The sequence below is a fragment of the Marmota flaviventris genome, chromosome 2, assembly GCF_047511675.1.
Source record: "Marmota flaviventris isolate mMarFla1 chromosome 2, mMarFla1.hap1, whole genome shotgun sequence".
Classification (NCBI taxonomy): Eukaryota; Metazoa; Chordata; class Mammalia; order Rodentia; family Sciuridae; genus Marmota; species Marmota flaviventris.
Genome location: NC_092499.1, coordinates 191,074,323 through 191,215,339, shown reverse-complemented (window position 1 = coordinate 191,215,339; position 141,017 = coordinate 191,074,323). Strand labels below are relative to the sequence as shown.

Below are 141,017 nucleotides of genomic sequence, written 5' to 3'. Positions count from 1 at the left end.
GATGGCCTCCTGACCGCACAGCAGAAGAACGAGCCGCACGGGAACTCTGTGCCCCAAGTCCAGGCGTGACTCTGTGTCACCTCTTGCAAGCATAACAGTGTCTCTGGGCTTTAGTTCCACCAACCATGAAATGAAGCAGACACTTTGGCCTAAAGCGGTCCAAGAGCTGTAGCCGCGCCGCATGGTTCTGTTTGGTCAGAACTCTCTCGGATGCAAGTGACAAAGCCTCCTCGCTGGCTGTGGGGAAGGCTGGCTTTGGGAAGGTGGGGCTCCTGGCTCAGAGGAGTGGGGTCGGGCTGACTCAGGCAGGTCTTGATCCAGCAGTGTCAGCTGCAGCCAGTCCCCCCTGGGGTCTTTCCACCTCGGGCTCTCCGTGGATTCCCTCCTCAGTGCTGCCTTCCTGTGCACCCCTGCACGGTCACACAGCTTGCCTGGGGACGGCAGTGTCACCCAGCAGCTTTGAAATAAGTGACTTAAAACAACACAAAGTTCTTGAGGTCCAGAATCCAAAACAGGTGGGCAGGTGGGCCAGTCAGCTGACATCACGGCCACAGGCCACCTTTCGGCAGCCTGGGGGACCGCCTCCTGCCCTTCCCAGCTCCCAGAGGCCCTCGTGCCTGGCTGCTGGCGCGGCCTCCGCCCTCCTGCAGGGGCCTCTTGCAGCCTTTCTGACTCTAACACTCCTTCCCCCCTCACAATGGGGGGGACACTCCTGGCTACCTCGGGCCACTGGATGGTCCAGGACACTATCATCATGTCAAGACCCCTGGGCCTAACCTCATCTGCAAAGCCCCTTGGCCTCGTGAGGTTGGGGACAGGGATGGGGACACCTTTGGAGGCCATTATTCTGCCACCACCAGGTCCTCCACTTGCTCCCCTGCTGCCCCTTCCTGACCAGAGCAGCTTGCAGACGGGCCTCGCCATGCGTGAGAACAAAGGGGATCCCCACCCTGGCACGCACGGGCTCCTCGCCAGCCTGCGCCCACGACGTCATCATCCAGTGAATGTTCCTGAAGCGCCTCCCTGTGTACTGGGCCTGGCACCCGCGTGCAGGACAGAGAGGGGCGGATGGCGCCTCCCCCGGGTCATCCCAGCCTCCAGGAGGGTGAAGGACCTGCCTGTCCATGGGAGGAGCTGCTCGTCACACCACAGGAACAGGCTGGGGCAGCAGTGGGGACTTGACTCTGATGAGGGCAGAACCCACCAGGCGCCCCCTCCCTGCACCTCAGGTCCGCAGGGGGCCTCGGGCGTCTCTCAGACCCAGGTCCGACACCTCCCAGCCTCCTGCCTCCTGTTCTCTCACTCGGCCTGGGCAGCTGCCCAAACCTGCTCCTGGGGAACCCAGGACAGGCCCCAAGGCCCCTGCCAGGCTGCACATGCCCAGCAAGCTGCCACCCTCCACGGAGGCACAGGGTCCCTCTGCTGGGCGCCTTGTCTTCCAGTCCCCAGTCATGCAGCCTCCGTGGACATGGCCAGCAGAGGCCAGGGCCCTCCTGGGGAGCTGGTTTGGGTTGCCTGGCAGCGGGGATCTTCCTAGAGCTGCAGGAAAACCCGACCTTGGGTTCAACTCGGCTTCAGCAGGCAGAGGCTGGTGCCGACCCGGCCGCTCGGGCGAGGCCTCCAGATGCGGGCCAGCTCTGCCCCGTGATCTCAGTGCCCCTCCCAGTCCCCGTAGAGCAGCGGTGGCAGCTCTGAGGCCACAGATGGGGAAGCAGACCGCTCCTTCTGCGAGGGGTGGTGGAGGGCCCGGAATGGGGCGACTGGAAGGCCCCAGGGGTCCGAGAGACTTGGCAGGGTCACAGGCCATCCCTGCACATTCTAATGTGAATGCCAACAGGGCTCCTATCTGGCCCCCGCACTGTGGCTCAGGCAGGTGGCTGAGCCTCTCTGAGGACATGTGGTCATCTGCAAGGTGGGGCTGAGACCACCCACAGCCAGCGTCAGCTGTGTCACCGCTGACCCGGCACACTGCGTGCTCTGTCCCTGTTCCGGTGCTGGAGACTCAGGGTACACGCCCTGGAAAACAGGACTCATCCCCTCTGTCAATAAGCAGAGTGGCCCAGAGAGGCCGAGGGCTGTGTCAGGGCCACCCAGCCAGAGGGCAGCGCCCTGCCTCACGACGCCAACCACCCACAGATTGGGACCCAGGGCCCGGCCCTGGGCCGGGCGCTTCACCTGCGTCACAACACATTGGGAAACGCCCGCAGAGAGCCACCTCCCCACCCTGAGGCCCAGCTCTCAAAGTCTGCAGCCTGGGCGCCTCCAGGGAGTGGACTCAGGGCTGGGGCAGCAGCTTCTCCTGCACAGGCCCCGCGTCCAGTCTAGAAGGAACCTCCAGTAAAGCCGCAGCCTGTTGATGGGGCAAAAAGCCCCCGGAGGAGCAGGCCACCAAACCAAGGAGACGCCACCCCAGGCTGCTGCTCGCGGGCAGTGACACAGGCCCAGGTGACAGCGGCCTCCACGAGCCAAGACTCAGCAGCCACAGCAGCTGGGTCCCTGTTCCCACCGTGTGGCCTCATCCCTGCCACCGATGGCGAGAACAGGCTGTGCCGTGGGCCAGTTAGCAGAGTCCACCCTGAGGGTCAGCGGCCACCACGTTCAAGTACAGAGACGAGTCCCTGAACTGCCCCGCAGCCGTCCCCTCAACACTGCCAGGGCAGTGTCCACCTTGCAGAGCTAAACCCCTGTCCCCATGGGCACTACCTCTGCATTCCCCCTCTGCCAACCCCCACCCCTCCTCGTCCCCACGGTGGCCGTGACGGCAGCTACCCCTGAGAAGTGGGTTCATACAGTAGTTGTCCCTTTTTCTGACAGTGTCCTCACGGTTCGCCCATGTGTGGCTGGCGTCACAATTTCCTTCCTTTCCGGGATCCTGGACTGGCTCCAAGGCCAGGCCATGACGGGAGCCCAGGTCGAGTACCTGGGGACCACACAGCCGCACCCCAGACAGGAAGCCGGTCCTCAGTTTCCTCAAACACACAACTTACCTCGTGCCCTTGCAGAGGTAAGGGGATGACCAGTGTCCAGACGCGCCAGCCGAGCGTGGCCCAGGGCAAATGCCAGTGCAGGGCGAGGCCTGGTCCGGGCTGTGCTGCTCGAGGAGGGACCGTGGGCAGTGATTCTGGGCCAGCAGGGCCTCTTCAGTGGGAGCAGCTGTGAGGGTCCCTGAGCCGCAGCAGGGAGGGTGCATGGACTCCGGACCGTCTGCACGGCTGGGGAGAGGCCCACAGAGCGAGCCGTCCTGCCATGACAGAGGTGAGGAGCCAGGCTGCTCTGCGCTCCTGGACCCTGGATGAGGAGGTCATTGGCCACTTCTGGGCCCCTTCACGCACTGGTGCGGAGCCGGGTGGCCCAGCGCTCCAGGTGCCCTGAGCCCAGGCACAACAGCACCCTGCCCCTTGCCCTTCACGATGAAGGCCGCCCCTGAGCCCAGGCACAGTGCAGCAGGGACGAGCCACTTCTCTGCCACCCGTCTCCTCCTCCGAGGAGGACTCAGCTGGGCCTCAGAAGGAGAGGTGGGCTTAGCAGAGAGCCCTTAGTCTCCACTGCCCACTCTTGGCTATGCTGTCCTCTGTCTCTGTGATTGTCGGGCGGTGTCCATACGGGTCATGTTCAGCTGGGTGATGGCGTTAGGTTGTTCTTTTGGGTGGTAGGGAAGGTGTAGACGGTGTTGGTGCGTGTCAGTGGTTGGGGAGGTGAGGTTGAGGTATTGGTGGTGTCAGTGGTGGTGGAGGTGAGGTTGAGGGTGTTGGTGGTGTCAGTGGTGGTGGAGATGACGTCGAGGGTGTTGGTGGATGTCATTGCTGGAGGAGGTGAGGTCAAGGGTGTTGTTGGTGTCAGTGGTGGTGGAGGTGAGGTCGAGGTGTTGGTGGGTGTCAGTGGTGGTGGAGGTGAGGTCGAGGGTGTTGGTGGGTGTCAGTGGTATTAGATGTGAGGTCGTGAGTATTGGTTGGTGGTATCGATGGTATTGGAGGTAAGGTCGAAGTGTTGGTGGGTGTCATTGTGGTGGAGGTGAGTCGAGGGTGTTGGTGGTGTCAGTGGTGGTGGAGATGATGTCGAGGTATTGGTGGTTGTCAGTGATGTTGGAGGTGAGGTCGAGGGTGTGCGTGGGTGTCAGTGGTGGTAGAGGTGGGGTCGAGGGTGTTGGTGGGTGTAAGTGGTGGTAGAGGTGGGGTCGAGGGTGTTGGTGGGTGTCAGTGGTGGTGGAGCTGAGGTTGAGGTGTTGGTGGGTGTCATTTGTGGTGGAGGTGAGGTCAAGGGTGTTGGTGGGTGTCAGTGGTGGTAGAGGTGAGGTCGTGAGTACTGGTTGGTGGTATCAATGCTAGTGGAGGTGAGGTTGAGGTGTTGATATGTGTCATTGTGGTGGAGCTGAGGTTGAGGTGTTGGTGGATGTCATTGTGGTGGAGGTGAGGTTGAGGGTGTTGGTGGTGGTGTTAGTGGTGGTGGAGGTGAGGTCGAGGTATTGGTGGGTGTCTGTGGTGGTGGAGATGAGGTCAAGGGTGTTGATGGTGTCAGTGGTGTGGGAGGTGAGGTCAAGGGTGTTGGTGGTGTCAGTGGTGGTGGAGGTGAGGTAAAGGGTGTTGGTGGGTGTCAGTGGTGGTGGAGGTGAGGTCAAGGGTGTTGATAGTGTCAGTGGTGGTGGAGGTGAGGTCGAGGGTGTTGGTGGTATCAGTGGTGGTAGAGGTGAGGTCGTGAGTATTGGTTAGTGTATCAATGGTAGTGGAGGTGAGGTCGAGGGTGTCATTGTGGTGGAGGTGAGGTCGAGGGTGTTGGTGGGTGTCATTGTGGTAGAGGTGAGGTCGAGGGTGTTGGTGGTATCAATGGTAGTGGAGGTGAGGTCAAGGTGTTGGTGGGTGTCAGTGGTGGTGGAGGTGAGGTCGAGGGTGTTGGTGGTGTCAGTGGTGGTGGAGGTGAGGTCAAGGTGTTGGTGGGTGTCAGTGGTGGTGGAGGTGAGGTCGAGGGTGTTGGTGGGTGTCATTGTGGTGGAGGTGAGGTCGAGGGTGTTGGTGGTGTCAGTGGTGGTGGAGGTGAGGTCGAGGGTGGTTGCTTGGTGGGATGTCATTGGTGGAGGAGGAGAGGTCAGGGGTGGTTGGTGGGATGCTCTTATTGCTGGTGGAGGGTGGCGCTGTCTCTGGGCGGGGTTGCAAAGTGCTTCTTGGTTCATCGGGGTGGTGCTGGTTGGTTCCTGTGGTTGAGGTTGGCCTTGGTGCAGGTCCACTGAGTGACCCCACATTGACTGAGCTAATTATTCTGAGGAATTGTCTGGTCCTGCGTTGGACACCAGGATGTGCTGCGGGATCCCCCTTGGTCTGAGGTCAGTCCCCAACTGCTGGGGACATCAGTGACAGGCAGTTCCTAGCTTCACCTGTCTAGGAGAGCCTTGCCTCTGGCAGTGCTCCCATCGAGGTCTGCCCTGCCGGGTGTGGCTCACATCAGTGAGTGGTCATTATAGAAGCAGGAAGCCCAGACCTGTCACCCTGATCCTGTTCACTCTGAGGGGCCATCCGGCCTCCAGAGTTCCCATGGGTGGCTGCAGACTTGGTGGGGACTAGTCTCAGCTCAAGGTCTCCTCCCTACACATCCCCAGGACACTACCCAGGGACCTTCCCACCAGCTTCTCCAAGTCCACTTTCCAGGACGGTCAGGAACCCAGCTGGTCACACTCCCCGGGCCAGAGAGAGAGGCCCGGGCCAAGGACCGTCAGGCTTAGCAATAAAACCACAGGGTGTGCAGTAAAATGTGAATTGCAGATCAATGGCAAATAAATTCTTGGTGTAAATATTCCCCATGCAATGTTTGGGTTTCTGTATATACACGTGATCTACTGTGGAAGGGAAGTTCAGGTCTAACTGGGTGTCGTGGGTTTTATTGACAACCTTAACAGGGTCATGGCACAGAGAATATAGGACCCAGGTCCCAGGGGGCCTGTGGCCACAGCAGGCCTTGGAGCATCACAGCTCCCACCCTACACACAGGTCACCTCGAGTCTCTTGTGGGAAATGCAACAACTCAAATGTGACACTTTTGCTTAAAAGAATGATGAAGGTCATAACTGCTCCACGGAGAGAGCTAGTTTCAGAACACATGCTAAGCATGTTAAGCTGCGAACCGTCCATTAACCCATTTGATCTTCTCAGGTAAGCAGAGCAGTGAGGCAGTACGTGCTGCAGAAAACCCAGTGTCAGTGTTTAAAGAAAAGTTTAAACTTCAGAGGGAATAACACAAGACTCGACCCTAATGGTCACCCTCCAGGGTCCAAGATGTCTGCTGGAGATCCAGCCATTACAAAGCAATTCCAGTCAGCAAAAAAAGAGGCAGCAACAAAGAAGTATACCTCCCCTTTCTGCTTTGAGGGCACTTTCTAGAAATCGCAAACGCACCATCAATTCAGGCACCTTTAATTAGAACTCAGGTGACCGAGGTGCAGGAAAAGCTACCAGGCACAGATTTTATTCCAGTTGGTTGCATGCTCAAAAAAGATTCAGAAATTTTCTTGCTCATGAAGGAAGAAAAAGACACAGTGAGAGGCATTGAGGAGATTTTGCCACAAAAGGTAGCATGGACCTCATTTTTAGATGAATTTGAGGCTCGGGAAGATTAGATACCTCACCAAGGTCACTGGGTGGTCAGCCTGCCCCGGGGCCTGTGCCTATAATGGCCACATCAGATAATTCCTCCTAATTAGATTTCATAAATGCCAGTTATGTAAGTGACTGACGTTGGCAAATCCTATTTTTTAAAAAATCTAACATTCAAGCAAATTGGATATTCTACCATGAGCAGTTTGTAAAACACGATTGAGTGCAGCCCATGAGGAGATCCACGTGCAAAAGTGTTTGAACCACCCGCCCCCCAAAACCAAAGGGGAGAGAGCCCTGCTTCACACAGATCAGGGGTCTCACTGGAGAAGAGGAAGCCCACGGCATGTTCCAGAAGCCAGCGTAACCGGGATGATCCCACGGGAGCAGCGAGGGGAGAGGGGCAGGGAGGTCGCGGCTGAGGTCACCAGAGTGCAAAGGGAGCCCCAGAGCTCTCCACCCTCGACAGCACCCTGCTGTATCTTTGAACTCTCAGATCTCGGCTAAATGGCCTTGGGAACGAGAAAAGTCTCCAAGAGAAAGGTTATTTGTGTTCCGTGGTTGTAAAAGTTAATAGCCCTCTCCCATTCCAAACCGTGGCATCCCAAACCAGGGGGACGGGAATTTGAAACGTGTAATTTAGAAGCTGGGCTTGGAGTGGGAGGGTCTGGCTCCCAGGAGAAGCGGCCCAGGGCAGTCTTTGGGCAGGGCTGGGGGCTGCGTGCCCCCAACTGTCAGAGAAATGCCGAAACTCCACGGCCCGCTCAGCCTCCCCCCTGCAGGGACGGGCTGCTCGCCAAACTGCGGTTTCATCAAATGCAGAAAGTTCCGCAGAGCTGAGAGGTCAGCCAGGCCTCCGGCACAGCTGGGAGGGCGGCCGGATCTGGGGAGAACCGCACCAGAGCTGGGGGGACTCCTGGTCACTGCCCGGTGCCAGTGAGCGAGGCCAGGACTGGACTGCGAGGATGGAATGTCACGTGATGGATCGGTCATGTCTGCTGCGGGCCCAGCGCAGAATGGGGCGAGTCTCAGGCAGAACGCGGGCCCTATGTTCTGACCTTGAACTTGGCGAAGCCCTTCGTTTTGAGAGGAAGTAGGGGAGGCTCTCTGAGGGACGCCGACTGCCCTCGGCCGTCCAGCAGCTGCGTAGGACTCGGCCATCGGTTCTCCCGGGTCTAGTTCTGACTTCCCCTGCCCACCAGCAGCTGAGGTTGGCAGCTGGGGTTTTCTCCAGAGAGATTCCTCGGGTCACTCACACGCCCCCAAAGGGGAAGCCCTCCCTCTCTCTCTAGGAAACCCATTTCCATTTTCCTTGAATCCATCCGGCCTGACCGTGGCACAACCACCGGCTGGAGATGTTTGGACTTGGTGGTCAACATGTGCCGCAGACAACAGTGGGGGTGGGGGGAACCGTGTGCCCCTGAGACAAGTGACCCACCCAGCGCAGTGGCTAGTACGGTGGCAGGAAGGAGAAGAGCCCCCAGAGGTGACCACGGCCTCACTTCCACAGCCTGGGAGTGCCACACTGTACACGGCAGAGGGACCTTCACATGGAGAGATCACCTAGGGTCACCTGCACCTCCCGTGAGGGTCCTGATAACAGGGGCACAGGGCGGAGGACAGGGGTTGAAGGTGACCTGCTGCTGCTCTGCAGACTGCGGGGAGAAGCCGTGGCCTGTGGAGGCTCCAGAGGCTGGAGGAGGCGAGGCCATGGCTCTCCTGCCCCTCTAGAGGGAGAAGGGCCCTGGCCGCCCTTGACTCCAGACTCTGACCTCCAGATCCCGAGGGGACGAGGCTGCAGGGTGCTGGGGCCCAGCAACGTTGACTTCCGGCTCAGCTCACCATCTTAGGAAGGGAGCCCGTTGTCCATGTTGTGACCCTGGGGCTCTGTGCCCAGGGCAGCCAATGTGCAGAGGGGAAGGGGAGGACACAGAGCTACAGGAGAACCCCGGGTCCAGGCTCACTAAATGCTGCTGTTCCCCCATGTCTATGGGGATTGGCTGCAGAGATCCGCATCCTGCAAGCCAGGCACACCACATCACCTAACTGCAAGCGTCTCCTGGGAGTCCCAGAGGAGGGTCTACCTTGTCCTGCGGTCACTCCTCCTTGCCCTGCGCTGTCATTGCCCCTCCCCTGATTCTTTAGATCAAGAAGGATCTGGCTCTAGTTCCAGATTCCACTCATTAACTGTGAGCAATTCACTGGCCTTCTCTGACCCACTGTATCTTCATCTATAAATTGGGAAGGGGGTAAACAATTACTGTGAATACATTACACAATTATTGCAGGCTCACTCTCATATAGGTCTAAATGCTAAATGGGTGATGGGGTACAGGCATTGTCCCAGGGGCTCCGGGCCTGGGCTCACCCTCAGGGCTACAGGTGGATTCCTGTGAACCTCAAGCTCAGGGGCTTGGGGAGGCACCCCAGGTGATGATTCTGAAGCTGGATTTTTACTGCTCCTTTCAAAGGCCACATGCTGTGAGTCCAATACCCAAGGAAAAGACTTCACATCCGTCCCTAAAGACACTTAGGTTGTGGCTACCAGGGGCTGGGGCGAGGGAAGGGGATTGGAGGCTGCCCCGTGGGCACAGGCTTCCTTTTGGGGTGACAAGATCTTGGATCTTGAGGTGGTGGTGGTGCAGCCCTGAGAATGCGCCAAACACCCTGCAGTGCCCGTTTCTGGGTGGTGGGTCTTCCCACGGAGTCTCGTGGCTGAAGAGCAAATACACCACGTCCCTCGGCAGGAACTCCAGGTGCCCCAGCACTTCGATCCAATGGGCTCTTCCTAAAGGCTCTGCCTGTGTCCCCGTGCAACCCAAGGCCCCTGGTTGTCACTGAGGCACAGGACAGGCCTCCCCCATCTGCCCAGTGCCAGATTCCCAGCCATGTCCAGCCCAGGACAGTGGCTGTGTGTCCAAAGCCAGGCTTATGGGGAAGAGAGTCCTGGATTTTGCCCAAGGTGGGACATCTCTGCAGGAGCCCCCAGGGACTTGGAGACCCTGGCTCTCAGGCCTTACATGGGGTCCAGCACACAGTACCTGCTCACTAAATGCTGCTGTTCCCCCATGTCTAGGGGGATTGGCTGCAGAGCCCACAAGGGCCCCCAAACCAACAGATGCTCACGTCCGGCGTAGCGTTTGCACAGCCTCCCGGGTGCTCATTAAATCTTGGCTACATGACTGACCCCTGGTAAAAGGTAAATGCTATCCACATTGTCATCATACTATATTGTTTAGGGAAAATGACCCAAAAATCCGCATGTTCAGTTTAGATGCATTTGTCCCCAGGTATTTGCAACGCGTGGTGGTTCCGATCCAGGGATCAGACACTCTGGGATTTGGAAGTGTGCGCACAGAGGCCGCTGCGCTGCAGAAAGGACATGGGCAGCTGCACTTCAAGGCCAGTGCCGCACAGCCCTCTCCATCCAGGCGACGGCTGCCGTTTCCAAGGTCAGGCCTGCTCCCCTGCCCCGGCCGCCGCACACCTGGCTTCGCTTCCTGCTCTCGCTCACAGTCCCGCGGTTGCGCTGGTCTTCTGGGGTCCCAGATGGACCAGGCTCAGGAGGCCCCTCTAGGGCATCACATATGTGGCCCTGCCCTACACTGCTGCTGGGCAGGCTCCTTGCCTGGTCACCTTCTGAAACAAGAGCTGCCCCTCCTGGCTAGTGGTGACCACCTCGCTTCCTTTCCTGCAGACCCTTCCCCCTGGCACAGGGGCCTGTGCCTCCTGTCTCACCTCCCAGGAGGTGAGTTCTCTGCTCCATGTGTGCCACAGGGCCGGCCAGGTAATGAGTTCCCCGTGGGCAGGATGACTAAATGTCCGACAACATCTCCCCTGGACTTGGACGCCCAGTGCCCAGTGAACTTGAAGTCCAGGACCAAGGGTAGGAAGGGGTGGTGGGCTGCTGTGAGGTGACCCCGAAGCCCGTGGGTCTCCCAGAAATGAGGATGTGTGCAGACTCCCGGGACTCAGCGCCCCTTCCTCAGAGCTGTGAGGGAGCAGATCCCCCCAGGCGGGCAGGGAAGGGGAGGCCGGTGTGCACCGGGCAGGTGGCAGCGGGAGGAGCCAGACCAGGTTGTTTCCCAGGATGCTGTCCACCCACTCCCGAGTCCCAGGACTTCCCACCACATGGACAAGAGCAGGCCCTGGGCTGACCTGTGAGTCCACAGGGGTTCACATTCCCCTCCCTCTCCTTTGATCACCCCTCAAGTCAAGCGTATCCACGTCCTGAAGATAAACTGTTAGTTTTACGGGGTCCCTTTCACTCCCACCAGAGCATAAAGCTGAAGCAAGGCCTTGCGTGGGGGGAATCTGCTCCAGTGTCGGGTTCCGAGCCTCTCCCTCTGACCTCCCAGCCCCTTCCCCAGGCAGAGGACCCCTCTGGCCACCTGCACCAAGCCGCCCCACCCCTTGCCGCCCTGTGTCACTCAAGCAGGAGCAAAGCACAGAGGGACCCTGTGCACACTCTCCTGCACCCACGGGTGCCCACCAGCCATGCCCCTTGGTCCACCAACCTGGAGCGACACTCCAGGCAAAGAGGCCTCTGCCCCCGACACAGGCACTTGGAGTAGAAATCAATTTGTCCGCCGCGGACCGTGGGCCGACGCCGGTGCTCACTGTGGATGCAGGGAACTGACTTAGTCCCTGGGCAAAGCAGTCAGCTTTGTGTGTGTCTCGGTTCCCACTGGACTAAATTAGGGTCAGCAAACTGGAATCCAAGGGTCAAATCCAGTCCACTGCCTGCTTATCAAATAAAGTTTTATTGGCACAGCCGTGCCCCTGGTCTGCATCGTGTCCACGGCTGTCAGGACGAGGGAGAGGCAACAGGCAGGCTGGCCACTACAGCTCAGGCTTCTGGGCAGCTCGTCCGTGGCTGCACCCTGTGCTGAGTTCCCATCAGCCCCACGCCACGCTGGCCATATGGCTCTCCGCCACTCCCCCCAGCGCAGGTAGGGACGCAGACCCTGGTGCACCAGGAAGCCTTCACACCTCCATTAGGCAACCGGTGTGGGGGGTGGCCTGGACCACGCGACCCTCACGCTCCTCCCTGTCCAAGTTCAAGGCCTCGTCTCTCACTGCCTGCACGACCTCCTCCCCCACCCAAGTACTTCTTGCCACCCTCCCCACCCCCTGCTCTTCGCGAGAGGCCACAGGAAAAGAGAAGTCTCTGGCTTCGTGTTCCCCTTGGAAATCTGCTCCGGCCGGACTCTGCCTGGCTGCAATGCCAGCAGAAATCCCACGTTGGTCTCTATTAATCACAGGCCGAATCTGCAACTTGAGCTCCATGCACTGGAAATGAATGGAAAAAGTGCAACCTGACCACAGAAGTATTATTTTATAAATAAGGCCCTTCAGCAGTGGTTAATTGGACGCACATTTTGCAAGATTGGGGGAATATTAGAACTATCATACTCGAGTTGACTGGCGGGGTCCTGGAACAGCACTGGCCACCTTCTGGGCAGCACCAGGTCCCGGGGTGGAAACACCAGCTCAGAGATTTTATTTGTCCCAAGACATCCCGCTTCTCCACTCCCACCTAAAAAAAAAAAAAGGAAAATTGTTTTAGTGTTTGATTCACGGCTCCATAAACCACCTGTCAGACCCCCAGTCTCCTCGAAGCTCTGCCAGAAATGGATCCGCTGAAGCAGCTGCAGGAAGCCAGTTCACATGCTTCCATTTCCGTCACCTGCAATGCGCTCCTACTGTGTGTCGGCACATACCCAGCGTCATCTATGGTCCTGCATCCCAGAGGAAGCAAACCCTGCAAGACCTGGAAGTAGGGAAAGATGCTCAAGAACACAGTCTCCCCTCGGTCTCCGTGGGGGGCCCCAGGCTCTGAGGTCGCCCAGGTCTCTTGTTACCGTGGCCTAGCATGTGTATGGAACCGACGCACGTCCTCTCCCGCATACTTCAGATCTCCTCGAGGTGACTTGTGACCCCTGATGCAATGTTAATGCTGTGTGTGTGGCTGGGAGACACTGATGACAAGAGAAGTCTGTGCAAACTCAACTTTTTCAAATGTTTCCAGTCTGCGGTTGTTGGAATCTGTGGCCACGGCCCCGCAGGCTCGGGGCGGCTGCAGAGCAAGTCCGCCAAGGAAACCGTGGCTGCAGATCCCGCTGTCTCTTCGAGGTGGTTTTAAACGCACCAACTTCTCACGGAGGCAGGATGTGAAGTCCAAGGTCAGCTTGCAATGCCTCCTTCTCCAGCCTCTGCTCTGTGTAGTAAGGGGACAGCCAGGGGACCCAACTACGTCTGTTCCAGGTGGTGATTGGACGAGGGTGGAGGCTGGGGAGGCCCGACGGCAGGTGGGAGGAGAGCTGGCTCTGTGGAAGGAGGGAGCCAGAGGGTCCCCAGACAGCCCCAGGCCAGGGGCCCTGCACAGGGACTGGCATAAGTCACCCTCCCACCTAGGACAGTGAGTGAGCATTGGAGCTGGGGGTGGAGGGTGACAAGATGAGAAGATCCTTGAGCCTTTGGCATTAGGATGCCCCGCTGAGCCCCCCTTCCTGGATTCTGAGCAATGACAACAACCATTACTGAAGTGCACTGAGAATTCCTGGCTGGGACTCCACAGGCGTCAGGACCCGCCCAGGATGCAAGGAGGAGGACAGCCAGTCTCCCTGCCTTCCCGACTGTCCCACCAACAGGCTTCAGGGAAAGCAAGAACAGGAGAGAGCCGGCCAGGCCTGGGGCTTCCCGAGCCCACCTCGACCGACCTTCCGAGAGCTTCCGTGTTCTCCGTGGGTTTGTTCTTCTCTCTGCAGTCTGTGCTACATCTCAATTCATTTTACTACCAAAGAGACGCGTTTAATTGTCCATCATTGAAATTCCACAAACTCCCCCCAGAAAACCTAATAAAACGACTCTCTCCAGAGGATGAACCTCATTTCTTCCAGGGCTTTCCAGCTGTCACCCACTGACGTGAGCCCTGCAGCCAAACACACTACAGTTTTAGAAGTGCGGCCAGAGAGCAGGCCTCGTGACCTGGTGGCCTTGGGCTCTGCTTTTGTTTGGCCTGTAGAGGGTTTTTAAGTTTTTCCCCCAAAAAAAAAGGAAAAAAAAATCTAAATTTTCAGGTTCTCTTGATTCATGCCCACAGTCTGAGTGGTGGCAGTCCCTTCTGACTGGACCTGGGTCTGCCACTGTCCCCACCCCTCCCCAGGGTCTTATCCGTAGCCAACGTGACTGGTTGCTACATTCACCTGGACCCTGTGCTTTTGAAACTGTTGGTATTTGGGTACAAAGTGCTGAAAAGCCACGGGGTCTTCCCTGGGAAGACGGAGAAGGCCCACTAGAAAGAAAGTCCACAAACAGAATGCCCACCTGGCAGTGCCTGCGCAGAGGGTGAAGGACGCTTCGCTGCCTGCAGCAGTCTTTTCTCTCCCGTCCACCTCTGATGCTGCTCAAAGTAACGAATTTGAGACGCTCACTTCCACTGGTTTAAATAAAAAAATAAAATAAAAGCCAGAGAGCCAAAGAAAAAGGCCGTGTTCAATAAAATATGGAGGAATGACGCAGTGGCGCTGGGAGGCCTCAGAGCGGAGCTGTTAATTGCTTCCTTCCCCGGGACGCTGGTGGCCCCTCTCTCACGGACTCGGATGCATTTGTCAAAGAGAGTATGGGCCCCCATAACTCTGCGGAATGATACAATACATCACTGGAGGGGAAGCCAGGATCAACACGTTGTTAACTGTTTGATCTCGCAAGTCAGAATTAATGATAGGTATTTTGCACAAAGGGGAAAAAATAAATGTTAAGAGCCTATTCACGCTAACTCAAGACATCCCCACACCATCGGGCGGAGGCGGAGGCGAGTCCCTGCACACAGCTGGTCCACGTTTGCTGGTCTGGGTGGGTGGCAGAAGCCGGTAATCGGAGCCAGACTGAGTGCGTGGGGAGCTGGAGAGATGGGGGGTCAGAAAGCCCCCAGCAGAATGCCCCAGGGATTGACAAGAAAAGGGGTCCCGGGCTGGAGCGCTGAGCGAAGGCCTTTGGAGCTTTGGGCAGAGTTGGGGACCCTGTCCTCATCTGAAAACGACTTCATTTACTTGTTGGTTCATTCTAAAATCACTCACAGCCCTGGCTGGGCTCAGGGATCCACAGGGGACCATACGGACTGGGTTCCTACATTTGGGGACCATACGTTCTGAACAAAAACCTTGAACCAATAAGAAACAGAATAAAAAATGAGAAACGCCAGGTCATGATGCCACCATGTGGGGTGACAGGGTGGGAAGTACCCAAGGGCCCAGGGGTGCAGGGATCCAGCATGGAGAGGGCAGGGCAGACACGGGAGCTGAGCCTGGGGGGCGTGGGAGGCCGAGCCAGGTGGACACTAGGGGCGGAATGTTCCAGCAGGGACTGCAGCTGTGCTGAGGCCCAGGGCAGGGGTGGCTGGGGAGTCCCCCACCGCAAGGCCCTCCGTGTGCTGGAACTGGGGGAGGGGAGGGTGGAGGACCAGGAGCAGCTGTGAGGCTTGGGGGCAGAGCCCAGCTGGTCCTCGTGCGCCGGCCTCCACTGGAAGGTCCTGGGCAAGAGAGGAGCAGGCTCTGGTGTGCGTCCACAGTCCTGCGGGCTGCTCTAGGAGAGCAGGCTGGGCACCGGGCCCTGGAGCCAGGAGAGGAGGACAGGCTGCGGGAGCAGGAGGCCGGCCGAGTGCAGGAGGGGCCAGCGAGGGCCGGCGCACTGAGCCAGGGCTGGGCAGCGAGGCCACCAAGGTGTTTGCCTGGAGCCTCAGATTTAAGAAGGGAGGACTGCAGAGATGCGGGAGTCAGATTAGACCTGATGTGTGCACTGAAGTCTGGGGTTCAGGCTCCCAAAGGACATGGAGCTGCCCTACGGCCTGTGCCCTGAGCTCTGCCCTGAGCTGTGACTTCAGCTGTGACCTCAGCTATGACATCAGTTGTGCCCTGGACTGTGACCTCACCTGTGCCCTTAGCTGTGCCCTGAGCTATGACTTCATCTGTGACCTCAACTGTGCCCTGGGCTGGGCCCTGAGCTGTGACTTCAGCTGTGACCTAGCTGTGCCCTGAGCTGTGACCTCAGCTGTGACATCAGTTGTGTCCTGAGCTATGACCTCATCTGTGACCTCAACTGTGTCCTGGGCTGTGCCCTGAGCTGTGACCTCAGCTCTGCCCTGAACTGTGACCTCAGCTGTGACCTCAGCTCTGCCCTGAACTGTGACCTCAGCTGTGACTCAGCTGTGCCCTGAACTATGACCTCAGCTATGACCTAACTTTCCTCTGAGCTGTGACATCAGCTGTGACCACAACTGTGCCCTGAGCTGTGCCCTGAGGTGTGACCTCAACTGTGACCTCAGCTGTGACCCCAGCTGTGCTCTGAGCTGTGCCCTGAGCTATGACCTCAGCTGTGCCCTGAGTTTTGACCTCAGCTGTGACTTCACTTGTGCCCTGAGCTATGACCTCAGCTGTGACAGCAGCTGTGCCCTGAGTTTTGCCCTGAGCTGTGACCAAAGCTATGCCCTGACTTGTGCCCTGAGCTGGCTGTGCCCTGTGCTGGCTGTGACCTGAGCTGGCTGTGCCCTGAGTGACCTGTGACCTCAGCTGGCTGTGACCTCAGCTGGCTGTGCCCTGTGCTGGCTGTGACCTGAGCTGGCTGTGCCCTGAGTGACCTGTGCCCTGAGCTGGCTGTCCCCTGAGCTGGTTGTCCCCTGAGCTGGCTGTCCCCTGAGCTGGCAGTGAGCAGCATGGTGATCTGGGCTGCAAATGGCTCTATTTCTTAAAATCTTGGTGTTTTGCTCATGGTTGAATTTCTTTGCATCGGTTTTGATTTTTTAAAACAACCTGTGATGGCACCTCTACCTGAGGCTCTGGTTCCTCCAGGTTGGAATCCCAGCGGAGCCCCTGACGGGCCCAGGACAGGTCACCTGTCCTGCCCATGCCAGTCAGCTGAGGGTCCACCCTCCTGGGGCCTGGCCTCCCAGAAGAGCTGGGGGCTGGGGGCTCTGCTGACGATGGCACTGCCTGCTCACGGGACTTGGAGGGGCCAGGACACTGGGGCGTGCCCCATGGCGGCTGGGGCTCTGAGCAGCATCTCCCTGAGGGCCTCCTCGGTCCTTGCTGGGCACAGGCTTTCATTGCTGGGCCGTGAACCTGCCCTGCCACCCCAACACAGGACAGGCTTCTGCAGGGGGTGCCGGGGGCCTCAGGGCCGGCCCAACTTCCCACACGATGGGCCTGGGGCTGTCCCACACAGCGTCCATCAAGGGCAGGAGCCCTTCCGTCACGTCCACGAGGCACGGCAGGGGGTGAAGGAGGGCGGGGCGGGACAGACGCCTCAGCCCGAGGCTTGGTTCAGAAGCCCGGGGGGGCCTGTGGCTGAGCCTGGCTCCGACACACCCCAGTCACAACTTGACCATGAAACCCCGTGTCACAGGGATTCCCACCTGTGAGTTCCCCTCAGTCCACGGAGGCCGTTCTGAACTCTCCCAGTGGCCCGTGAGGTGGCTTCAGGGAGGACGACAACGTCCTCCTTATCTTATGTATTTAGGTTTTAATGTGTTAGAAAAAATATAACAATCCTGCGACAGAGGGGATTGCTTACGTCACAGAGAAGGTGGATCTCAACTGGATGCCAAGTGACACACGGCCAGGGTGTGGGTGAGGACAGAGAGGGCGCAGCTGACTGGCTGGAGACCGGGGACACTGGCCGGATGACCAATGGAGGGAGCAGCCGCAGATGCCACGGCCTGACGTCACCGCAGACTGCTGCTGAGCCAAGGCAAAGACGCCGGGTCCCCTGTGACCCCCAAACCGGGAAGCATGTGCCTCTCTGCAGTGAGATGTCCTCAGACACACCCCAGTGCAGCTCCCTGGAGACTCCCCAGCCGCGGAGAGAGCCTGACACGATGCAGCAACGGCCCTCTGTTCTCTCCTCTGCAGAGCTGCCGCTCAGCTAAGGTCCTACCGGCTCCAGGGACAGTTGGCCATGCCTGGAGACACTTTTGTGACCATGGCGGGTGGGAGGACACATGGCAGGTGGAGGCCAGAGATGGCCCCAGGAGGGAAAGTTTGGCTCCCCACGTGCCCATAGAGACCTGGCCTGTCATCACCTGACCCGCCTCCCTCCAGAAGTCCAGCCACCTGCAGGACTGGGGACCTGCCTCCCTGCTGCGCTCCTGAAGTCTGCCCACAAGTCCAGATTTGGTAGCTGGAAAATAGGGCTTGTTTTCTCATGAAGAGCTGTCACTCAACAGTGTCTGGAGGAAGACCTGACACCCATCCTGTGGTGCCAGACACGGGCCCGAGGACCGTGTATCAGATTGTCACTACTCCCCAGCTGGGTAGGTAGAGATGAGGAACAGGGTACAGAGAGGTTACGCCTCTGCCCGGGGCTCCACAGCCTCTGCTGGCCCCGGAACCCCGACTGCTATCGGACAGTGAGCAGGCTGCGGTAAGGCCATCTGTTGCTGGAGGTCGCACTTTAACGAGGGCTCGTTATTAAACGGGAAAAGGACCGTCACATGTAGCAGCTTTACTTTTCCTGGGCTGGTCTTGGTGAAGAAAGGGGCTCCGTGGCTCTGCAGCCCCTCAGCTCGCTTTCTCGCCATTTCCCTGCGTGGCCTTCATTTCCTTTTGGGCCTCCGCGTAAACCAGGGCTGGAGGGGGTCAGAGCTGGGGCTGCTGTTGGCTTCCCAGGTCCATGGGCAGAGAGGGTCTGAGCCAGCCTCCCGCGCACTGGGCAGAGCAGGACGATCTGGGGACCTCCTGTCTGCTCCTAGCGGGGCTCCCAGGCCAGCTTCGCCAGGGACAGGCACAGAGGGGCTCCGTGACAGCGACTCCCTAGGACAGTGGTGCTGGTCTTGTTTTTATTAAGGTAAACCTCCTCCGCGTCAACTACCTTTAGGAGGAGAGTTCAGTGGCCGAGGGGCCATCACCACCATCATTCCAGAACACTCTCATCCCCCGAAAACAACCCTCGTCTCCATGCAGCAGCCCCTCCCCACGCCCCTCCTGGCTCCTGGCCACCAGGTCAGCTTCTGACTCCTGGATCTGCCTGTTCTGGGCACTGCCTCTCACTGGGAGCCGGCACCACGTGGTCCTCTGCGCTGGCTTCCTTGGGCAGCTGTTTTCAAGGCTCAGCCACGCTGCAGGGTGCAGCTCCCGCCGCCGTGTGGGCAGCGTGACAGCCGTTGACTGGACGGACGCCTTTTGTCCTTTCTTCTACCAGTGGACAGGTCGGGCTGGTTCCTCCTCTGGGCTATTGCCGCTGTGGACATCCAGATTCAGATTTTGGTTCAACCTCATTTTTTTTCTGGCACTGAACCCGGGGGTGCTCTAGCACTGAGCAGCACCCCAGACCTTTTTCTTTTATATTCTGAGACAGAGTCTCGCTAAGTTGCTCAGACCAGCCTCACACGTGGGATCCTCCTGCCTCAGCCTCCCGAGCCGCTCTCCTCCAGGAGAACCCCTGCTTGTAATCCTCCTGGGTGTGCGTCTGGGAACGGGGCTCCTGGGTCATGTTGGCTCCTCGTGAGAGACTTCTGCCCACTTTGCAGATGAGGGGTCCTAGTCACAGTGCAAATTCACCAAGATGAAGCAGCAGTGAACAGGGTTTGGGCCCCGCCCAGTGCCGTCCCCCTGGCCTGCCACATGCCAACGAGAGAGGCCTGGAGGATCGCAGCTGGAGCTCATGGTACAACCTCGCTACCTGTTTAACTCAGGTGCTTTCTTTTTTTGTTATAAAACTAATGTCTGCTCTTTGCAACACACTAAATGATTCTTTTTTTTAAAAAAATTTATATATATATATAGTATACTTTTTAGTTGTAGTTGGACACAACACCTTTATTTATTTATTTATTTTTATGTGGTGCTGAGGATCGAACCCAGCACCTTGCACGTACTAGGTGAGCGCTCCACCGCGGAGCCACAACCCCAGCCCCTAAATGATACTTAAAAGCAAGTCTATAAAAGTGCACATAGCCAAATGGCCACAGGCTCCAGCAGCCCTGGCCTCTGAGGCTTTGGTCCATGGTGCTGAGATCTGTGATGGTCCTTTTGCGCTGACCCCAACCCCCAAAGTGATTTTTAACACCAGCAGAGGAGGAGGTTGGTACCACCTGCCCCACGCAGCCAGATACAAGGATTGGTCACTTTAAGTGTCCACTGCTGTGCCATAGCCAGGGCCTGTGCTGCACTTGGGTGATATGGGGACTCCAGGGACTGGAGCTGAGCCACACAGGAGACTTTGGACCCTCCTGGGCCGCACCTGACTGCTGGCCAACTGTAGGGGTGATGCAAGCCGCTTCCCCACCCCGGTGTCCAGGCTGGGACCACGTTCTGGATTCTCAGGAAAACCGCTCTATTTTCCTCCCACTTTTCAGGCGAGGAAGCCGAGGGTTGGTGGTGGTTGGCTTCTGAACCTCAGGGCAGTGTTGGATCTGGTTCGCGTTCAGCCCTCTGACCTTAAGAGCAGAGTGGTCCGTGGGCTCGGCTCCCACTCACCGCCATGTCTGGCTCACAGCCATCCTGAGGGGCTCCCTCACGACCCCGCTCAGGAGCCTGGGCTGGGACCATTGGCCAAGGGGAAGACGCAGGTGTTAAGTCTGGGGTGGCCTCGGGCACTTTCGGGGTTTGTGAAAACCCTTCCTTCTCAACTTCCACCCCAGAGTTGAGAGCTCCCGGGATCCCACTGAGGTTCATGAGAAGTCGGACTAACGAAATTAGGGCGTCCTGACGGCGAGAATGACCGGGAAAGACATGATCCACTCATCTCGACAGCCGGCTCCTAGCCAGCGCGGGACCTAGCGCTCCAGGACTGGCTGATCTCACTCTCCCCACAGCACTCTGCTTAGCTGCTGACTTCATTCCCATTTCATAAAAGGGAAAAGTGAGGCTCAGAGAGGTTGAGTGACGTCTTGAGGCCACTCGACTCCCGACTGCCAGCCCGACTACCGTCTGCGTCGGCTCCGCTGCTCGCGGGCTCTTGGCGGAGCAGCTCTCCTCCCGTGGCCAGCTCCTCGAGTTGAGTTTAAAAGGCGGATCACAAATCGGCACGGATGACCGCTTATTTCTAAACTTTTGTGCCATGCTGCCTTTTGGGTGCTCCTGGGTGCTGGGTGCTGCGGTGGGCACTCTGAGATTGCCCAGCAGTCCTGCAGGTGGGGACGCAGAAGGCCGGGTCTCAGCTCCACTCACTGCCACCCGAGGAGAAGCTGGGGCAAGGCCAGACCTGGGCTTCCTGGACGCAGGTGCTGACGGCAGGTGCACAGCCCGAGGGGACCTCACCGCAGGCTCCATGGGCCCAGGAGAGGGTGTGGCCGAGAGCTGGCCTGTGCCTGGCCCTCGCTCTGCCGGGTGCTGGTCTGAGTTCGGGGTCTGGAGCACTCGGCAGGGTGCTGGGCGGCCCGCTGCACGGCTGGGCTCCTGGGGGCACTGAGCCCAGGGCCTGGTGTGGGGCCAGCCCCACCAACTGGCAGCCTTTCCCGGCAGCGAGTGAGAGCCAGCGCTGTCCTGCTGCCATGAGAACAGGCTGGGAGCCAGGTGCCTGTGTCCCCAGGAGCGGCCACCGAGCCCCGCCCCAGCCCCCACACGCAGAGCTCCGATGGGAAGAGGGACTCTGGGGGATGACAGGACCTCGAACAGCTGTGGAGAAGCACAGGAGGGACACGGTGGGGACAGCTGAGAGCCGCCCCATGTGCAGGCCAGATGCAGGACCAGGAGCCCAAACCACATCAAAGTGGCCGCAGCCCCGGCCGGAGCGGAAGGGCCCGAGGAAGCACACAGAGCAGTGACAAAGCCCCAGCCCTGTCCCTCAGGGCCAGCGGGGGACGCAGGGATGGTGGGGACAGGCCCAGGTCCGGGATGGTGCTGAGAACCTGGGGGCCCCGAGCTCCCTGCACCTCTGAGCCCAGGGGGCTGGCCGGGCTCAGGGTCAGTGGGGCACAGCAGGGTCACAGCTGCTCCACCACAAGCCAAGTGGCACAAGGTGCCACGGCCCACAGAGCAGGAGCCCAGCCCCGGACCAGAGGACCCAGGCTCAGATCGCAGGGCAGCCGCCCCGGCTAGTCAGCCTCCTGGCCTCAGTTTGCCCACCTATAAAATAGGAAGGACCATATCTACCTTCCGAGGTTGCTGGAGCAGGGAGGTGGTCAGCACCACGTGTGGCCAGCCGGGCCCACCCCAGAAAGGCAGTTCCGGGCCGAGAGTGGCCTCAGCAAGAAAGGAGTGTGCAAGAATCAGTGTCTCACCTCCCCCCACTCAGAAGTGCCTGTCCCCTGAGTCCCCACAGCCGTGTCCTCCTCTGAGCAGGCCCTTGGCTACTCCCCTGTCCCTGGCTGGCCTCCTCACTCCCTGGCCTCACCCCCACCCACAGGCCTCCCAGATGACTCCAGCCCCTGCTGACAGCATGAGCTCCAGCCCTGCTCTGACATGGGGACCTGTGGCCAGGGCCAGGGCCACACCTGCCTGAGCACAGGCCTCCCTGAGCCAGGCGGTGGCGGGCTCCGTGCTGAGTGGCGAGGGCTGGTGCAGCTCGGCCTCACCCTGGGGCACCCCGGAGGGTGCTGCTGGCATTGCAGCAGGCCTGGCGCCCGGGCAGCTCCTGGCACCCGGCTGTGCAGTCACACGGGCACCACGCTCCCCGTAACGCTGTCCTGTTCTGCCTTGAAAGTCCTAGTGACCTGTGAACAGGGGCTTTGCGTTCCCACTTTGCCCTGGGGCTGGGAAAGCGTGTGGCTGCTCCCAGTGAAACGCTCTGGGCCTCAGCTCTTCCTCTGCACGTGAGAGGAGGGCGCGGTGCCAGGCCCCAGCATCGTGGGACGCCTCAGCGTGGCCTGCACCAGGGCTTTGCCAACAGATGACAACCCCACCAAAACCCGGGCCAAGGGTCTGCACAGACGGCTCTCTGACAAGGACGTGCGGAGGTCTGTAAGCAGGGAAGGTGCCCGGCGTCACGTCACTAGTCAAAGCCACGGGGACGTGGCAGGTCGCACCCACAGGGCTCCAGCGATAAGACGGGAAGCAGAGAGCGTGGGCCAGGAGACTCTGACCTGCCCGCAAGAAGAATAAGCAGTAGCCACCCGGGAAGCAGCCTCGGGAGACCTCTGGGGCCAGCACGGTCACCACGCCGGCCACCCACCCGAGGCGCAAACCCAGGGGAGAAGAAACGCAGGCCACACGAGCGCTGTCCACACACACGGCAGCACGGGTCAGCCACAGGGAGGACAGCCCGTGCCGTCGACTGAGGAAGGTGAGGGACCCGCAGCCCGTCTGTCCTGGGGGCATCTCTGAGCCTCGACGGCAAAGCACTGATGGGCGACAAGACGGGTGGGACATGGAGGAGGGAGTGGACCCAGGCCACGCCCGAGGATTCCCCCCACCCTGCCACTGGGGAAAACGTCAGAATCGGAAAATCCAGAGGCACAGAAAGCAGAGGCGTGGCCAGGGCTGGGAGGAATCCGCTGCGCTGGACGCCGGGTCCGGCTGCTTCTGAGCTGCAGCCCATGCTTCCAGAGGCAGGTCCCAGCTCTGGTGCAGCGAGTGGCTCTGGTGGCTCTGGTGGCTGACTCCTCCCTGTCCTCACAGAGACAGCCCAGGGCTCCCACAGGACACCAATTCCATGCAGGACACCACCCTGGACTAGTGGCCTCCCAGAAGGCCCAGTGCTAACCCACCACAGGGCGTTGGGATCCCAACAGGTGACTTAGAGGACCCGAGCACCCCTTCCCAACAAGGGCCACCGTGGGACTCAGGGTTTCCAAGTGGCTGCTGGCTCCGAGAGGGTCCTAAAACCCCGGAACGGTGCTCTGGGGGCAGCAGTGCCCCAGTGAAGACGCACACTCTGCCAGGCCACGAGCTAGGACCGTGAGCTCAGCACGGAGCCCGCCACCCACAGGCAGGCGCACGCCCTGGGCTGGGTCACAAGGCTGCGCCGGGCCCCACTCGGTGCTCACCCCTCATCCCTGGGAAACCACGCTCCTGCCGAGTCCGCTGGGGACGGGCCCCAGTGGCAGCCCCATGAGGAGGAACCAAGCACCAGGTCCAGGAGCCCCTCTGCTGCCCGCTCCCCCTGCATGCCAAGGCAGAAACAGGCCAGAGAGTCCCCAGTGGGACACATGGGACGTGGGCCTTCCTCAGGGCAGGCCACGCTTCCTGCCTGAGCCAGGAGGTGAAGAGACTTCTTGCCTGGTTCAGGATGCAGGTGACAGAGGGCTCCGGACAGGGGGCTTCCCAGAGCACTGGACATGCCAATAAAGCTGTGGTGACTTGGGTGACTGGTGTCCCCTCCCTTTCTCCTCCTTTCTCTCTCTGTACAATCCCCATATTTATTTGTGTCTTTCTTTGACTGTTTGGTTCTTACCTCACAGCTGTAACAAGGTGGCTGTGCCTCCAGACATCACATCCATATCCCAGGGAGGAAGTAAAGGTAGAAGAAACATTCATCAACATCTCAAAATATTTCTTCCAGATACTTGTGACAGAGACAAAAAGGAAATGGACTCATGTTTGAATGCCCTTCTTTTGCCTGTGCACCCTCGACCACGGCCCCTGCAGGGAGCGCTCACTTCACCTGCTCCCCTCTGCCCCTCTTCTGCGGCTCAAGCCAGCCCAGCCCAGACTGGACTTTCAGGAAGCACAGGTGGGAGAATTGCCAGGGACGGGGGTGGGAGGCCAGGGCACGGGGGGAGCGAGGGACTGCCTCATCTCGGGGAGGCCGGGGTCCATCAGCTCTGTCCTCGGGTCCCACTGAGGTGGCACCTGTCACTACTGCAGCAGGTGCTCCATTGTTCATCTGTCCCTAGCTCATGGCTGGCCTCCTCCTGGCCATTCCTGTGATTGGTGATTGTCAGTCTCCCCGGGGGACGGGGGCTGCTGAGTCCTCGAGACTGAGACCCTGCATGCTGCGTGCTGGTCAGAAAGAACAAGGGTACGGGGCCCAGAGACTACACCGGGTGCCTCCCGCCCAGGGCAAGCACCCCCATTTAGAATGCTCTGGGTCAGAGAAGATGGGGACCCTGGATGATCCTGGCCACCTTTCTCCATGTCCCCTGATGTGGACATCTTGCTGATCCCTGGGCCTGCCTCTCCACAATCGAGACCCCACACTGGGCTAGACCCCCATCAGCACCTCCAGCTGGAAGGTGGGTGGACAGGCTTCTGGCTGGCCGTGCCCAGCCCTCGCCCAGGACTGCAGGAAACACCTCAGCCCAGTGTGGACAGCTAGGCTGGCAGGAGCAGGGTCTGGTGGATGGGCAGGATGATGAGTCGAATTTCATTTGATGGTGGTCTCTGCTAAACCTCGACAAGAGACCTGTCCCTTCCTGGGCCTGCTGGGTCCCCACGGCCACCTGCAGCAGAGTGGGGAGCTTTGCACGGCCACCAGTCAGCTGGGCCCTTGGAGAATAGCCAGATAAAAGTGACAGTCACACCAAGAGCAGTGGTAACCAGGCAGTGGCGCCTGTGGCCATAGCGCGCCCAGCACCGGGGGCCCTTTTCTCTTACAGCTTCACTGCAGCCCTGTGCGGTGGGCACTAGAGTTACATCCACTTTTCCCATAAGGAAACTGAGGCTGGGTGGCCAGTGGCCCAGCCGGGAAGCGTCCAGGGCGTGAGAATCAAGCCACATGGGGTGGCGGGCTCCCCTGACCCCCTGCCACCTCCGGCTCAGCCTCCAGCAACAGCGGGGCGGCGCCCACCCTCTTTGCAGACAGGAATTTCCTCTTCCAAGAGTGGAGCTCAGCTCATCCCTGACGCTCGCTGGTCTCCATCCAGGGCTACTTCATCTGGATGCCTGTTAATGGTGGGACGTGGGCAGCGCCAGTCCCCTGGAGGGCCTCTCCCACACGCCCATCCCCACGGGGACTGGGGGTGCCCAGAAAGGCCCATCTAGCCCCCTCCCAGCTTCACGTCCCAACACAGGGACAGCACCCTCCGCCAGCCCTTGGCCCAGCACCCTCTGCCGGTCCTTGGCCCAGCGTACCCAGGCTCTTCCATGGCTGCCGCCGTCCCCGGCCTTGATGACCAGCCCGCGCTCTGCCCCCACAGGTCCTGTTGGGACTGGAACAATTTGAAACCTGTCTTATAATGACAGGGGCTGCGGGGGCGGGGGCTGCCCAGCCAGGAGCCCCGGGACCTGCGCGCCCGCTGCAGCCGGCAATTTCAGTAATGACAGCCGTGGACGCCACCTATGCTCAGGGTTTCCAGGAATACAAGGACTTTTCCAGACACCGGCCTGCGTCTGACAGGAGTGACCCCGAGGGCAGCCTGGACCGGACGGCTGCTCTCGGTGGCTTTGCCAGAGCATGGAGTGAGCAGGGCAGGTTCAGACCCACGGAGCGCAGGACAGGAGGGCGGGACAGCTGGCAAGAGTCGACACTGGTGAGTACTTGGGGGGACGCTGGACTTGCGATTTTAAACCAGAAAGAACCAGGATTCTGGGTCACCCGATTTCTGTGGCCTGAAGGAACAGAACACGTGCATTTTCTTTCCCCAGACTTGTGTTCAAAGGGAGCGTGTGAGTCGTCCATTAAAGGCACAGGCCAAAGGGTCAACAGGGTAGATGAAGAGATGTGGCCCACGGAGGGACCCCCAGGGTCCTGTGAAGCAGATGCCGGAGCACAGGTTGCAGAGCCACAGCAGGAGGCCCCTCAGGACGGGCGTCTAGCACCACGGCAGGAGGCCGCGAGCCCTGGGGTCCCCTGAGCCAAGGGCAGCTCGGGGAGGGGGGAGGAGCCCTGCCAGACAGGACCCAAGCGCAGGTCACATGGACAGCCCTAGGCCTCTGCCTCGTCCTGGGAACCCGAAACCAGCATGCAGAGGGGGAGAGAAGCCGAGAGGGCGCCGGGAAAGGAGGTGCTCTCTAGAAAACCGCAGAGGCCATCGTTAATGTCCTCACCGACACCAAAGACCACATTCATGGAACAAGAAGGAGAAGTTGTCACAAAGAAAAGGAGATCTTCCAAGGAGCAAGGGCGCACTGCGAGAGGCGACGGAGGAGGGGAGAGGTGAAGGTGAAGAAGGCTCCCGAGAAGGCCAAAGAGCACACAGAGGACACGAGAGGGAACAGGAGGACCACGGTGCCCACGGTGCCCACGGCGCTCACGGCGGCTCGCTCTCAGCAGGCAGAAGCTGGAAACCACCCCACACTGCGAGAAGTGGCAGGGGGACCCTGGCTGCCCCCACTCATGGAGCACGTGCAGGAATGAGCATGGTGAACTGCAACTGACCTTCCAAACGAGCTGAGGAAAAGAGGCATGGACTACGTGCTCGTTAATAGAACTTTCTGGAACAGCAAAGCCAATTCCCAGCCTGAGAAGCCAGGCAGCTGCTACCTGCAGGGGAGCGGCGAGGACTGGAGGGCTGGAAGGGACGAAGATGGTCTCTTGACCTGTTCTGCTGACAGGCTCACCTCCAGGCCCTTTCTGCGTGGCTTTCAGACTTGAGCAGAAAGCTGGAGATGGAGACCCTGAATAAACGGGATCCTGCTTCCTTTTGAACAAAGCTATGCATGCAGGGTGAGAGTGAGTCCCCTTGTCACTCACTGTCTCTGCTGAAGGCCACCTGTCAGAGGTGGAGCACTGTGGCCCTGCCTGCCAGCTCCCTGGGAAGTGCCGTGCTCCCCAGGGCTGACGAGCTGTCGCTTGCTGTGGACTGCGTCTTGTCCATCTCCTCCTCGCACTACGAGCATCTGAAAGCAAGGCCTGTCTGTCTTGCTTCCTGCTGTGTGCCTTGTTTCTAGAACATTCCCTGGTGCAGCATAAGAGCAGAATGAGCACTCGTGGGGGCCAGGGGTGGAAGGGACCAGGCGGAGTTCTATCAGCAGAGCAGCAGAAATGTCCGTGGCCAAGCAGGCCCGCAGGGAGGAGCTGTGGCGGCCGGGGGACGAGGCTGAACACTGGAGGGGCAGGTGGCAGCTGAGGACAGGACAGGGAGAGGGTCCTGGGGCCTCAGGGGCACTGACCCCTCCCCGTGAAGTCAACAGGAGGCCACCAAAGTGTCTTCCTCCTTAAAATGCATCCATCTATATATTTTTATCTTACATACTTATACTTCAGGTGTATCTAAATGTTTCTTTAAATATATATAAATATTTACTCATTGGAGAAAGTCCTAAAACTACAGAAAATCAAAAAGAAGAAAATAAATACCCCTGATCAGCTATGAGGACAATATCAACAATTTATGTATTTTCTTCCAGGATTTTCTCCTACAAAATACAGGTGTGAGGGACGTAGGGAGTCACAAGGTCTAAGCAGGAGGCGGGCAGTGCAGGTGCCCCAGGCAGAGGCCAGCTCAGGGCAGGACCAAGGCCACCCGGAAGAGGCTGGTGGGAGCCCAAGCAGTGGGGGGAGGCAGCAAGCCTGGGGAGGGGGTGTACTTGGGGCTTCCTGCAGTGGGGACATGACTGGACCGGGCTGGGGTTGGGATGGGGCAGCTTCCTGCCTGTGGACCTGGAGGGGCCAGCAGGACCCTGCATGAGGAGCAGAGCGGTAGCCAGCAGGGAGCGCTCACAACCCAACCTAAAGGCGAGGCTTGTCCCTGAGCACCTGCAGGGGGTGCAAGCTGGGAGGTGTCAGGGCCCATCTGCTGACAGCCCTTCTGCAGGGGCCCGAGCAGGTGGAGGGGACCAGCTCTAGGTCTCCTGGGGGACTTGAAGTGGGCCAGAGACGGGGCTGAACCACAATCGCCCCAGACCTCGAGAAGGTCCAGAAGCTCAGTGGATGCACAGTGTGCTGGCGCAGGGTGAGAAGACCAGGAAGGGAGACTCCATCCCCGGGACCCGTGGACTGTCACGGGGACTCAAGAAGGAAGGATCATCAGAGGGTCTGAGCTGTGGGCACAAGGAGAAACGCATGCTTAGGTTCTGTGCAGGTAGAAAATCTGAAACACAGAGATGTGGACATAGCAAACACCGAGTACCACTGCCCGGAACAGCCAGAGCATCTTCGTGTCTGGTCCAGATTATTAAAGTGCTAATTGATAATAAAACACGGCACCAACCTCATGAGATCGGCCCCACACTTTACAGGAGAGAACACAGGCTCAGAGGACAGCGAGGCCCGAGGACTGTAAAGGAGAGCCCAGCTGTGACCAAGAGGCCTCCTCCTCGCTGCTAGACCCAGGGCATCTCCTAGGCCTCTCCTGGCCTCTGGTCCCCAGCTGTGGAGTGGCCATGTGTAAGTGGGTGTCTGGCAGTGTGGGCTTGGTGCTGGGCTGGATCCCTGGCACACGCACAGCTCCCTGGGACGTCTGAGTTTCCAGGCCACTCTGCAGCAGCCAGCACAGTGTGGGCTGTGGGCAGCCACCCCCTGCTCAAGTGTGGCCACACCGGCTGGCTGCTGCTTGGCCCCTTGACTGCATCCACTCAGTGTGCACTCACTTCCCTGCCCAAAGCCATTTAATAGTGTCACATATGTGGAGAACAGTAGGTAAAGGGAAGGCAATGGTGATGGTGGTGATCATGATGTTGGTGGTGATGGTGAGGGTGATGGTGGTGGTGATCATGATGTTGGTGGTGATGGTGGTGGTGATGGTGGTGAGGGTGATGATGGTGGTGATCATGATGTTGGTGGTGATGGTGAGGGTGATGGTGGTGGGGGTGATGGTGGTGGTGATAGCAGTAATGCTTGTGGTGATGGTGGTGGAGGTAGTGATGGTGATGGTGGTGATGATGATGGTGATGGTGGTGGTAGTGGTGATGGTAGTGGTGATGATGGTGATGGTGGTGATGGTGGTGGTGATGGTGGTGGTAATGGTGGTTGTAGTGGTAGTGGTGATGATGATGGTGATGGTGGTGGTGATGATGATGGTGGTGGTGGTGGTAGTAGTGGTGGTGATGATGATGATGGTGGTGGTGGTGGTGGTGGTGGTGGTGGTGATGATGATGGTGGTGATGGTGGTAATAGTGATGGTGATGGTGGTGGTGGTGGTAGTAGTGGTGGTGATGATGATGATGGTGGTAGTGGTGGTGGTGATGATGATGGTGGTAGTGGTGGTGGTGATGATGATGGTGATGGTAGTGGTGATGGTGGTGGTGGTGGTGGTGGTGAATGGCAGTGATGGTGGAGGTGGTGACTGAGGACAATGATGACTCAGCAACTTCAAAGCACCTTATGTATTAACTCATTTAGTCCCCCACAACACTCTTACAAGGTTAGAAATGGTTGCAAACCCCATTTTACATGTGAGAGAACCAATACAGAGTCTAAGTAGCTTGCACAAAGTCACACAGCTGTAAGTGGCAGAGCTGGGTGTGAACCCCAGATGGCTCGGCCCCAAGGTGCCTGCTCAATCAGACCAGAGGCCACCCTCAAGGAGGGTGTTGAAACTGGACTATGGTCCTGGAACCACATCTGTGATCTAGTGAGAAGAGGAGAATACAAAATAGAATATAATCCCCTTTGAATTAAAACAAAAGTTAACAGAAGAGTATAACCAAGGTTAGGAAAAAATATGGAAATAAGTGCAACCAAGATGCATGCACCAGGGAGAGGAGCAGCGGGACTTCAGGCACTTTTCCACCTTCCCTGCGTGCCTCTCCTCGCCTCCAGAGCCAGCATCTGGAATGACAGATGTGCACAACAGGAGCACCCTGATGATGAGCTCTCAGCAGCCAGGAGGTGCCACAGCATGACACTGAAGGTGGCATCACCTGGCTGACATAGGGACCAGGAGGTCATGGTGGGCAGAGGCTGGGAGGCTGAGTCCCCCCATGTCCCCAGAACCCAGTCCCAGCTCTGGCTCTGGGTGGGGTGGAACAGGTCCCTGTGCTTGTGGCTCTGGGTGGATTTCACGCCAGGTGCCAGCCTGCGGGCCAATGTTGTGCTGCGTAATCAGCTACATAGTCACTGCAGCCAGACTCCTGATGCCCCTGGAATGCCATCAGACCCACTGGGAGCAAAGGCCTCTGCAGTCGCCTGACGCCCAGGCCTCCGCCCACCTCGCCCCGTCTGCTCAGTGTTATCGGCAGGCCGTCCACAGATAAGGAGCTCTGCCCTGGCCCCACTAATGGTATTATTTTAGGGACCACTCAGAGGACAGGCTGGGATGGAGGCCCTGCTCATCTGTCATCCTTTCCTCCATCAACACCCCACACAAGAATCCACAAAGAATAGCACTTGACTGGAGGCTGGGGAGGCTCCCATGGGCGGGAACACCATCACGAGGCTGGGAACGGAAATGGTTCAAAGTCACTATTTCCATCCCGTGCGCAGCACCTCTCGGTGACCCACCCTGCACATACTCACAGGCCAAGGTGACCTTCAGGGTGGAAGGGCAAAGCATTGCTGCCTAACTCAGGCCAGAGGGAATCTCTAAGGTGACAGGCCACAACCTCCCCAATAGAGGTCCAGGTGGATCCAGTTAGAAAGGGTCAGCACTCAGCTCTGTGACTTCTGTGCTGCTGAAAGCAGTTAAAACCATTTTTATTCAGCATTTCTTTGACTTCATTGAGGGGGACCTGTGCCCTTGGGGCCAAGCTCGAGGACGAGGACCCCTGAGCTTACTGGGCGAAGCCTCCACCTGCACCCACCCGCCTTCGCCCACGCCTCCCTCACGCGCACGTAAACTTCTCCAGGGATTATTTAGTCTGTTACTCCGCGGCTTGCTTGTGGCATTAAACAATGACGTGAGTTTGGGCAAACACGGCTCTAAGGTCAGATGCGTCACTCGACGCCCACAGCCACTTCCTTTCCAGAACAGCAACAGAAGAAGCGGAGGCAGCAGGCAGCGGCCCGGGGTTTGGAATGAAGGCCAGCGGGCAAGGCCACGGCTCCACTGGAGCCCCTCTGAGGCGCGTCCCCCACACTGCCTGGCACAGCCAAGGGGACTATGCGATGAATTCCCCCAAGTAAGGCCAGCACCTTACTGGGCTGAGGACCAGGGCCCGTGTCTCTCAATTTCCAGTCTGTTAATAATGATAGTGACACATAGTCCCCAAGACTCGTCCAGTAAGCTGTGCTGTGAGAAAAAGGGATTTTATTTATTTATTTTTTTTTTTTGGTACCAGGGATGGAACCCAGGGGCACTTAACCTCTGAGCAACATCCCTAGATCGTTTTAATTTTTATTTTGAGATGGGTCTTTCTAAGTTATCTAGGGCCTTGCTAAGTTGCTGAGGCTGGCTTTGAACTTGTGATCCTCCTGCCTCCATCTCCCAAATCACTGGGATTATAGGCGTATGCCACCTTGCCCAGCCTCCAAGGGGCTTTTCATTACACAAGTGTGGCTGACAGTCATTGAGGATTGGCGGTGCTTCCAGCCCTCCCCACCCTGGAGTGGGGCAGGGCGACAGCTACAACCCCCGGTCCCAGGGGCAGACGATCATTGGCCATTCCAGAGTCATCTAATTAGCATAAGCTCAGGTGTGGCCATAAGGTGGGTTATGAATGATGAAGGATGTTCCTGTCCCCTCTATCAGGAAACTCCCAGGGTTGTAGGAGCTCCGTGCCCTGGACAAAGAACAAATATACGTTTTTATTATATGAGACCTTTCAAAAAAAGACATTGCAGGTGTAATGAAGTCAGGATCTTGAGCCAGGAAATTATCCTGAACTATGTGGCTGAGTCCAGCACAATCAGAGTGTCCCTATGAGAGACCTGGAGACTGACCGAGCAGGGTCAGAGAGGAGGGAGGGGGCCCTGTGTTGGCTTCAAAGGCCCAAGAGCCAGTGGTCAAGGGGACCAGCTCCTTAGACTTCCAGCTCAAAGAGAACAATGTGTGCCCTTTTCAGGTGCTCGCTTGCCGTCCCTCGTGGCCGAGGAGGGCGGGAGGGCAGATCCTGAGATTTCACTCTGACAGGTGAGAGCCTTGGAGAGCTGTGAGCCAGGGATACGTCCTGTAGGTCCCTAAGAGGTCGTGGCTGTGGTTAGAGTCACAGAGGGGAACCTGCAGCCTCAGGGCCATGCATGCCCGGGGCCTCAGCTCCCAGAGGTCCAGGCTCTTCCTTTAGTGGACATCAAGGTCTTGTGTCTCATGACCCCTACTTGCTGCAAGAGTTTCTCTCCTAAAATAATGGACAGCTGCCCTCCTCCCTCTGTCCTCCAGGGGAACCTGGGGCCAGACGCCGACAGGTGTCACCAGCGTGGCAGGCTGGCCGTCTTCAGGGCCTCCAGGGGACAGCCGAGGGTTCCTGGCCCAGCTCCCTGGCTACAGGCCTGAGAGTCCCTCAGGAAGTGGACCTCTCCCCTCACTCTCCAGGCTCACCCCTTCACCCCCGTGGCCGCAGCCTCCTGGCCACACTCTCAGTTCTTCATGCAGGGCTGTCAGCTGGGAGCCATTGTGCCTACCAGGGGACAGATAGCCCTGTCTGGGGACATTACGCCTGTCACAACTGGGAATAGGACTGGCACCTAATAGGTAGGGACCGGAGGTGCTGCTGCACGGCCTGCCATGCCCAGGCCGGCCAGCCACCGGAAACGGTCCAACCCCGAGTTGTGCCTGGCTGGGAGGCCCGTCTGACCCAGCGGCTCCTCCCCGCGGTCTCCCTGTGCGGCTCTCTGCTCAGGCCTGCCTGGGCCCTGCAGATGCAGCCCTGGTCCTCACAGCCCTGGGCGCACGGCCCTGCCCTCTCCTGGCTCCTCGCCCCAGGGTCCCAACGTGAGTGTTTTCCTCCCGGGCCCCTGACCACTCTCCTGCCCGGCCTGGCCGTTGCCCAGCCTTCTCCTTCACTACTTAAGGTCTCACTTGTCCTTTCTCTGCCACTGATAGTGCCATCCAAGAGCAGGGGCCTCATCACCTGCTGGCCACAGGGTGTCCTCTGTCCTAGGACACCGCCTGAGTCCGCAGATGCCCAATGTGCTTGTTGAATGACGTCCGTGGCAGAAGCCAATTGGCCCTTGAGAACTGGCTCTATGCACTGTGCACAGGGCCTGGGCAGAGGCTGCGGGGCTCAGGTCAGAATGAAAAGGTGGCGCCTTGTCCCAGGGTGACTAATAGATTCAAGACGGCAACAATGGGACGTGAAAACACATTGGGCCCTTCCGAGCATGGAGCCGGTGCCCTGGCTGGCCAACCACTGGCCACTGGGGTTGGGCGGGCCCCCTGTGCGCGGCCCTGGTCCTCACACCCACCTACGGCCTGCTTAGTGGGTGGGCTTCATCACAGAGTCGGGCTTGACCCTGCCCGGCCCGTCCACCACCTCAGAGCCAGCAAGGGCAGGGAGGCGCGGGCAGCGCGGCTGGCCAGGTCCGGTACAGTCCGCCTCAGGCCAAGCAGCTGTCGAGACTCCAAGGCTTTGGAGGGCTGTGTGTTTTTCCTCTTCTATTTTTATTTCCTCAAATCTAGGACCAAGAAAGGCCAGCGCCAGAGCCCTGAGGGGTCTGAGCCAAGGGGGATGGAACCGCAGGCTGAGGGAAACGTCTGGAGAGGTCACTGCGAGTGTCCTTGGGGGACAGACAGATTCCAACCTGATTGTGGGGGCCCTGAATTGTCAGGGAAGCCTGAATTGCCCACCCAGAGGCCCCTCTCTTACTGAGGGTCGCCAAGCCCAGACCCAGGAGACCACTCTCAGCTAGCCACACACGGTGACGTCACCACCCATGGCCGCGGTCTGAAGTGGCAGGCCAGGCACACTCGGAGCTCTCAGGGGAGAAGCAGGCAAGCCGTGGGCAGGTGCCTGCCCCCAGGGAGCAGCTGGCTGGCCCTGTGCTCTGTGTATGCAGATAGGACATTCCACTGCCCTTCCCAGGACCCTTCTCCGGTGCGTAAGACTTACCACTCAAATTGCTCAGACGGTTGGTGAGGTGGGGGATTCTTGGTGGGAGGACCATGGATTTAGCCATAGGCCCTATTATTTCATGGAGTGTCTACCGTCGTCAGGGATTTTGTTGGAGGTGCATGATCTCTGTCTTCTAGATCCCCAGGTGGGTAGTGTAACTTAGGTGCCACAGAACGCAGAGTTTTAAGGAGCCTCCCAAGAGCTCTGTCCTCTGTATAAAGCCCCAGTGAACATGGTGTTGGTCCCAAAGAAAACTGCCCCCTGGTGTGAGCATGATGCCATCACTCTGCAGCGTGATCCTAATTGTTGTCTTTGACCTATGGCAGGGTCATGCTGGTGGGTCTGACCTAGTCAGGTGAACCCTTGAGCGAGGCTGTCGTGTCCCGAGGGCCCAGGAGAAGGCCCCCTTCAGAGCTGAAGGAGAGCCCTGACTGATACTCCCAAGAAAATGAGGACCTCCGTCTCGCAAGCACAAGACAACAGGCTGGGCCAGAACCTGACCCGGGGTGGAAGAGGCCCCCATGCTGCAGGGAACATGCTGCCAACATCTTGCTCTCCTTTGTGAGGCGCTGGGCAAAGAACCCAGCCAGGCCATGCCTGGACTCCTGTCCATGGGCTCCTAAGACGGCAAGTGGGTGGTGATGGAAGACACTGAATTTGCAGTCATTGTTACACTGCACAGAAGACTAGCGTGGACAGTTAATCGCCAATGTCCAGAATCCATAGAATTCTGATGGTAACAGGATCCCGACCTGGCTGTGTACACTGCCTCCGAGATAAATGCCTGTAGTTCTTGGTCCTCCTTACAGCTAGGAGTGACCATGTGACTGCATTTTTGCTAATGAGAGCCAAGTGGGCCTTTTGGTCTGACCTTTGGGATGGCTACCAAGGCAACATACAGCCCAACTTAACTGTGAAGGCAAGTGCTGCAGCAGCCTTCCTGGACCTTGAGTACAGAGTGAGGACGAAACCAAGAACTAAGATAGCACAGCAAAAAGAGAAGAAGAATCTAAGTCCTTAAGGACACAGGGCAGCTCCATCCTGACCTTGAAGGGCTGACCTTGAGGCCTCTTTTAAGGGAGAGATTTTGTCTTCTTCAAGCTACTAGCATTTTAGTAGCAGCCTTAATAAGGGTGGGCACCAAACCCATCTCACTGATGAGGAAACTGAGGCACAGGAAGGGTAGTAGTTTGCCCAAGGTGGAAGGCTCACAGGTAACTCAGGAACTGGGCAGGCTCTGTGCTGAGCAGGCCCGTGCTCCTCTGCCCTGGGCACCCTGCTCTTGCTCTGTGGCCGGAGAAGCTCCTCCATCTCAGTGAATTTCTCTAGGAAGCCGGCAGGTGTCTTTCCCAGAAGAAGTGAGTGCTGTCTTCTCAGTTCCTGCCACCTCGAGGCCCACACCTGGGCGGAGAGGCCTGAGTGCTCCCCCCGCTGCCCGCCGCAGAGCTGCCTCCCAAGGGGATGAGGTGATTAGAAGGGAGAGAGTGCCGCTTCCTCCTGGCAGCCCTCCCGGTCTCCCCATCATGCCGTCCCTGGCCTTGGCCCTTCCTGAGGCCCTGAGCACTTCACATGAAGCCAGAGGCCCTCTGTGGCCTCAGGACTCGTGCATGGCCAGTGTCCCCTTGCCTGACTGGCCTCACTGCTGCCCCTCTCTGCTGCAGCTCCCGAGTATCTCACCCTTCCTCCCTCCTGCCCCGCAGCACCTCCGCCTCCACACCTGTGGACCCCGCAGGTGGAGATGCCCTCCCTCTGGCCACCATCCCCTCCACAGGCCCCCTCTGTCCCCCATTCAGGTCTCCACTGAAAGGGCCTCCTCTGAGTGGCTCCCCAACCCACGGCCCGATGTGGTGTTCAGCTGCCGTCGGGCCTGGCGTCTCCATCGACACGGTAGGCCGTGCCCGGGTCGTGGTGCTGTGAGGGGCCCACAAAAAATATTTTAATGACCTTTAAAATCAGAAGAAAATAAATGAATATAATTCAGCCTGGTTTATATTCGTCTTTATGCCGACGGGGTCATAAAATAGAATTTTTATTTTATTTTTATGGAGAAGGGTCCCGACAAGCAGGCTGTGCCGCCGTGTGTTCACTGGTCGCCCGAGAGCAGCTTCCTGCCTGCAGATGCTGGGCTTTGTCCCTTGTCCACTGCCCAGAGCAGTGCCTGGCGCAGACACAGCGTGAGTCAGCCGAGGAGCCGCAGCCAGAGGAAGGTCTGTGGAGCAGTCCCTGCTCCTGAAGGCCACCCTCGCCCTGCAGAGCCGGCCAGGTCCCCTGGACACCTTCTGAGCCCCACAGCCCTGCTCCTGGCCCAGCCCCGAGTGCATCACCAGCGGGGGGTGGGGGGAAGATGGGGAGGCTGGGTAGGGGTGTGGCCTGGGAGAGCAACCTGTACTCTCACTGCAGCGGGTTGGACGGTGTCACCAAACCACATCTGTCTACCCCTGAGCCCTGGAACCTGTGAATGGGACCCCACACGGGAAAAAGGTCTTTGCAGATGAGATTAGTTACGAATCTAGGGATGAGATGAACCTGGATTATCTGGGTGGATCCTACGTCCCATGACAAGTGTCCTTACCGCAGACACAGAGCAATCACAGAGGGCCACGTGAAAGCAGCGGCAGAGGCGGGTGGCACAGCAACCAACCAAAGAACGTCAGGAGCCCACAGAGGCTGGAAGAGACAGGGAGGCCTGCCCCCGAGCCTCAGAGGGACGCAGTCCATGTACACCTTGACCTTGGACATCCAGCCTCCAGAATTGCAAGAATAAATATTTAAGTCACCAGCTTGTAGAAAATTGTTATGGCAGCCCCAGGAAACTCATGGTCACCTTCTCCAAAAGATCTGGAGAGAGGAGGCTCAAACAGCCACGTGAGAAGCTCCTAGAGAGCTGGCCGATGGCCACTGGCAATGTTCCCAGTGCCCAGCAAGATCCACGCAGGGTGATCACCAGGCACAGGAAAACAGAGGGGCAGGTCTGCAGATGAGCAAGGTCCATGACAGGGGAGGCCATCGCCCAGCCTGGGAAAGCCAGGGGGGTCATGCCCCCAGAGGAAGGCCCTCACAGCCTGGAAGCAGGAGGGAGACCAGGTCCCGAGCACGTGGTCCAGAACTCAGCCTGGACTAGGGACTGACACTCAGGTAGGGAAGGACATCGGAGGGCTGGAGCTGGGGCCTGGGAACCCCCACTTTTCCAGAGCAGCCCCAGGAGATTCCAACTTAGGGGAGCCCCAGGGGGAAACCCAAACTTGGTGGCGCATTTCTAGTTCCCGCGGTTATTAGCCGAGGGACTTGGGGCAAATTCCATCACCTCTCTGTGCCCATCAGGCAGCAGGGCTGAGAAGAGACAAGGAAAGAATCCAAGGGGCGTGCGAACAGGGGGGTGGGAGCCAGGGGTGGAAGGGCCTGCTCCCGTCCAGGGCCTGCCCAGGGCCGGAGCAGGCCAGCCAGGGAGCAGAGGCGCTGGCCCTTCCCCGGCTCTGTCCTCTCCTGATACTTTGCTACTTCACAGGGACATGGGTGCAGATGAATTTGTCTACCATTTTCTAAATGGCCACTGGGCCTTGCCCCTTGGTGAGAGGGACCATATCGCATGGTGGGGACTGCGGCCTGGGCTGTTCCTCTGCTCAGCCCCAAATTTGCTGCACAGGAAGGGGGCCCAGGGTGGTCACATCTGCCGATTGCTCAAGAGAAGCCAGATGAAGGGATTTTTTTTTCACCCCCAACTTCAGATTTTCAAAAACCCATTGGCAACAAATTCACATTTTTAGAAACGTGTAAACAGCAAGCGAGGGACGAGGCCTGTCTGCAGAGCTGCATCTGGGCCTCCGCCTGGGACTCTGGTCTTGGGCCTGGAAAATAGAACAAAAGCTATGTTGCACGTCAGGACAATGTCAAGAGCGTTTGGAAATCACAGGGGCTGGAACTTGTTAGGAGCTTGGTCTGAGGCAACAGGGGAGGAGAGAGCGGCGTGTCCGCAGCGGGCTGAGATGCTGGAAGCGTCAGGTGCCTGGGCTGCAGATTCGAGGAGAAAAGGCAGCCACAGTCTGCTCACCACGCCCACTGAGGGCCACGTGGAGCACAGCTGGGCACTGGGCACCCTGCCTTCACCATGTCCACAGCTGGGCACCTCCAGAGCTGGGCTCCACCGCAGCCCCTAAACTGCCCGAGTGAGGCAGGCTGGACAAGGCTGGTCCTGGGGCCAGCGGTGCTTCAGAGTTTTGGGTGTATGCCCCCCTTCTCTCTCTTGTGCCTCTGTTTTATTGGGATGACTGAATCTTTCAACTATGTGAGCAGTAAACACAGCTAATTTACCCCCTGTCTCTTCGAAACAGCTGCTGACAGCTGAGCTATAATCCAACCAAGGATCTTCGCGGCCCCGACGACCAAATGCACATTTGTTGTTTGGTTCCGTGTCCCTCCCGGAGCCCACACAGCTGCACCAAACACTGAAGAGCCAGCGCCTTGCCCCCAGGCCTGTGCGATAAACAGCGCACCCCACACCCCCGCGGCCAGGCCAAGGCCAGGTCCTCAGCAGCTGGAGAGCGCCCCGCCGTCCAGGAGCGCAGAGGGAATGCGGTGCGCACAGACACGCGGCCCGAGAACCAGAACCAAACGTCTCCTTTTATTACAAATCAAAACCCTTTTTATTTTGTCTCTTTGTACAGAATTTTCACTGAGGACTGTTCGGCCACAGCCGTGGGTACATTGATCCAACGGTTAATAAATAGTCTTAAATAAGAAGACATACAGGTGGACAGCCAGCGCTCACGGTCCCGAGGGAGAGCGGCAAGGAGGGTTTCAGAAGAGCTTCAGGTGGAAATAAATAACTTCTTTGTCTCATCACAGCTATTTACAGGTTGACGTGTACACCATGCTCACCAGAGGCTGGGAGCCGCAGCGAGAACCAAGAGGGAGTCACCCAAAAGCCCCCCGCTCTGCCAATAAACAAAGCAAATCTCAACAAAAACACCTTCCCCCAACAACCAGGCAGCAAAGGCTGCAGCCCAAGCTACTGAAGAAGAAAAAGAAAAGCAGAGCCGATGTTTCCAGGAGGCACAGGCCCGGGCTCCTCACCGGCCTGGGCTCTGCAGGGCCGTGGGTGCTGCCTGGACAGCTCTCCCCTTCCTGTAGGGGCAGGAAACGGGCCGACGGCCCAGCCCTCCCCACGGCCTTGCATTTGCAGCTGGAAGCTAGTGAATAGCATTTGGGGGACCCATCGGCCAAGGCAAAGGGGGTGTGCACCAAGAACCATGTGAGAACTGTCACCCCAGCCAGGATACATGCTCGGGAGGTCACCTTCCTGCTGGCGGCTGGAGTCCAGCGCACCTGGGCCTCTCAGCCCTCCCACCAGGTGCCTCTCACCCACTTCAAGGAGACAGTTTGTTTGCAGAGCCCTCTAAGAGGGATCAGCAAGTGAAGAGAGGAAGCTACAGTGCCCCCGCAGGCCCGGCTTCAGAGAAGAGCACGGGTCCGCTTAGAGGAGAAGCACACTCTGCTCCCCGCAGGCCGGCGGACTTGTCTCCTCTGTGCTTCCCAGCCTCAGGGTGCAGCCCAAGTTCTGCCCTACTTCCGTCCTCACAGGGGAAAACAGTCACCAAGTCCATCCCTGCCACAACACACCTTCTCCTTTGGGCCAACATGGCCACTTCCGGGTGCACCTGGTCCTTCCCTCCAGCTGCATTTGGGCGGATCTGGGTAAACATGGGGCCCTGCAGGCTCGGACTGAAACAGGAATGGAACTGGGGACTTCCCACCCTCCAGTGGCCACAGCTTCTATGAAGTCAGAATAAATCAAGAAATGGGGATAGACTGTTGAGGAAAACATATCTGTAACGTCCTAGCCGTTTGCATTCATTGGCTTTATTGTGACATTTGTTACAGGACCTTCCCACCAGTTTTCCTTCAGCTCAGCCACAAGGGCCCACCCCTGGCCATGCCTTCCTCCCTGTTTGGTGGCCTGGCGGATGGTCTCCTGGTCTCCTCGTTGCCTCCAGAGTCAACGAGTCAGAGCACCGTGGGGACAGCACAGCCCAAGACTGTGGCTGCGAGATCTTCCTTGTAGAGATTCTTTCCTGTTAGGTTTTGCCTGCAGCAGCTTGTAGGAGCTTGTCCACAGGATGCTGCCGAGGCAAAACTGATCCACAGCCACTTGGCACTCCAACCCTGAGACTCTTATACCTTTACAACTGGGGAGGGGAAGGGAATGTCTCAAAAGAGGCAGCTGGTCCGTTGGCTCCTAACCAAGGCAGGCGGTGAGAGATACTGGGCAGGGTGACACAGCGGATCCAGAAAAACGTGGCCCCAGAGGCTCAGCTTCCAGGAGGGGCTAGTGGCAGCCACAGGCCCGGACCACCATGTTTCTGTATTTCTTCAGGATGACGTTGGAGCTGTCATCGAAGTAGAGGACGGAGATGGCGTTGAGCTGGGTGGGGGCACAGCAGGGCTTGGGCACTGTGTCTGGGTTGATGAAGTGGACCTGCAACACACCCAACATGGCCCGTGGTGAGGGGCAGGCCTGGCCCCCATCTCTCCCTAAGGGACATCTACTGGCTGGGCAAGATGACCCAGATGACATTACCAAGAAGATCCTGACCTAAGCACATTACACACACTCCCTTGGTTCTGGGACTGTCCCCATGGTGCAGACAAGGGGACCACAGCACAGGGCATCCTCACAGATACAGCTGCTATGCAAGGAGTAAGATTTGGCCGTCTGGGGCCAGGTATTCTGTGTCCTGCCACTGAAAGTGCTTTCTCCTGCTTGTGGGCATCATGACCTGGGCAGAGCATGGGTAGGAACAGGAGCAAAATAAACCCCCAAATGCCCGCAGAGACCACATGATGCCACCAACCAGCCAAGTCAGCCCGGAGTAGGCCACAGGGAGAGTGGGAGCTGGGGCAAAGCGAAGGGAGAGGCTGCCACTCAACCCAAGCTGACCGCAGGTCAAAGGATGTGGCTAGTGCTCAAGACAGGCCAGAGATGGAGCTATTCTCGAATGTTCTAGATCACAAGTACAGGAGGTATGCTAGGCCAACATGCAGAAACCTGGGCCTCTGCCCACAGCCTCCAGGCTCAGACCTGACATCCTCGAGGATGGGCCCTTGTCCATCTTTCCCTCCCCCACCCTGCACTCTGAATGATTTTAAAAGCCAACCTCAGACATCAGCCCATTCCTCTGTGAGCATCCCCCCAGGACTCTCTGAGGACGGGGAGTCACCCTCACTTAAGCATGACCACAGAGCATCATCTCACTGTCACTCGAGAGCCCTTTTCCATCTTAAGAACTCCAGTGAGATGCTGACTGAGGCCACCAGGACCCTGTCCCATGGGCCATGAAGGGAGGGCTGGAAGAGCATACGAATGAGCTCAAGGCAGCACGGGGACATGCCCCCCACACTCCAGGGTCCTGAGGCAGTCCTTCCCTGCAGTAAGACGCTCCAGGCCCAGGCCCAGCAGGGGAGGGCCGATCCGCTTCCAGCTAAGGATCTTCAATTCGAAAAAGGCTTTTGAGTTTATAATCCAGGGAAGGAAAGGCTTTGGAAAACACATACTTAAAAAAAAAAAAGCTCTTGCTCCCAAGGGACCAGATGAAAGGACCAGATGAGCTGTTCTCCAGGACTGAACTCGCCGGCCAGGATGAGCAGAGAGGCAGGTCGCAGCATAGGCATGAAGCCCAGGATCAAGCAGCAGCCGGCAGAGGGAGCAGCCCTGGTGGTGGGCTCCGGGTCACCAGCAGCACTGCAGCCAGGTGCATGACCAGCTGCCAGGGAAAGGCCAGTCAGCCTTGGTGGCAGGGAGCCAGATAACGAAGTCCTTGCACCTGGGATTCCAAGCTAAAGAACAAAGTGCCTAACTCCCAACACTCTTGCTAATTTGGGTAAAGTAGTGCTAATGGCATCTCCTGAGCATCTCTGTATGCTGGGCCCTGAGCATCAGCATGTTGAATCTTCCCAGTGACCCTGTGGATGAACTTGAACTAGCCCAGGGCTTCCTAGATCTCTCTACCACACAATCCTCTTTGCCCTCTTCCTGGTATGCTCTTCCCCTCTGAAATCTCCCCATCTGTTTACTGAACTGTTTTCCACACAAGACAATGAAGCCAGAGGCCAGGGACCCCCTCCGGGTTATTCCCTGCAGCGCCCCTGGCTCTGTGCACGGGGTCTACATACTCTAGACCCTCAATACAACAAAGGCCCTGGAAGGACTGCCTCCCCACGTTCAGGGCCTGGAGGGGAATGCACGAGCTCATCAAGGGGCCTGACACTCTCCAGCTGACCCCTCCCCAGGGATGGCCAGATGCTGGGGTGGGCAGAGAGCCTGCAGACAAGACTGTCTCAACACAGCACAGACATCTGACCCCAAGAGCACAGTCCAGACTGACGGACCGGCAGCACCAGGCCCACTTCTTGGTTAGGCATGGTAACCAGCACCTGGGACTTTGGGAGCTCGTGAACGTGTTCTACTGTTAAAGTTAGAACAAAGGAAGGAACTTCACATCCAGACGTATGATCATCTTTACTCCAATGAAGTCGTAAAATATAATTCTTAGTATCTTTTTTTATGGAGCAAAGGGCCCACCAGACAGCGTCTCAGGCTCCGGCTTGGAGGCAGCACAGCAAGACCTGAGGTCCCGCAGCCTGTAGCCCCAGCTGACCACCCCCTGGACAGCACCCGGCGGCACCCACCAGTGTCTGCACGATGGCGTGGTTGGTGGCGTTCATGTAGGAGTTCAGAGGGAAGGCGCACTCCCCCTCACAGTAGTAGGCTGCGTAGCCTTCAGGGGCGATGATCCAGTCCTGCAGGAGAGGGCAGCGGCTGGGTAGTGGCTGGCCACTTTCAGAACCACACAGAAAACCTAAGTAGCAGGGCCTTGCCTCCCATGTGGACACCCCCCTCCCGTGGGCCACGGCCAGATGGGCTCAGGGCTCTGCCACACCCCCAAACAGGGGGGTCCAGAAGAGGCAGGAGGAACAAGAGCAGCCTGTAGCTCCAGCAGAAAAAAGTAGAGTCACCAGAGGGCAGGCAGAGCCAGGGCTATGCTCCTGGACAGGAGGTGGCACAGCAGAGAGGACTCTGGTGTTGGGACCAGTCAGGAACCGACTGCCCCTGCCAGGTGATGACACATTACAGTTCACTGGAAGCCAAGCCTCCATGCCTGGGTGTACCCGCCTGGAGGAGAGGCCAGTGACCCTCCAGCGCTGTGGGGGAAGTCCAGCAGCGTGCACCACCTGTGTACACAGCTCCGTGAGCAGCACACCCCACGCTGGCCTCCAGGGTCTGCAAGCCCAGGAACACTGTCCAGCAATCCATGCACCCCTCACTGACTCTCGGGGGCACAGAATCTTCCAGCCGTGACCCCTGGAGTGTGGATGCTGCTGCAGCACTCCCTGGAACACGGATGCTGTCACTGGTCCCAAGGATAGACTCACAGTAGGGTGCCTGACTGGCTGCATGCACCTTGCCTTGTGGGTGTCTGGGCACAGTCCCCATGGAAGAATCTGGACTCTCCCATTGAACTACAAGCTCCCCACGGGCTGAACAACATTGTGAGTTGCCCGGTGATCTTGGGACAGTGCACTGACCTCCATGGGACAGACACATGACCAGGTTCCTGGCTGCACCTCAGCACCCACAGCAGGTCCAGGGGCTGTGGACACTCACGAGTGTCCATGAGGTGCTGGGTGAGTGACCATCAGGACTTGTGGTAGACGCCTGCCGGCCTGCAGGACCCTCATTCCTGCCCCCTTCCCCCCACAGTGGCTCCAGGGGGAGCAGCCCGGTGGAACCATGGGAGGGGAGGAGGGGTGGGCAGAGGGGATCCCGCCCACTAACACAGGGCCCGGCCATGTGACAGAGAAACAGACGTCACAGGATGGGAACGAGGGGCGGGAGGGCCACGAGGCTCAGAGTCCACAGTGTTGGGGCTCCTGGATCTGGGTCGAGGCTCACATTTCTGTCAGGGGTTTCATGGGACGTCCCCGTGACCCTGGCCCGCAGCCTCTTCCCTAGTTGGGCCACGTGCCACCCGGAGCCTGAGTGGCAGGATGAGGTTCGTGACTCCTGTGCACACGGGGGCGCTGCCCCAGGGAGCGCGGTGGGGCCCTTACCTGCCAGCCCAGGTCGCGGAAGCTCACGTACAGCTCGTGCTTCTTGCAGGCCTGCCTCTGGTCACTGCTGCTGTTCTCTGTGTGGCCGAGGAGGTGAAGGAGCAGCACCCAGGGAGGAAAGCACACACGCTCACGTCCCTCCGCGTGATGCAGCGGGAGCATGATCACTCCAGCCGGAGGGTGGCTGGGAGATCTGGCCTGGCGCTGCCCGCACAGGGCCCTGCCAGGGGAGGTGCCCGGCCCCTCGTCTCCCTCACCATCTCAGCCAGAGCACCTTCAGGACCCCTCTGGACACTGGCTTCCCTGATGGAATGCTGGCATGTGCCTGGGGTCCACGAGGGGTCAAACCCCACACGCCCCCCCCACATGGCTGCACAGCCCTGCTCAGGGGGGTCTGCTTCAACTGTGCGGCCTAGGAGTGAGGCCAGAGCATCCCTAGACTTTCTTCCATCTGGGGGGCAAGAGGTGGGCAGAAACACCTGGAACAGAGTCCCCCACAGCACCAGGAAGAGATGACAGAAGCCAAACCACGGATGGCCAGCACACACCCCACTGCAGTTCCCACGGGAGCAGCCACAGTGCCCCGGGGTTTTCCAGAAGTGTACGTTGGTGAGCCTCAGGTCAGGCCCGGGCACTCGGGACCGCTGCAGAGTCTGCGCACGCCTCACGCACACGCACGCGGCTTTCTCCTTAAACATGACCTGTCCGTCCTCCACCTTTCTATCTACCCAGAGTGATGTCCACCTCCGGCCCTTGCCTGGAAGGCCTGGGTGGCTCTGACCCCTGAACCATCAGCCACAGGCTGCTCCTACGGGGGGGCCTTTGCGCTTAGCCGTTTCTCACAGCCTGAAGGCTCCAGTGCGTGTTCCTCCGTCCTGTGTCTGGTTCCTCCTGTGTATTCTAGTCTCACTGCTGCATCTCCAAAGCCTCGAGTCCACGCTGCACAGGTAAAGGAGGGTCAAAGCCTCAGCCTCACTCACCCCTCTCATGCTCTTGGGGCTGAGCGTCCCAGTGGGCAAGGTGGCCCGGAGGACGTCTGAGAGGAGGGACAGGGCAGGCCCAGGAGGTGAGGGAGAGCTTGCTGCGTTACCTGACCCAAGTTATAGGACTCAGGTGCTTGTGTCCCCACGCCTTTCTGATGGACCCAGTGTGGCCCTCCTGAAAGATCTGGTACTGGCCCCTCATGGCAACCTTCCCTTTCCCAGTGACTGGTTGGGACACCCAGGCCTGAGCTCGCCAGCACGTCCTGCCACCAGAGGCAGGCACTGTTCAGGAAGGAGCTCAGCTCAAACCATGGGCCTGGGGGTTCTGCAAAGAGGGCCCTCCATCCTAAGGAAGACCCATGGGAACATGCCCTGCTTTCTCCTATTGCCTGGCAACAAAAGAACAATGAGGCCCCTGGGTAGCCAGGGCCCTGAGATGAAGCGGTGCTGAGATGGCAGGGCAGGGAGCCTTAGAGCTGGGGCCGCGATTCCACTGCTGAGCTCCTGGATCAGAACCTCCCCTCGGTTCTGTGGGCAGTGCATGTTCTAGTGTTGACAAGCACGGAACGTGGGGTTCTGAATTTGAAGGTAGTCCATCCCGACTGGTCCTGCCAGCGCAGGCTCGTCCCACTGAGGACAGTGTGATCAGCTTGAGTTCCCCCAGGGGTGCCCTGGAGGTGCAGGCCCAGACACACAGCAAGCCCTGCAGGCCAGCGGGGGCTCTCCCAGCTGCTGGCTCCAGTGGGCACCTCCACGCCAGGCCAGCTGCCTGAGTGTTCGCAGCAGTTCGCCAGGGCTCTCCCACAGAGGAGTCCACACTCCCAGCCCACCCGAGGGACATTTAAAACTGCACACAGGCACACCTTTTAACCACTGAGTATCACGGCTGTGTCCCTCAAACCAGTGACACGCCACGAGGGTGTCTGATGAAGAGGGAACCACCCCCAACACCCGCTCTCCACCATCCACAGGAATCCTAGGTTACTGAGAAGTGGGTCGGGGCCAGGCTGTCACTAAAGCACAAAGGGCGAGCTCCAGGACATCCTAGGAGAAGGGCCCAGGGAGCTGGAAAGGCAGCTTCCCCTGGCTGCCCAGAAATCTCCGTCAGCACCCTCGCTGTGGCAATGTGGGGTCGCAGGAAGCTCCCTCCACCCACAGCCTCCTCGCTCTTGCCTAGGGGGAGGCAGAAGGTGAGGAGCATCCTATAGGCCAGGGAGCATCCTACAGGCCAGGGAGCATCCTACAGGCCAGGGAGCATCCTACAGGCCAGGGAGCCTGCCTGAAGTGCCCCAAATGAGAAAGAGGTCTTAGCACGTCAGCTCGGGCCAGGGACATTGCCAAGTACATGGTGTCCAGGGTAAAGGAAGACCCTGAGCTGACGTGAGGGCTCAGCACCAGGGTAGATCAACATTGTCAGCCAGGAGCAGAGGAGGGGTCCATAGGCCCAAGTGCCACTTCCCCAACCACATTGAAAGCAATGATGTTTGACTCACTGTTCAAACCCCAGGCCCAACGGGGGGTTGTGGACATGCTGTGGGGGTAGACACTGGCACTACCATCAGGGACCCTAGACACCTGCTCTGCACTTCTGGTCTCTTGGGATCCCGAATGGCCCCAGAGAAAGTGGCTGGAACTCCTGTGTCTCACAAGGACTTCGTAGCAGAAAAGCCAAGCCAGGCTCCCAGCCCCCAGCTCTCCAGTCCTGCCCCACTTGCCCACACAGCAGAGCGGGAGGCAGCACATGCCACTTGCCCTGGTGGCCTCCACCTCCACGAGGCCCTGCCCAAGCAGCCAGCACGTCTCGACCAGTGCGCAGACCCAGCTGCCACCCCCACAGGTCGTCTGGTGGAGGCGGCTGATCACCAGGGCATTGGGCTCAAGTGGGGCGAGGGCCCAGGTCCTCCACCCAAGCACGCCATCTGAAGAGCCGTTGGGCCCTGGGGGTGGCTCACAGGCAAGCAGCTCCATGGCAGGCGGCAGGCTGCAGCCTGTGTCCCCAACCCACACACAAGAGCTGCGTGCGAGAGAGGATTCAGCTTGTGTGGCCCCATAGCAGGGTTCCTGGCCTGTCACATCACGTGAGATGGGCACACCTCCAAGACACACGGCACGCACGCCCATGCACGGGCGGGCACTGGCTTATGAAGTCTGGGGTGGGGCCCAGACCTGGGGTTTTTTTTTTTTTAAATTAAACTTCCAGGCCGTGTTTAGAAGAGCTTTAACAAGGCCAGGGAGTTGAAATCCACAGGAAGGAGGGAGGTGGCAGGTGGAGTAGCTGCCCCATGGGGAGTGAGGGCCCCGTCCCTGGACACTTGGTGAGGATCTGATGGAGAATCGGGTATGGGAGGCCAGGACCTGGAGGCCTCTTTCCTGCCCCCCTCATTCTGATAGGGCTCCAGGACAGAGCCTGCTGGGGTGGAACTTGCCAGCACTTCCAGCCTGCTAGGATGCAAAAGCCTTGGCCAAGCCCCCAGGCTCTGGCTGAAGCCCAGTGTCCCACCCGCACTCGCCATCCTCAGAGCAGCCAGAACCATCTCCCACCCCACTGCACATAGCTTGGAGCTCTGAGAGACCACTCCATGTTCTTGGGCTGAATTTCAAACCTGAGCTGCAGCTTGCAGGGGAGGGATCCACACCTGCTCCTCACCTGCCCCAGCCACACGGCCTCAAGCATGACAGGGAGCCTCTGCCACGGGCCCTGCAGCTGCAGGTCCCACTGCCTGGCCAAACCCTGGGGACAGCCTGGCCACATTCAGCGGCCCCTGCTCACTTCTCAGGGGAAGCCTTGCCTGCCCCTGGCATGGGCTGGAGTCCCACGTCACTGTCCTCCATCCTGGGCCTCTCCTCACACAGGGTGATAACGATGCCTGCCTCCTGCCGGGCCTGGAGAGCTTCCCCACTGAGCCCCAGCCCTAAGGCCCAGCTCGGTGGAGCCCCTGGTGTGAAGGAACAGATCAGGTGATCTTTGATTTAGCAAATCACAGACCCTTTCAAGAAACCTAAAAAAGGGCATGAATGGAGACCAAGCAGAACCCTGCACACACTCTGAGCCATCTGGGCCACTGAAGCCCACTGGGGTCAGGAAGTCCTGCTCTCAAAAGTGCCCCTCGGCCCAGCAGGCTACCTCTCCCTGGGAAAGTAAAATGAACATTAGGATGGGCTGGGTGAGGCGGAAGGGGCCACTGGCAATGGGAAGTGGGTTGGGAGGCCGCTGCTGCCACCTCGCCATGAGACCTCTAAACACCTCAGTTTTCTGGGTGGTTCCATGGACCAGCCCAGGCCTGGGAGTCTGCTCAGAGGCCCCAGCTGCCACAGCTGCTGACCAGGGCAGGTTTGTGCCTCAGACTGCTCCTGGTAGCCACCAGGGTCCCAGCTCTGGGAGCTGAGCTCAGGGGGACACCCAGCCCATCAGCAGAGGAGAAAGCTATGTGGACAGCAGCAAGCTCCTGCCCACTGTCCTGGTGCACACCACCCCACAGGGCAGCTCCAGGTCACGCTAACTGCCCATCTGGCAGCTCGGGAGTTAAGTCCAGCTCGGCCGCCTGCTGAAGTCTAAGTGTCATGGCTGCCTTCTTTCTGGGGGTTCTGGGGAGAGTCCATTACCACCTTCTCCAGCTAGAGGTCACCTGCTCTCCCTGGCTCAGGTCACCTGGAAAGGGCGGCTTAGAGGTTTTTTTGGTGTTTTTTTTTCCAGCCATAACCTGGGCTCCAAGGATCTGGGTGGCCACCACCACAGTCCCCGGGAAACCGTCTGCTAGAGATGTTAATTGACATTTTCCTTTCAGTCTGGGAGGAAATAAAGGTGCGTCTCCTACCAGCACAGGGACCGCTCCACGTGCAGGGGAGCATAAGGTGGGCGAGGGTGGGTGACCACAGGTGACCACAGGGCTGGGAAGGGGATTCTGGCTCCTAAATCAAGATCAAAATGTACCATCCTGGGTTCCAGCAACCTACGCCACCAGACACCATCAGTGTCCAACTGTCTAGTCAGCCTGTGGGGAAAGGGACCGTGTGCCAGCCAGCCGTGTTCCCAAAGCCCCAGACAAGGACAGGCTCATGCATGGACTTGGCAAATGCCTGGGGAATCATCAAAACCCCTCAAGAGGACTACTGGGGACACTAAGGCTCATCTAGGACAGGCAGATATCTCCAGGCAATTCTAAATAAGGATGTAGTTCCAGTGTAATGGACAGCCAGCCTGCTCCTGGGGCTCAAATCCCAGGGCTGCCACTTACTCCGTGCCTTTGGACAAGTTACTTAACTTAAACTGAGCCCCAGTTTATCTCTCTGTAAAATAGGAAGCCTTGGAGTCTCGGAGCCTCAAGAACGATAAAACCTCATGTGCTAAAAACTGTCACGCTCTATAGTGAGGATCTGAATGCTGCCACTCCTAGGATTGTCCTTTGGGGATGCCTTACATTTAGTACTTTCATTGATCTTTGAATTTCTTTCAGTGAAGATATTACCTCTATGGAGGCGGGGATTGAACTCAGGGGCACTTGACCTCTGAGCCACGTCCCCAGCCCTATTTTATATTTTATTTAGAGACAGGGTCTCACTGAGTTGCTTAGTACCTCGCTTTTTCTGAGGCTGGCTTTGAACTCACGATTCTCCTGACTCAGCCTCCGGAGGTTCTGGGTGTCTCTATTTTTACAGGTGTCTCTATTTTTAAATTTTTTCTTAGAGTAATGAAACATTTCAAACACACCTAAAAGTATACCAAATAATATACAAAAACACTTTTCACCCATATTTTTTTTCAAGGAATCAAATTGGTCACAAGTTCTCAATATTTTTCATTTTAGGAAATAAGTGAACGATACAGCCAACAGCTCCCTCTGTTTCCCCTCCCACCCACGCCCGCTGCCTGTCTTCCTAGCTCCCCTTCCGAGGCGTCAGTGTGGCCACTGTTTTCTCTAAGTACAAATCTACACAATCTGCATCGTGCTGTGCTAATGCTTTTCATTTGCATTTCTAAGTTGATTTATTAGCTTTATTAATAATCAAGCTGGCAGGCTCTGGGCAGGCAGGGATGTGGGTCTCCTTCAGCTGTGTCTGCTCTGGAGCCGCCTGTGGAGCTCCCACACTGATCTGGAGTGGTTCCTGTGTCGGGGCTCTGCGGGGCCCTGGGGTCCTCAAACCCTGCGCCGACCCACCCTGGACGTACCTGCCACACTGGCCATCCTCAGAGCCTCCTGGTTCTTGGGCGTCTTGGAGCGGTTCTGGCTGCGCTGCTTGCCCCCAGTAGACCGGACGCTGCGGAGGTGGACTTCGGTGGCCTTGAAGAAGGCCACCATGAAGGGCTGCTTGTGCTGGGGCCCGTGTCGCCCGATCAGGCCCGCCAGCTTGGGGTTGACGCTCTGCCCTAGGGAGGAAGCAGCCAGACGCACAGACGGTGGGTTCCGGGAGGGACAGGGCAGGTCGGTGCTGCAGACATCATCTCCTCTGCCCTTCATCCATGGTTCTGCCACCCACTAGTCCTGGCCGCAGCCAACCCCAGGCCAGGAGCTGTCCTAGCAACCTGGAAGCAGCTACAAGCAAAAGAGAAAAGCCCCCACTCCCCGACTTTGCACAGGGGGGAGGCGGCCGAGGGACACCCTGGGTACTGAGTGGGACTGGTAGGTGTGGAGGAAAACAGGCAGGGGAGGGGCAGGCTGCAGTTGGCAGATGGTCCCATGCCAGGGGCACCTAAGTCCCACTCACAGTTCCATGGCCAAAGTGGGTCACATAGTCAACCTAATTTGGAGGGGGCCATTCCTGTTCTGTGCCAAGGAGGGTGGGCACAGCTGCCAACAGCCCTAACGACTGCAGAGGGACCACTGGAGCAGAGAGCTGAGGACCATGAGGAGGAGACCCCTCCAGACAGAGGGAGCCCAGAGGCAGCTGTCTGGAGGGGGGCGGGGGGCCACAGGTGAGGGCTGCAGAGGAGAGGGGGGGTAGTGGGCAGGGGCAGCAGGAGCCCTGATGGTGTCGGTCCTGTGGGCAGCAGCAAGCTTTTGCCTTGACTGTCCACTGGGTCCAGCAGTGGTCCCACCAGAGCCTCAGGAGAGGGTGAAAATAGGGTGTTTAAGATGTAATTCAAGAAAAGGCCAAACTAGGCCAGATGGGCCTTGATCCAACAGGCTGTCCTCCTGGGAAGGCCAGGTGAAGGCAGAGGCACAGGCACCAGGGAGGGAGAGGGGCCCAGACGCTGGGGTTGCCGGGAGCACCTTCAGCAGGGGGGCACGGAAGCATCCCTCCCTGGAGCCTGGGAAGGAATCTCCCTGTGGACACCCCGGTCACGGATGTGGGTCTTCCAGGCAGCGAGAGAACAAAGCCAGGCTGTTCTGAGCCACCCAGGCTGTGGAACTGTGTTCCCACAGCCCAGGGAGGCCACCGGGGCACTGCCTGAGTGGGAGACACCGCTTCTTATAAGATCACCTCGGTCTGTCCCTGGGGACTGGACTTCAGAGATCAAGGACAGGAGCAGAGGGAAGAGGAAAAGGTGGAGGAACCACCCAGACAGAGATGAAGAAGGCCCAGCCTGGGCGCTGAGTGGTCCGTAAGAAATGGTCGGATTCTCCAGGTTCGTTTTTTAAACCCATATCTGGGATTTATTTTTTAAATAAGCAGAGATTCACTGAAAGTTGGGGAAAATCCACAGGAGGTCCCACGTACCCTTCACCCAGTTTCCCCAGTGGAAACATCTCAACTAGAACATGACGTCCCAAGCAGAGAAGGGCAGGTTCTGAGTGTCTTGAAAAGGAACCTCCCGGAACGTGCCGAAGGATGTGGAGACCAGAGACAAGACGCTCCCTCGGGACCCGAGAAAGGAAGGCCGCCCGTTTGCCGCGGCGGGGAAAGCAAGGCAGGGCTGGGCAGTGGAGGGGGAAGTCGTTGGGTCAGGGGACGTTGTCTGGAGTCCCTACTTGACACCCGAGGGGAGCAGCCAGGCAGGTGGCCAAAGGTCCCAGTCTGAGTGTGGCTATGGATCCAGCCAGAGAGACGCTTGGCCTGGGGAGGCTCAGGCCAGCCACCTGCGTTCAAAGCCAACCTCTGGGCACAGCGCACGTGCGGAGCGCAGAGGAGCGGTCAAATGCCAGCGAGGGCAGCAGGCAGGGCCAGCGAGGGGTTTAAAGGAGAGGCCACGAGCTTGCCTGGGGACAGCGTGTGGCTGAACAAGCTGGGCCCAGGGGCCTTTTCTCTTCCACAAAGAGGTGGGGGTGTACGGAGAGGCTGCACAGGAGTGCCTCAAAGGAAGTTTCCAGAAGAAGCCCGGCAGGAGGAAGGGGACACCAGGAGGGGATGGGATCATCCAGTGGAGGAAGTGACCCCTGTGTCCCATCCTCTGCTGACAGCCTGAGTCAGAGCCCGTGCACCGACTGTCAGTCTCTGGGCTGGGACAACGATGAGATCATTGGAAATCGTATTTAGTGTCAGGTCTGGGGTGGGGTACAAGTTCCAAGGGGAGAAAGAAGCATCCGATGAAGACAAAGCCTACCTAACATGGGACAGCTGGGAAGGCGGAGTGCTGCCCCCAGGGACACACAACTTGGAGCCACAGTGCAGAACTTGAACCCAAGTCAGGCTGCCTGAGAATCTGGAATCTTTTTTCTGCTTCTTCTGATGCTGGGGATTGAACCCAGGGGCACTTTACCACTGAGCTACACCCTAATTCCTATTTATTTATTTAAATTGAGACAGAATCTTACTAAGTTGCTGCGGCTGGCCTCGAACATTCAATCCTCTTGCTTCAGCCTCCTGAGCCTCTGGGATTATAGGTGTGCACCATTGCGCCCGGCTTCTCGAGGACTCTTGACCACTGAAGCTAGGATGCCCCAAAGTCAGGAAGAGGAGTCAAGGCCACAAGAACAATGTCTCCATAGGGCCCTGGCTCATCCACATCTGGAATTAACTCTGCCAGATGGGCCAGGAGTCAAGGAAATCTCTCAAGACCAGATCAGCACCAGGGGTTCACTTTGGCTTTTTAACAGCTCATGTTTAAAGAAACAAACCCTCTCCGTCCGCCGTGGCCTGGCCTCCACCCCTCTTAGCGCCGGCTATCCTGCATTCTTAAGCAGGGTTTCCTTGAGTTCATCCACCTATAACTCGAATGATTCTATAAAAGAAACCATTAAAGCTGAGCCCCTAGGAATTATGCTTCCCCCCTGGAAGGATTTTAGAGCAAAATAAAAATGCCTGACCTGAAAACCTGGTGCCGTTCCAGACACCTTAAGTCCAAGTGCTGGGAATGGAGTCCACAGCACCGTGGGAGAACCTGGCCAGGGACCCAAAGGTCTGCTGAGCGACAGCAGGTCAGGGGACAGAGGAGATCTACAAGGGTTGGACATGTCGCCTGCAGGGCCTCGAGCTCCTCATGTGCAAAAGCCCTGCCCGTCCCTTTCCTGGTAACCAACCCCTTTTCACTGAGGCAGCTGTGCCATAAGCCGACTCCACCTGGCCTCACGGGTGGGACTGAGGTTTAATAAGAGGCCACTAATCCTCTAGTACAGTCATTGGCTCAGGGATTAATATGTGACCCAATTCAGTCAGTGAATGCAAGAGAAGTGCCCTGGAAGTTTCTTTTCTGGAAACTTTCCACTCTAACTTTCAGAAGTAATTTTCTCTCTACAAACAGGACTGAGGGAAGAGAAATGGAGGGAGTCCTAGGATCGGCCACCACCTAGCAACCACAGAGAGAACAGGATCAACCAAAGCTGACGAGCAGAAGGAGCAGCAGAGAGGCAGGGTCTCTCATGATGTCACCAGGTCATGGTCAAACCAGCGGCACATTCGAGCCGGCCAGCAAGATGAATGACCTCCCCCAGTGATGGAGTCCAAGCCGATGTTTGGGGCCGTTCTTGCCCCTTTCTAAGTGGCTGAGGACAGGGCTCGTAGGTGCAGGCCATGGTGGGCCTGGTCAGGAGCAGACCCTCAGCAGGTGTGGCTGAAAGACACCTGGCAGTGGTTCACTTACCTTCACCAAAGACAGGGACACAGAAGGTAGGCCGGCAATTCCCCCCAGAAGCTGACCGTGTAATGCCCACGTGACCCACCAAAGCTCCTCGGCACACGCCCAGGAGAACTGAGCCCAGCGTCACGTGACCAGCTGCATGTGAGTGGCACAGCAGCAACAGGCACAAAAGCAGAACACTGAGACAAATGCCAGGCCTGAGGACGGTGTGGCTCACCTGGGGACAGGGAGGACACAAGCCAGAGAGGGTGGGCTCCAGGGACAGTAGGCTCGATGGCTCTGGGGGGGCCATCCTGGCACTATAGCAGGGGGCTCAGCAGCAGCACCCCCAGCTGTGACCACCAAGAATGCCTCAGAACTTGTCACGTGTCCCCTGGGAGGCAAAAGTCCTGGTGGAGAGCCTCCCCCTGGCGTGGCATGTTGTAGACATTCCACATGCTGGGACTCCCCGAGCCCCGTGTCGGCTGACGTCAGTCTGCATGACGACTCTGAGGTCCATCCACATGGTCCCGAGTGCCCCTGTTCGTCCTCTGCATGGCCGAGGGTGTTCCATGCTATGCATGGACACATTGCTTAGCCGTTCACCAGGTGAGGTCTTGGGGCTCCTTCCAGTTCTGATGATGATAATCAGAGACAGCTGGGCACAGGCCGTTGAGGGAACCGCCCCTTCGTTTCTTCTGGTGTGGAGCGGGAGTTGTCTCCCACACACCTGTCCCCCTCTGCCTCTGCACGCTCCAGGTGTCTCACATTTCCAGTCTTTAGGGACGAGGGAAGCCATGTGCCGGGCCCTCGCCTGGTGGCTCAGTCTGAGTGCAGAGGCCTGATCCAAAGAGGTGCGTGAGCTGTGGACCACACGCCGTGCCCCGCTCTCCCTCCCACCCTTCCCTGCCTCACTGGGGTCGTGTTCTGGGGCCGGGGACTGCAGGATTCTGGAAGTGTCTTCCTCCTAAAAGGCAGCCACAGGGATCAAGAAATGTCCTTTACCCTGGCCACCAGATCCTGCCTTCCTCCGTCCTTGGGGACATGGAGGCAGCCCTCCTGCCGAGGGTGAGTGAGGAGCCCCAGGACAAGACGCTAGCACATTCAGGATGGTGGGCCAGAAGGGCACAGGCTTGACGCTGATGACTGGCCCAGGGGGTCAGGTCACATCCAGCCACCACCTGCTTTTTCAAATAAAGTTTTATTGGAATACCGTTAGCGCACATTGTGGGTACCAGAGGCTGCTTTCCCACCAAAGGCCACTGCTGTGCAGGCAGATGCCCGACCCTCCAAGCCTCTGATGCCCACCCTGGGCACCACAAAAACACTGGCAGCTCCCTGCCAACCAACCTTTGACCAATTTGCTTCCAGCCTATGGAGGAAACTGTCCCTGTCTTGAGCTGGGACACGCCCATGTTCTATCACGCACGTCTGGGCCCTCTGGGTACCGTCTGTTCTCTACATTGCTGGTCCTTGACAAAAATAAAAACCATTTCCTGGGCATTTTCTCAGTGCCAGGCACTGTGCTAAGCATGTTCAAAACAAGAATTGTGACTCGTGACCCACGTTCACAGCAGGGGAGGACAAGGTCATGGGCGTGAAACCTTCCTAGGGCCCCTGCACTCCTCAGGGGCAGAGACGAGCTCACACAGGGTCCAGCTGACGCGAGGCTACACACTTCACCCCCACACCATCTGTCAATGAGTCCAGGCGGATATTGGCACAGGGCCCCCCAATCCAGAAAGGATTCCAGGCTGGCTGTGGGGTGCCTGCGGAGGCTCCAGCAGTAGGAAGATCCGCCGTTTCATGGAGGGAAGGCTCACGGAGAGCTGAGCCAGGCAGACCCAGGGGTCTAGGAGAGTCCAGCAGGTACACCTCAGCCCCATGGGCCGAGCAGTGGCCCAACCTGGGGCAGCCAGCAAGCTCTTGGGAAAGATCCCGGAGAGCAGGCAGGAAGCACAACCGGAGCCTCTCAGGACAAGAGGGGACACAGCCCACCCCAGAGAGGGCAGCGTCTTGGCTCTCCTCTGGTCCCTTTGTTTTCCAGGCCCGAGGCCACCAGCTGCCCCTCCGAGGCCCCAGCATAAAAGTGTTCCTCATTAGCGGTGGGAAACACTTCAAGTCCAACCACTCCTCTCCATGAACCAAAGCCCGAGTGACAAGTGAGAACACAGTTAACACTGCGACATCTGCTTGGCCCCGTGACCCACTTCCGTCCTCGCCACCGCTGCCCACCCGGCCCTGGAAGGACCCACCCCAGCTGCTGGGCCATCGGGCTTTTTTTTTTTTTTTGCTCCTTCTCTGGCTTTGGACAAACAGGAAGTGAAGAAATCACAAGGCGAAGGCACCTGGGGGCCAGCTGCCCAGGGGCGGGCGTCAGCAGCCGCTTGAAGGGCGGGTGTGCACAGCCATGAGCCAGCGGCTCACCTCCGCGTCCTCCCCGACCACCACACTTGAACTGCGCGGCCCGTGGACCCCTCTGCACCCAGGCACATCTGCCAGGGTCGAGGAGTGGGACACGTGCTCTCCCACGTCAGAGGACAGAGGCTAGGTTGTGCACAGGGTGCCCACTTCCAGAGGCAGCGGTGGGGCACGGAGAAGATGCCTCTGCCCCGTAGAGCATGCGCCTGCAGGTGCTGCAGAAGGGGGTCCCTGAGGAAGAGGGAGGGGGGCAGGCGAGGCCACCAGATCATCTTCTTCATCAGAGAGGCTGATAGGCGCCACCCTCCTGCACCTCCCAGTGATTTCTTCTGTGAACAGGGAGAGCGGGGAGGGACCCCATGAGCCAGGACGGGATGCAGAGTTCTCTTCTTGGGAACCAAGGAGCCCGTGCTTCCAGAGGTCTTCATCACCCACAGCGGGCTCTGGAGGTGGAAATCGGCCCCAGGAGAGCAGCAGGAAACCCTCGAACAGCGCGCAGGACAGTGGGCACAGCCTCAGCCCTCTCCTCCACAGAGTGCCCCTCATTCACGGCCCCCTCCTGCAAGATCGTGAGCCACGTGACAGCCAAAGCTTAAGACTTGTTTAGGCGGTTTGTTGAGTGAATATATGTGATTCCAACACGGGCCAAGAGGCTGTCAGATGCAGGAAGCCGTTTCTAACAACCAAATGAGGCGGAGGAGAGATCTGTGCTGCTCCCGTCCCAGCATGCAGGGCCGGAAGCCAATGTACATTGAGGGCCCATGAAAATGTTTTAATGTCCCTTAAAACATAAGACAAAACATGAACTTTTAGTATCAAAGAAAATGTTTTAATGTTTAATTCAGCCAGGATTATATCCATCTTTATATCAACATGGCCGTAAAAAACACTTTTTAATTTTTTTTTAATGGGAGAGGAACTCAGGGAAGTCACACACTGCCCAGACGGTCCTCCAGGAAGCCAGCGCTAGTGAGGGCTCTTTAAAAGGATCTTTTCTTCCCAGGGAAGAGGACGGTGAGGACAGCCAGAAGGACCCAGCATTCGCGGGGTGCAGGTGTAGATGACCCTACTGGGCACTGCCCTCTCGAGCCCCACCCACGCCTGGTCCCTGGTGACCACATTCCAGGGAAGAGCGAGGGGGCAGGAGTCAGTGTTCTGGGTCCACCCCGGGAGCCAGGGGACTCGGCTTTCTCAGCCCCGGTTTCCTCTTTTGCCCAACGTGGCAGTGACAACCGGGCTGCATGGGCAGGGTTATTGTGAGAACTAAATAAATCTACCACCATCACAGAGAAACGCTAATCAAACCCACAGTCATGGGCACAGACGTGCAGCCGCCCAGGGCTCAGTAACCCCCAGGGCCCACCCTCTTCTTCCTGCCGGCCACCTGCAGACAAGTGATGCTGTGTCTAAGGAACAGATGAAGGGGCAGGCAGGGGCACACCAGGGGACCCCAGGAGCCACTCCGGCTTCTGCACCCCTTGGTGGAGGACCCAAAGTCCATGGGAGTCCCTCTGCTCAAGGGCACCCACCTCTCCTCCCTGCCCTGATTGGTCATGCTCTGCTTGCCCCCATCCCCAGCACCCACTGGGGGTGCAGAACATGGCTGGCCCAGATGTGGGAGCACAGGCCATGGTACAGGTGGGGAACCAGCCCCAGTCCCAAGATGCTGCCCTCAGGGGATGAGGCCGGGCCGCCCAGCTGCCTCCCTAGGAGACGCAGGTGCCTGGGGGTTTACAGGCTTCCCTCCCACACGGGCAGCTTGCTGGCCAGAGTGGAGCCCAGCTGGGTCATGGCTGTGACTAACAGGAGGGCCACAGCGGGGGAGGAGAGGGAGCAGCGCAGGTTCCTGGGTGGTCTCAGAAGGGCACCTCTGGCCCAAGACTCCACCAGGGCCAGATGGGCAGGAAGCCTGTGCAATCCCAGTTTGGTTTGGAGCCCTTGTGGGCAGGGCTCCCGGCAGGCCACTGTCAAGTTCTTGAAGAAGCCCTGGGGAATGGGGGGTCTGGGTCTCTCCAGGTGCCATCCATGGCACCTGGACGGGTCCCCAGCCCTCAGTGTCTTGCCTGTGGAGAGGATCTAGAGCCACCAAGCCACCAGGAATGGTGGGCTGGGGAATATGGAGCTCGGGAGAGCTCCCAGGTGCTCGGACCTCCCCCCGTGCTGTGGGCACGGTAATGACAGCACCCCCTGCGTGGTGACGGGGAGCGTCACCAGAAACAATGTGTCATGCCCTTTGTGCTTGTGGCCAGCACGTGTTAAGCAACTAAGCACTTCACTTGCATGAGCTCATCTGATCCTGCACAACCACCCTCGGAGGCGGAAACTATTATCAGCCCCATTTTCCAGATGAGGGACACTCGGTGACTCACCCTGGGTCACAGGGCTAGAAACAGCAGGGCTGGGGCTGGAGCCAGGGCAGTCCCTAGCTCTGGGCCCTGCACCGTGCTACCCCAGCAGATGACAAGCCTCAGCCACAGTGTGGGGTGGAGCAGACGCTGGAGGCCAGAGGGACAGAAGGAATCTGGTGTTGGAGGAAAGAGGGAGCACAGGCCTGACATCAGGAGGAACTGATCACGGGGTCAGTGTCACCTGTGAGAAAAATCAGCCCTGGGCCACACGAGCTACCAGGACCAGCCAGACAGGCACACAGGACCCGCTGGGCCAAGTGGTCAGGGCTAGCCAGCATCCACAAGTCCAGAGGAAGAGTCACTTGGAAGAGGGGACTCAAGTCCACTCCCTCTTTACTTTCATCCATTCCCCGTAGGCTCCCAGGGACGTTTTAGGAACAGGAGGCTCGGAGGATTCTGTTGCCGGGTGAGTCTGGAATTCCTCCATGCCAAATTTGTGGTCCAGAGATTTGCAAGGGACACAAGCAAAATAAAGGCTCTGATATGTCCTGCAGCGCCTCCTGTTTACTCTCTCCAACTAGCACTCCTCCCACTAGCTGACCGTGAAGCCCTCTGCCTGTGCCCGGGGCACCTACTGACACCTGCTGACACAGTTTGAGAAAGGCTGGCATAGAACAGACTTTACAATCTTTTCCTTGAAACAACATTTCTGTGCCAGTCATTCGACTTTGCTGTTAAAGCACCCAAGTGAATGGCCCTGGACAAAAGGGCAACAGACTGGCACGTCACCGCGCACGTCACCTCCCAGGTCTCCAGGCGTTCTTCTCCCCCATTTTCCCCAGTCATTTAAAAATATGAGGGCTGGGGGTGGGGCTCGGAGGTAGAGCGCTTGCCCAGCTTGTGCCAGGCCCCAGGTTCCATCCCCAGCACTGCAAAAGGACATATTTATACATATGAAATAGTAAAGTGTGTGTGTGTGTGTGTGTGTGTGTGTGTGTTCGCGCGCGTGTGGCCTTTTCTTCTCCCAGGTGCCCCAGATGGGCTGTGGGCTGACTATGACCACCAGCAAGGTTCAGTTATAGGGCAACGGAAAACTCCAGTTCTTTCTAGAGCCTCCTTTCAAGTCTCAGGAACATGGAAAGGGGATGAAGAATGGAGAGAGGAGTGGGGTACCTTCAGCAGAGAGAGACCTGGGGAGCAGGGCAAGAGTGTGGTTCTCTGCTCCGTGGTCCCTGGCATGGCTTGTGGCCTTGGTGAGGGTACTGAAACCCAACGGAGGGGCGTTCTGGATGGTCAGGGCGCTCCCTCCTCTCACCCAGACCCTCACAGGTCTTGTAAACTGTTCCTGCTCCCCACATCCTACTGCCACGTCCCTGAGAAGAAGGTAGGAAGAGACACCCTCGAGATTCTGGCCAGTTTTCTCCCCAAGCTCCAGACCACAGTGGTGGCCCCAGACAGGAAGGAAAAAGGGCAGAGCCCAGGAACTACAAAGGACACAGTGATCGAACCAGCTCTGGTGTCTGGGTCCACCTGGCAAAATCCAGCATCATCGATGTAGAAAGAGCCAAACCCTGGGGAAATATTTGCTGCTTAAGCGGCAAAGAGCCAAAGTAGAGGAAAAAAAGACCAGCGCACGGCAGAGGGTGAGAACGCGGTGTGCAGAGAGGAAACACGCATGGCGCGGACGGATAAATACTCCACCTCCCCAGAGAGGAAAGCCACGGGGACCCCAGGTGCTGTCCTTCCTCCATCAGACTAGCCAGGGTGGGCAAGACCGAGAACTTGACAGAGAAGGAGGGGAAGCAGGCTCGCTCATGGACAGGTAGGAGTGCAGATGAACGGCCTCTGAGCGGGGCCAACTGACAATATCACAGCAGCAACAGCCAAGGTCACTTTCAGGAATTCATCTAGAGCTACACCCACTCCACTGGAAAATGACCTGCATGCCTGGGTTTGCTATGGCTACCTGTTTGTAAGAGCAAGAGATTGGAAAACCCCAGGCATCCACCCCAAAAGGCAATAATAACAGCTTCAACTCTGTTAATTATGGCTCTCCTTCGTGGGTCCTGTAGTCAGGTCATGTTCTAAGTCCTCCGTACTCAGAGTATGATCTGGGGACCTGCAGCCTCAGCATGCCCTGGGGGCTGTCCAAAAAGGACCTTCACCCAGTCCAGCCAACTCAGAATCCACATTTTAACAAGAACCCTGGGGAGTCCCCATGCACATTAAGGCACTATTTTAAACATTCGTCTCATATGAACCCAAAACAACCCCATGGCCCAGATTCTTGTCACCTGCATAGTGGTGATGAGGAAGCCAAGGCTCTGACAGGTCGGGGAAGTTGTTCAAAGTCACATAGGGACAGGAGGTAAGAGCACATGGACCCTACAAAGTCACGTAAGTCTTACAATGAACTAGGAACCTCTTAATGATGAACAGCATCAATCTCCAAGATAAGCTGTCAGATGGAGAACACACTGCACCATCATTTGAAGAACAAAAGGAAAGTAGAATCTCTGTGTAAGCTCTTGAAAACCCAGACAGCATCTCCGAAAAGGAACTTAGTAACAGGGAAACAGCAGCTGCCTCTGGGAAGTGGAACTCAGCAGATGCAGGAAGGAAGTTGGAGGGAAAGTATTCACTGTCACACACTCCCATACTGTTTGACTATGAGGTCATGGGCCTATATTTCCTGTTCCAAAATAAATGAAAAAAACATTTTTTTTTTCCTTAAAACTGGTGGAAGGAAGAAGCTACATGCCCAGAAACCACTCCCATTTAATTAGAAACACCATTTGTGGGGAGGAGAAATGGCACGGCCCACCACTAGCTCCCCACTCTTCTTCCTGTCTGCCTTCTCGCAGGAGGTGGGTTGTGAGGGAGGACAGGTGCCCGGGAGGCCCAGCTACAATGGATTCCAGGACTGAGGACTCAGAACCACTAACAGCGAGGGCACTAATGCTTTGGCAGGTGCAATGGTCCTTAGCCAGGGGCAATTCTGTCCCTCAGAGGACGTTTGGCAATGTCTGCAGGCACTTAGGGGAGACTAGGAGGATACTACGGAGCCTAGAGGGGGGGACCACGGGTGCCACTGAATGTGCTCTGATGCCGGGGCCAGCCCAGGCTGCCGTGCGTCACGAGGTGGAGAAGCTGCACAAGCACTTGGACCGCTGTGTTTACAGGACTCACCTCAGAGCACTCCAAGGTGAGGTGCTGACAGAGCAGTCCTGGGGCAGCCCTAATTCTGCATCTCTACCATGAGGCACCCCCGCCCCACGGATGTGGGTCCACGGAGCCGTGAGGCCTGTGGCCAAGCTCGCTGGCTCCCTGTGAGGGGAAGGGGCTGCTTTGGCTGGGGGTCGAGTCCTGGGGGAGGGGTGGGAAAGCCTGCTCCAGGAGCAAACAGCACACACACAGCTTCGGACATCCTGACCCAGAGCGCGGGCTGCACCAGAACCAGTGGTGGCGGTGGCCAGGGACTCACCATCCAGAGTCTCCACGGAGAGCTGCAGGCCCAGGTTGTGTCTTGGGTTGACCACCCAATGGTTGCTGGTGGCTGTGATGTCGAACACCAGCCAGCCCTCCTCAGAGGCCCAGAGGGTGCGGCTGTCGAGCAGGAAGAGGTCAGACTCCCTGTGAGAGAGGAGGAGAGACACAGGCCCATGGTTAGCCCAGCACCGCTCAGTTCCCCCAAAGCCAACAGAGAAAAGAGTCTGTGGGACAGGGAGCCACGAGGGGGCCACTTGTTTCCCAAAAGTGAGTTCAGCAGACCAAGACCCAGGCACAGAGAGCTCTCAGGAGTCGTGGTGGGGAAAGGGAGCGCAGAAGAATCACAAAAAGACACATGCAGAGGACGCAGGTGCTACCAGGAAATCTCGTTCCACCACGTGTTGGGGGAGGGGCTCTAGCAAGAAGAGTCATCAAGACACCCAAGGCCTGTAGGCTGCATGTGGCTGGGAGAGACCTGGGGCAGGAAGTGACGATTCCTCACTTATTGCAGCAGAAATTCACCCTGCAGAAGATGGTGGATGGATGGGTAGATAGGAAGGTGGATGGGGTAAATGGGTGAATGGGATGAATGGGTGAATGGGGTGGGTGGGTGGGTAGATTGGCAGATAGATGGGTGGGTGCAGGTTTGGATAGCTAGATGAGTGGATGGGTGGATGTATTCTGCCTACAAGGTCTTCATAATATCTCTTGTGAACATTTAATTGCAAAGACTCAGTTTTAATACTTTGGGTCCTTCAATACTCATTTAAAATACTGGAACCCCTAATGTGCCATGTGCCAGGGATTGGAGTGGCACAACTATGTGGGTAGCAACTAGAAGTCTAGTGAGTCAGAGGCCACAGGTGGCCAGGAACATGCTCCAGTCTGATGAATAAAATGTAATTTATTCCACCAGTCTGGCCCCTGCCCCAGGGCATTGGTAGTCTCTATCATCCTTGGAGTTAACTAACTTTCCTTGGGGTTAAGGTGAATTTTCTCTGCTCATACATAAAGATGTGGGATGTGGCAACTCTTAACTGAGTTCTTACCACGTGCCAAGCTCTGAGTTGAGACGTCTGACCAGCATCGTGTCACTGAGTCTCACAACAACTCTACAAGGCAGATAATATTGCCAATGCTATTGTTCAGATCTCAAATTGAGGTTCAGAGGGTGGAGTTGTCTGCCCAGGGTTATTCCACTGGGACAGGGTCCAGGCAGGTGGAGCCCAACCAGGCTGCCTGCAAGCCCAAGCCTGCAATGTCACATGAAGACAGAGCTTGTGGACTTTACCTTGGCTCTGGTGTAGCTTGTTACAAAACACGCCACTAAATCTCCTGCTGGAGCCAAGCAGCCATGCCCCTTTGGATGAGGCCCATGTCTCAGGTTGGCCCCAGTCCCCTCTTCCTACAAACAACTGCCAATCACCTCCATTCATCATTCCCAGAGACCTCTAAGTGTGCAAGGGCAGCTGAATTACCATTCTGTTGAAGCCACAGTCCCTTAGACATTCCCCAGGCACATCAGCAAGTACGGCCCAGGAAACAAGTCTTTGTATCAGCCAGTGTCTCTGATGATTTTAACTCAGAACTCACTAGCAATGCGTTGGGAATGAACAGGCCGCTCAGGGAAGCCCCAACGGGGATGAAGAACCAGGCTCAGAAAGCAAACATGGAGGAGGCAGGTGTGATGGAGCAGGACAGGTGGGGCGGGGATCCTGCTCTTCTTTGCCCTCTTTACATCTCTCCCTCCAAAAGTCTGGAGACGGAGAGTTTAGTTGGCTGGGTCAAGTCACACTCTGTGGTACGGTGGGGCTTGGCTTTCCCCACCCCATGCCCCTACAACCCCACCGTTTAATTCAGATTCAGAAAGTCCTGAACTCGATTCGGAAAGTGTTGAATTCTATCATTGGTTTGGTCTGAATATTAGTGTCCCTCCCAGAACCTATGTTGAAACTTAATTCCCAATGTGGCAGTATTAAGGGGTGGGACCTGTCAGAGGCAATTAGGCCACGAGGAAGCCACCCCCATACATGGATTAGCCCTCGGTAGAGGCTTGAGGTGGGAGTCCCTCTTGTTCTTCCCCCTTTCACCACAGGAGGACGCAGAAGGCGCCATCTTGGAGCAGACAGACCTTGGCCAGGCATCAACCCTGCCAATGTCTTGGCTTGGGACTTCGCAGCCTCCAACTGTGAACCATAGATCTCTATTCCTTATGAATGACCCAGTCTCATGTATTTTTGTCAGAATGACACAAATGAACTAAGACAATGGGCCAGTGTGCTCAGTGGCCTCTAGTCTGAGGACCAACAAACAGCCACACACAAGACAACACGTCATCCCCAGCCAGCCACACTGGAGGCCCTCCTGATCCGCCAGAGGCCCGTCCTTCTCCATGACACAGAGAGGTTACAGCAGCAAGGAAGTCCTTCTAGAGCCACGTGGGATTTTAAAGACCCTGTGTTGGACTTTCTTCTCCAAAGTGAATCAAAATAATGAGTCGACTTTTCACGACCCATTTCCTTCTGCTTCTCCCAGGGCCCTTATTTCAGAACTTGCTCAGGGGATGTCCACGTGGCTTTCAAACTCACAAACAAGAATTTCCTGCTGTCTTCATCTCCAGTGTGCCTTGATGACTTTCCCATCCCTGGAGAGTTCCCAAGACCATCCATGAACCAGTGAGCTGCTCTGGACAATTCACAGATGGGAGCAGGGACACCGTCCAAGTCAAAACACGCCCCCCCACTGAGCCGGCTCCCGCCCCACAGGAAACATCCACACCTTAGCACAGAAGTCACAAACCTGGGTGGTGATTTTTTTGGAAAATCATTATTTGTAGGAAAATATGACCAGATATCTGGACAGGCCCTGGTAGACAGTAAAACAATGAATGGTAACCGAGGGAACAGCATTCGGCCTCACACAGAGGACGCCCTGCCAAACGATACTGAGCACTCTCATCACGGGCCAGGACACCGAGGCCAGATGCTGCAGGCTGGCGCTGACTCACCCCTGAACCAGCAGGAACGAGGTGACTCCCGCCCCAAATCATGGTGTGCAGTGTGTCCCAGGCACGCCTGGAAGCCAGGCCTCCTCGGAAGGCACAGGAGAGGGGAGCCTCGCTGAGACGGGCCACGTGCGCTGAGCACAGGCTTTGCCTGCAGACAGGCAGCTGGGTGGCAGGCTGGACACAGACAGACACGGAGGACCAGGCAGCTGCCACGCCCAGGCATGCTGGGAGAGGGCAGCTGCAGTCGCCATCCCACGAGCAGCCGTCCTTACGACCAGGAGAGCGCTGAATGGGCCCTTTGTGACAGTTTTATTTACCTTAAATACAATGGCCTCCCTGACCCAGCCCAGGGAGAGCGGAGGGTAGGGAAGGCGCCCCAAGGAACCGGAAGATGATCTTCCCTTTTCGCCACTCCTGAAAACCCAGGTGCTTTCCAAACTCCCCTCCCTGACTCTCCCTGACAGCTCCAGACCCTGGTAAGGTACGGTACGGGTCCCGTTTTACAAGAGGACAGTGACGGTGGAAGAGGGGAAGCCACCTGCCCACAGTGGCAGGCCTTACTCGTGGCAGAACCGAGCCACAGCAAAGGAAACCTGCTCCAGAAGCCGGTACAGAAGCCACGCGGCCTCCTTAGCCCACTGTCTCCTGGGGGCCCAGAGACGCAGGGAGCTGGGAATCCTGCTGTCTCACGGCACGATGGGGTGGAGCAGGTGCTGAGGGGCGCAGATCCAGGGGTGGAACAGCTAATCTGGGTCTCAGTCTGCTCCTCCGCAAAGTGGGGACAAGGCCGTCCTTGTAGACAACTGGGAGGAAGAAGAGAAGCTCGCCTGGCCCCAGAGGCCAGCGCTCCCAGGACATGTGTGCAATCGGGGTGTGGGCTCTCCCTGCCACAGGAATTCCAGCTGGGCCCAGAGGTTACGCAGCTCCCCAAGATCCTCCAGGCAAGCCACCACATATCCATCCAAAGACCTCACCTTTGACCCCAAAACATGTAAGGATGTTAGCAGTTGTGGGAGGCTAACATCCAGCACTTCCTGCTGTCTGTCTCCCGTGCTGCTCTCTTGGCATCTGCACCCACTTCTGAAGTCCACTGTGACTGGAGGACCTGGGGGCCAGCCCTGCCAGGTCTAGGCAGGGCTCGAAGGCCTGGGCAGTTCTTGGTTTTGCCCCTGGGGAGCCACCACGTCAGGAAACCCAACTGCACTGAGGAGGGTAGAGCCCACAGAGGATGAGGGTCTGTGAAGGGACTGAGAGAGGAGCCAGGCAGCCCAGGTGCGGGTGGTCCAGCCTCCCCAGGGACCACACGGGAACCACCAGAGCAGAAGAACCACTGGCCGAGCCCTGCCCATATTACTGAGCAATAAAATAATTGTTTTGAGCCACTCCTGGGTAGTCCAAGAGAGATAATCCAAAGAAGGGTCACGCTGCTTATGACACAAAAGCTGAAACTGCCCCCTGGGGGATTGGCCAAGACATCGAGGCCCGTCCAAGGCAAGCATGCCCTGCACAGCTGCTGCACAGGACCTGTCAATCCACTTGCAGTCAAGGGGAACACAGAGTCAGGAAAAAGGTGTTATAAAACACGGTGTGTCACAGGTGCGTTTCTGGGGAAAGATAAAATGCTCAAATGAGTGTGAGAAGAAATGGAGAATTTCAAGAGTTGAATAGGCATGAAAGAAGTCAAAGGAGGAATAAAAGATCTCCTGGTCCTCACACCTCAGGTGGGTGCACCCTGCTCTTTTACCAAGATCTCTAGGCCACCAGTTGTAACTCCTCCTTCCAGAAGTGTGAGAGGAAGAGGGCAATTCAGAGCCCGCACCGTACAGCTAGTGTGCCGCTGACTGCCAAATCCGGGAGGGCCCATTTGAACAGACGTCTCGAGAGAAGACGGACAGATGGCCACAGGACACACAAAAAGATGTTCAACATCACAAGCTGTTAGGAAAAAGTAAATCACGGCTACAAGACAGCACTTGACCCCCTCAGGAAGGCTGAATAAAAAGCTCAGACACGACCGAGAATCCGGGAGGAAATGAAGAACGAGGCCCCACACACTGGCCACGGGAGGTGAGATGGTGCCATCGGTGGGGAAGTGGCTGGACAGTTTCCCAAAAGGGGAAACATAAGCATCATTTCCAAATGACCCAGCTCGACCGGAGCCCTCCCTGACCCTGGGCACTGGTGGTGTTAATATTTAACTGCCAGCCTGGGACACTGTTGCCAGGCTTGAGGACACCTCTCCCGGGGACGTGAAGCGCCTGAACCCCACCTGGAGGGGCAGCGGAGGAGCCGCTCATCATACTGCAGTTCCCAGCCCCTCTCGGCCCACTCCCCTGGAAAGTTCCACCCCGTGGAAAGTGGGTATTTTAGAATCTGGAGTGTAGGAGGGAAGTCCTTTTTTTTTTTGCTTTCTGGCTACTTAGAGGCTATTTAGAGGCTGTGACCTCAAGGGCCTTCACCCACAACCTCTCCCAGGTGGAGAAAGATTCCACTGTGGGAGGAGGTGCAACCCCTCAGACCAGGACCTCTGGGGAACTGCCAACTGCATACACATGGCTCCAGGGAAAAGAGCCCTGACACCGGCCCTGGAAACCAAGCTAAGTCTGGGGTCTGAGGAGGCCCTGGCCCTGGGCACTCCCACCATGATTAAAAGGCCATAGGAAACGTGGATTCCATCTGGGTCGTGTAGTGCCCACTGTCTTGTCCCTCGGGATGGTCCACATCCTGTCTCAGAGCCCAGCTTCAGAGCTGTGGGAACCATGCCTCCTGCCAGTCACCCAGTGTCCAGGGTCTCAGGGGTTGAGCAGGACCTGGGATCCACTGCAGCCATTTGGGTTCTGGGCTCTGCAGACCAGTGTGGGGAGGGGTTCCATCTTGTGTGCAGACTACCAGTGACCAAATGGGAGTTAGAATCTAGTTCCCGGCCATAACCGTGGGTGGGATGATCAAACAATGCTGACCACACCCATGCAACTCCCCAGGGACTCGGACACAGTCCACCACCAGCAGGGACAGGTGCAAGCTGGGGCTTGGAAGGGTCCAGTGTGGCACCATCTACAGTCTCTCCAGGAGGCTGGGCCAGGGCTGCGGCCTCAGCACCTAGAACCACCCCCTGAAGTGCTGCTCTCCTGCCCAGCAGAGTGGCACGCGACCCCGTGTAACAGACAGGCGGCACAGGCCAGGAGGGAGGAGGCTCTTCATCTAGGGAGCACAAGCCCAGGCAGAGAGCCATGGGGAACACGGCCCACCTGGGGTTAGGGGAGGCAGGTGGAAGGATGTGGCCATCCGTGCCGCGCGGCCCCGCCACCAAAGAAAGGAAAGTGGGCTTCAGATGACAAGGTGGACAGCACAATGTGCTCCTAAAAGGCCCCGTCCCAGCCTCAGGCCCTCGAGTGCACTATCTTACACGGGAGGAAGGGTTTTCAGGTGGGATTAAAGGATTTTGAGCTGAGAGAAGATCTGGATATCCAGATGGGCCCAGGGTCATGTCAGAAGTCCTCATGAGCGAGCGGCCAAGGTGGCCGTGACAGCAGAGGCCAAGGGGCTGCAACAGCTGAGCCCCAGCTAAGGAGGAGGTGCCTGTCCTGCCTGGACAAGGCCTGGAGGCGTGTTCTCCCAGGGCCCGCAGAAGGCGCCCAGCCCTTCCAGCCCATGGCGCGGGGCACCAGGGGGACCCTCTTCAGACTCCAGCCCTCCAGAGCTGCAGGAGAGCACACCCATGTGTGGTGAGCCCATTGAATCGCTGGTCACTTGCCACAGCAGCAATAAGGCTCCATCCCTGCCACCCGGGATGTCCTCTCCCTCGGGGCTCTGCTAGGAGCTGGGGAGAGAGGCAGAGCCCTGGGCCCAGAGGCTGGGGGCAAGTCCTGAAAACCCCGATCAAGTGCAGGGAGAGGGTCCTCCGGGTGAGGAAGAGGAAAGGAGGCCCAGCCCCGGGTGCGGGGTGTGAGAGGACGACCTGTGAACACCAGAAGGACGTGCGGGGCCAAGGCAGCCAGGGGCTGGACCAGTGCTCCTGGCAGAGGGCAGGATGTGGGCAGCGTGGTGAGAGACAGCAGGAGAGGCCAGGTGAGCAGGGGTGCAACCTGCAGGGCTCTGGCTGCAGGAAGGCGGGTGCTGGGAGCTTGCTGCGTGGGGAGTGGAGGGCGCTGCACACCACGCAGCTCCCCTCCCCGTGCTGAGGGCACCCCCGCTCTGCTCTTTGGAAAACTGCAAGGCCGGACATTTGAAGGCTGGCAGGCTGTGAACGGCGGCTGGGCCCAAGAACATTCCTCAGAGGAGCCATCAAGGGAGGGCAGCCAGCGTTCCCAGGCCAGCGGGAGGTTAGGCTGAGTGGCAGTGGCTGAGGGGTGAGCATGGCACCTGCAGCCAGGCCAGCGCACAGACAGCAGCCTGCGGGGAAGTAGGAAAGCCTGGAAGTGGATCAAAGGGCCCCAGGAAGCTGGCCTTGGTGACCAGTGGCCGCTAGGCACCACTGAATTGGGCTGCAGGGCCCTCCCGTGCCCTGGGCAGGGAGCACCCCACCTCCACCTCAGGGAATGCCCTGCTTTTCCACCAGTCGCCCCAAGACAGGAAGACGAAGCCAGGGGAGGCCAGAGCTTTTTAAAGCACTTTCTTAAGGCTGCGCACATCCAGGAAGACTAAAATTAAGTCCCCTGGGAGAGAGGTGGAAAAGTACACAAAGTAGAACAATATCCTCCCGCCGCAGACAGAGCAGGGACAGCCCACGGCTTTCCTACCCACCGCAAGACTCTGCCAGCCACTGCAAAGGGAACCCACTGGGCATGTGTGCAGGGCCTGGGCCACTCCTGTCCAGCACCCAGGAGGCTGCTGTTGTCAGGGTCAGGAAGCAAGACAGCAGCCATTAAGTGCCGGGCCTCATTCTCCCCAGCTGCAATAGGAAGGGTCTAGAGCTCATCGAGGTCTCAAAGGCATATACACAGAGGGCCGGAAGTCAAAAAGGCTCCGTAGTTAAACACAGTTGCAAAGCACCGGCGACACAGCACTCCTTGGAGGGTTCACACTGCACATTAGCACTCCAAGACTCTGACAAGTCCTGCTGCAAAGAAATGTCCACCCCAGGCACAGAGGTGCCTAGAAACTCCCCAGCTCGTGCATGCAGGAGGGTGACGGAGTGGGGCGTCAGGAGGGAAGGGAATCACAGCAAGCAAGCAAGCAGAGGTCTGGGGGGAAGGCACATCCTTTCTGTGAGGGTGTCCCAGGGTGGTCCTTGGGTCACATATTGGGTGGCCTGGGATGGTAAGTATCACACACGAGCTTTGAGCGGAGGAAAGCGGGAGTGGAGTCCCAGTGGAGAGGTCCTGAGCAACCCGACCTCTGTCTGGAGGCTATTTTGTTTGTGAAATGGGATAACGATGGGCTCGTTCTGGGCATGGATTACATGGGATAATGCAGTCAAGATGCCAGCACAGAGCCAGGGGCCGAGGCTCCTAGATGTTTGGAGCAGAGCCCAATGTAATGTGAGTCTCACCACTGGGCTGACCCAGCCCCAGCCCCAGCCCTAAAGCAAGGAGCTCACTGCCACACCGTATGGACTCTGGTTCCAGAAGCAATGATCTTAGAGTAGGCTGAGGCCCTACACCTGGAGCCGTCTCACAGTGGAGGCCTGACGTCAGGTGGCTGGTGGCCAGGGAGCGGGCCTGGACCCTCCAGCAGAAGTGAAGGGAGCTAAGCATGCTCCGGGGCGGCCTCAGGGTCCTACTTGCACCCTTCTCAGCCCATGACCCACTCCCCAGAGCAGCCTGCATAGGATAAAAATGCAACTGTCCTGCCTCAAATCCCCTATGAGCTCTTAAGAGTCAAAGCGAAACTCCCTCCATGTTCTGTAACGAGGGAGACTGTGTAACTGACCAAGAAACTTTAGGGAGAGAACGAGGCACTGTCAAAACTTCCAGATGAGCACATGGGGGCTCTGGTCACCCTCCCTGTGGAGGGGCCTCAGCTGCCTTCAGGCCCTCATCTAGACTCCGGCCCACCCCGGGCCTTGGCACACCCTGTTCCCTCTCCCTGGCACACCAGTCCTTACCCTCTCACCTCCATCACCCCTGCCATTCTCCAGTCCCCAGAGACTGGGCATCTCAAAGCCCATGCCCCCCGTGCAGCCCCAAGGCCAGATTTCACGGGGGTTCATGCCGTTCTTTGGGTTCCCCTCATTCCCTACCAATTCTAAACTCCTTGTTGGCAAAGCGCAACTGCCCTAGCCCAGCACCCTGCGCCTAGCACCCAGTGGAGCAGAGTGGGCCTGGAGGACATGTGGACTGGTACACAGGCACCTCCAGGCCTCTCATGGAAGAGGAGGCCACCAGCCTCACCAGCCAGCTTCACTTCCGATAATTCCTATTGTTAAAGAAAGAAGAGTGAATGTGTTTTCATATTAGGAAGGCACCTCCAGAAACAGCTGAGTCCCCGTTTCCTGGGGCACTTAGCCCACCAGCTCTGCCCTAACCCCCTGGGAGCCACTCCCAGGTCGCAGGCTGGTCATCCATACTGGCTGGGTAGAATCCCAGGCCATCCCCAGGCTGCCTCCCGCGAGCCCCACTATGACCTGGGGACTGTGGATTCCAGTTGTAAAACCACCCCAAACTGCCCCCATCTGGAAATTGCCAGATCCCTTTCCTGTTTCCTGTCCCCTGTCACTCTCGGGCCACCTCCTTTCCCCACACTGGGAAAACCAGGCAGAGGGCTGTGTGCTCTGATCTCAGTGAACATCAGGACCCTGGGAGTCCCCCCCACCAGGCCTCGCAGGGAGCCCCGTGGAGCTGTCCCCACAGCTCTGGGAAGTCCCACGGGGGAGAGCAGCCGCCTGGGTCTGGCGTGCGGAGGTGGATCTTTCTAGACTTTCCCTGGTTGCCCCATTTCCTCCAGCCTCCAGCTCCAGACCAAAATAGAACAAGGTAAACTCGGCCTCTCTGCGAACACTCAGGGAATAAACAAACCAACACAAACAGTTTTCAGGCTGCGTCATCTTTCCAACGTTAAAAAAGAAGAGGAACCGGAGGCTGTTTTAAGGTTCCAAATCCAGAGACTAAAAACTGCACCAGACTCAGAAAGGAACTGGACCCAGCGGTGGGGCGTGCAGATGAAAGCCATGACCAGGCGCAAGATTCTCAATGGCAAAGGCGAGTGGGACACCTAGAGCAGGTGCAGGGGCTGTCGGAGACTCATCCTGAGGACAGCATCCCCAAGCAAGAGGGGTGCCAAGGAGAGGAAAGCGAAGGAAAATGTCTTGCACTCGGGGCACCGGGGCTGGGCCAGATGCCGCCCAGGCCTCGAGCCACAGATCCTGCCGGCCACCCAGCAGTACAGACCCTCACCCTGTCATGTTTTAGGGACTCTCAGAGGCACATCGAGTCAGTACTTGAAAGCAAGTAGTTTGAGAGGTGACTCCATGAACCAACTGGAGGTCAGAGCAGGGGGACAGGCATGAAAATCAACCAAACAGGGCTCTGGGCATCCAGGGCACAAACCCATGGAGACCTGTAGGCCAACTGGGGAGGATGGGGGGCTACAGATTCACCCACTAGCTCTGGTCACCATCCAAATGCATGTAGGCACCACGGGACATCTCCACTTGGTGAGCCCACAGGGCCGCTCCTCAGCCGTGACATACTGTGACATGCAGCCGAGCAGGGCCACCTGCTGAAGGACTCCACACTCCATTTAGCACTCTGCTGCCGCCATTTTGAAATCCCTGACACATTTTCAGCATGCATTTACACCTGGTTCTGGGCCCTGCAAGCTATGTGTCTGGTCCTGGGAGCTTGTTTTTCAACCCCAGGGACAGCATCTTTTAGCTCCTGCATCAGATCAGTTAGCATTAGACGTGGGGTTAGTGCTGCCAGGTGGTTCTGACAACCATTGGTTAGTTCAGGCCCAAACAGAAGTCTGTGGGCTATGGAGCTGAGTGGTGGTGGTGGTGGTGGTGGCACGGCAGCTTGAGCAGATGAAAAGGAGGCAGGAAGGGGACACATGTGGCCAGCTCCACCAGCCTCACCTTAGCCCACCATGCAGCATCTCTAGATCTTTCCACCTAGGTGGGCACCAGGCCCCAGGGGCTCTCCTTCTAGATGCCATGAGCATCCAAACTGGGCATTCCTGCACATTGACATGCTCCCTGCTACTCCGTCAGGGGCCAATCTGCACCCCAGGGGACACAACAGAGTCTGGAAGTGTCTTGGTCTCACACCTGTGTGAGGAGGTATGACTGGCACCTAGTGGGTGGAGGCAGGGGTGCCATTCGACACCTTGCATTTGATCTCTCTGTGGGGCGCAGATTGGCCCCACAGAGAGATCAAATGCCAGCCGTGCCAAAGCTAAGACACTGCCTTAAATGGCGGCTCATAAAGACATAGATATTGAGTCCCTAGCCCCTGGCAGAAGGAGGGGTGAGACTTGGTCTTCGGAACCCCCTGCAGGAGTGAGCCCAAGTCACCCTGCCCCTGCAGGGTGCCCCTCTGTGTGACACCAAGCCCTCACTGGCCCCCTGGGCCTTTCTTGGAAGCAGTTTCTAACATTCGCATCTGTCCCCATGCAATTCCTGTCTCAGTGTGGGCCTTGGGGAAACCCAACCTGGGACCAGGGGCCCAGAGGCTTCCATTGGTGGCAGCTTCACCGAGGAGTCAGGAAAAGCCCAGGTGCCGCAGGAGAGGCCCAGATCCCCCAGCCACACCATGGCGTCTCCCAGAGGAGGAGGGTGGCCGGCGCGCCGGAATGCGGGCCAATGTCGGCTTTCTTCCTCCATTCTTAGAGTGGCAAAATGGAAAGCCACGGTTGTTTTTAAGAAACAAGAAGAAAACGGGGCTGACCGGAGTGGACAAAGGAAGAGCCAGTGTCTGAAGAACCCTGAGCATTTACCCGGAGGCCTACCTCTGGCCTGCACTTGACCTAACCAAGGTCGGCCTTCACCACCGCTGCCTCTTCCACGCGTCCTCCTGGTGCGCCCGAGTTCCCCATCCCTACAGAGTTGACATTTGAACAGGCACTTTTCTTCCCAGCTACAGATGACCGCTTATGACCAAATTGAAAAATATTAATTCTCTTTGTCTCCTGCCAAAAAGGCTAAAGCAATTACAGGCCTGATATGAAACACAGATGTTAATACAGTTGGAAAAATAGGCTTCTACAGGCGAGCAGAGGTCCTGATCCGAGTACGAAGAGCTTTTGGAATTAAAGTGCCAGATCAAGTTATCCAGACAGCCCGATCCTCAAACCCATTCTCCCCAGATGCATTCCAGCCTCAGGAACCCGGGTCACAGCACACACACGGACATCTCCCCGCTGCCAGCGAGAGCCAGCCTACCCCTGGATGCCCACCAGCTCCAAATAATATAATTATAATCATCACAGGGAAACTCGCATAGGATCGAAAGTAGTATAATTACAGGCAATTTTCACTTTTTGGAAATTGAGCTCAGATGCTGGAGAAAGATTGCAAACAAGACATTCTTTCTTTCAGTTCTGGAAGAGAAGTCGTGTTGGAAAGTTTGCTGGGGTGGACCAGCCTCGGGGCAAAGCCACTGGCCACCACTCACTCATACAACAGGTATCTGGCCTGCGTGTCCTCGTGCCAGCATGGTGTCCCCACGCAAGAGACAGCGCCGTCTGTGAGCCCAGGAAGCCTGCACCCTCAAGCAGATGATAAGCTGGTTCAGCCATCCACCCACGGGACAGATGTCTTACTCAGCGCCTACTGTGCGCCCAACTCCAGGTATAAAGGACAGATGACAAGAGAGAGAGAGGGAACCCCCACACAGGTGCAGCGCCCATCGTGGCAGGGGGCCACCCACACAGCCGCTGAGCACCCACTCAGCTCAGCCTCGGCCTGTGGGCCTGCCCAAGGTCACGCCTGGACCTGCTCAAGGTCACGCCGCTTCGAGTGGTGCAGCCGACGAGGGGGGCAGGTCGTTTGTCTTCTCTGCCTCGATTTCCTTCTGGGGAAAACACAATGTGTCCCAATTCATAAGGTCACCATGAGGAGCAAGGAGATGTGTGTCGACAGGTCACGTCGGGGAGGGTGCTGGGAGGCTGCGGCCACGTGGCCCCTCCCGTCCTGCCCTGCCCCGGCTTCCCACCACGGGGAGCTATTATGGAAAGAACTCAGGAGGGGCACACAGGAGGCAGGTTTTGTCGTCACTACACTCTTCTCCTGGTACATGGATGCTTTGAGGCAAAGTAGAGGCTGAAGGACTGCGCGGGGATTGTGGTCAAATCCATCCAGTGGTCCAGAGAGCAGCCCTTCCCCAGGCCGGGCCTACGTGGGCAGCAAGACTGATGTCCACCCAACCTGCCCCAGGTGGGCCAGCGCCTGTGGGAAGTCAGAATCCCGGCCACCACCAGGCCCACTCCACATCCACTGCGGGCAGACCAGTCGGTTACAACTGATGCGCCACCACCACCGGCACCGTCCCCAAGACGCCAGACTCGAGAGGAAATACGGAAGGAAATAAAAGGCACAAAGATCAAAAAAGCCACCAAGGCCCACCAGATGGCCTCAGACCGCAGGACAGGAAGCCAGCGGGATGCTGAGTGGGGCAGGCCAGAGGCACTTCCAGCACTCCCTGGATTGGACACAGTGGCTTGCCGTCTCTGCCCAGCTGGGTGGTGCTGAACACAGGCTTCTTCCAGAATGATCTGTGCAAACCAGTGAGAGGACCCCAAGGGGAACCAAGAGGCACTAAGGGCTCGTCACTCTTGCCCAAGCAGCTCAGAGCTGGGATTTTTGGAGTGGGGCCCATAGAAGGGGGCCACAGGGGAAAGGACCAAGGTGGCCCTGACCAAGCCTGCTCTGGGCGGCTGTCCCCAGCCTTCCAGGATGTCCTGGCTGTGCGGTGACTGCCAGCTGCTCCTGCCTTACCCTCTGAGGAGGCTCCTGGGGAGCTGAAGAGCACCTCCTGAGAAGGCAGCTCCAAACCAGAGCTCACGCCCCGGGGCTGAGGTGTAGTGGCAAGGGGCAGAAGCCAGGAGACGTGGGACCCGGCACGTAGGCCTTCAGGAGCCAGAGCTGGAAGGGATCTCCACCCGCAGCCAGCCCTTTCCTGTGCCACTGAGACTGACAATCATGGTCTGGACCACGAGTTGGGCTCCGTCCTGGAGGAAGAAAAATAGTCTTCTCCGAAAGAGCAAGCCAAAGGTGCCAGGGCCTGGGCCAGAGAGCTCTCTTCCCCTTCCATCTCCTGGGCGCGTCCGTCAGCCCACAGGTGGGACGCAGATCTTAACGGCCAGTTCTCAGCCTGGTACCCAGGAATCACCACTTTTTAAAAAGCCCCAATGCCCATTGAACCTGCCATGTATTCAGGCTTTAACTGATTCTAATCAATCAGCGTCATCGATTCTAAGGCACAGCCAAGGTCGAGAGAGACAGCACACACTTGAGCCCAGGTGAGGGAAGCCATAGAGACAAGCACATGGTGCTACTGTGGCTCAGGGTGTGACGCTGGAATCTAAGAGAGCTGCGTTCAAGTCCACCGGGGCACTTCCTAGCTACGCGACCTCAGGTAAGTTACTTCCCATCTCTGAGCCAGTTTGTTCACCTGTAAAACGGGGACCACAAGTCTTCAAAGGGCCATACCCAAGGTACATAACAAAGGTGGAGTGATCGCCACACAGTCACCAACAGTAAGCACCAAAACAGATGCCTCGAACACAGGGGTGGGGACGTGCTCTGGAGCGTGGCTGTCCCTCTCTCTGCCCCAACATGCTCACAGGGCTAAAGTCAGATCAAAACCTGCCCAGGGTTTTGTCACCAAGACTTGAACCTGTATATAACCTGATCGCCATCCAAAAGGCCTCAAGGGAAGACTGGGTGGGGTGAGGATCCCTGGGGCCACCCTGAGGCCGCCCTGGGGTACAGGGACTGCATCCAGCCTCACAAGCCCTCCTGGGTCACCAGCCCCTTTCTGAGCCAGAAGCTCAGTCCCTTGGAGGACCGAATCAGAGGCTGCCCTTGCCTGGCTCCCGGGGGCAGGTGAGAGCGGCAGAGCTGAGCCCTAAAGAGGAGGAGGACCCCGGCCCAGGCCAGGGAGCTCTGAGGAAGCTCCTTTGCAGGAGGAGAAGGATCGAGCTGAGGGCAGGCGCTTGTGCCCCTGGAGGCTGGGGCGCTGGTTGGCCGAGCAGACCCCCCACCACCCCTGCACATGCAGGCAGGGCCCCGGGCCCTGGGGTGGGCCGCAGGAGCTGCTTGGACAGAGCATTCCCACCCGGGGCAGGGCGGGGACAAGAGGGCTGGCCTGGCTAAAAGGAGCTTGTGAGCCACACCTCAGCCTCCCCTACCGACCTCTCCCCTGTGGGGGACAGGCACAGAACAGCCCCCTCTTCCTCGGAGTGACTCAGGCTGCAGCTGATCCAAATCTTGGCACAGGAGACCACTCTGAGGTCACCCTGCTGGCAGCCAAAATCCCTGAGATGGAGCAAGGGACATTTTTCATCCAGCTGCCGACATCATCTCGACCTTGGTGGTGGCCAGGGGGCCTGGCCTCCACTTCCCTAGAGTTCTCAGAGGCCAGCTCTCAACACGTCCCTCCCTGGGCTGGGGAGGCTGGGATGGAGCACTCTGGCCTGGTTTCGTGACTGAAGAGACCCCCCACCCCAAATACCCTCCCCAGCAGCTGGAACCAAAGCTGGAGCCAACAGGGACGGGCAGGTCCAGCCCTGGAAGCCAGGCCCAGCTTGTCCAGACTCAGGCCATGATTCAGAGCACAGGGATAAGACCGAGCCCTTCACCTCCCCACCCTCCGCAAGGTGCCCAGAGCCAAGGCCACCAGCCCCAGACCTGCCTCGCAGCCCCACTTGCTCCGCAGCCGCCCAGGGCGGCTCCTCCACTTCTCCCCAGCTGTCTGGGGCCGAGCTCACGCAGCGCCCAGGGCCATGGAAGGCCTCCAGCTCAGCTCATTATCGGAATTTAATCTGGATTCCGAGAGATCAAGAGGACTTGGTGGAAAGTGACTCCTACGAGGGGAGACGCTGAGGCCGACCCAAGCCCGCTAATCCCCGGCACCCCCGGGCTTTCCTGCAGCTCAAGCCAAGCGTGCCAGGGAGCCAGAGGTCTCAGCCCTGCACAGCTGGGCAGCTGTTGGCGCAAGGCCACGGCTTCCTCAGCACAAAGGCCAGGGTGGCTCCACGGCCGGCCGGGGTGGTGGGTGGGATCCGGGCTCTTTGGGGAACTCAGACAAGGGGCCGGGCTAGGGGCAGCACAGGTGCGCTCCACCCCTGCAGAGGTGACAGGCTAGAGGCCTGGAGGCCCACAGAGCATCCCGAGCTCAGACCTCCTCCCGCTGAGCGACCACAAAGCCCAGCGATTTAGCCAAAGCCAAAGAAAAGGCAGAGACGGCGAAGCCAGCAGCTCTCCCTTTCCCACGATGACAATGACGGGCCACCGCTGAGCCTGCAGTGAGCACCCACCAGGTGGCAATGGCTGAGTAGGTCAACTCCTTTCTCCCTTCACACAGGCCTGAGAGGGAGGGCCAGGTACCCCCAATTTTATACAGGAGGAAATTGAGGCCCTGAGGTTCCTGGTCCCCAAAGCCACACTGGTACCTGGTGACCGGATTCAAATCCATGCTCTAGAGTCAACACTAAAACAAGATTCTCGGGAAATGAATAAGTAACTTTTTTAAAGTTTTATCCTTTTCGTTTCTGGAGAGGTGAGGAGCTCTTCATCCTTCTCTCCGGCACAGGAAGAAAACCGAGCAATCCACACAGCACGAGCCCTCCTCCCGCCACCGCCTCCAACTCTGCCCCCTGGCTGCCAGGTACGTCCTGCCCACCAGCTGTCCCAGACCCTGTGGTCACCTCCTCTGCTGGGACACTTGCTAACGAGGAGCATGACCTCCCAGCACGCCAAGAGCCATCAGAGACAGACTCAGTGACCTGTTATGCCAGCCTGGCCACCTGCCCAGGAGCTGAGGACACCTGTCTCACCTTCCCTCCATCAGCCACAGTGACTCAGGCCTTCTCCCCACCTGGGTACCCAGGACCCACCCTTAGATCCCTGTAAGGGGCAGGAGGCAGCCACCTCAAACTGAGACAGGACCGAGTGACTAGGAAGTCAGCAAGTGACAGAGGCAGCACAGGGAGCAGAGACCCCAGAGGGGGTCAGACACGTCTCTAGATAAAATACAAAATAGGGCTGGGGACGTGGCTCAGTGGTCCAGAGCCCTTGTGTTCAATCCCCAAAAAAGAGCTTCCTGTAAAGGCTCCGTCTCACCCTCAGCAAGACCCACGACCCTCATCAGCCCACCTGACCTGAGGACTGCAGCCCCACCCACTGCTGCAGAGACTTCTTGTCATTCAAGTGTCCCAGCTCAGCGCCCTCTGTGACCACCCTACCTAAGGCACACCTGCCCGCACACCTGCTCCAGCCAGTCCCAACAGCTACCTGGTCTGCTTATTGGCTCCTGCGTTTGCTTCTCACTTTCTGGATCCTACATGGATTGGATCAGACCCCCCCTAAAGACACTCCTAACACCTGGCACCTGGCCTCGGACCTTATCTGGAAGTAGCGTCTCTGCAGGCGTAATCCGTTATGGGTGGCACCCAGGCCTGTGTGAGAAGAGGAAGAGCCATACAAGGAGAACCCATGGGAAAACAGGGAGCCACGTGACCACAGCGGCCGAGACGGGGCTGGTCCATGTGCAGCCTGGGAGCACAACAGCCAGTGGTCACCACCAGAAGCAGGAGATAAGCAAAGACCCCAGACACAGGTTTCGGAAGGAGCAGGGCCCACTGAGAGCTTCACTCCAGAATTCAAGGAATAAGTCTTGCTGCTTTAAGCCACCCCAGTTTGCGGTCTTGTTATCGCCTCCCTAGGAAAGATAACGCCCTCAATCAAAGCATTAGATGAGCCAGACGCAGTGACGCACACCTGTAATCCCAGCGGCTCGGGAGGCTGAGACAGGAGGATTTCGAGTTCAAAGCCAACCTCAGCAAAAGCAAGGCACTAAACAACTCAGTGAGACCCTGTCTCTAAATAAAATACGAAATAGGGCTGGGGAGGTGGCTTTGTGGTCGAGTGCCCTTGAGTCTAATCCCCAGTACCCAAAGAAACATGGGATGAGGCCTGCCCTCGTGAGCCCCTCTCACTGGATCCTGTGATCTGACTTCTGAGAGCGGTGCCTGGTGTGGGGTGCTCAGTGGAGCTTCAACAAATACATCACGGAACCCACGTCTCTGTTCAAACGTAGCAGCCTTGACCTCCACGTCGGCAGCCCAGGCCCCACTTGCTGATCCCTGATCCTCCATCCAGCACCTTCCCCAGGTGGAGCAGGGCAGGGGAGCACAGGACTTGGGAGCCATGGATGGAGACACCCCTCAAGGGAAGAGCAGCACGTGGCTGCAGAGGCGCCCCCAGGCCCATTGACCCCGGGTCTTCAGCAGGGCAAAGAGAACCGCTGGCCAAGGGCAGATCTCGGGAGTCTGCCAGGAGGCCCGGGGGGAGTGGGCTCAAGGATGGCACAAGTGGGCCCATTTAGTGCTGCTGACAAACAGCCTCAGCGTGCCTGCCCTGCCCCAAGTCACCCGCCTTCATGAGAAAAATCAAACACAGGTCTGTCCCAGAGTCCTGGGGGGAGGCTGTGCTGGTGCGTGCCGGGCAGGACTGCGGCCCCGGCTCCATCCCCAGCTCTGCAAAATAAAAATAAAGAAAGTCCTGGGGCATCTGTCAGAGGATAGACAAACCTCTAAAACCCCCAAGAATGAATCTGAAACTTCTCTGGAAGCTGTGCCTAGGGACCAGGTACAGCCCGCCAGGCTGCCAGGGCACCTGCCCGAAAGCCTTTAGGAAGACTCAGAGGTGATTACAGACACGGCTGGCCCTGCCCCTCGGGCCATCCCAGCTCCTTCCCAGTACCATCCCCTCCAGCAGGGAAGCAGCCCAGGGTGGCCTTGGGCGGGGCCCTCTGGAATGGAAGATTTAAACCACACAGGGACACCCTCTGTCCCCTGTCAGACTGACAGGGATTGACAGCTTGGTTAAGCGACCTTGGTGAGCACAGAGGAGCGGGCCTTGTCCCCTCCCTGGCTCGAGGAGAGATGTCCAGACAACGTCCACAGAAACAACGTGTGTGTCCAGTGGCCCACAGTCTAGGACTTTAGATGGACAGGCAAGTGTGGAGGAGACCACCTGCCGTGGCGCCATCCTGACCAGCAGGATGAGAGGCCCCAAGCACTCAGGCACCCGAGGAAGTCATGTCAGGGACAAGAATGGCCTCCGTGGTGGGGGGGAGCCTTACCTATCCAAATACAAGTTTTTAAGGAAATACTTTTGTAGGCACGGCTCCAGCTTCTCCCAAACCCTGGCCCAAGTCCCCATGTGGCCATGTTCTCACTAGGTGGCCGTGCGCTCTGGCTTCAAGCCACTTCCACTCTCACTTTGCAGAGTTTCCTTAGAAGGCTACGTGAGTGTGACGTGAGGTAAGGCAAGACACGGGACGCCCTACACAAGCCTCATTCTCTTGCCTTGTTTTTTCTTTTATTTGCAGTGCGGGGGGATGGAACCAGGGCCTCATGCATGCCAGGCAAGCGCTCTCCCACTGACGTTTCGTGTTCCCCATGGTCAAGATGACCCCCGAGACAGCGGCACTCAGCGGGCATGCGGCGGTGGATTGTAGGTTGCTGTCTGTGGTCAACACATCCCCTTCCTACCTGAAGGGCGAGGGCTGACCATCAGAGGCAAACACCACCCTTCTTCATGAACTACCATGTCACAGCAGCAGAGGACAGTAGGAGTGTCACAGCCCGAAATTAAAGTCTCAGCACCGACTCTGGCTCCTGACCTGGGGACTTCCAACGCTGGGACTTCTCTGGATGTTTTGGGGGGATTAGGATTGTGTTCCCTCTAATAACATTTTATTACAATGGCCACTTTCACTGGTGGCTTGACACCACGTGGGGCCTCAGAGTGAAGATCAGAGGGTGAGAGACCATCACCAGGATGCTCCCCCTGGGCCCGCCTGATCCAGGCCACCCATAAATCCCTGCATGGGCCACACACCCCGGGCCTCCCGGCCTCCTGCCTTCCTGCCCAGATTTGCTGATGATCCCCATGGTCATAAGATGACCCCATGGTCATCTTAGAAAACTGTGACACACATCATGCACCCTCTTTTAAAGAGACACCAAGTCCAAATGTGGTTGGTGTCCCACGGTGGCAGCTGTGTGACGGCCGCTGCCCTGTTGGCCCATCCTGGGCCTGCACCCTTTCTTCCTCAGTAGCTGGAGGCAGCACTGCCCCCAGACCCCGGCACCCACCTGCCCAAGTGCTCCTGAAGCACCTGGTAGACGCTGATCCGGAAGGTCTCGTTGTCGAAGCGTTCCCGGATGTAGTCCTTGTAGATCCGGAATTCAGCTGCCGTCACCGCTTCCCCTTCTGGGATCTTGGAAAGATCAAACCGGAACTCCCGATGGTGGTAGCGTGGGTGGAAGAATTCCTTGTCGTGCTCCACTGGAAGGGGAAAGCACACAGCAGGGCCCGTGAGTCTCTGGGTTTCCCATCCTGGCTCAGAGCCCAGCACCCTGCCCAGGCAGACTCGCCCACCGCGACCCTGGTTACAACACCCCCCCCCCCCGCCACGATGACCTACTTGCAGCTCGGACCCCATGGTCATCAGGAACAACCAGAGCCTCAGTCTCATCCAACCCGCTGGGAAGAGTGGGCACTGCCCACGCCACCCAGGAAGCCCTGACCAGACTCAAGTTCCAGCAGCTCAGACCTGGGTCCAAGTCCCCCCTTAGCCACTAACTAGAAGGGTGGCCCTGGACAAGGTGCAGACAGACCATCTGGACTCAATTTCACCATTTTAAAAACTGATGAGGACCCTCCTTCACGGGATGCTGCGAGGAGTGAGTGGCCTGATTCACAGAAGCAGCTCGTCTTCTCTCAGGACTAGATGACTGTTAGCCCCTGTGGGTAACTCGGAGCTCACTGGGCCTACCTGGGGGACCTTAGGCCAGTGGCTCTCAGGCCTGCTGCCCATAAGTCACTGTGGACGCTTCTGAAAAAAATAAGGATGCCCTGACCCGTGGTGGGCTGGTAAACATTTACTGGCCAGCTCTCTGGGCCTTGGTCTGTAGAGTTTGCCAATTCCCATGGTGTAAATGCCACAATCCAGGCAGATTTCAAGGTCCCATGGTGAGGCCCCTGAATGAGGCACTGGGAAGGGAGTGGACAGTAGCTCAGGAGCCAGGAGCCACAGCTCTGGGGAGGGGGTCTGGTAGCGCACTCTTTTTGAAGCACCCCCAGATATTTCTAACCAGCAGCCAGGGTTACAACCACAGCCGTGGGCTGACAGCAGGAAGGCAATGGTCGGAGCCGGGAGCTTTGGAATTGGTTCCAGGACAAAACAAGGGAAAGGGACTCAGCCCAGCCCCTTCTGCTGGCACTGACGTTAGACTGCAAAAGCACGTCCATCTCCCAGGTGGCCAACACCAAGACACACACAGTCCAAGAGAAAGGTGACCCCAAGGTAAGGAGGCCAGGCAAAGAGCCTGGGCCCGTCCTGCCTCCTGCTACTCCTCCAGCCCCCACGCCACCGTAAGTGGTGAGCAGATCACATGGGTAAGGCACTTGAGACCCAAGAGGTGTCACGTGGCCTTCCCAGGGTCACAGAGCTGGGACTCAAACTGAGGTCCCACCCAAACCAGACACGGGCTTGACCTCTTCATACCCCAGAGGCTCCCAGGGGAGAACTCCTCCACCCACACATGGTGGCTCTAGCCCACATGCAGATGTCCCCTGTGGGCAGATGACCCCTATGTGTAGATGTCCCCTGTGGGCAGATGACCCCTATGGGCAGACAACTCCTACCTGCAGATGATCCCTACATGTCAATGACCCCTCCATACAAACAATCTCTTGCATGCAGAAAACCCCAACATACAAATGTCCCCCTCCCTACATGCAAATGACCCCACAAACAAATGGCCCTTCCTTGCAGACAACCCTCACGTGCAGATGGCTCTATCTCAAGCCAGGATGTCTCCCCTGACTCTGCACATGCATCCCATTACCTTCTTCACATCTCCAGTTGTAAGCCTCAAAAAGAAATTCCAAATTAATTCCCAAAGCTCTCATGAATTAACTCTGCTCAAACTGGTTCTCTTCTAACATTTGCTCAGCTGAATGGACCCTCATCCATCCCTGTGCTCAAGTCAGACTCCCCAGAGTACCTCGGTACCTCCCCTCCCGTCACGGTCCCACATGCACACCAAGTCCTATCAATTAGATCTTCAATTATTCATTTCTCTGCAGCTCCACCAACTCAATCTCAGGGACTCTGTCAGGAGGTGGGGAAGGGCTACTGTGGGAACATGCCCTTAGCTAATTCTGTTTAGAGGTGTGCACAGGGCTCTGGACCATGGGGACACTGCAGGCGCCCTGCTGCAGACAGCTCTCATGAAGTCCCTTTCTGCTCCCACCCCAGCAGAGGAGGGCTGGCAGAGTCTCTCATTGAGCACCCTCAGCTTTTAGCAGGGACCGCCCTGCAATCATACACAGGAGCCCAGTGGGGTGTTTGCCTGGAATGCAGGGGGTCCCCAGCAAACTGCATCCTCTGGGCTGCAGGATGGACCCTGCCACCACGCCATCAGAATGCAAACACAGTGACCCACCAGAGCCGAGCACGGGGGTGGGCGCCCTCCAGTTAACAACTGAGGATGCTGAAGAACCACCGTGCAAAAAGCATGTCTCCTGAGTGCCCCTCTTGATGTGCCCCACACTACGCAGGCTCAGCCACCGTCTGAGGGACCCAGTGAGGCTCCAGAAGGCCACAGGCGAAGTGGGTGCTGAGCTCTGCAGCCCACACTCTTCACACTCCGGAGCCCAGTGGCCCGAGCTGTCAGCTGCACCACTGTCTTGCCAGCGCCTTTGGCCGCTGGTTAAGCTCTGTGAGCCTCCTCTTCCTCCAAGAGCCACAGAGTTGGCACTTGGGACAGTGCCTGGCAGATGGCAGCAATGCGCGTTTGCCACCATGACAGGGCTGCTAAAAGGAGAGCCGGGTCAGTGAGTGCCAGTGCAGGAGAGGCAGGGTGCACGGGGGCACCCCGTGGTTCAGCTGCGACGAGTTTACTTGCAAAAGGAAACAGGAATTGCAATAGACCAAACAGAAAGGCCACGTTTGAGTAAGCATGACATAAGCACAGGTACAGTCATTAAAGTCACACCCAACGACAAAGACAGACAGAATCACCAACCTGGGGTTGTTGCAGCAGCTAAGTATAACTTTCTTTTTTCTTTTGGTACTGGGGATTGAACCCAGGAGCACCACTGAGGTACTTCTTGGGCCCTTTCTTATTTTATTTTGAGACATGGTCTCATCAAGTTGCCTCGAACTTGTGATCCTCCTACCTTAGTCCCTGGTAGAGCTGGTATTACAGGTGTGCACCACGGCGCCCAGCTTATGCAAAATACGTTTAATGTGTACGGTACTGTTAAGACAGGTCAGCTATTGAGGTTTTAAAGATTTTCTTTTCTAATTAAAGGAACTCACAGATAAAGTAGGCAACTAAATTTCTTGTAAATACTTGTGGGAGCTTTGGAACAGCTTCCTAGGTGAATTGCCTTCATTAATTATTTGAAGACATGGAGAGGCATGAACCATGGATGTCCCTCCTGTTCTTTCTGAAACTGTCACTGTGAGCTCACCGCCCTACCACACGCACACAAAAAGAGCTGTGAGTGATTCCAAGTACAAACCAAATTCCAAATTTCATCTTCCCCCTTTATGACTACACTCGACGCACTTTCAACTCAGGTGCAAAGTGAATTCGTTGCCAGCACCAAGGTCGCCCCAGGCCTGCTGTACTCGCAGACTAAAGCACACCGAAGCTTGCGGGTACTTAATAGTGAAAAAACGTGGCTGATGCTGTCTTAAGTTCCAGAATTGATTACCCAGGATTTGGGGTTTAAATAAGTATCTAGAGTTGATATCTGTCTAAGCTCGTGAAGAAAAGCCTGCTCTGGAGCCCTGGAGCCCTGGAGCCAGGGCCGCCTTTGAGTTCTAGGGACAGAGAGCTCACAGGCACTAACAAAGGACTTTCATCTTCCCAGGATTAAAGGGGCCCAAATCCCCGAGACCAAAGGATAAGTCCAAAGAAAGTGGATTCCAGAAAACACCATCCTGACGGCAACTGCCCCGTGCCCGTCCCCAAAGCCAGGTCCTGCACCCTTCCTTTCCAAAAGCTGAGCCAAGCCCTGAACTGATCCTGGGAGGGGAAGTTCTGTGCTAGAAGGCATCAGTAAAGGGCTAGAGGCAGGAAGGAACAGAAGCCTCCGAACTGGGTGACGCTCACGACCCTCTGACATATCAGGAAGATCTGGGTCCCAGATGGAAGTCACACCTGTCCCCAGTCACCAAGAAGCATTTGAGACCTCCCTGCCACCTGCATGTTCAGAAAATGCTCAGGTGAACCCTGCAGCAGGTTAGAGACCTCCATACAAGGGGGTCACAATAGCACACGCAGAGCAGCCGGCAGTGTAGACCGGCAAAGGGCTGCCTGTGCTGAGAGGGAACCAGGTGTGAGCATTCAGAACCTCTTTACAAAACTGGATCCAACACCCTAAAAATTAGGAGTGGGAACCCTGATGTATACAGACTTACATGTACACAACAATACACAGGTGCACATGGATGCAACAAGTTCTTACAAATGTCAGAAAATAGCAATATTTCCCCTCCTTCCCAGTGGATCCCCTTGAGCTGGGGCACAGCCAGGTGGAAAGCAGGGCAGCGGGCACACAGCTGTGTGATGCCACAGGTAGGTGGTACATCTTTCTCTTGGAGAGTCCCCAGTCACCTTCCCAGTCAAGCCACGGGGTCGTGAGGCCACCATCTTGTCCCATGACGCCCTTCTCCTGAGGAACAGGATGGGAGCTCAACCAAACATGGCATTTCTTTTAATTTTTTTGAAAGCTGCCTCATTTTCTCTGCTTGAACTTTAAGGATGTGACCCAGTTCACGGGGCAGCTGCTCCCCTCCACCAGGCAGAGAAGGCTGGGGTGTGAGCGAGGAGCTTCAGGACAGGTGGGCGAGCCTGCCAGGTTGGGTCCCCGGGTCTGGTGGTCCCCGTCCCCCTGAAGCTTGGGCTTCCGTTCTCCCAACCTGGGAGCTCTGCCAAGCTGCTTCAAGTGCGGGCCCCTGCAGATGCACCCTCTGAGCCAGAACAGCGCACATCCAGAATCAGTGGGCAGCAGGCCCGTGGTCGCGCGGTCAGCTCCAACGGCCTTCTTTAGAGGTGGATGATTTCCAAATACAAGATGTCAGCCTTGAGCGTTCTCTTAGGAACAGGGACAATGGCCGTCTCCAGCCGGCTCTGCTGAGTCAAACAGAGTCCTCTCTGCAGAGTTCCCTTCTAGTCCTCCTATTTGATTAATGATGTGCATTCAGTAATGAGCACAGACAGCAGGAGCTCCCCAGCCCCAGACAGGGCCCGGCGCACTCACCACCAGCACCTGGGACGCAGGCGCGCGGCTCCCTCCCAGCACCGGCCCCTCCTCTCCAAGGGGACCCCCATGCTCCCCATACACACAGGGGCCGGTGGGAGATGGAGAACCACAACACCTAGGGAATTGGCCCAGGGGGGAAAGGACATGGCAACAGGACCAGGCAGGGCAGATGACCCAACAGTGGCCAGTTCAGGTCAAGGGAACAGGGGCACTGCTTAGGAGACCTCGTCGCTGGCTGCTCAGAGACCCTGGAAAGTACCTGTCTGGGGACAGCCATGCAGAAGAGATACCAGAAGAGCAGAGCCAGCTGCCCACGAGGGACGTCTGTGCTAACGGAGGGCACTGTCAGCCACGCAGGGCTGTCGTCACTTGTTCTGAACCCTTCCCCGGGCTCCGCAAGAGATAAAGCAAGTTAGTCACCGGCCAGCGCCTTCCTGAACTTTACGGGTTTCCTAAGAAAACCTTTCAGACCATGAGGCCCTCTCTCTGCCCCCACAAGAGGCCACTAGGCTGTGAGACAGGAAGAAATCTTCCATGGGTCGGGGACACCTGGAAAACCACAAGACCCTGTGAGGGTCCCGAGCTCCTCACTCATGAGCTCAGACTCGTCCGGGTTCTTCAGCTCCTGGGTGGGTCCGGGACAGACTCCTTCAGTGAGGAGATCACAGAACCTGCTGAAGACCACACCAGAACCACAGCAGAACTGGGGGTCCCATGGCCCAGAACCTGCCCAGTCCTGACTCAGAAGCCACCAACGCAAGTGCCTTCCCTTCCGATAGGGACACAACTCAAGACTCATCTGGAAGGTACTGGCACACACCAGAACTCACCGGAACTGACTTAACTTACAACCTGCTGCTGAGAGGCAACTCGTGGCCTTGCCGCTTCCGGGGTATGAAACTGGACCAGGGCTGTTCATTCATTCGAGATTTACGTGGCAAGATCAAGGAGCCTGAGACCGCCTCGCAGGCCGGCCGTGGGAGCTCGCAGGCCCAACGTTCCAACAGGACGCGCATCGTGTTCCCAGGAGCGTGAGTCAGGCCTCCCTGGGGACCTGAGCACTTGGCCACACAGTCCGGAGGAGGAGGATGCTTCCCGGGGCCCAGGGAACAAGCAGGGCACAGCAGCCTGAACTGACGCACAGCACCAGGAAAGCACCAGGTCTCCCGTGCCCTGTGCCCTGTGGGCAAGCCTCCCGGCCTCTCCTGTGCGGGAGGAGAGCCTCTGTAGGGGCAACGAGAGTCGCGGCCAGCACCTGCTTTCACAGAAGCTCCATCTCTAGGTGACAGCGTCCATCTCCTCAGACACCACATGGAGGGAGAAGCCTCCGCAGGGACCAGGTCCCCTGGCTGTAACTGCTCCTGCCTGTGCCTGCACCAACCTCAAGTCGACAGCACGAAGGCTTCGTGGCATCACTTGTGTCCCCTTATCCCAAGCCAGGAACAGGGCCCTGCCTGGAGCAGCACACAAGCCACTCCGTCCACCACCGAACTGCCTATTGCTCTGGAACCTTCCACCAAACGCGCCAGTCGTCACCCAGATCCCAGGGTCCACTGCAGCTCCCCATGCAGGACTGGGAGGGGCTGCCGCCTTCGAGACACAGGACCATGTCCAGGGGTGTGGCCAGGGAGGCCACAGGCCAGGCATCCCTCTTGGCCTTCCTGTCCTGGACCTTGCAGCTGGCACAGGTGTTGGGCAGGGCTGGGGTCAGGGAGCAACGGTACCCAGGACTGAACGCTTCAGCGTCCACACGTGGACGGGCTCTGCTCAAACGACGACGTCATTGTGAACCCCGAGCACCCAAAGGCTCGGGCAGGGAGAGGAAGAAGACCTGATGATCTGCAGAGCTGGGCCCAGCTGTTTGTCAAGACCCAGACCCTGGAGCTGAGAGACCAAGGGGCCGCAGACGCACCTGCAGCCCCCAGGGCAACCGAGGCAGCCGCCCTGACCTGACCTGCGGCATCCCACTCAGAGCCAGGAACCCGTCCCCAGGTTCCCTGGGTCCTAGCCCTCACCACAGCTAACGGAAAACAAGGGGGACACAGGAAAGCAGGTGGAGATCCTCAGCAGAGCCAGGGGTCCATGGCCAGGGTGCTCCAGCTACCACCCTGCTCCCCACACCCAGGTGCACCAGGCAACATCTGCGGACAGTTTTGCTGTCACAGCTGGCGGGGGTGGACTGGCATCGAGTGGCCAAGGTCAGGGACGCTGTTGTGTGTCCTACCATGCCCAGGATGGCCCCACAACAGAGGACGCCCCACAACAGAGGACGCCCCTGTGGTCCTAGGCCCCTGGGAGGCTGAGGCAGGAGCATCGCCTGAGCCCAGGAGTTCAAGGCCACCTGGAGGACAGCGAGACCCGCCCCAGATGTCAACAGGGCTGAGCTGAAAACCCCCAAGCTAACCAGACAGACCTCCAGGACGGGAAAGCTGGTGAGAACGGCTTCAGCTGTCACCTGGCTGGGCGTGACCAGGCGCCCGGCCCAGGTTTCCCTCAGTGAAGGAAGGGAGTTGGTCACCCCGAAAGCCCTCTCCCTTCCGGTAGGCTGTGCCACACGGTGGCCAGCATCTTCCAATTGTGGCCTATGGACGGTAGGGCCCGAGGCCTCTGCAGGTCTGAGACCCTGGGTCTGCGCAGTCCAGTCTCCCAGCACAAAACACAGGTGGCCACTGAGCATGGAGAGGTGGCCGTGAGGCTGGGGACCCGAGAGCGTCCCTTCACTTCACTGTCATCAGTTCAAACCTAGAGAGCTGCATGTGGCGGCCTTCACGCCAGACAGCCCAGAGAGCGGGACCCTCATGGCAGACAGTTCTATGGACAGCACTGGCCACAGGGCCGCACTGGGCCGAGGTCTCTATGAGCTACTGCAAACAGGGGTCCCAGGGGTCCCACCGCAGGAGCCGAGACAGGTGACGTGGGGTTTCTTTAAAAAGAGAATCCCAGGGTGGCGAGGCTGGGAAGCAGGGAGGATCTCACCCCAGAGCTGCGGTGTCAGGCCCGGCTGGCCCTGGTGGCTGGTGGTCCATGGCTCCTGGACGGTCCTGCTGTGGTCACAGGGTCCCTGGGAGGGGACGTGCACTGCCGAGCCCAGGCAGGGGAGCGTCCCGCAGGTCCCTAGGCAGACACGCCGCGCTCGGGGAACCCCGGGCCCCGCACAGCCCTGCACCATCCCACGCTGCCCTCCTCGGCCTGTCCTCCCTTCCCAGGACCTGCCCGCCCAGGACCTGCGCTGAGGCTGCCTACCGCCTGGCCTGAGGACTGCTCCGTCTCCGTCCTCTCTGCTGATTTCAACTGAGGGGAGGAGAAGGCCAGCGGGTTCCACCATGGCGCTCAGCCAGAGAGCAAGTCCTGGCCCTACCACCCCTGGCCAGGTGGGCATTTACCCGTCTGTGACAAGAGTGACCGCCACTCCACACTGCAGGACTGAAACAGACCCGGGATTCTCCGGCTCTGGTGTGGTCCAGGGTCCCCCGGGAGCCTGGGAACACAGTGACCTCTGGGCCCCACGGGCAGCACTTCCACCCCAGCAGGCCTGAGGTGGGCGGAGAACACGCGTTTCCAGCCCACCCCCAGGCCACGGTGCCGGCCTCGGCCCACTTTGAAAGCGCGTCCTGGAGTCTCCGACACACTGACAGCCCTGAGACATGAGCTGTCGTCTCTGGCTGTGAGCAGAAGTCCACCACCACGCCACACCACGTGCCTGGCCTGGCACCTTCCCGAGCCACCCGGGGGAGAGTCTTAAAGTTCCCCCCAGGACCCTGGGAGAAGAACTTCACCCCCTCGACCCCACTCAACTGAGGACGCCGCAGGGTCGCCCACGGGCCCTCGGACCTGGCAGTGTGGACAGAAGGCTCTCCAACCCCCCACAAGGACTCAGGACAAGTTAATCCACCTGTAGGAGGCTCAACGTCCCTGTGAAATGGGGACATACAGAGGCCCCTGGTGAGGGGTTGATGTGACAGTCGCAGAGCAGCTGGTGGGGCAGAGCTGTGTCCCGCCCGCCCTCCCTTCCCACCCCACGGCAGGAGGGGCCGGCACAGACCCTCCCCACAGGCAGCCAGACGCCCGGGTCAGCTGGGCAGGCACAGCTGGTTTAAGGTACTTTAGAAGCAAATCAAATCAAATGAGAATTTATAATCCCTCCTGAGGTCTGGGTCCCATCAACCTAGGCTCATTAGGCCCAGGGCACGCAGGTGCAGCAGAAGAGACGGTCCTGCTGCCTTCCACGGCCCCCACCTCCCCTTCAAAATAAGAGTATCCTGCAATGCCAAGCCTGCCCCAGAACGTGGCCAGAGTGTCAGCATCACCTCTGGGAAGGGGCTGGTGCAGGGCTGTCATGGCGGGGCCGCTGTGGGGGACGCGGAAGTCTCCCAGGACCCCACGCGTTCCTGGTCTGCACCACTAGAACCCCCCTGCGAAACAGCACTGCAGACCCTGAGCCTGTCTCTGGTGTGAGCTCCAGCCAGCGAACAGCTTCTAAGTCACGCTTCGTGTCCTGCACAGATGTGACCAGAACAGCTGCACGCAGACCCCAGGCAGCCCTAGGACTCAGGCTCCTAGGACTCAGGCTCCTAGGACTCGTTTCAAACAAGATTCTTGGACAACTAAATCTGATTCAGGTTCACCAACAGGCAGGAAATCCGTGCCGTGAGAACAGGGCGGTGGTAACTGCGGGTGCGGGTCCCATGGCCCTGAGACACGCTGTGCGCCTCCATCTGGGCACCCACTGGTCATGTGCTCACTCCTCAAAAAGCACCAGCGTTCTGGATCTCACACCGTGCTGTCCACACATTCATCTCCACAAACAGCTGCATCAGCAGTAAGTGCCTGGGCTTCGTCCACCTGGGTCTGCTGGGCACGAATGTCACCCCATCTCTGCATAAGAGGCGCCATCAATGGACAACAGGTCTTTGGAAGGAGACACCAACATGTCAACCAGTGTTAAGACGTCTGGCTTCAGAAGCGTGAAAGCCAAGGACGGAGCATCAGGCCAAACACACAGCACCACAGGAGCCTGACGGGACCCCGTCCCGCGAGGTGCTCTCGTTAGCTGCTCCAACCCCGACCTTTGAACCAGGAACACGGGTGTCGGAACGAAGCTCAGATACTGGACTTCCAAATCCAAATGAATGGACTGGCCGTGCTCCCCGGGCCAGCCACTTACCTCTGTGCTCCGTTTTCCAGTCTGTAACACAGGGACGATAATAGCACCCCCCACCCCTGAAACAGAGGTTACAAAAGTTTAAAAAAATAAATAAATAACAGCAGGGGGTGGGTGGGCGCTTGGCACAGTCAACCCTCAACAAATTTCAGCGACTAGGATTATTATTATAATGAGTAACTTCTCTATAATTAGACAGCAGACACGCCTACGCCCCCAACTCGGCCACGGGGGCCAGAGGCTGGCTCCCAGCAGCGCTGGCTGTTATGTGTCCCATGTACCTTACAGCAACTGATTCATGAGCCAACATGTGACTCAAGCCGCCTCCCACCCAAAAAAACCCGAGTTGAACGCAGCAGCGCAACCCCACCCCCAGGATCTCGGGTTCACTCTTTTTCGCTCTATCACTTTCTGGGCTCCACCGTGGGTTGGCTCCAAGCATCACACCCCATAAAGCCCCCTTCGAGGCAAGAAAGGCAGGAAGGACAGCGAGTCCTACCCACTCAGCCATCTCCCTCATCAGGAAGCAAATGTTTTTCAGCACCACCTCCTGGCCCCTCCGCCACCAGCAGATTTCCTCTTGTGACCTCAGGTTGCTGCGAGTGGCCCCCTCTCACCCATAGACCAGGTAGCGAGGAATGAGTGAGGCAGAGTAAGGAGGGAAGCTGTCCAGCAACGGGGACGGGAGGCGTGGACAGGATGATCCCCACATCCTCCAGCGCCTTCCAGCCGTGCGGGTCCTTCCTTAAGGCTCGGGACGCAGCCTTCCCCACCCCACACCACCAAGGCCCTCGGAATCGACCTCTATTGTCTGCAGCCAGAGAATTCTGGAAATCGTACTTTTGTTCACACCAAGTGTAAACTGCAGAGAATCAGCTCCTGGAAACAGCACAGTCCCCCTCCTCCTGCAACCCCAGACCCTGTCGTATCAGTGTCCCCGGGGAGCAGCAGAAGCGCCCGGGTGCCTGGACTGGACCCTGCCTGCTGGGAGAAGCTCCCCGGGCTCCGAGTGCAAAGCCTCCACCAGGGTGGACCTCTCTTCCCACCAGCCCACCCCTGGCTAGCAGGCGCTGGAGGAGCCTCAGCCTGTCGGAGGTGCCTCCGTCTGCTCGTCCTCTGCCCAGAGGAAGCAGGAGCACCTGAGCCACCAGAAGGACTCAGGCCAAGCACTGCCCCAGCCTCGGCCTCCTCCAGGGACAATGCTGCCAACCTCGAGGAGGATCTTCAGCCAACCACTGCCGTTGGCTTGAGCACCAGGCACGGTCACATAAAGCTACGGTGTGCCTGGAGAGTGAGACCTCTCTGTGGGCTACAGTCAAGGCCAGCGGCAACCCACCTCTGCGTGTTCACTGTGGGACTCTATTCATCAGGGGCTGGAAATCGGCTAGGCCTCCATTTGTCTGTGCATACAGTGGAGCCAAATCATGCACACACTTCCTAAATCCACCAACATACAACACAGCACACACCCCAGAGGGAGAGAAAAAACTTAAATGGTTTAAATGCAGCCACCCAAGCAGCACGTCCAGCCTGTGTACCTCACCTCCCGCTGCGTAGGCTCCAGGGCATTTCTACAGCTTCCCCTCCTCCCCTGTGGCAAGAGCTATCCTCATGAACCTGTTCAGCCCACGAGACAAGAAGTCTTCTAGTTACCTCAGGGAAACCAGGCCAAGAAGGAGAGCTCTTTGGACCCTTCTCCTCCTGCTGCCTTGAATGTGAGATTGGATGAGGATGCAATGCCTGGAGCTGTGGCAGCTATCTTATATCCAAGGGTTGGCTGGTTGGAGGACCTGGGCTTGGGGGAAGCTGGTGGCTACCTGGATGGAATCACTGAGCTCTACCCTAAACTTGCACTCACGCCCCTGAAGACCTGCTGTTTTGGGGGACAATGATGTGCTTGTGTGCTGAAGCCGCCCCAGGTGTGTGACCCGCAGTGAAGAAGCCCTAAATGAGCCACTGCTCCTCTGCACAGAAGTTGGCATGGGCACCTCGTGATGTCTCCAGAGGGTGACCGTCAGCGGCCATCACTGTGGTGGATCCCTAAGAACCACCTGGAGGAGGAAGGCTTTGTGCGTGGCTTTGGAGGTTTCATCCGTGGCCACAGCTCCGATGCTCTGAGGTGAGACAGAAGGTCACAGGGAAGGCGGGCGGAGAGCGGCCAGCTCGCGGCAGTGGAGCCTGGGACAAGGCACAGTCCCCAGGGAAGGCCCCAGCGACCACGCCCTCCAGCGAGGTCCCACCCCTCCAGTGTCCACCCCCTCCAGTGGTCCCCTCAGCCTTGACCCCTCCATGGAATGACCCACTGACCAGCCCAGAGTCCTCATGACCCCGTCGCTTCCCCACATCCCTGGCGCTGAACGCCGCTGCCCTGAGAACCAAGCCTTCAACTCGAGAGCCTTGGGGGACACTCCAGGTCCAAACCGTGACAGGGCAGCTCCAGGGTGTGGGGAGAAGGCTTTGGTGCCACGTGGCCTGAGCTTGGAGACAAGCAGCAAGAAGGACCTTCCATGCAGGGGCCCAGGAGGGAGCAGATGCCCGGGGCACAGAGGGTCGATCTCACTCCGCCCGCTCGGTCCTGCCCCCACTGTCAGCCTGGACCCTGGGGCGGGGGCGCACAGCGCTGTGTCAATGCCCTGGCCCTTGCCCAGGTCCACGGCGGGAACTGAGAAATGACATCACACAGGCTTCCAGACAAGAGGCTTCTCAGGGACACGCAGAGCCTCGAGGACGAGGCCACACTGACCTCCCAGGACTCAGAGGGCGGAGAAACAGCCCAGGACACCGTCACTTCCCAGGCGGGCCTGGAAGGCGCCCTGCAGCGGACCAAGGCGCAGCCCCCTGGCCCTGGGAGCACCCAACCCCAAGCGCCCCCTGCAGTGGTGCCAAGCCCCTTCCCCCCACAATCTCATGGAGCCCATCTGCCTGAGCCCGAGCCCCCTGGCAACTGAGGGGCACTGAGGCCCAGAGCACACCGTCCCCCTCAGTCACACACCAGTGACCTGGACTCCTGGGCAGACAGGACTGCCGTCCCCAAAGCTGGGAAAGCCACTGGTCATCCTGATCCCATTTCCTCACACTCAAAATAAATAGGGCATCACGCCATCAGAGTGGCTGGTGCAGGTGGCCCTCACTGAGGTCAGAGAGAGGGCGAGGTCCAGGTCAGGGAGTGGAGGGGACCTGGACATGCCACCCCCAAGTCAGAGGACAATAACCCAAGAGACGAGGAGGAACCTGGGCGATATTCCAGGGGAACCCCACTCATGGAGTGTTTAAAGAGTCTGAATGTGACAGGGTCCTGAGCCTGAATATGACAGGGCCCTGGGGTAGCGGGGACACCTAGAGAAGGTCTGGTGGCTCCTATGGATCTAGGTCCATTGCTGAGGAACAGATCTGAGTCCACAGGAGCTGGCCATCTAGCACAGCGGGCCTCTGGCCCTCCACAGCTCCCCGCCTGCCTCAGGACCTGTCCATTCCCCTTTTAGCCAGTGTCACAGCTGGGAGGGCCACCACAGACCCACATCCCCAGAGACAGGTGGCGCCCAGGGCTCCCATCATATACACAGCCTACGATGTCCCCTACACGGCTGCCAGGGAGCTAGGTAGGCACCAGCATGCGGCGTAGTGACGGCAGGCAGCCAGGGCTGATGCCACAGGTCCCACGAGGCCTGTGGCCCCAGGGAATGGGGGTCTGCACCACACCAGAGCCAGGCACCACATCCCCCCCAGGGGAGAAACCAGGACTCCAGCTCAATGACTTGCCCAAGGTCACGGGGTTGACCGGAGGCAGAGGTAGGATTCTAACCAGGTGGTCAGACCCAGCGCCTCAGTCCTGATGCCTACCTGAGCCCCTGTTCCTGGCCACACACAGGGAAGGGCCTGGACCAAGCAGAGGTGGGCACCGCGGGGATGCCCACGGCCCACAGGGGACTCCTGGGCCCTCTCCAGAGAGAAGTGAGCCAGAAAGGCAAGCCCAGGGGGCCAGGCCACAAAGGACCAAAGGGCAGATGAAGTCACCACCACGGGTAGGGGACAGGGATCCTCAGGGGCCCACACTGACCCCTCAGGGCCCTGGGCATCAGACAGCCCCACAAATCCACTCTGCCCTGCGGCTGCAGAGCAGAGGAGCCCCAGAGAGCAGCTCGGCAGCCACGGGGACACCTGCACCTAGAGCCCCGTGTGTGGACTTCCTGTCCTCTCCCTGTGCAATGTCCACCTCCTTTTGACAGTTTATCACAAACTGCACTGGGCTCCCCGGCTACTAAACCAGGCAGCGGCTAAGGTGGCCCACAGCCGCGAACCACCGCCAGCAGGTCCCCTGCCTTGAGCAGCTTCCGCCTGAAGGAGCCGCAGGCCCGGAGGGGAGGTGGGAAAGACCCCCTCTGCCGCCCCTGCCCAGCCCCCCAGGACCCTGGCCCCAGGGAGCACGATGAGGGGGAGCTGCCCAGCTTCCCTCAGGGAAGGCTGAGGGGAGCCAGAGGGGCCACCCCGTGTGTCCATGATGGTCTTTCGGGCGGAAGGTGCAGGAAACCCCTGGGGTCCCAGGAGCAGAGGACAACCCGGGCCTCCCTCGGTCTCAGGGTGTTCCGGGCAGGACAGGGCTGCGTCCGTCCAGGGCTGCTGTGTCCACTGGGCCCCATCCCTCCGCAGGAGCCACTCTTCCCGCTCGGCACAGGCAAAGCCTCCCCAGAGGACCCCAGTGGAGGGAGAAAGGCGTCCCCCAGCTCTGGTTCTCAGTGGGGGCCACCGTCCCCGGGTGTGACTGTCCCCAGGGCATATCTGCAGTGTCTGGCAGGGGTGCAGCTGGCGCCTAGGGCAGAGGCCAGGGATGCCACTGAGCACCCCACAATGCAAAGGCACCTCACCCCACCCCCAGAACACCTGGCTAAAGTGTCCCCTGTGACTTCCTAACAAGGCAGGCCGCTTCCAAGTCCCTGGGTCCCGGCCCCGTGCCACCTCCCCCCTGCCCCCTCCCCACTGAATGTGACGACCGACGATGAGGAGCCGGGTCCAGTGGGCACAGGCAAGTAGCTCCATTTATGGTTTCCTCCGAGAGGAAACGACAGGCCAGCGCCTCGGTCCCATAAACATTTACTAGCCCTGGAAGGTTCTGAGGCCCGCTGCCATTTTTTAAGGGCTTCTCTTTTGAGGTCAAGTCAGTCAGAAACTGGAACTTGAGAAGGGGATGATGGTGGGGGGCATTCACAAAGTTCAGGGCCAGGAGGGAGACGGAGACCCCCAGGCTCTCCCCACCCGTGAACAAAAGCTGCTTCCCATCGGGCGTCTCACCAACGAGAGGGAGTTTTAAAGGTCCCAGGGCCCCGCATGTGGGGTTCCCTTGCTCTCACAGAGTCCCCGTCATGTTAATGGGGCTGAAGATGGACTCACTGTGGGCCTGTGGGGCCCAGTGCCCATGTCTGCTGCAGGACTGGCCCTCGTGCCCCCGGCTTTGGAAACAGCACGCCCCAGAACCTCAGGACACTCAGGCTGCGTCCTGCCGCCTCCCGCAGAGGGGTTTTCTGGTCTGCTGGGCCTGGAAAAGCTTCATCACAAAGAAGAATGCAGAGGGAAACCTCGCCAAGACCCAGGTGCCATAACCAGGGTTGCTCCCTTCTCATTTCTAGACGAGCTCTCTGTCTTGGGAAAGCTTTGGATTTACGAGGAAGTGGCAAAGACAGAGCATAGAGTGGTCCCACGTGCGCACCTTTCCCCAAGAGGCACGTCTTCCGTAAACAGGGCATTTGTCAAAACTAAGCAATCGGCACCGGCGTCACATCAGCCAAACCACAGGCTCTTTTCAGCTGGCACCAGTCTTTCCACTGATGTCCCTGTTCGGTTCCAAGATCCGGCCCAGGATACCACACTGCACTTCCTTTTTTTATTATTAAAAGAAAGAAAACTTGACAGGCCCAGACGGAGTCTGTCTAGGACCTCTCCTCACCTGCTCCCTCGCCCACCTCCCCAGAGGCTGCTGTCACCCTGGAGAGAAAGGGTCCTTCCACCTAGGCCTCCTGGCAGGTCCACCAAGAGCAGGCAGTGGCCTGTAGTGCCCTGGGTGCGTGTTCAGGTGACGGATGTCACATTTGCTTTCTCTCAACCTCCTGTTTTGAGTCTACCTAGATAAATAAACAGGAGGCCCCTGCCTCGGGAGCACTCTATGGCATTGCTCCCCAGACCTGCACCGGTTCCCCCTCCAGTCCCTGCTCAGGGACAGCCGACCCATGGCCACTGTATGAATACCAGCCACAGGCGGCAGGTGTTCCAGGGCGCAGGGGAGGCCCTTCCTGTGTCTCTCCCACGCAGAGTCTTGAGGCACGGCTATTAAGTGCCCATCGACAGCTGCCTCTGGAATTTCCCCACGGAGGGGTGTGAGGTGCACAGAGGGGCCCACACGTGGGCGGGCAGGGCCTCTGCCCTGACATCTATTTCCAAGCCATAAAGACAGAGGGGAGAGGCGTCATCACAGAAGGATGGGTGACCAGACGGAGAGGGGGCCTGCTTATCTTCACCTCAGTCACCAGAACATTCTAGAGGCCAAGGTCATGGGAGGGGCTTCGTTCCCAGGGTCTCCTCCACTCCCCTCCCTGTTTGCACAGCCCCACCCGGTCAGGGGGACAGAGTAAAGGCTCTGTCTTCAGCAAGAGCTGGACTCACATGAACGCTGCCCGCCACACCCAACTGGGCTGCTGCAGACCCCACCTCCCTAGGACAGGAGGGACCTTGCTCACCCTCTTCCCTAGCACCATCCCCTACTGCAGTGGCTTAGGACATGACGGGGTCCAGTGCCCATGTCCGCGTCTACATCCAGCCACACAAGACCCTGTGTGGCTGGAAAGAGCCTGGGAGGCCCAGGCAGCCTAAGCAGGTCTCCATCGCGGGCGAAGGTGCGTCGAGGAGGAAACCACCCAGTCCGTCTGGAGGAAGCCGCCGTGGCCTGGGTCTCCAGGACCACACCGCACAGGGCTCCTGCCTCCGAGCAGAGCGCCTGGCCCAGGCTGAAGCCCCCTCTGCTGAGTGACAGGGCCTAAAGGGGCCAGGCATTCCCGAGCGGGAACGGAGAGAAGCTTTCCTCTGGAACCACGTGAGTACCCGTGAGATGGAAGCTTCCAGAAACACTGGTCTCCAAAAGGGGTATGAGTCCTTGGGGGAAGGCAAGAGGGCTCCATTGGATGCAGGAAAAAATTACAATTGTTAAATAAATACGAAAAATGACAGACATCATGGAAATCTACCAGCTCAGTGTCAACACGCTGCCAAGCCGAAGGCTAGACCGGGGAACAGGGACCTTGTCTGTGAAACGCAGGGAACAGCAGGGCTCCCCTTTCCACTGCACCCCCCACACCTGCGCCCCGTACCTGCCTGCGCCCAGTGACCGGCCCAGTAACCACCACCCTTCCCCCACCCTTCCCAGCCCAGACCGAAGTCTCCGGCCACCTGGAGCGTCATTCCCACCTGTTCCCTCTGGAGTCAAACCAGTGACACGCTCAGGACCCGAGCTTGCCCTCATTGCCAAAGCAGGGGGCAGGGGGCCACTCTGGGTGGAGCTGTAACTTGAGCCATGGAAACCCACCTCTGTGACCACCAGACACTGAGGCTGTGGGCGTCTTGTCACCACTTCAGTGATACTGACTAGAAATAGCTCAAAAATCATCCAAATTGGGGGCCAGGCCTTGAGCTTGACGGTTGATCCCAAACTGCTAAACATGGAGTAGAAAGGAAGCCAAGGGCATCCCATCCCGCTGCGAATTTTAGGGACCACAAAGGAAATTAAACTAACACTGTTTGTTCTTTAAAACGGCATCTGTTACGACGCCACGCGCCTCTCGCCACCATCAGTCAGCGTCGTATTAATTCCTTAAGAATCTGTATGGCTCCTCTTCAGGACCCCTGCCTCATCGTCCGTCGTCACCGGAGCTTTATGAAGTAGAAAGGACAGCAACACGGTGTGGGGACCCAGGTTACTCAGGGTGCACTCTCAAAGGTTCACTAGTGGGACGCAGAATCAGACACAAAGGACGCTGCCCAGGATGTCCTCGTCCCATCGACGCACGGAGAGCCGACAGCGGGAGCCTCCTCCGCCAGCCTGAGCAGGGAGCGAGGATGTCTGGGAAACCCCCTCGGGGAAGAGACCCCGACCACAGGCCAGCGCACAGCCACAGAGCCCACCAGACACCTCAGGGGCCGTGTGCGAGGTCACCGGGCGCTGAGCGCGGGGACCCTTAGGTGCAGTGCCAGGCGAGGCGCTCAGAGCTTCTGTTTTGCTTTGTATTTTTGCCAAATGACATGAACGTCAGAAAGAGCTGGGATTACAAGACAGCGCAGGCCTCGGTCCCAGGCCTCAAAACAGGCGAGTCCTCGCGCTGGGAACCGGTGCAAGTTCTCATCCAGAGCCAAACTGAATTAAGGCAGACAACAAAAGCCTGACCCTGGAAAGCTACTGGGGAGATACAGACCTGACCCCTGCAGCCTGGACTCACGGAGTCATTTTCTCAGACAGCACAGGAGAGCGGAGGGTCCCAGGCAGCCGGAGAGAGCAGGCCCCGTGCAGGGCTCAGGCCCCGGAGCCACACAGGGCCTCGCCCTTGTCCCCCAGCCCTGCTGCAGGCACCTGCTCAGGTGGGAAGTAGAAGTGCGGGTCGCTCCCCAAAGGGAACAGCTGCGGCACTCGGACCAGTGTCCAGAAAGGGGCGGGAAGAAATTCTCAGTAATGCGATTTTTCGTTTTGGAATCACTTCCTATTCACAGGTGCAATGATAATACAGAGAGAGCCCAAGTGCCAACTTCCTCAGTTTCAGTCCTCAAGCCCTGAAAACTTGAAATGCCCATCAATGCTAAAATGGAGAGAGTCGGCATTACACTCTGTTCATCTTCAAAAGAGTTTGGTGTCCGTCTGAATTTCATCGCTCTCTGAAAGAGGAGGGAAGCGCAGTTTGGACACAACTGAAGGGCTACTTTCTTGACATCTTTAAAATAACCTGAGTAGCTTAACCTCAGTATTTTAAGAGTAAGTAATTCAAGACTGAAAAATATGGACCCACATATCAAAGCCAAGCTTGATCTGGCCACCCCAATAAGAGCTACCACTGATAGTGCCCTACTCTGCGCACGGGTGATACAATTTGCGCTTCTTCAGTATCTGTTGAGAAGGAGATTACGAACCAGCTTTTAGAAAGGGAGGAGACAAACTCAGAGATGTTAAGTAACTTGCCCAAGGTCACACAGCTAATAGGCAACCAGTGGAAACAGACACGAGGGTTTAAACTGTCTACAGAGAATCACTGTGGATGCCATTCCATTCTCCCTGCCAAACCACACCCACGGCTGTCACCAAGAACTTCCGTTACACGGCAGTGAAACCCCCCAACCCCCCACTCCATATATCACCCAGAATTAGCTGCAAAGTGTCAGGAAACTTGGCCAGGCAGCCCCAAGCATCGGCGAGGACTGGAAGCCTTCACTGTGAAGCCCTTTATAGAAAGCCGCGGTTGGCAGCCCCCGCGGCTGCATGGGAACAAATTAACATTGGCATTCCAAACACAGGAAAGGAAGGAAATTGGAAACACAGTCTATACTTGGCCAGGCCTTTGAAATACTGTACCATGCTACCGACATCAATTAATGAAAAGCAGGGCTGTGCTGAGAGGCTCTGGTTTGGAAATGCATTAACACACGTTAAACATGTTTGTACAGGAACCGGATTATAAGCACCCTGGCTCCAAAACAATAAAGCAATTACCCTAAAACTGGTGCTCCCTCCAGTCGCCATTAATTCAATCCACTCCACGCGGATCAGCGCAGGCTTTGCGCCGCTCCCCACAACGCCTTCCGACACCAATGTTGAAAGGACAGTGTGGCACACACTACCCTGGGCTTGACGTCAGGAAGTGTCAGACTCCGGGCACGCCTAACACCCCCATCATAAACACTCCCCCGGGTGGGGGTGCGGGGCAGCTCTGGGGCTCACTGGCAGTGCCCTCTCACTTGGGGTTCGAGCGATTTTTTCGTGGAGAAGGTTAACGACGAAATGTCTGTTCCCCATTAAGAAATACCGAGTTGCATTTTTGTCAAATAGTATTTGTCAAATGCCATTTGCTGCAAAACCCGGAATTCCATCCCAGCTGAGCACAGAGCTCTCGGCAACTGGCTCCCATAACAGCCGCGGCTGTACACGGGATCATTTGCAGTGAGCAAGCCCTCCTGCCTGGATAAACGGTTGCAGGGATTGGGAAGGAAAACTCTGTGATAAATAGAGCACTCTGCCCCGGGCTGCCCAGCACGCAGGACCCACAGGCTGGCAGCACAGACTCACAGGCAACGCAGAGCAAGCACCCACTTCTCAGTTTGCAAAACTGCTAGGGGAAAGGATCTTAGACGGGTGAGGGGGGTCCAGTATTTGACCTGCCAGGGAAAGAATCTGCCAATCTCTGGCAAGCCCAGCCTCCCCATGACAGGGCTCTGAAGACATACCCACCTGCGACCTGGCATCTGGGACCCAAGCCCCAGATGTCACCCGCGTCTCCTCCCTGCTCCGTCATCCCGATGACGTCAGCCCTCAAGTCCACAACGATCTGGGATCCATCAGGCTGGAGCCGTTGGGGTGTGTAAAGCTAAATGTGTTATCATTTTCACCACAAATTAACAGTTTCTATGTAAATATTGGTATTTCCTCACCCCACGGAGGCAAGGGAGGCGCAATGGCACCAGCGCATTTGATTTAAACTAATTAAAAGCAGAGGGTCGTGCAACTCAATATATTGATTTTACCAGTGGGGCTTAAATCTTTCATAATAAGTGTACACAGCTGCAGCACTCCCCGCCACCAGCTCCAAGGCTAATCCTCACATTCCTGCTGACAATAACATGACAGGTCCCACACATCCCTGCCTGTGCCCTCACCCAGCGACACTGCCACAGCGCATTAAGACGAAGCTTTGCAGCAGCAACGCCAAGAAACCAGCGTGTCGACAGCCCCCCACTAACTCCCAGGACTGAACTCAAGAAATGACCGCAGCCAGCAGTTTGGTGCAAAGGGCTCCCCATCCCCAGCGTGCAATGCCTGGGCAGGCTGGGGAAGGGCGGAGGAGGGCAGCATTAGGACACTCTGATGCTCACCATGGGCCAAATATGACCTTACTGAGGGGGGGGAGGGCGAGATATTAAAGCGATACGCGTGATCAATCAACTTACACGGGACTCTCCCTGGAATGAAATCATCACTTGCCTCCGAGTTCAGCGGACATGTGATATTCGCTCACATCGCAGGCATGCCGGTGGTCAGGGGATCGTCCACCAGCTGTGTTTATCTGGGCGAAGGCTTGATGTGTCTGCCGCACCAAGGTGAGGCCTGAATCTCAGCTCTCACCAGCTGCATCTCAGAAGAGCTTCCCTCTCTGTGGATGCAAAGAATCATCCCCCTTCGCTGCCCCGGAACCAGCTCTTATCTGGGCCTTTGGGTGGGATGAGAGCATTGACGACCCGGAGTTAAAAACCCAAACCAGCCATCCAAGCTGGCATCCAGGGCTCAGGCGGACCTTGCCTTGATTCCAGGAGGCAAATACACAGAAGATCCAAAAAGTTCAAATCTGGGTCACATATATCCTTGGGAAAAGGGGAAGGGGGGGGAGAATCTTTGATTTATATAAGCAGGAAAATGAGGTTTAAAAGAAGTGATTTTGAAAGGGTTACTAAAAACACAGCTGTTGGTACACTCCTGTAGCAAGAAGGAGAGGAAGAAAGAAGAGGAAAGCCTGTGTGACATCTATATTAACCTTTGGCTGCTTACCAGGGAGGGCCGCGCAGGGCTGGAATGCGGAGCAGCCCCTTCCAAATTCTAACACAAGCCAGGTTACAGCTGCAGATGCCTGCGGCCATGCGCACGGAGCACTCCCTGAAGGACGTTTCTAAACTGTAACAGAATCTTTCTCTAATACTCTACAGTGGTAGGGCCTGTTCCGAAGGGGCAAAAGGAGACCTCGTAATGCCAAACACTTGTCAACAAAAAGGATAGCCAGATGGTATAAAGCAAAACTCAGAACTGCACGCCCTTCCCCTCCTCTCAGGCTGCATTAACAAAAGCCACTTTTATACGCTGACTCCAATAATGATAGGTTTCCAACTTTCTCCTTTTTTTTTTCTCCAATTTAGCTTCGAAGATTAAACAAATTTCATTCCTTCATAACCTGACCCAGAGATAAACACGAGTTGCACACCCCATTGCCAGCCGGGGTCCTCAGAAGATTCCAAACAGAGCTAATGGGTTTCTCCAAAGAAAGAGTGGGGAGGACTCAGAGTTCGAGAGGCAGTCCGCAGGGTTGCCATCGCCTGGGGACTCTTTAAGAGAGGGTAGCCTGTTTTGAATTCCAAAATTAAGTCTACACAGAGGAGTCAGGGGCTTGTTAATCCAAACCAGTTTACAAATCTTGCCATTGAACTTAAGGGGGCCAGGCTGGGAGGAGGTGAGCCCCCTCCTGTAGCTCAGCTGGAGTCCCACAGGGCTTGCTCACACCCTGATCTTTGTCATGGGTGCAGCCTAAAGTTCCCACTCCCAGCACCTGGTTTTGTCGTAAAATCTCCCCTCTAGTTTAGATCCCGCTCAGCCTGGCAAAAAGCTCGGATTCCAAGAACGACTTATAGGAACAAAAACCAGTTTGGCTGCAGACAGAGGAAGAATAAAGGCACCAGGTCTGCAAAAGCCTTCAGAATCCAGGCAGGGGTCCCCAGGCAGGCAGCCTGGCCGGGCAGCAGAGGTATGCCGGAGGGGGAGGGGCAGCAGAGTAAGTCAGCCGCCCCCCCAAGACCCTCATGGTGGGCCCAAGAAATCCTCCCTATGGTAACAAGCCGGGGCTGGACACAAACATGTGGAACTTTCTCACTCTTAGGGACAACGTGAGAATAAACTTGGCCTTAGAAAACGTTGCATGTTGCAGGTCAACAGGATTGGCAGTCCCAGGAAAGACATGCCCTTCCTCAGCAAACCCAGCAGACTCATCCCACCCCCCACCCCTCTCCTAACTGTCACCCCCAAATCCCTCTTATGGAGAAATTTCAAGTCATGCACAACAGAAAGAACAGGCAGTTAGTTAAATCCTGGGCAGAAATTAAAGGCCACCCTTGGGGGCACCTACCGGAAGCCTCTTGCCAAACGGCAGCCCAGGTCTTCCCCTAACTAATTACCTTGAGTTTAGGGACAGAGTGGAAAAGAAAATAAGGTCAGTGTGTGCTGTTAAAAGCCACTCTGCCATCTAATTTGGAGTGATGTTCCAGAAAGCGGGACCTGAGAAAGTCAGGACCGTCCCACAAAGCCCAAAGCCAGCCCGACTGATTAAGAGGCTCAGACAAGCTGGTCTTTGTCCTTTCAAGATGAAAGAAATGGATTCAAAGGTGGTGTACAGCCAGAGGAGGAAAACCACCCAGCTATGGCCTGCCCAAGCAAGTCCCAGCTTGCTCCCAAAGCCTTGGGGGGAGCAACAGGCCCTGCCCCCAAAGTTCCCAGGAGTACCCAGTTAGCAGCCTGGTCCTTCTCTGGGATGCAGAGCCCAGGTCCCACCACACCGCAGGTCCAGAAGCACCAGAGCACTATTTGAGCTGGGTTTGCAGAGCCTGCTACAGAAGCCAGGGATTACAAATACTTTTTTAATGACCCTAGCCAGGCTCTGAATGCATCCACTGGGACCTGCTGTGTTCAATGAGAGTCACAGGACTTAAGCAGAAGAGGAGATGCCATAAATACACGCCTGCCCCCCCCCACCTTCCCCAGGAAAGGACTCTCCTCAACCCTGGCCTCAGGAGAACTACAGAACTCTGACATTCATTATTGTATTGATATGCATGTATTTAGAATTCTTCTTTCGTTTTGGCTATGGCTAATAAATACACAGGTTAAAATCTCACAAAGACAACAGCACGGACAGTGAAAAATCAGACCCAAGCTCCCACCACCCTAAGCCCCGCCCCCAGCCCAGTAAAATCTCTCTCCAGTTCACCCTGTCCTCTTCCAGTGGAGCAGGGATGATGTAGGAGAGCAAGTGTCACCTCACTAGCCCGCACTTTGCGCTTTCCCATACATTTTGGAAGACTGCTGTAAACTAGGTCATAGGGGGCTGCCTCATTCTTACCTGGTTGCTTTAGTGTCAACCTTCAGTTACTCTGGCAACTCATCCTCCCCCACCCCTTGCTTGCTGAACCTCATTTCACTATTTGATTTTGACTATTATTAAGGACAGACAATGGGCTCCCGGGAACCCCAGGGACCTTATCTGGAATGGAAGCCTCCAGGCGGACCCGCGCTTCCCGGAGCGCCCCCTCCACGCCCCAGGTGCCCAGCGTGGGGCTCCGAGCAACATTATTTCCAAGTTGACACAGCGCCCGTGGGCGTGTTTGCCTTCTTGACTTAGTTCGGGGTTTTCGCAGCAAGCTACACAAGTAGAATGAAAGAGGCTCAGGAAGCAGCACTATCCGCGGGCGCGTTATCTCGGAAACCAAATATTTGATCTTCAGTCCTACAGCGCGCTGCCGGGGGTTAGTTTGAGCGAGTCCGGTGAACACGCAGCAAAGAGGGAGGGGGAGCCACCCGGGCGCGCTGCAGCCCCAGCCTCACGTCCCGGGGTCCTTGAGGCTGGGGTCGGGAACCAGGCCCCCCAGCCACCCCCGCGGCGGCTGCTCGGAGATCCCGCGCCACTCCAGGGCTAAAACCCGTGGTTTGCGCGCCACACGTGATAAACGCTGAAAATGGATTCTGCCCGCCCGGGACCTATCATTAAATATTTAAAATAGCTCGCAATGGCAACGTTTCTTCCCCAGCTCCAGCCAAGAGAGCTGAGGTGGGCGCCCGGCGGCTGGGCGAGGGGCCGGAGGCGCTCGGGGCGCGCAGCAGGCTAAGGCGGACGCACCGCGAGGGAGCAGGTAGGGCTTGCCCGGCGGGGAGGGCAGTGCGACGCCCGCGATGCCCCGGCCAGGCAGGCCTCCTAGGGGTCGAGGAGGGGCCGGAAGGCAGCTTCGCCGAAAAGGGCCCTTTAAATCCAGGTAGCGCGGGCCGCGCGGGCCCGGGACAGCTCACATGACCCAGCCCGGCTCTTTGAACTGAGCCGCGGCGGGGCGGGCGGGCGCCTCCTGCCCAGGAGATGGGCCGACGGCATAATGCCGAGGAGACTTCGGACCGATCCCTTCCTCCTAGTAACCCCCACAGACCAAGTTGAGCCCGGCCCTCACTACCTGGGGTGGGGTAGGGGGGCGCTCAGCTTGGAGTCCACTGGGGCCCGGGGTGGGAGACCCTCGGTCAGGCACTGCGGTTTTGCAAACGGCCAGGAATGGAAAGATGGGCGGGCTGGAAGTAAGAAGAGGTCCCCTCCCTGTCCCAAAGCGTCCCTGACACAGATGCACACCCCTCCCTCCTGCCCTCACTCACCGAGGTTGACGAAGCTCATGACCATGTCGGCGTCGGTGAGGAAGTGGCTATCTTGCAGGCTGGCCAGAGGGGGGCCTTGGGTACTGAAGACGGCCTTGTACGGGTAGGAGAAGCCTTGGCCGTCGGGCCCGCCGCCCTCCTCCACCGCCATGGCATTGTACAGGTCCAGCATGAACATGGGCGCAGAGTTGTGCTTGCCCTGGAGGTGGGGGCGCGGGCGATGGGGCAAGCCCAAGATGGAGAGGATCTCACGCTGCATCTCCCGTCGCTCCTGGCTGCGGAGGCGCCGGTGGATGAAGCTTGAGTGCACCTCGTTGTCCAGGCTGAAGTCGGCCAGGGCGGAGCGCAGCAAGAACAGAGGCGCCCAGAGCGCCACTAACCTGTGTGGCGCCGCAGCGCGCAGCGAGCGCACGTGCATCGCGCCGATTCTACGCGCGATCCGGGCTCGCGGCACCCCGGCCCGCGCCGCCCCAGGTGGCAGAGCGGGTAGGCGGCGGTCCGCGCCGCTCGGTCACTTGCTGCAGACGGGCCCCGCTGCGCCCGCGCCAGACATGGCCACTCCCCGGCCGGCTGAGCTCTGCCCGGACCCCCGCCCCTTGCTCGGCGCTGGTCCGGGGCCCCTCGCGCCGCACTTGCCGGGACGCACCGCAGGGCTTGGAAACCAGCTCCAGCGAGCGAGCGAGAGAGCGAGGAGGCGGGCGCGGGTGGGAGGAGCAGCCAGCAAACCTAAAAGTCCGGAGAGCGAGTGCCGGGGAGGCAGAGAGGCGGCGGCGATCGAGCGCTCCTTCCTCCGGCTCCTCTCCCGCCCTCGCCCTCGGGCGCGGGCGACCCACCCTCTTCCGACCTCTGGCGCGGAGAGCAAGAGCCCGGAGTCGCCCCTCCAGCCCTGCACGCGCTGGATCGCACGAGAGGCCGCGTCGGGAGCCCCGGAGTGGTACGCGCTGGGGCCTGGAAGGAGGAGGAGGTGGAGGAGGACGGGCTTCCAGGGCCCCTCCCGCGCCGGCGGCCTCCCACCTGCCCTCGGCCCCGCCCTCCCCCAGTTGTGCCCAATGGGTTCATTCATTCCTTACAGTGCGCTGGATAAATATTTACCAAGCGCCCACCGGGTGCCCAGTACCGGAACGATAGCCGAGGGGATGCGGAGGGAGGAATCCGTGCCGGCCCTGCCCTCCTGGGACTCGCAGCTGGGACAAGGAAGGAGATCTGAGCCGACCCACGGAGTAGGGCTGCGGTGGGAAAAGGAAAGTTGGGGGGAAGCGCGGGAATAGGAGCTGGCTACTAGGGAGCGGCGACCCTTGGCCCCGACTCGTCACTTGGTTCTCCCATCACTCCCCCTACTCCCGCCACTCGACCCCTCCACAGCTCCCCAACATAACTTGGCGCTGGCCATTCTCACGGCCTGGAACTCTCCGGGTCCCCTCCCCCGCCCAGGTGCCACTTCCTGCAGGAGACCTTTTCAGACCAGCAGAGCTAAGGTGGCTTCCTCCCCTCACCCCACGTACACTTGTTTTATTTTCTGTTATTTCTCTCACTGTCTGGAATGACGTCTTTGTCCTCCTGTCGCCCTCACTAGAAACCCAGGAGCTACCCAGTGATCTTGGTAGCTCCTGTGCTCGAGGTGCCTTGAACCTGGGAGCCACTGTGGCCACACAATCCATATCCATTGAGCGCATAAGAGAAATCTTTGTCCCCCACGCCCTGCTGGGCTTTGAGACCATTCCACCCACCCCTCAACCTGAGACAGGTCCCCCAGCCCACCCTCTCAGTCCGCCCCTTACCCTGCCTGAGCACAGCTTTTGCAGGTAGGGCCCCCCAGGGGCTGAGCCCAGAGACCTCCCTCCTCTTCCCTCTAATCTTCTGTCCATCACAAAGGACAATTGGCCTACCCCACCACGCAGACCCCCTCACAACTCAGAACTGAAGATCTCTGCTGTAGGGGACTTTGAGGGCATCACCACTCCATGGAGCTTGTTTCCTGGTCTGTAAGACTGAACCTCGCCCCAGGTTTGTCCTTGTGGCCCCCTCCCCAGAAGCTGGGCTTCCATGGAGAATCCTGGGGCAGGATGACATGATCAGTGAGGGACTGAGCTTGGGAAAGGGGCTTTTGTTCCGGGACACTCTGGCTAGGCCTTTCTTGGGGACTGGAGCAGGAGGGCTGGGGAAGACATCCTGGTCTTTTACAGTTTCCTTGAGCAGAGGAAGCCTGCATGAGGCTCTGTGGGTCTCCCTTTGGGTTTTTCAGATAACATGGCAGCCTGGGAGGCTTGAGGCCAGGTTAGGAGCAGCAACCTGAAGTCTGCAGGTGCCAGCCATTCCTACATCGGCCTCAGGCTGGGAGACTCCACGGATTCTGAGCTCCTGGCCAGTCAAGGCCCACAGAAAGGCCCGCTCCCACCCCACACCCCTGACTTCTCCCTCAGCACCGAGGCTAGGCGGGGTGGCCCAGGGCCTGCAACTTGTGCAGCTGCCCTGGTCTCCTGCTGCACAGTCACCACACCGCAGTTCTTAATAAACAATGAATCAAGGACCCCATTTTCATTCTGCACTAGACCCCAAACATTATGTGGCCTGTCCCAGTGCCAAGTCCAGTGCTGGGCAGGAGGACACAGTGAAGAGTGGGCCCGTGTGCGGCCTCCGTGGAGAAACGAGTTCAGGCCCAGAAGACGGAGCAGGAGCCTTCGGCACGGTTTGGGGACTGGGGCAGAGGTGTGCTTGTCCATCACCTTTCTCCAGAAAGGGTGCTGGAGCGGGCAGAGGAGGCACACCAGGTATGGCATTGTGCAGTGAGGAGATCTGACCCAGAGACTACTGGGGAGGGGCAGGAGTGTCACTGGTGTCCAGTGTCCATCAGAGAATGTGCAACTCAAAAGCCAGGGCACTTCAGCCTGTCTTAAGTGACAACAGGGAGGGGGAGGTGAACAGGGTGAGGTGATGGGGGTGGGCTGCCACTGACCTGCATCCCAGGCAGAGGATGTGGAGACATAGAGCAGGCCTGCCGCCCAGCCCTGCCTGTGCCCAGTGTTGGCTTGCCAGACAAAGAGATCGCTTCCTTCCAGAGCCTTCTCTGCCTTTTAACCCACCCTCCAATTCTTGTGGGCATCTCACTGGCAAGTAAGGCTGGTCCATTGCAGGGCAGCAACCCTGGGTGCTGCAATTTACATATGATTTACATATGCTTGCCAGTCTGTCGGGGGCCAGTCTTGTCCTCCCTGAGCTGCAGGGAAGGCCTTGCAGGGAAGGCTCGGGAGTTCTTTGTGCATCTCCCCTGCGCCTGGCACATGGCAGGTGCTCAATAACTACCTGTTGAGTGAATGGCAATCAGCACAGGCCAACCTAAAGAAGGGAGGGGTCTGGGGTTGGCTGGGGCTGCCGTGCAGGGTCCTGGCTAGGGAGACTCCCAGGCCCCTCACCCCCTCCGAGAAGCATCTTTTCTCTGGAGACATGAGAGAGCAGAAGCTCTCCATACCCAAGCTCTGGGGAGATAAGGTTCCCTCTGAACTCCCGCACCCCCTCCTTAGCCTTATCTCCCTGTGATCATGCTGGGGGAGGGGCAGCTTCTTTCATTTTTCTGCTTCCTCCCCCAAAGAAGTCCCCAGAGCTACGCCTGACGCCTGACGGTTGGGAATGCCTGTGAGCCAGTGCAGATGCCAACCTCAGGCCAGCACTGTGCTGCGGAGGGGCAGCTGGCGCTGGTGTGGGAGCTAGGGCACCAGGAAAGGCTTCAAGATTGTTTGGGGAAAGCCTTGGGTGGGAGGGGGCAGCCTGGTGTATTTCAGTTCCCCCATGGGGACCTAAAGCACCTCAGGCTGCTGTAAGCTTCCAGAAACTAAGGGCACCGAGAACCCCCCTGGACAAATGCGTACCCCTTGGATAAGGAGGAACGCGTCCTAATGGGAAAGCCTCCTGAGTTTAACAGCCACAAAACTTCTCATGACAGTCTGCTTAGGGGCAGGCAGGAGCCAAGCAGAGAAAAGCCAAACTGTCCTGACTCAGAGGGGGTGCTCCACAAGGGCCCAGGGAGGTGGCACCAGAGATGAAAGGGCAATCGTGGCCTTTCCCTCCTCACTGTGGCCCCCAGCCCCCAGCTCAGGGCGGCCAGGGCCCAGGGACTCCCCCTGGGGCCTATCTTCTTTCCCCAGCAGCCGGCGCACCCCCAGTTGTGGCTCCCCAGGCCAGGGCACCCAGCTCCGGGCTCCAGGGCCGTAATCCGATCTGCCCCAGTCTGCTCCACACCTGGGCCTGCCTCTGCCAGGATCAAAGATGGCCTGGAGTGGGGAGGGGTGTTATTGTGTCTGGGGCCCCAGCCCAGGGCCCACACCCCGGGCTCGCTGGCCTCCCAGCGCTGGGCGGGGAGTTTTCATTTCATCCATCATCCGTCACATCTTGCAGCAGTGATTTTGACCAAGTCAGCATATGTCTCCAAGGCAACAAAAAGAAGAAAAGAATTCTGCTGACACACACCGTTCTGCGAGGTGGGAACCTCATCTTCACCCTCGGAAGGCAGGACTCTTACTCCATCTGCGGGGCGAGGAGAGGGGAGTTCAGCCAGGCCAGGGGCTCTGGGCGGGGGGGGCACCCAGCATAGCCAAGGGGGCCTGGGAGTCTACTCCCTGTGCCCACCCCACCTGGCCAGGGCCAGATGACCTGGACCTCTGAGCCAGCTCCTGCACACACTTGGAAATCCTTGTGTTTTCGGAAATCCTGCAATCAGCCAGGAAATCCACCCTGCAAAGGAAATTGTTTTAGCACACCTGTCACAAAATTCTCCATCCCGTACAAGGCCTTCAATGCACCGCAGATGCAGATTCCTGGTGCCTGCGCCTTCTGGGATGCTTTTTGCACAATTTTTTAAACAGTGAACTAAGAGACTTAACATCTTCCATTGGCCTTACGCACTTGTGGCAGTGGCCAGTTCCAAATGGAAAACTCAGAAAGACAGGTGACAGACAGACAGATACATGCAGGAGTCCAGAGAAAGGCCATGTCACTATGGGTCTCCAGGGGATGGCGCACAGGGGAGCCGCGGTTTTGTTCATTACCATCATGGCCACTGTTCTTTCCTCTACTGGAGAAAGCCCAGTTTGGTTTGGAGCATTAACTGTCTTTGGATCAGTTGAGGAAGGAGCCCTTTCCTCTGCTCCTTCCAAGAGAGGACCCAGAGCCCCTGGCCTGCGGGAATCATTTGCTCCTTTGCTCCTGCAGCAGCTCCTGTTGTGATTACAGGTCTCCGCCCACGTCTTCCTCTGCTCCCAGTGGCCTGCTCTTCTCCTCACATCACCCAGAAGGCAGAGGAGAAGGCCGAGGTTCTGAGAGCGACCTGCCTCAAGTCCCACAACAACCCCAGGACGAGCCAGGATCCCAACCCACATCTGTCTGCACAGCCCAGTGCTCAGCTGGGCTTAGTGACCTGGGAGCCCCCAGGATCTGTTCAAATGCAGCTTCCCACAGGCAAGTTGTGGGAAGTCTGGGTGGGGCTGCCACTCTGCACTGGCCACCCGTTCCCCGGGGCTGCTGAAGCTGCAGTCTTCCCACTGTGTTGAGGAGCAAAGCTCTAGACCTCTGAAGTTACCACTAACAATCGGGGACTTCAAATTGAAAATCAAATATCCGCACCTCCCCTTCTAGATTGTCCCTCCCAAGTACCTTATAAGATATTTACTATTATTATCCACATTGGACAGGTGAGCAATCCCAGCTAAACACTGGAGGTCACCTGCCTGAAGTCACACTGATGCCCAGGGAAAACCCTCTGGTTCCAGGGCCTCCAAGACAGAGGGTGTGTCTGGCACATCTGCCTGTGCTAGCAGAGGCCTGTCAGTGTTGGATGAACGCCCACCATACCTCTGAGCCCCTCTCCCATCTCTCCTTTAGCGGAAGTCAGTCAGGCACCTCAACGTCTACAGGCATCAGTCAGGTAGCCAACACAGAGACACAGGGCCCACACTGGAAAGCCCGAGGAAGACATGCTGTCTCCTAATTCCACCGAAGGGCACCGTGGGCACAGATGCAATGACAGGTGGCAAGGGGTACCAGCCTGGATGATGGGGGGACCAGGGAACCTGGAGCCCTCTCCAATCTGGGCGGTGTGTTCAGGGGTGTGATTCCAGTGTGACCAGACAGTTCTGAGTGCAAGCAGCTGGCCACCTGAGTTCGCGTGTGACACCTCTCAACATTTCTGTGTTAACTCAATTTGGTTTTAATTATTACGTCAAAGAAGGCACTTCTACTGGTGTGGTTCTGCAAGTCCAGTGGGCCCCTGGCCTAAGGGGGGCGCTCTGCTGGGCTTGAAGGATGGATCCAGACCCTGCCCCAGGCACCCACCCACGCCCCTGGCCCGAGCTTGGCACTTTTCAAGGCAGCTGCATCCGATTCCTTACTCAAGGGCACAAAGCAGAGGCGGAACAGGCCCTGGTGACTGCTCCACGAGACCCCCTCCCTGCAGAAACATGGACACCCAGAATTCCTTGTGGAGGAGCAGGAGTGTTCATGTCTCCCTCCTCCGGGACCGTGACATCCTTTCTTATGTTTGGGGATTCCCCGTCTTTGAAGCAGAACCTGCCCCCGAGGTCGGTAGGAGCTGAGCAGGTGGGAGACAGCGCGAGCTATCCCAGCCAGCTCTGCCGCTGGGTGCTGGCCTGTGAGCAAGTCCCAGCCAATCAGAGGCGTCCCCCCGAGCTGCCGGTGCAAGCCGGGCAGTGACAGAGGCCATGCTCCCGGCCACAGAGGCCCCAGGCCTGCTTCTCTGGCCTTCCTGGGGTTCTGGGAGCCCCCCAAGATCCTTTGGTGAGCTCCTCTCTGCACCAGTCAGCCTAAGATGGCTGCTGCCGCCTGCAGGAAGGGGCCCTGGGCACGGAGCTGCTGGGGCGGTGAAAGTCCTGTCAATCAAGTTGACCGATCTCCCTTTACAGCAGCTTTAAGAAGGTTTTCACAGACACCCAACACACACACACACACACACACACAAACAGTAACCGAGCTTCTCTGGTTAAACCGAGCAGGGCTGGAGGCCAGGGTGGCCCACTTACTAGTTCAGTGTGAAGAAGAAATGAGTTTTTAGTCTAAATATGTCCCAAACAGCGCATGGGGCCTACTTACACTGCAAATTCATTTATGTGTATGTGAGGGTCACACTGAGCAGCCTGCTCTGTCCCCGCCCCATCCCCAAACTCGACTTCTTTTATTCCACTTTCTCTGCTCCCAGGAGTCCAGAGAAATCACTCTGGGAAGCGCCGCCAGCATCTCTCTCCCTGTCCCTGTATTTCAGGTGGGACAACCCCAACCCCACCCCACTCCCAAATTCAAGAGTGGGCGTGTGCCAGTTCCAGCCCGTGCATGTGATTGGCTCAGCACAGGTTTGATTCCATCCAGGCCAGCAAGACTTAACTTTAGAATTTTGCTGGGACTCCCGGGGAAGAGTCCTTCCCTTCCACAGGGGTTGCCAGGTCAGAGTGGTGGAAGCAGTTTTCCTCCCTCCAGGGAGAGCCCACCTGGAAAACAAGTGATGGGGACAGGGAAGCAAAAGAGGCAGCAGACCAACGGCATTGGTGAGCTCCTGGAGCCTGCTGTGCCTGAAGCCAGCCCTTTCTAGGACTTTTCAGTTCAAGCTGTCATGGGTACAACCAAAGTCCTGCGAATCTGTTGGTTCCGCTCTATCATTTTAGGAGGGGTTTTCTTGGGAGGGTACCAGGGATTGTACCCAAAGGCACTCAACCATTGAGCCATGTCCCCAGCCCATTTTTTATTTTTTATCCTGCACCAGGATCTCACTAAATTGCTAAAACTGGCTTTGAACTTGAGATCCTCCTGCCTCACCTCAGCCTCCCAAGGCGCTGGGATGACAGGTGTGTACCACTGCACCGGGCAAATTCCTTCACCTCAAAGATGGAGAAACTGAGACCTAGAGAGAACTTGCAGGACAGAACTGGGTCAGCACGCCGCCCCGGTCCTGGAAACATGTGCCTCTTTCCCTCTCTGCCCTTTCCCCTCTTCTCTCACCTCCCTCGCTGGGTTTCAGCTCCTTGTTTTGTTTTTTTAATCATCCTTTTCTGCCCTCTGTGGTTCGACCTCTCATGCCTCCCTCGGTAAACCCTCGCCCTACACGGGTCTGTCCTGACTCACGTGGAAAAGGTGATCCTTAGGGTCAGCTGATGTGGGCCCCTGGCCCACTCACGCCGTCTCCTGAGAGCTGGGGACCTGCCGTCGGGCTGTGCGGTTTGCCTGTGATCCTCCGGCACCCCCAACCCCGCAGCCTGACGCTGCGTCTCCCCGTCCTCCAAGGCGGCAGGCACACAGGCCCGAGGCTGGGCCAAGACGCACAGCCCTGTGTACTCGGCCACGCCAGCACTCAGACCCAGGCCGCTGGGTTCTCAGGCTCCTGACCCTTCCAGTCCCCCTCACAGCCAGCCCAAAGTTTTTATTTCCGTAGCTCATATAAAGACTGGCCTCTGAACTGGGTTGTCAGGTTTAGCAGATAAAAATGCAAGACACTGGGTTAAATTTGAATTTCAGATAAACAAAGAAAAACATTTTTAGGACAAGTAGGTCCCAAATTATTGTACCTGAAATTCAAATGTAACCAGGCATCTGATATTTTCCCCGGCCCTTCTATACCAGGGGCTCCTCTGGGTAAAGCCAGAAGCATCAGCTCTGACCTCATTGCAGCAAGATGCTCACCCAGGGCCATTGCATGTGCCATTCCAGCTGCCTGAAGCTCATCTCCAGCACCCACATCCCTCCTTCACCTCCTCTGGGTTTCTGCTCAGATGCCATTCAGCAGGGACACTTTCCCTTCCCACCTGCGGGAAACCACCCATGTTGTCTTTTTCTCCATACAGCCTACCCCCACCCAAAATAGTAGTCACCTCTCTGTTGGGCATCCCTCCCCCCATGAATATAGGCGTGGATTTTTTCTCATTTGTGCACTACTGTGAGCACAATGCAGAACAGCGCCTCACACGCAGTAGGGCCTCGACGGCTTGCAGGGGCAACTCGTGAACTCGGAGAGCATGCGCTGCTATCGAGAACGCTGCTCTTTCCTAGATTCTACCTTCAGAAAAGGTCTCCTTCGATGCCTCTTTGACAGATGAGGAAACTGAGGTTCAGAGTGGTTAGGCGGTCTGCATGGGGCTGTAGGACCAGGAAGCCGTGAGCCACACTGGAACGAGGTCAGCCTGACACAGTCCCGCCCAGTCCCTCACTGGGAAAATGGGCACGATGATGCTCCTTCCTGAGACGAGGTGGAGACAGCGTGGGCCTCAGGGCTGTGAGCAGTGGCCACACAGGTGACCTTGCCCCATTCCCAGGCAGAAATGATCAGCCAAGACGGTATCACTTCAGGGCCTCCGTCCCGAGCTGGCAGAGTGACCAATGTTGTTGCTCAAAGCAAGACCAGTGATCAGAGTTATCAGACTCACTCTCTGGGCCATTTGAGGTAGAACACTATGAAAATGAGGCTTTGTGAGTGGGACAAGTGGGGCCACAGCAGATGACAAGCAGGCTGGCATCATAAAGGAGCACGGGCCACCATGTCAAAAGGTATACTTCATGCACTTGACACCCTCTGATCATCACTGCCACTCTCTCGTCTTTGAGAATGGTGACCTCCAGAGTTGTGCAGTGCACACCCTGGGTGCCTGGGCCCAGCTGCCCTGGAAGTTCATTCATTCATTGATCCATTCATGTGCACTTCTTATTCACACCACGTGACAGTCTCTTTTCAAGCCCTGAGGTAGCAGCCGTGCAAAGACACGCAAGGTTCCTTCTGTTTAGCTGAGGGAGACAGACAGGAAACAAATGAGGGACAGGAGCCACAGACAAAGAGCCAGGCAAGGGGCCAAGAGGGAAGGAGGCAGAAGGCCTCTCTGAGAGTCAGGTCTGGGAACAAGGCTGCCAGGTGACCAAGAGTCGAGGCCCAGGCTGGAACAGAGGCCCAAGAGAGCCCCAAGAACAATGGGCGCTTGGTCCAGAGACGCTTTCTGACGCGGGCTTCCCCCGGGGCCTGGTGGCTCCCGGAGCCGGGCCCCGCACGTCTAGGTGACACCACTGTGCCCCTCGTTCCTTGGGGGGAGTGAGGGGGCCTCAATCCTCGGCCCAGACTCCCCACCTGGAACAAGGTCCAGACACAGTGCTGCTGGGCCTCACCTGCCTCTGGTCTCCTCCTCCATCAGGCCTGCCCGGGCCCAGCTGCCCAGAGCGTCCGGGGAGCCGGCTGCAGCGGCCAGGCCAGGAGCCCCTGCTGTCCCCAGACACAGGAGGACTCACAGAGGAGGGGGTGGCCCCCACCTGGACGTCCCGGGACTGCGGCTCAGGTCCAGGGTTTCCCAGGAGACCGCCCACCCCTCCCAGCTCCCCTCCGGCTGCCCACTCCCACTCGGGCAGCGACCCCCAGCTCCCCACGTCCCCCACGTCCCTGGCCGTGTGCCCTGGCCTTGCTTTGATTCCCAGATGCCATGTGGTGGTGCTGGGGGGGGCCAGGAACAGAGGGGAGCGCCACGGGCTTCAAAAGCTTCATTATAACCAGAAAATTCGATTTGCAGACGTTTGGTTCTTTCATTTCCAAGTCTGAAGGAGAAGGGAAGAAACCAGTGGAGTGGCCCCCGGCCGGGGACAGGCCTGGGGGAGCCTTCCGGCCCTAAGCAGCCCTCCCAGCAGATGAGCCGTGGAGAAGCCAGGCCCGACTCCGGGCAGGTCTCCATAGGTGACAAGGGGGATGGGACTCAGCGGTGGCACTGTGAGCGTGGCCAGCAAGCTCCTTCGTCTGACTGCAGCCCTCCACGGCAGGGAAGGTGGGGTCTCCACCGCCCTCTGGGCCTCCCCGGGGCCGCCCTCTTCCCCTGTCCACCCTCCCTCGCTCTCTCCCTTCCTCTCAGGTCCTCAGAATGCCCGCACCTGTCCCGCGGACTTCCTGCCCCACACTCAGGAGGGCCCCTCCACCAGGACTTCTCGTCTTGTGTGCTGGGGAGCGGGGGGCACCCCCAGCTGCCCTCTTCTGTCCCTGTCTGGGTGTGTGCGTGTGGTGCTGGGGACAGATCGGAACTTCGTGCCGGCACAGACCAGGGCTCTCCCCCGAGCCACACCCCAGTCTGCCGAGAGCAAGGGGCCAGGATGGACCGAGGCCCACCAGAGTGGTGTCCCAGCAGGGGAGTGCGGCTGGCCCCAGGGCCGGGGCGACCACTGTCCCTTTTCCTCTGCGCCTGCCCGCTGGCCTCCTCTGTCCTGCCACAGACAGGCTGCCCAGCACGGCTGGCCCCGGCCACGGCTAGAGGTGGACAGTGCTGGCTCCTGAGCCCAGGAGGGGAAGAGCCGGGAGGGGACCCAGGCCCCAGCCCCTGGAGCAGGGCAGCGGTGGAGGGGCTCGGCCACCTGCCCACCCTGAGTCGGGGCAGGGTCAGTGCACAGGGTGGGACCCACCATGTCATGCACGGGGCACTTGTCCCCAAGGACACAGGAAGCCCAGGGAGGGGCCAGAGGGAGAGAACAAAAGCAGGTTGGTGGGGGGGGCTGCGTGGCCAGCACGGGGCTTGGCCTTGGGGCTCGGCGCCCACCATTAGCAGGACCCCCACCCCACAGTTCTGTCCCGCCCGGCTGTCACCTGTCATCACTCACACGCTGAGGCCCACTGGCCTGCAGGCTCAGGTACTTCCTGTGCCCAACAGGGGACCCTGCATGGTCAGTGCCCAGTGAAGCCTGCTGGCCCAGCCCCTGCCCACCACCCGTCCCGCCCAGCTCCCCACTGCCCTGCGCCCGGCCCCCCCACCTCCTGGAAGGGGCTTCCGTGGGCGGGGGCCCACCTTGCTCTCCACAGGGCGGGCAGGCGGGCAGGGCCCGGTCAGCTGAAGTAGAGCAGACGGCACCGCGGGCTTACTTGGGCCAGTGGTGGGCGCCTCCCGTCTCCGTCCTACCTTTAAACCCATTTGTTTATCTTCTCGGGTTTATTTTTCCGGGGCTTTGCTCCATCCTCACACAGTGAGTGTCCTTGAGCGTCGCTTTGGGCCAGGCGCAGAGGGGCTTGTCCAGGAGGGAACAGCGTGGCCAGTCCTGATGGCTTGTGGGAATTTTACCCTCACAGGGTGTCAGATCGAGGAGCCGGTGACAAGAGCAGAGACTCAGAAAGGGACAAGGACACTCAGGAACAGCCCTCTGGAGAAGATGTATCTGAGCAGAGACCCCTGAAGGCAGCAGGGAAGGAGGCCTTGCCTCACTAGGGAGAAGCATCCAGGTCAAGGGAACCCCAGTGCAAAGGCCCTGTGGCAGGATTCCAGGTCCATTTTGAAAGTAGGTCACCAACATTCTCAGATGGATTGGGTGTGGGTGGAGGAAGACGGGGCCCCAGAGGCACTAATTGGGGGCCTGAGCAGTTGAGCAAAGGGCAGTTCCAGTGTCTCCATCGCCCAGCAGTGTGCCCCTGCAGCAGTTGGCTTTTCTTCTTTGGACTTGACACCTTAAGGTCACAAGTGGCTGCCATAGCTCCAGGTGTTAAGATGGAAGCCAGGTGGGTAGAGCCCTCCTCTGCCTCCTTTCCCGGGTGCTCAGAGACCGCCCCTTGCCTTTCACTGGTCAGAGCAGGTCACATGGCCGTCCCTGGCTGCAAGGGAGGCTGGGAGCGAAGGTCCTGTCTGGCTCTGCTGCTGTCTGAGCCCTGACCCTGCTGGCAGGAGAGAGCAGCTAGAGAGCGGCTGCTGGGCACAAGGCTCCGCAGGTCGTGGTGGACGACTTCCAGGTGCCAGCCCCAGAGGGAGAGGCACAGCCACGTTCTGACCAGTGGGAACACTGTGCAGAGGGGCCGTCAGCGTGGCCCTCTGCACCTCCCTACCCACCCGACTGCTCACTGAATCGGAAAAAAGAAAAAACTCAGGTGTTCAATCAACTCCGTGCCCAAACACGCCACCTCACTGCCACCCCATCATTCAGGATGCCCCAGAGGGTGCGCGGTCCCCCCCTGAAAAGCACTGCGCACCGAGTGCTTGTCCTGCATTCACCGTGTGCCCAGCACTGAGCTCAGGATTTAAATCTGGAGAATGGTGTTTGGCTGTAACAGAAACCTGCCCGTCATGCCAACCGGCAGGTATGATTGTTTATTCACTTTTTTTCCATGCGGGGATTCTACGAGGAGGAAGACTAATGCAGTTTTTTTTGGAAGGAGTTGCAGGTACCCTCCTCCTCTTAAGCTTACTGCTTGGCTGTTCCTAGCCTATTGTATGCAGTGTGGCTGCTCCAGCTCCAGGTATCACATCATCCTTCCAGTAAGAACGAATGGCAAAAAGAGGAAGGATGAGAGGCAACTGCTGGCTGAATCTGTCCCATTGTTTGAAGAAAATAATGGCCTTTCTTGATATCATCACATCTTATCCTCACATCTCAGCCAGCACAGGATCACACAGGCACACCTAGCTGCAAGGAAGGCAGAAGGGTGAGCCTTTTTAATTGGCACGGTGCCAGTTGTGGTAGACAGGAAAGAGGAGAAAGGACGCCAGGTCAGCAACCAGCGGCTGCCTCTGCTCACCACGAGCATCCATCCGAGGCAGGGACCATGTCCCTCACTGGACAAGGAGCCAGCAAATGGCCGAAGGCCAGCTGCAGTTGCCTGGGTTTGTCTGAAAGGTTTCATTGGAACAATCGTGGTCTTTGCTTTTTTGCTTACGTATTCTCTGTGGCTGATTTTCTTTTCCTACAATGTCAGGTGAGACGTCATGACCGGGACCTGGTATCCACAGAGCCAGAACAGATTTACAGTCCCACCCTTTACAGGAAATGTTTGTCCAGCCCTGCACTGAACCCTGCGATCCACCTGTGGCCAGAACCCCCTGGGCCTGAACCAGAACCCGCCACTCCCGGGTGACCCCACGGTTTCCCAAACCTTCCTGCATCTCGGGCAGAATTACTCCTCTTGCTTATCTCCTGCGTGTTGCCTCAGAGAATCCCTGAGATAACCCACAGGAAGTGTCACATCCCTGCTTCAGGATCATATCTAATCGCTAGAGGCACAGAAGACATTTCCTCAGCCACGTGCAGTGGTACCTGCAATCCCAGGGCTGGGGAGGCTGAGGCAGGAGGATGGGGAGTTCAAAGCCAGCCTCAGCAACTTAGAGAGGCCCTAAGCGACTTCACAAGACCCTGTTTCAAAATGAAAATAAAAAGAGCTGGGGACGCAGCTCAGAGGATAAGTGCTGCTGGGTTCAATCCCCAGGACCAAACAATAAAAAGATATTTCCTTAGTGGGCACTTCCAAATTCCTCGGGGGAAGCAGAGCTCTGCCCGTCTGGGTGCCCGGATGGAAGTCTCGCGACTCCCGCCGGCATGGAGTTGTCTTGGGGATTTTCACTCCGTATCAGGCAGGAAGGCTCAGCACCCGTCGCTCTCTGGCTAGTTCTTGCGGGTCCTCCTCCGCCTTCGTGGCTTGTTCTGCATCCAAAACAGAGAGACTTGTCCCTCTGACCCCTCTGAACTAACCCAGGAGCCTGAACGAAAGTGGCTCTGGACTGTACTAGGCCCTGCCCAGCCCGCGTAGCCGGCAGCTTGCAGGATGACCATCTGGACATCTGAACAGAGAACTCAGAGGTCACTCAAAAGGAGCCTCCAGAACCCAGTCCCCCCTCAAGACCTCCCCTTTGCCAGTACAGGGACGGCCAATGCCATCCAGAACTGACTTAGAAAATTTTAAATGACGTCTTTCGGGTGATCTGCCCGGAAAATGATTGACACTGACCTTGTCGCCTGACCCACAGAGCTGGCCGCAAACCCCCACTTTCCCCTGTGACACCCAAGCAGCTCCCCTCTGGGGTAATTCTGCATCTGGAAGGTTCTGGAGGTTCACCACCAACGCCCCCGCCTGTTGGCACTTCTCGGCAGCAGAAAATCCCGACCACGGTGCTTCCAGGGCAGGCCCTGGAACTCCACGGTCCTCTCCTTCCACAGGCATCTGCCCCGTGGGCACTGTCCCCACAGACGGGAGCAGCGTCCAAACCAGGATCTCGGGTGGGGGCTCTGTGCACACAGACGATCACCCCGAGCTCCTCGCGGGGAGACGGAGCTCCAGCTTCCAGGGGCTTCCGAAGGCTTTTAATAGGAAACACTTGGGCCTAATAAAAAGGCCTCTGCCTGTGTTTTGCTTCAGCCGTAAATTATCTGCTCCAAGGATCTGTCCAGACAGCTCTGCCGAGGCCAGGACTCGGAGACCCGGCTGGACTCGGCTTTGCTGCTTGGTCCAGATAGATTTTCAGCTGCTGCGTCCAAACTGCAGCCGGGGGACAATAAGAACAAAACTTCTTTTGTTCTGATGAAACTGTGTTTAATGGTCCCTTCCAGGCTGGGCCTCAGCGGACGCTCAACAAGGCCGCTCATTGAGACGCCCTGAAAGAGCCAAGCTGGGCAGGGCGCGAGGGAGCCCACGGGAGGGGCCGCGGCCCTTTGCTCAGCCTTGGTGGTCCCGCCACAGAGGAGAGCGGGCCCTTTTGTTTGTCTAAGATGGAAAAGGGGAAGGGCTTGGGTGAGGCGAGGACTGTCCCTCGAATTTCAATAATTAGTGCCTGTAAAGTGTTAGTGCCTTGCACGCACACACCAAGGCACGCACACACGCACGCCCGTGACGCCAGACGTCGTCTGGAGGGACAGGGGTTCCCAGAAACTGCCCGGGCAGGTCTGTGAAGTGGAGCAACATGTGTGGCCTGCCCCGCTCTCGACCACGCGGGGAGTCACGCCGCCTCCTTTGTCTGGAGGCCTTGGGCTCAGGAAGACCCTGGAGCCCAGAGGGAGGAAAAGGCCCCGGGCACCGGCCACCCCTGCACTGGGCCAGGAGCTGGCCTCCTGCTCCACACCCCACGAAGCCCTGGTGGGCAGAGGTCCATCATCGAGGGCCTCCAGGTGACACCTGAAAGCTAGTGGCCACGTGGACCAGAGACGATTGCCCCTGTAATTGCCAGTGAGGTTCCTAGTGTGCCCCGTGCCTCACAGGAGTGACATCTAGGTGGATGTCCCCAGCAGGGCATGATCGTGCCCCACAGAGGATGTGTGCCATGGTCTGGGGACATTTTGGGTGTCACGGTAGGAAGAGGGCGTCTACGGGGCGGGGGTGGGGACGCTGCTAACGCACTGAGAGGCAGAGGACAGCCCCCAACAGCGAGGGGTCTGCCCACACGTCCACAGGGCTGGGGCCGAGAACCTGGGCTGGAGGAGGTGCCCAGACCCTTCAAAGCACCCGCCGACCTCAGGGTGGAAGGACCTGGAGCCTCGGGGCTCGGAGGTCAGGGAAGGCCAAGTTGCCTTCTGACCCCCAGAAGCGCATCTCCCTCCCAGACGCCTCGGACCACGGGCAGCCTGTGGCTCTCAGAAGAAAGGCTTTGGGGTTCGCCTGTATGTGGCACTAAATCTTCTTCAATTACACAGGGAGATGGAGCCAAATTCACGTTACGATACTTCACCATCTCTGAGAGGGCTAAATCACGCGGAGCCGTGTCCTGTGAAGTCCGTAAGTGACGGGGGCTCACGTGGACTCTGCGGGGGCAGCGCTGGCCCTTCACCAAGCTCTGCTCGGGCTCAGCCTCCCCCGCGACCCCGGAGACGCACCTGCTTCCACCGCCAGGGACCGTCTGCAATGGAACCTGCGTCGTACTTGACACATTGATTTATTCACCGCCCTCTCTTCCTCCAGGAAGCTCCGGGAAGGCTGTAGGGGAGGGTTTTTGAACAGAGCGGGGTGAGATGCAGCGTCCGAGTCCCAGGCATGGGACCCCCAGCAGCCGTGCCCCTCGCTGCCTCTCGGCTCCACACCTGGGATCCCTCATCCCTTCAAAGGGAGTGAGAAAGGCCCCCCTCCTGGGGTCCAGGGAGTGGACCACAGTGTCCACTGCTGGGCGCACTCCTGGCCCCGAGACATGGTCAACAGGTGTTGGCTGCTTTGAGGGTGTAGCCGCTCCTCTGCAGGCTCCAGGGGACCTGGAGTGCTGGGGCCCACCCTGGTGGGTTGTTGGGGCCCGGCCTCTCCACACCCACGGACCACAGGTCCCGAAGGCGCTGGTGAGGGAAAGTGGAAGGTATCTGCGCCAGGCACGCGGTAGCACTTGATGGAGGCTCGAGGAAGGCGCGAGGGTGAAGAGAACTTTGCCGGTGAGGGAGCTGGGCTTCTAGAACCTTCTCTGCAGTCAAGTTGGTTTCCCTCCTGCATGTCGGGCCCACCAACATGTCCCACTGACCTTGACCTCTTGACCTCAGGAGATGCTGGCTCCGCCCACTTCCTCCACCCGCAGGGTTCTGGCTACCTGTGCCTGGACAGCAGCCAGGCATCCACCCCGGCCCTTCAAGTCCCACACTGCAGTCCACACACCTGCCCCGCTGTCTGACTGCCCTTCCCTCTCTTGACCCACCCCAGATCTCCAGCCGCCCTGACCCGTCCTCCAACATCACCGCGCAGACCTCCCTATCAAAACAGCCCCACTTCCCCTGCCCTCCAGGGGCTGCCCCTCTGCCCTACCTTTCCTTGACCTGCTGGGCTTTCTCTCCAGCCCCAGCGAGTGGACAGTGACTTCCTCATCACCACATTTGTTAAAAACCAGCAAAACCTCCATAAACATTTCCTGAACAAATGAAGGCAAATACCCGATGCTTGACTGATAGGCGGTCAAGGGCCCAGACTCTGAAGCCAGGCTGGCTGCTCTGGCCCCCGGGGACCACGCCTGGCCCGTGCCCTGGGCCCCAGGAGCCTTGGTTCCCTGTTCCACACACGGGGGCAGACCCACAACTTCTGCTTGCGGCGGGGACTCGGGAGCATGCACAGATGCGCCACTGTGGCCTTGGTGGCTGCTGCGGAAGCTCCATTCACGGGCACGTGCCCACCTCCAGCCCGCCACACACCCTGCTCACCGCCCAGGCAGGGCCTATGGAAGTGCCACCCTCCAGCTGACCTTCCAAGGTGGTGGTGGGGCTGCCTCCACCCGGGCACAGGCTCTGTGGGTCTTGCAGATAAGTAAGATTACAGCCCAGCAAGCGCACAGGGCATGTCCCCATGGACACAGGACCCGAGAAGCCGGAGGCGGCCCTGGGTCAGAATCCTGCTTGACTCTCGCTGGGTCCCTTCGTCCCCTTAGACGTCAGCCCATGAGGCCTCCTTCTCCCCCAGGGCAAAGAGGAGGCACCTGCCAGCAAGGAGCCAGCCCAGGGCAATGGCAGGGTGATAGGAAGAGGTGCCCCCCAAAACGGGCCGTCCACGGGCAGATCCCTCTCTTCCTCCTTCTTTCCCTTCTTTCCCTTCATTTTTTAATTAAACAAGGACAGGATTCCTTTCCTCGGGGCTCCACAGGGGGCGAAATCACTTAGCAACCCGAATTATTTTCGACTCAATAACTTCCCAGGCGTGGGGAGGCCCGCGCAGTGGGGAGCAGGCTGGCCAGCGCTCAGGGCAGGCCGGGCGCCGAGGCATCTGACCAAATGCCTCTCATACTTTCCCTCGCCCTGGTAAGGGCCTTTGTCTGGAGTCCACCTTCCTCTCCCTGATAATCCTGAGTGACTGCAGTCCACCGCGGCTGGCGGCTGGCTGGGGCTTCAAAGGCTCGAGGGCTTCGAATTCCAACCCTTCAACTACTCTTTCCTTCCTTTTGTGCCTCTCAGACACACCTAGAGAAGATAGTGGAAATATAAATTCATCTCCAAATTAAAAAGAAACGGGGAGATGTGTTGCTGGCTGCAGTGATCAGTGGGGTCAGGTCAGTGTGGACGGTTTCCAGCAGCGAAGCCGCATAGATCAGTGCGGCCCCCCCGTGCAATGACAAGGTGGCCAGTTTGCTGCTGCCAAATGGTCCCCAGAAATGAGGCCCAACCCTGACCATGACCAGGCACTGGGCAGAGCCCTTCCTAGAGATACACACTCACTGAGCCTGGGACCACCCTGGAAGGCAGATGCCAAGACATCCAGTGGAGAAGCTGAAGCCCAGAGAGGTTAAGCAGCTTACTATGGGTCACACAGCTCCATAGTGACCTGGGCCCCAAACATGGTTCGCTTCCAAAGCCTCCCTCCCTCCCCAAGTCTGTTCCTCCCACTGAAGGACTAACATGTTCTGAGCAAGGAGCTATAAATCAAGACGGAGTATCTACTTTGAAGTGCTGCCGTGGTGATTCAATGAGATAAAGGGCATGAGAGATTTGGTTCGAGATTCTGTAAGAAGCACTTGCCCATTTCCTGCCTCTCCCAACTGGCAAGACACATTTGTAAATACCGAAGGCAAAGATTCAGACAGATTAGGGCTCAAACTGGACACACATCACTGACTGGCCGTGTGACCTTGGCAGAGTCTCTGTCTTAACCCTTCCTGAGCCTCGCTTCTCCTTACCTGGGAAACAGGACCCTGCAGCCTGGGGGAGGAGGAGGCGCACAGGGTGGAACTGGGAGCTGGGCAGGCCCCGTGGCAGCTGAAGAGACCCGCAGGGACGTGACATTGGCAGCAGGTCCCCTGTGCTGGGCAGGTGGAAGTCTGAGCTGCCCCGCAGGTCGCAGCTCTTCTCTCCCTGAACCCTGGCCACAACCCAAGAACAAAGTCCACTTTACAGGTGGGGAAACTGAGGCTCGGAGAGGAGGAGTCACTTCTCCAAGGCACACAGCAAGGGCAGGGCAGAGAGCATGCCAACCCAGGCCAGTCCAAAGCACCGCGACCCACTTTCCAACTCCAGTGGTCACTTGCTCCGAGGTGGTCAGTTGTTCCGAGGTGGTCTTTCTGCCCTGTTTCCGTCCATTAACGTTCAGTCAGCCTATTACACGTCAGCCGCAGGGCCCCCAGCCCCGTCCTCAGACGGCACAGTGGTGGTGCTTGTCGGGCAGAAGATTCAGTAAGCAGCAGACTGTGGGGACCTCTGGGTTCTGTAAACACCCACACCCCACAACGCAGCCGGCCCACGAATCCCCCCAACAGGGAACAACCCCGATTCCTGGGCTCTCCAGAGTGCCCGTCCCTCCCGATGCTCCTGGCTGTGTGGCGGCCGGGGACTCTGTCACGCTAGTGAGTCATTTTAATCGTTGTCTTGGCAGAAACCCTCACCACCTTTTGTGCACCGTGGAAGTTCCTGGGGTTCTACCTAAATGGCTAAGGAGGTAATAAACGCCTATCAGCTCCGCGGAGGCCTGCTAATCCCTCCAAACCGTAAATCATAGGAGGATTATTACTATCCCGATCAATTAACACTGGGAGGAGATGGGGAGGCCAGGGGTGGGGGCTGTCCATCCCACAGGCTGGGGCTTCTCCAGGGCATGGAGTCACTGACGGCTGGACAGAGCATGTTGGGAGTGGCCACCTCCCACCCAGGCCAGGTGCTGCCGTGCCACCAGGGCTAGCACGAGTCTCTTCCTGCAAACCCCCGCTGTGCTTCTGCGAAGGTGCCTGGTGCTTCTCTGGGCCACAGGGGAGAAGGGAACAGTGGGCCTGCTCGCCCTCGGGACACTTCCTGAGGCTCCAGAGAGCCAGGCCAGCTGTCCAGGTCCAGTCTGCTGCTCTGTCTCCAGGATGCTCGCCCAGGCAAGGAGCCACCGTGGCCCGGCCAGGCTGGGTGCTCCGAGGGACCTCTACCAGGAGGTGACTTCACCTGGGAGGCTGTGATGCTTCTGATGCATCAACATGACCAGCCAAACCACACTTCCCAGGGTCCCCTTCGCTAAGTGTCTGCTGTGACAGTTCCAAAAATGCAGGGGCTTAACCTACAGGAGTGTTTCATTCCCATGGTCCTGGAGGCTGGGCTCAAAATCAAGATGTTGGCAGGGCCGGGATCCCTGCAGAACTCTGCAGGCAGGTCCTTCCGGCCTCTTCCAGCTTCCGAAGCCCAGTGAGACTGGCTGGTGGCTGCTGGCTCTGCCCCCTTTCTGGGCTGCCCACCGTCTTCCCTCTGCATGTGCCCAGGTCCAAATGCCCTGCTCCTCAGGAGGAACACAGGGCTGTTGGATCAAGGGCCGTCCTGCCCTGATTCTCCTCATTAACTCAACGGACTACACGTGCACCCAGACTACTTCCAAATCCTGAGGTGCTGGGGGTTAGAACCCCCACATCTTTTGACACACTTCAGAGAGATTCCTGGATGAGGCCTGGAGGGTGAAGTGGAGACTTGGCTGAATTCTGTGGTTCCCAGCATCTCTGCTTATCCTTGATTTTACTTTCCACCGTTTTGGTTACCTGCAGTCAACCATGATCTGAAAATCCAAAATGGAAAACTTCCGAAATGAACAATTCACAAGTTTTCATTTTGTGAGCAGCTTCTTGACGTCTCTCACCATCCTGTTCTGTTCAGCCTGAGAAGTGAATTGTGCCTTTGTCCAGTGTATCCGTGCTGTATATACTGCCTGCCCGTTAGTCGCTTAGTGGCAGTCTCAGTTGTCAGACCGACTGCCCTGGTATCACTTGTGTTCAAGTAGCCCATATTTCACTTAATAATGTCTCCAAAGTGCAAGAATAGTGATGCTGGCAATTTGGATATACCAAAGAGAAGCGACAAGGTGCTTTAATTTAAAAAGATCAAAGATCATCAGAGGCATGTATGTACAGGAAACAGCATAGGATATATAGCATTTGGTACTGTCCGTGGTTTCTGGCAACCACTGGGACTCTCAGAGTGCATCCCCACAGAAAAGGAGTGGTGACCGTATCTGCTGGCCCAGCCCCTTGGTCCCGAGCAGCTGGGCTGATATTGATCTATCTTCTCTAGCTCCTCCTGCAGCTTTTCCAAACCCTGTGCAGGTATGTGATCAGCTTCATGATGCAGGGGCCAGGACACCCTCTGCACCACAGTCAGAGGCCACAGGAGCTGGCCTGGGCTTTGCCCCAATTCTCTTGGGCTGCAGCCCAAACCTGTAGGCTGCAGCTTGTCCCCACTCTGCCTCTGCCCTCCCTTCCTGTCCGTGGTCTGGACCTTGAGCCACTGTTCTGACCCGTGCTCTCGGAGACCCTTCTGCTTCGCACTCCCCTCCCAACACCCCCAGGCACCGCACCTGCCCCACACGCTGCTCTGCCTGCAGGTGTAGGGACAGAAGTACCCAGTGTCACGGCCCACAGTCCACCACCAATGATTGAAAGTGCAGTCCTTGCCTCTGGGCTGGTCCAGTTCTGCAGGGTGTCCACATCCCGGAGCTCCTCAGGGGTCAGGCCAGGCTGGGATTGTGCCTAGGATCAGGCGGCATGGCTGGGCTTCCTCCTTCCCCTGACCTGTTCCCCTGCCCCAGCATGTGAACCGGTGGCTCAGGGTCTGCTTGGGGAACTGACTGATGCAGAGACATGCAGCACAGCCCTTCGGAACAGCATGTCAGGAGGCAGGCTGTGCTAGGTGTTTGGAAGCCAAGTCCAGGGGTATCCGTGAGCCAGTGTGTGCATTTTGGGGACTCACCTGGGCTGGGGCTACAGGATTCATGGGGCCAGTAGGTCTGGCCACCCAGGTTGCCCCGCCCATGGGACCAGTGGGGACTGGAATCAAGCCCACTGAGATTGTTGGGAGGTACAAACAACTTTGATTATTAACTTTTTATTCTGGAAACAATTTTAGGTTTACAGTAAATTTGCAAAAATCATCCCAAGTTTCTGTGCACCCCTCACCCCCTTTCCCCCGGTTTGTACATCATCTCGTTCAAGGGCATCTTGTTAAAAAATTCGTGCTGAGGCATCTGTGGGAGCAGCTGTGCTCAGCCACAAGGAGCGGTCAGCTGGGGGGAAGGTCATCTCAGCTGAGGGGTGGGAAGGTGAGCCAGAGGGTGGATCCTACCTTCCCCAGAGGGTGACGGTGTCTGCAGAGGAGGAGGACCTGAAGAGAGTGGGGAGCACGCTGTGGTCTGCTGGGCACAGCTAGAGGTGGGGTGAGGGACAGCAGGGGTGGTGTGAGGCAGACCCAGCCTCCCGCAGGCAGGGGGACCCCTGGCCAGTTCTCAGGGTCCATCTTCATTCCAAGGGAATGAGTGAAGACGGAGTCCAAGACTCCACAAAGATACTAAGAACCTGCTGAGGACCCAGGTTCCCAGGACAGACTTGGGACAGGGCATGGGCTCAGCTCCCGGTTGCATCAGGCCAGGTGTTGCTGGTGCAGGCACAAGGCCACCGGGAGCCTCGGGCCTTCCCGCCTTTCCTCCGAGCCATCCCAGGCCCAGCACCTTCCTCTGGCCCACCGCCTCCTTCTTCAGTGGCTGGGAACAAGGCCACTTCCTGGTGCCGGGCCCTCCTGGAGGTGTCTTGGTTGTCACTCCCACTTGGTCCTTAGAAAGGAGCCTGTCTGCTTCCTGCTAAGCCTTCAGGGCGGGTGGTCCTCTTCTCAGCCCAGGTGCACGTGTGGATAGCCAGGGGACATCTGGGGAGGAGGGCTGATCTCATTAGCCAGTAAAGCAATTGGCACTGGGGTGTGAGTGACCAGTTCCCCTGAGGAGGACCTACAGGCCACAGAAGAGCCACTGGGAGTCAGGGAGGGCAGGCAGGGGACGGCCCCAGCACTGCTGGGACAGGGCTGACCTTGTTATCTCCAAGCACAGCCCCCGCTGCCTCCTCACCTCTGGGGTTCTCACCTGGCCTCCCCCTGCTGCCCCAGGACATCAGAGCCTCACCCTGGAGCCGTTTGCTGCCCAACTCTGACATCTGGGCCCAGCCACCCTCCAGGGCATCATCACTGTCATCCATGATGACCCCAAATTCCTAATGACAATCAGGGAGTGACAGAGGGAGGGGTGCTTCAAATAAATGGCCATGGACATCTTAAAATCACCGTCACGTAAAGTGTTTCTAATTTAGATATTAAACGGATGCCATACCCCCAAATCCCCTTGTACCCGCTGGGTGGCCTTGAGCACTTAACTTCTGTGCCTGGGTTTCCTCCGAAAGGTGGGCTCATGACAGCCCCCACCCAGCAGGCTGGCTGGAGGATCCCAATGGCCTGATTCAAATAAATAAATAAAGCCCCGGTCACCGTGAGCTGCAGTTCTCAGTGCCCTGCTTTGATGGGGGATGGGAGACGGCCATTGGCAGAAGCACACTTGGATGCCATCTTTCTGGAAGACTGTTGGAACACGAGCCCAAGTCGAAACCTACCTTACCAGCTACGTGATCTCACCTGACCTCCCGGCTCTGTGCCTCAGTTTCCCCCACTGTAAATGGGGCCAGCAGTGCCTCCTGCCCGGGCCGGAGCAAGCGCTGGGTGAATATTATCACTCCTACTTCACCAGGGACTCTATTTTTCCAATTCTGATTTCAGCGTTACCTTTTTCAATTCCTCAAATACTCTCTAACACAGTATTAGGCTGGCCGGTGTGGCAGTGCCTAGGCGAGCAAGGCTTCGGCACCACCTGAATACCTACCCCTAGGGCCGTGCCGCAGCTCCTCCACACCGTGGGATTCTCTGCAGCTGTTGACAAAGAAGGGGTCAGTTTGGAATGACATTCGAGGTGTGCCTGAAGTGGACGGGAGGAAACCAAGCAACGTGCAGGGTGCTGTCCCTTTTTTTGTTTTAAAAAAAAAAAAAGTCATCAGGAGAGGCAGGGAAATTCCCAAACAGCCCATTTCTGGAGAAAAGGATCTGCTTCCTACATTCACATGTCCACAGGTTTATCAGGAGGACATGGGACTTCCCGTAATCTAAAAATAACACCATCAAGACAGCGGGCAGGAGAAGGGCTTCGGTGGTGCTGCCTAGAGAGGGTGGGAGGACGCCTGGCCGGGAGAGCTGGCCACAGAGGTCAGATTCCACTGCAGTGACCTGGAAGGGTTGTCACATACCGTTCAGAGGGACGCTCAAGTGCCAAGTGTGGCTTTACATGGGTGACCCGAGGGCCGGGCTGGGAGATGGTCTGCTGGTCAGAGGTGCAGGCGATCAAGAGTGGGATCGCGGTGCCACCAGCCCACCTGGGCCACCTACTGAGATCATGGATGCTCCAACCATGGTGTCTTTGGGTCTGGAGGCGACAGACGGGTTCCTCCACTCTGGGGTGCCACCAGCCACCCCTCCTTCCCCGTCCCTCACACAGCATTCTCAGCCATGCTGAGTTCATGCAATGACACGGGCCCTCTGGGTCATGGGCACTGAGGATGTCATCGTGGGTCCCCCGGGGGGGCCTCGAGCGTGCTGAACCCTTGCTGTGTTCCTTACACTGCACCCTAGAACAAGCCTGTGGGTGGCAGTCAAGAACCTGAAGAGCCACACAAATCAGAAATGGTGAAATTCACAAATTTGAATATCTTGGGGTTCCTGGTTCAATTGTCAGAAACTGTAAATGCTGGAATTTCAACTCACTGTCTGTTGAAATCATCACAAAACAAAACAATAAGTAAACCAATCAATGAACAAGAACGTCCTTGCTGGAGAAGCTCTTCAGAGATTCATCTTGTTGTCCAACATTTTTACCAAGTGTCTTTGCCACCCAGCGACCTGTCCACCTGCTCTAGGCCCCGAGAGGCTGCCAGGACTTCAAACAGCTCCAACACCTCCCAGGACTTCAACTAGTGTTTTATATATATTTTATTTTATTATCTTGTGTGTTTGGGGGATGGAATCCAGGAGGGTTCTACATTCCCAGCCCTTTTTTATTGTGAGATTTCTCACTAAGTTGCAGAGGCTGACCTCCAACTTCCAGTCCTCCTGCCTCAGCCTCCCAAGTAGCTGGAATCACAGGTATACACCACTGCTTCCAGCTTCAATTAGTGTTTTGAAGTGAATGCAAGAATGAGTGAGTGGCTGTGAACAAGGATCTTTCACATGCACTTGCCATACCGAAAGTTCACTTTAAAATTCCTAGATCAAAATCTAGTTGATGTATTTCGATGAGTTGGGAAAGGGAACACACTTGTCCTAAACATGACCACATATTTTCAAAAACGTAAATGAGTGTACAACATAATTCTCCACCCTGATCCTTTAAAACCTTAGTCTATTGAGCTTCAGGTTTATCTGAAGCCTTTCACAATATCATTTAAAACTATACTTCCTTATACTGGTGTCTAGAACTTATTCTGAAACAAGCCCAGAAGGTAAGATGGAGTGACAGGTGGGCAGAGAGACGGGGAGGGAGATACGAGAGACAGCAACTTGAGTCAAATGTTCCTGATGGAACTGGGGCTAGGGGGCTAGGGGAGTCGACGGTATGATTTTTTTTCCCACTTTTTTTGCGATTTTTTTCCCCACTTTTTTATGTCTTTGAAATTGTCATGATCAAAAGAAAAAAACATGTGGGCTTCTTTATGGAGCAGATCTTAAGGTGTGGCCTTAATTACTCATGCTGATGTCTATCTGTTAATGAGCTAACTGACCATAAACTCTGTGTTTCATCTCGTGACTCGAAAGAACACATGAAAGAAAGACAAAGGGAACCCATCCAGCAGGAGGAGGCCGGATTCAGACGTTGATGGGAACAAATCAGTTGTTCTTCTCTGGGCAGATGATAAACTTGGCGCCCTCGTGCGCTGGGAGGGAGGGGCCACTCCAGGGCGGAGACCTCGTCCCAGGGTTCTGCAGCCCAGTGAAGCTGGGGACCCGAGAGGCCCTCCTGGCTGGTCCTTGGCCACAGGGCCAGCCACCACCAGCAGCAGGACTCAGGACACCTTCTCTGTTTGTCAAACTCCTCTCCAGGGCTCTCGCACCATGCATTGCCCAAGACTGCAAGATTGGAATCTTCGGCAGAGAAGTCCACCCTTTCGCTTGCCCTGCGTCTTTGAAACTGGGCACAGATGACTGACTCCAAGACTCTGTTCCCATCCCCACCTCCTGGTGTCCAAGTCCTGTGTGACCCTTCCCCAGGGTCCTGCTGCCAGGTGACTTACTTTTAACCAACATCAAGTGGCAGTGATATAGGGGTGTTCCATGCTGGTTGGGCCACAGGAGACCGTGGCTCTCCATGCGACCAGCTGCCCCCTGCTGATGGGGCTTCCTGGGGTTCTGTGCTTGGAAAGGTCCCACCACAAGGACCTGAGGCCCTGGATTGCACAGCCTGAGAGACACCAGATCCTGCCAACAAATTCAGGGAGCTTAGGAACGTAGCCACACCCTCTGTGCTTTCAGATGAGACCTCGGCCCCAGCCAATGGCCTGACAGCAACCTTCAGAGAAACGAGGTGGCCGAGAGCAGCCAGACTGGCTGTGGACTCCTGCCACAGGCTGAAATCATATGCATGTGTGGCTCTGAGTTGTTCAATTTGTGGTCATTTGCTCTGCAGGAAAGCATGACTAATGCCTGGGGCTAGTTTATCTTCTTATTTTTAGTCTGTTTGAGCTGCTGTAACAAAATACCTTAGACTGGATTCTTTATAAACAACAGAAATGTGTTGCTCACAGTTCTGGAAGCAGAGAAGTCCCAGATGGAGGTACCGGCAGATTTGGCATCTGGGAGGGCTGTTCCTCGTGGACAGTGCCTTCTGGGTGTGCCATGTGGGTGAAGGGGCACACACCCTCCCGTCAGCCTCTCGAGGGAGGACCCCAACCCTGCATTTCACACACAGTTCCTCTAGCCTACGGCTAGGCTCTGCCTCCTGGGCCAGGTAACTTCTCGTCAGTCAGACAACAGCGCGGGCCTCACCTCCTCTGAGAAGTCAGCCCCAAATCCCTAGAGGAAGTCTCTCGAGGGCAGCCCTCAAGGTCCAGAGCACATGCCTGGACCTGGTGTGAGTGTGAGGATGGTCATGTGTGCACCAGGAGCACAGGGCCACGTCTCTCTGCTGCCTGTGGTCTCTCTGGCACCAAGCACAGTGCCCCAAGGATGCTCACTGAGGGACCACTGCAGGAGCCACAGGAAACATGCTGGAAAGCTCAGAGCTGGGGAGGGGCTGAGTGGTCTCCAGCTGGGACATGCAGGAGGCAGGGAGCCAGGGCCTTGTGGGGAAAGAACCCTGGAGAGGACAGGGACGGGGCTGCAGGGCCATCCTCTGAGCAAGGCCCCCCACAGTGTGTCCCTTGGCCCAGCTGGAGGCGAGGACATGCGGGGCCTGGGGAGTAAGGCACAACCCACAGGTACTCATGCGTCTGCACGGGGGAGATCTCGACCTTCACCTGAAACTCCTTCTTCAACTCATCCTACGCAGTCCTGGTGGGGCTGCAGGCCCCTGTGCCCAGATCTCAAGGCCTGGTGTGGGGCACGAGACTCACCACCCAAAAACCCCTGCACCACAGCGGCCTTTATGATGAAGTTAAAAAATATATATATATATATATATATATATCATCAATAGACCTTTATTTTATTTATTCCTATGCTGAGAATCGAAGCCAGGGCCTCACACATGCTAGGCAAGTGCTCTACCGCGGAGCCACATCCCTACAACAAGATTTTAATGATACAGGGAAATGGCTCCACACTAAGCCGCGGAGACGCACAGCTGAGACACCCAGTGAGCTCCGCGATGGAGAAGGGCCTCTGCTCACGGAAGAGGCTGGGAGGACACGTGGCTTCTTCGGGTGCAAGGTTATGGGTGTTTTCTTTTTCTGTTTTTTCTTACATGGTCACATGATCAGCTGGGAGGGGAAATGATGCCTGAGCAGCCCTGAGCAAGAGCCTGCCCCTCAGGGTCCGGAGGAACAGTAGGTGGTACATTGGGAGTGACAGCCAGGGTTTCTGTGGCTCCCGTGGTGACACTGGCAATGCAGCAGTGTGGACATGAGATTTTTATTTATTGAAAGTCCTGGTGGGAGGCGGGGTCCTTGCCTTCTCGTCCTGTTCAACACCCTCCTCTGGGTGCTCCCTTGGAGACTGATGTGGACTGAACACTGGGCTCACCCTGGTTCTGCAGCTCTGACCCCCAGGGGGGGGTGTTCAAAGAGGAGGCTTTGGGGGAGCGGGGGGCAGGGTGAGGGGAGAGCTGGTGGGAACAGTGCCCCTCCGACCTGCTGCCCACTCCCCACACAAGAGCCACACCAGCAGGCAGACGTGGGCTCCCACCTGGCAGAGTCCTCCCCACTCCCTGACCCCGCTGGTACCCTGCTCCAGAACCTCCAGCCTCTAGAACCGGAGGCGCCCCTCTGTGGCCTGAGCCCCAGCCTACAGCAGTGGGCTTCAGCAGTGTGGGGGGACCAGCATGGAGACCACCCTCCAGGCCAGCAAGACGTTCAGGCCGGGCGGGGGCTCTGGGTGTGCAGGAGCCAATCAGAGGGTGCCATCCCCACCCAGCCACAGAGACTGCTCAGCAATGGACATCGAACAGGCCAGTGAGTCAGAGCCAGTGCCACTCAGGCCTGGGCTGCCCTTTGGAAATCCTGGGAGAGGCATCTATTTCTTTCCCACAGAGTTGCTGAGAACACGGGGCACGAGGCTGCAGCCCTGACCACCATCCTTCTGGGAGAGTGCCTGCCCGAGACGGCAGAGAAGAGCACTGTCCGAGCACCTGGAAACAGCCTTGCCTGAAGCATCTACTCAGCAAATTTCAGTTACATGAGCCAATATTTGTTCTGTTGGGCTGTGTGATTAGGTTTTGTCACTTGCAACCTGGAGTCCTGCTGATATGCTGATACCCAAAGGCAGAACACACACACACACACACACACACACACTCACACTCACACACACACTTATACACACACTCATACACTCATACACACGGCCACCCTTGATTAACGAGAATGCGTCACTGGGTGATTTTCCTGGTGGGTGGACATCCCAGTGCACTTGCTCAAACCTGGCACATCCCACCACGCACCTGGCTGCAGGGATCAAGTGAGGTTTGCACAGCGGGGTCGTTATGCAGCACATGACCGGCTGCTTTTGAAGCTGGTTTGGTGACCACACCTCCAAGATATGCCCTCGAAGTTCTGCAGAAGGCATGCGCTGACCCTCCTGCCCAACAGGTCTGGCTCCTCTGGAGGCCTGGGGCAAACCATCAAGGCCACCAGCTCACTCTCTGTCACTGCCATCCTTTGTCTCTCTTCGTCTTCTCCCCTTCTCTCCTTCAGAGGTGGTCTTGTTTCCTAAGGAGGAGAACCGTGGACCGGTTAAGGCTCAGATACGGAATCTGGAGTCATCCATCCCACGAGTGTGGACACCAAGCCCCGACCTCCCAGCTGTGTGATCCAGGAAGGTTTCTTAACCTCCCCAAGATCCAGTTTCCTTTCCTGGGATGTGGATATAATAATTCCTCCTCGTGGGAGTTCTAAAGAAGGGCCTGGCCCAGAGGAAGCACTGATGGCTACTACTGTAAACTTGACCCTCTCTCCCCAGGATGTTGTAGCCTGAGTCTACCACAAGGCCCATGGTCATCAGTGACCTTGAGGACTGAGGAGCATGCCGGCCCTGGGCCATGTCCTCGGACGTCTCTGTGAAGTCATCTGCAGCATGCTCATTGATGGCTTCACCCCTCAAATGAGGCCCACCCCCAGGAAACGCCGGTCTGCTCAGCCAGGTCCTCAGACTGTAAACACCACCATCCGCAAGGTTCAAAGACAAGGGCCAGGTAATGAGTACCCGTGGGCCCTTCCCAGGCAGGTTTCGGCTTGCTGCCCGGGCAAGGGCGCTTCTGTGGCGAGGCTGCAGCCCAGGTCTGAACTGCAAGGAGCAGTGCATCTCAGCCTTGGGCATAAGCAGCACGCAGCCATGCTGTCTGGCTGCATCTCCAGGCTCAGCGTTTGTGAAGCAGGAAGGAACTGGCAGTCAGCATGTGCCCTGCCGGAGGGCACGTACAGAAGCCCTGAAGCTGCACTTGGCCTAGGAGCGAGTTAGAGCAGCGTGCCCTTGACACCATCACCTGCATATTGCTGGGTAGGGATCTATATGGCTGGAGCTCTCCCTGTTCACTCGGAGCTCTTCAAACAGCCTAAAGTTCATGTAAAAAGCTCCACAGCACGTGACACCTGGGCACCACCCAGCCCGTGTCCTTGTGTGGAACCAGGTGAGTCAGCCCGAGGCTTTCAAGTCACGGAATACAGGTTTGGGCATAGGCTTGGGAGGGTCCTAGTGAAGGGCAGTGTCTGCACTTGACCTTTGTGTGGGTAAGGGGAGTGGTACTGGGGAGTGAACCGAGGGACAATCTACCACTTGGCTCCACCCCCAGCATTTTTTTTTAAGATGGGGTCTCCTAAATCACTGAGTCTGGCCTTGAACTTGTGATCCCCTGGCCTCAGCCTCCTAAGTGGCTGGGATTATGGGTGCCACCATGCCTAGCTTGCACTTGATCTTTTCAAAAGTGTGATGCATAGTTCAGTTGCTCTTTGCCAGCCTCCTCTGGCACAGGAGACTGCAGGCCACGAGGGCTGGATGGGCCCTGATGGCCCCCAGCTGTGAGCACTCCACAGGCTCCTGCCGTGCCCCAGCTGCTGCACGGGGATCCTGACAGTCTGCTGTGGAGGTCGCCCAGGAGTGGACTCCTTACCCCACTCTCCTGGCTTTCAGAGCAGCACAGGGTGAGGGTAGGGACCAGCCCCCAGCAAGAACTGGCCACGTGCCTCTCTGCAGGCAGCTGGACATCTTGGAAGGGGCCTCTTGCACCTGCATTATGCCTACTGTCCAGCCGCTGGCAAGAAGACCGCCATAACCTCAAATGTGACTTTATCAGCTGTGACCAGCACATAAGAAAACGCAACCCTCAGGTGGCATTCCACAGGGTGCAAGCACAGGGCCGCACCCCGGCAGCCACCCAGTGCAAGACGCTAATTCAGAGGGGCATCTATCGGCACATGGCGAGGAGGACAGCCTTCCTTGCTGCATATGATGCCAAAGAGGGTGGGAATCGTGGAGCTGCAGATAAATGGATAAGGAGAAGGAAAACAGATCTGCCTACGATTATCTCCCTGTCCTGAGTCACGAGGCACGTGAGCCCCAGGGTGGCTGTGATCTGCAGGCTGCTGGCCTCCACTGCCAGCCTCCGCTGCTGCCTCCTGGTTTCTCTGCCTTCTTTGAAGACTCCAGGGAGCTCTGTGGTGACTTAATTAGCGTCCAGCTCCAGTGCTCCACAGGGAATTGACCGTGAAGTGGCCATATGAAGTTGGCCATGGAAATCCGCAGGCAGAGTCGGGCAGGGTCTCAAAGCAAACAGAAATGACATTTTCTGTCCCTGGGTTTCCCCTGGCCTGCATTCTGCTACATAGGAGATGTGAAGGACGTTGAGAGGACCCCCCTCGCTTCCCTCCCGCTTCACGGGCTGATCAGATGGCAAGACCCCCAGAGAGGGGGTCACACTACCACCATTTGCTGCCCCAGCAATTGGGGTCTTACAGGCTGACACTGAGAGTGGCCTCAGAAGAAGGGGACAGGACAGAAACAGGAAGAGTGTCCAACAACCAAAAAGGCTCCCTCAGGGAAGCTGGACTTGGTGTGTGACTAACAGGCCCTCTCTGTACCCCTCCGGGAGACTGAAGTGCCAGGGCTGAGTGACATGTCCCTCTGTCCTGAGGATGTGGCCTGCTTCCTGACAGAGCACTCTAATTCTACCAGTGAGGCCTCTGAGCCAGGGGCCTGGGGCTCTTCCCGCCTCTGCAGCTGAGCTCCAGAAGTGAGGGCCCCTCCCCCCACAGGTGCAGCCTCACATGCCAGTACCTCCACCTGCCAGGGAGGGCGGGGC

At 57.8% G+C, this 141,017-nt stretch overlaps 1 protein-coding gene across 1 annotated transcript; it reads right to left on the bottom strand.

The window, feature by feature from the left end:
* Positions 1 to 40,064: 40,064 nt before the first annotated feature.
* Positions 40,065 to 108,977, bottom strand: Bmp7 (bone morphogenetic protein 7). Its single transcript, XM_027946451.2, has 7 exons — positions 108,560 to 108,977; positions 82,808 to 83,000; positions 62,534 to 62,682; positions 50,516 to 50,713; positions 44,366 to 44,442; positions 42,944 to 43,054; positions 40,065 to 40,733 (listed from the first exon to the last, which is right to left on the bottom strand). Exons 1-7 carry the CDS (start codon positions 108,975 to 108,977, stop codon positions 40,584 to 40,586), a joined length of 1,296 nt encoding a protein of 431 aa, XP_027802252.2. The 3' UTR covers positions 40,065 to 40,583.
* Between the last annotated feature and the right edge of the window lie 32,040 nt (positions 108,978 to 141,017).

Excerpts from the sequence above, each read along its gene's own strand:
- Bmp7 (XM_027946451.2), bottom strand. The coding sequence starts at position 108,977 with ATGCACGTGCGCTCGCTGCGCGCTGCGGCGCCACACAGGTTAGTGGCG. Across the intron at positions 83,001-108,559 it reads CATGAGCTTCGTCAACCTCG|TGGAGCACGACAAGGAATTC; the intron begins GTGAGTGAGGGC and ends TTCCCCTTCCAG. Across the intron at positions 40,734-42,943 it reads ACGCCATCGTGCAGACACTG|GTCCACTTCATCAACCCAGA; the intron begins GTGGGTGCCGCC and ends GGTGTGTTGCAG.